The following is a 136,166-nucleotide window of genomic DNA, read 5'->3' as shown; positions in this document are numbered from 1 at the left end:
TAACCAAGGTATTCTTGACTCAGGAAACCCAGGTTCCCTAAAAACACAGAATAACAAGCTCTTTCTAACAAAGTTCTTATTCCTAACTCCAATCAGGTTTTGATTGGATGATCATGAAGTAGGGACTCTTGCCTGCACAAGCTTCAAGTTTCCTCTCCTCTTCTCCTCTCTCTCGTGGTCTGACCTTGTTATCCTTCATTCCTCTCCTTTCCTTCTGCTCTGATCTTATGTTGTGTGTTTCTGTACTGTTTATAGACACTTATCATTTACCCAGAACTTAATTAACTAATGTCAACTTTATGATTGTTTTGATAACAGACTCTGAAATGCCTACATCTCAGCAAACATCCCCACTTATTTATAAATAAGAAGTTTTATTTATAAAGTGTACAGGAGTCCTAGATATGAAGCTAGGAAATAGAAACTAAATAGAAAATTTACCAGTGCAATACAGAAATATGGAGCTTTCATTTAGCAAAATTCATACATTGTCTTTATATTAAAGATTTAAGTAATCAACCTTTGATTTTAAGTTCTTATAATCAAGTGTCTACGAATGTCTCCCTCAGTCTTGAAAGACTTTTTACCCTGGGCTGTTATAGCTTGTCTTGAACAGGGTTGTTCAAGACCTTGCTATTAGAAAGCGGAGAGTATGTCCAACCCTACTCCCTATCAGTTTCACCACACAGACTGACATCTCCATTACTGCCATACTAAATCCTTAACAGCATGTATACCAGCAGATAATGAATCACTGTTTCTGCAGAGTTTTTATCAGCAATTATAAATCAATGATGGAAGCAGGGGTAAATTCTCTTTAATGCAACTCTTCCACTACACACACAGAGTACAATATATTATTTTGAAAGTTTCTTCTTTTTATAGATACAATGCTAAATAATCTCTCAAACAATCAGTGATGTTAACTTTGTTTAAACGTGTCTTTTAAATGAGATTATCTTTATAAGAGATTAAGGTAGCAATCTGTAATGAGATTACTTTGGTTTATGTGTAATCCAATACTCCCCAGCCCCAAACACCCACAGACTAATCTTAAACCTTGAGCAGAGTAAAGAAGTGTGGCAATAGGCATGTATTGCAATATACAGTAGTAGTTATATCTTGGCTCAGTAAAAACGTAGGAGTTAGACTTTTTTGTTTACAGAAGGCTTGCCTACATTTTCTGCCATTTTAAATTGCCTAAGAAAACAGGTGGAGTTTTGATAAGCTTCTGATCATTCAGAGAGCTGGTAATTGTGTTCTCACAGTTAAGAGAAGCAGTCCTGATCAAAGTGCAGGTTGCTTAGTGTTTCATTGCTGCACCCTGAATCAAAGAACTTTGCAAGACTCCACCCAGTCTAACACTTTTTCTGTGTACATCTGAAGCTCTTAAACATGCAAACAGGAAATAGTTCTGTCTGTGAAAGAGAATATTTCCACTTTGATGTAGAGGATCTCTCCAAGCTTGTTTATAGGCTTAAAAGGTAAGACACTCTTAAAAAAAACAGGTTTATAAAGTTATAGAAACATTCCATTATATAGAAAGTTATAGAAACATTGATAAAGTATTGAAAAGAAGTCTCTGTTTCAAATTTACACAACACTTTTGTGGAAGGGACAATAAGAATAATGCATTTCCAAGTCTTCTTTGGTTCTTTTTCCTTAGAAATTCATTTTTGCAAGAGAAGGATAACGTCATCTTCAATGGGACCACTAGGGGGGGCATCATGTTCCATCCAAAGTATGCTACCAGACATAACAAAGAAGTGAAGAAACAACCTTATATGAAAAATCATTAATTATACTCAGACACAAATAGTTCATGTGAATACTGCCCAGAAAAAGAACCTGTGAGTATTTTAGGTTTCAAACATTGGATCCATCTATCCATTATTAGATAACATCATGATTCATACATTGTTGACAAAAATTTGCAAAACCACATTTTTCACTTGACAACTGGGAAAGGATCACACTCGAGCATGATATGTCACAGATCCAAAAGCTGAATATGTGCTGAAAATGTGCAGTATTTAAGAAAACATTGTCTAGCATCTATAAATTGATAACATGAAAAATTGTATTCCATACGCAGTAATGACCTGATTATCTAGTGATGAGCCCAATCAGGCATGGGCCTTCAAGCTGGAATATCTCAGCAAACCACTTTGATGTCACCAAACCACCATCAGTGCACTTCTGAGACTTTAACATGTTAATTACAAACTCAGTGATAGGATCAGTTCTGGGTATCCCTGTGTTATTATACTGGCACAAGACTGTTTTAAGAATTATTTATCTACTGTAAAAATCACAAAATTAAGGTTACATAATAATAGATAATAATGTAATAGAAATTAAATAAAATAAACAGAGACAACTCAATATAAATAGAGCTGCTATGTGTCCATGGTGTATGCAATATAATGTCCAAGTAGTGCAATATGCACAGTACAGTGAAAACAATATGTCCATGTAGCCATTACAGGAGATTTGCTAAAGGAGCTGCAGGTTGGCTATTTAGCAGTTTTATTGCCTGGAGGTAGCAGCTGTTCCGTAATCTGTTGGACTTTGGCCGAATGTTTACTGGATGGTAGGAGAGAAAACAGTTTGTGACTGGGATGACTGGGTCCTTGAGAATGGACCTGGACTTCTTAGACATCTAGCTGAGTCAATATCCTGGATGTTTGGTAGCTCACAGCCGGTAATGAGCTGCGCTAACTTCACAACCCTCTGCAGTACTTTGCAAACCCGGGCGGAGCAGTTCCCATACCAGGCAGTGATGTAACCAGTCAGGATACTCTCAATAGCGCACCTGTAGAAGTTGGCCTGGATATGTGATGGCATGCCAAACGTCTTTAGCCTGCGGAGAAAGAAAAGGTGCTGCCATGCTATTTTGACCACAATGTTGGTGTCACGCATGACCTGCTGTGCAAACAGGAGGATGGACCTTGTGCAGTACCTTAGGTGGTCAAGAGGCAAGAAGATAGCTTCCAAAGTAAACAAGGGCTAGACGAGAGATGTGGTCAAAGGCAAGTTCCGTGGTTTGTATAAAAAAAAAAGTCAGGACAAGGTTCAGAAAACAAAGGCAAGGTAGGAGCTCCGAAGAATTAGCAATACCAGGCAAAGAACAAAAGGTTCTGGAGGGTTTAAGTATTGTGCGAGGAAGAAGACGTGCTGATTGATCGAGTGTCGTGGTTGGCTGATTGGCAGGAGCGGTGTCGTTTGGTAGTAATGCTCGGGGCTGGAGTGTAATTAGTGCGAGTGTGCTTCCGTGTGAGAATGTGGTGACAGGTGAGGGCGTGACAGGTGGTGTGGTGATACCAGGTTAAGTCTTCTGTGCTGTTAACTCCCAGGAACTTAAAACTGCTGACCCTCTCCACTGAAGTCCCATTGATATAGACAGGTGTGTGATCTCCTCCCTGGTGTTTCCTATAATCCACAATCATCTCCTTAGTCTTACTGATGTTCAGAGAGAGGTTGTTCTCTTGGCACCATGCTGCCAGGGTTTCATACATCTTGTGTATTTTAGAACCATAAATCTCTCTATTTGAGTCACATTGCACCAACTGACAAAGCAGGCCAGAGCCCCATCTTATGCAATTGTTATGTAAGGCTAAAGAAACACGAAAAGACCCAGCCCATCACCAAGGGAGCAAACATGGATCAGATCCCAGTCTCACATGTTATCAAAGTCATCACAGAAGCACACTGCAAATCATGTGTGCAGTTAATGCTTTGTGATGCTGTAAGCAGTGAAGTGCTTCCTTCAAGGATAAGGTAGGTGTTCTTGGTCACAGGGTCTGACACCATTCTTGGCATAGTGGATATTGTGACAATGACATGGATATGGGCACAATATCCATAACAGGGTGGGTTTCCTGGATATCTTTCTGAGGGAATGGAACAAGGTACTCCATTCATGCTCAATGCTCAATGGATGTGTGTAGTGCATGTATGACTGGCCTGGTCAAGGGTGGAGTTATGAAGACCTAAATGAAGGCTGAGATTCTGTAGATTACAGCACCATAATGTTTTATTAACACTTTTCCCTCAGAATAACTTAGGTTACCTAATTATGTGTGTGCACACTTAACCTACAGACATCACAATTAATTGTTATGTTACAGTTGTAACTTGTGAAGTATGTGATGATATACAATAGCAGACAAAGAACTGGCGCTCTCTATCTTATATTAGTAAATTCTCTAGAACAATCTTAAATACAGAGTATAAAGGTGAATTCTTATTCATTGAATACAAAAGCAGTATTACAAACAAGAATAGTACAAATAATTGTGTAACATTTCAATTAACTAAAGCTGTAAAATCATTTGTGCTTAAAAAGCATCAGGTATTATAAAAAAGTAGCTGTAGGACAGATTGATTGCCAATGCAATGCAGTTGTTTTTTTTTATAAAAAAGCATGTGATTTGGCTCCATTTCAGACATGTTTGTTTGATTTAATTTAAATGTGAATATGGACAGCTGAAGCTTTAAGGTCACAGATATGGGACAGTACCCCTAATACTCTGAACACAGAGCTACTTGTTGACTCTCAATACAAACAAATTATCTTCATAACCATTGACCTGAGCAAGTGGATTCGATAGGCTTCTAATTATTTGTGTTGTATAATGCAGACTGCTTTTATGGGGCCTATCTGATCTCTTTGGGTTACAAAATGATCAGGATTAGAACTGCATTTCTAATTAACTTGGCTCCTATCCAGGCTATTTTAATTATCATTGCATAATTAGTTAAGAGACAAAATTTATTAAATAGATTACTTTCTGCTCTTAGACAGTATGAGAGAGATTTGCTTCACCATGGTAACAAAAACTCTGAAAGTCTGTAGAGATTATTGTTATTAAAAAATTTCCCTTACCTACAGCCACTATTTATTTAGAAAAAATAATGCATCCAAACTGACAATGTATAGACACGAATGTTATTAACACTTACAGCAACGGAGATCAAATAAATAGCAAAGAATTTACAATGGCTTCTATTCCAAGTAGCCCTTTAAAGCTTTACCTAATGTTCATAGATTTCTCCCAAGATGTTTTTTTATCTTTTTGATAACCTAATAAATAAAAAAGCCATCTAAAGATTCATGAAGGAGCTACTGTTTTATTTCAGCTGGCAGGTAAGTAACTGCTAAGTTAATAAGCACATGATTTTTAACTGTGCATCATATAAGATCACTTTATTGGCCATATACAATTTCTTGCATTAGGAATTTGTCTTTTCGCATACCCCAGCTTGCTCTCCATGAGACACACAGGCATGGGGAAAAGTTTGGGGTCAGAGCACAGGGTCAGCCATTTATACAGCGCCCCTGAAGCAGCTGGGGTTAAGGGCCTTGCTCAGGGGCCCAACAGAGTAGGATTCCTCTGCCAGCCATGGGATACAAACCGGCAACCTTTCAGTCACAGGTGCAGATCCTCACAGGTGCAGGATAAGGCTTGGCTTTTGAAGCTTCCTAAATCATATCAGACCAGATTAAAATTCGTGTTCAGTCTTAACAAAAAATATACCCTTAAGAAGCCTCAAAAGCCTTATCCTGGCTATTAAAGGTGGATAAGGGCAAATACTGTATCTGCTCACAAAATGTTTTGTAATTATCCAGGAAATATTGTGAAAAGACTGTTGTGTTGCATATGGGTATTGTATGTTTATGATAATTTAAAGATATGGAAGTATTTGATAAACAGTAGACCAAGTCAAGTTTTGTTTAACATACTGTACCTGTACTGCAGTTGGCTGGATCAATAATCATTTGTTGGCTGACAAAAGCAGTACACTCACATCTTGGAGGGCCAGAGGTTTTCTGTATATTAGGAAATGAAAGATTTAAGTAATTTCTCATAATATTCTAAAGTTTCTTAACTGAATCAAAATAGTCATTTTAAATTGGAAACTCAGACCTTGAAAAATTTTTATATAGTTTTTATTTTTGAAATAATGATACTGATTAAGTAAAGGAGAGTGTAACCACAAAATGAAGACAGTGCTATGAATTTTGGTTCCTGATGTTTAGCACAATAATAGTGAGCCCAGGTGACAGTGGTTAGCATTGTACTATACAATGATCTATACACTATACAATTTCTTGCTTTAGGAATTCATCTTTTCACATACCCCAGCTTGCTCTCCATGAGACACACAGACAGGGAGAGAAGCTTGGGGTCAGAGCACAGGGTCAGCCATTGTACAGTGCCTGTGGAGCAGCTGGGGTTAAGAGCCTTGCTCAGGAGCCCAACAGAGTAGGATTCCTCTGCTGGATGTGAGATTTGAACTGGCAACCTTCCAGCCACAGGTGAAGATCCTTAGCCACAGAGCCACCGCTCCACCCCTAGTTTAGGATCCCCTAGAGCCCTGGGTTCAATTCCAGACCCTGATCCTAAACTGGAAGAAGCTTGTGGATGGAAAAATGACCCCTGGGTCATTCAGTAGGAGTTCACAAAGGGAAGCTTTCTGTTCTGACTATTTTATTTCTCCTGAAGACCAGGGTTTGGCAGTCCTGGTCCTATAGTGCCAATGTGCCTAAAGGGTTTGCAGGTCTCTTCAAATCAGGTCTCTTAAATGTGTGCCTTTAAGTCAATAATGATAATGTAGGTTATTAAGGGCAGAGTTGCAATGAAAACATGCAGATATTGGCCCTCCAGAATCAGGATTGCCCACATCTTTTGTAGACAATGATGTTTACTCCTTGTTCTGGGAGGCTGCACTCCTCTAGGGTTTTATAGGTAATTTATCATTATCCATGTGTAAAGACCTGGTGATAGTAACAGTGACCAATTAAGGGTACAATGATTCAAGCTAAGCCATTTAGTGTCCGAAATGGAATGAAAAAACAGAAGTTGCAGTGTTCTCTGAGGAGCAAGAGCATGTATTAGTGCTGTAGATAAACTGCACAATGGAGCCTGAATTGATTACATATTGCTTCATTTCCAGTCTATCTTTGCTGTTTTAATTCTTAGGACAATATATTATTCAAACTGAAAGAAAAAATAGGATGAGCTAAGATGACTCCTGCTGCCTGTTGTTGAAAATAATGAAAATCAATTTAATATTAGCGCAATACAAGTGTTACTAAGGACAATTAAAAAATAAAGGAAATCCTTTTCATAGCATGAGACAGAACCCGACTGCTAATTGATTTCTTGCTACACAGCATGGGCTTGGCACATCACCTCCAACGTGATAAAAAATATTGTATCTCAATTGTATTGAGATACAATATTTTTACCACATGTTGGATAAAATATTGAGATACAATATTTTATCCAACATGTGATAAAAAATATTGTATGTCAATCATTAAGGATGGTCTTCTTTCCAACTGAAGAGTGACTACATTGGTGGTGGTGGAGGGGATCCCCATTACCTGTAAAGCGCTTTAAGTGGAGTGTCCAGAAAAGCGCTATATAAGTGTAAGCAATTATTAATTATTATTATTTTTACATTTTATATTAAATTGAATTCGGCCTTTTTCATTTGGAAAACCTGAAAAAACTGTAGTAATATCTAGTCTCTCTAAATACAGAAATCACAGAACAATTCTACAGAAAACAGTGCTGCTAATTCCAACTGTATCCTAAGATATCTTGCAGAGAAAGAGGAGGATCATAAACGTTGCAAAGTATCTCTATGGAAAATGAAGTGGAAACTATTTAAGAGTTTTGGAGAATTTTGGTCAACTCAACAGCTATGTTTTAGTGTCTTTGCAAAACATGAAATGTTTGGGACTCCATTAGGAATGACATTATTATATGCAGGCGTTTCATTTATACAGTATATCTAAAGCCCAGGTTGTAGCAGCTGGCAAGGGACAGAAGACTCAGCCTAACTCTGATGACAGCACAGCTGGCAATCAAGACCATAACTGTCCCTTGGGATCTGACACAAACAACAAGGTTTGCACCAAATCCCTTTTATTTTACAGTCTGCATCTTCCACAATCCTGCTTGCTGATTAATGAATTCCTGTTAATTGTATTGTACAACATATAATGCTTCCCTTTGTTATTCAAAGCCCTAAGATGTGAAATAAAACTAAAATAATCTTGTCATATGCTATCCAAACATGATAGTGGTATTTCAGAAAAGACAGACTGTACACTCATAATGGCACCAATGAAAGAAAAAACATTTTATAAGCTGAGCTCCATACTTGCTATACTCCATACTGTCATTTCATTCTATTGTATTGGTATAAAATTGAACATGAAATTATGGATTTTGCAGGTAACTTAATACAAAGATAGAAGCATCGTATCCTACACTAATGTTCCTTGACTATACCATGTTTAATACTGTATAACATATTACAGATCTGTAACTATAATGTAATAATGAAAGCATATACTGTATCCATTTATGATTTTAGTATTTGCCATCCTTAGAAGTCAGCTCTCTAACTGACATAAAATCAATCAGCCTAGGGTCAAAATTTAACAAAAGCTGACCACATATAACAAAGGTGATATATTGGAATAAAATAAATGAATATGAATAGTACAGTATAATGAAATACAAACCTGTTCATAGCTCAGGATGAATAACTAATCTGCAGCACCTCATTATTTTTCAGCTATTACTATTATTAGTACTGTCATCATTATTTTCAGGTAAGCTTCTGCCTAGACATCTGTTACCATCCTGAGTAAGGTATTTATAATGTTAGGCAATGATAGATCAATGCAGAATGAAAATCTCCTCATTTCTTTTATGAATAATTGATAGAGTATGCTTTACATCCAAGAACAGCCCGAGACTGAATAAATGTATTTTATTAAAAGTACTATTGAATTTCCATGCTGTCTGTTGAATTAAAAGTAAAAGAAATGCATTTCAGCTGAGGACAGAGGAGCCAAGCACATTGATTTGGTTTCATGTCTAAAATTACTTGTCACTTTTAAAGAACACTTGACACCTTTGGTCCTCGTAGGTTATGGTAGGAAGAGAGAGAGATGTAAAAAAAGACAGTGTATATCTCATGAAATAAAAGTTTGATGTGATCATTGTTCATGAGTTTTGAATTTTATGAAAATCAAATTAGTGTCAGGACACAGTCACTATTTACTTTTTCAATGCCTTAATGGGCAATTCAGTTGTACCTCTTTGCCTGCATCTGTTTTAACATTGTTTGGCATATTTTCAAAGCAATTTCTGTATAATGAGCTGGGAATAGACTTCGATTTTTCTTGACTAACAGTGACAGACGTTTTTCTCATTTGAAGGCAACAGTAACAAAAACAAGTGGGCTGACAAAAGAGATGAGAAATCCCACTCTGCTAATTTCCCATACTGTTAGCCATATGACAGAAGTTCTTAGATTCAGCTCCATATTATAACATACAAATGAGTTCCCCACTTTCATATGGAATAGCATGATTACGAAGCCAGATTCAGTGGCGCCCCTCATCATCACAGTGGTAATCCTGCACTGCTGCGGTTTCTCCTGATTGTCAAAATAATGCCAGACTCTGACTTGGCCTCTGATTTTTCCTTCTGAAGTGGTGGAATTATAAAGACATTCTCTGGGGTTCATTCCATAAACACAGGAACACTGTCCTGGCTGTCAGACAAGTAAAAACTGCCAAATTTCCATTCACCGTCCAAGCCTGATAAATTTAATTTCAGAACTCCTTTCTGTTTTATTCTGATGTGGAGGTAGAGAATAGAACTGTACTAATGGGCTTGGAACCCTGTCCTCTACCACTAAGTCAATTATAGTAAGAATATAAGAATTAGCAAAATTCTACTTTTTTTGCTCAGCTCTTCAGATCTGTCAGCTTGGATGTGGTGGCTGGAAGTCTGACCTTTCTGATGTCTTAAATAAGCATGATTTCCTTTGTTTTTGTTTCTTTTTTTCATGAAGGATTGGTTGCAGCTGTTTCCCTTGCCATTATGTTAATACATCCATCTTACAAAGTTTATATGGAGTTTAAATACACATCAGAGCAGATTTGAAATATTTACAATTTAATAACCTAATTTAAATTTAAATAATCTATCCATTACAGCAGTAACAAAGACCAAACAACTTCATTCTCAAGAGAAGAAACCCAACTTCAGATTAATATCAACAAACAACCCAGGCATTTTTCCTACAATGGAGGGAAATAGGGTGGGTTGAAAACTACAGTCAGAAATGAATCCATGAACTGATGCAATATATGGTATGCCTTCACAGTCACTTATCTTTCTCATATACTGTAGTTTACTTATTTTACCTCCTCAATATGTACTGTATGTCTGACCATGCAGATCTCTCAGAGAATATAGATAGATATTGAGGCCAATATAATTTACCTAGAGCTGTGTCTGAGGATAGTGTTTTCTTAATATGTACAGTACATGAGACATCTATTTCAAGATAGATATTGCCAGCAAAAAAAATGGAAGTTGGCTCTTGGCACATTTCATAAGTGTCCAACACGTAAGGTCACAGTGTGAAGAAATGCCAGACATGTTTTACTTGAGCTTTTGAACGTAAAACACGTCAGTGGATGTGAAATGAAAGAGTCCCACAGTTTTCAGGACCTACTGTGAAAGAGTCCTCACGCAGTTGCAAGAAAATCACCATAAAAATAGATGGACCATTCCTTAACTTTTCATTATGACAACCCTTTAAATGAACCATTTTAAAGGTGGGCAGGAGACATGATCAGTAACTTATGGTCCTCTGTCTAAGCTGTTGGACTGAGAATAGACAGATGTAAAAACAACTGAGAATATCCCAAACCCACAGGATTTGAACATACAGTATATAACCTCATTATAGGACAGCTGTGTGGTATTGTAAAGTATAAAACTACATATACATATTTCAATACATCTTTTAAACTGGTGCCATTTTTTTCCATTTGTGTTTTATGTGTTTAATTTAAAAATGAACCTAAGAGGTCAGTTAATACAGTAGCATGTGGTGACAGCAGTGGTTTTAACCTCCGATCAATAGCCCACCTGTATTAATCAACAGAGCACAGGCTTGTTTTTACTAACCCACTCACAGACTTCAAGGCAGACATACATATTAATACTGATTTCTACTATGAAGGAAATTCCCATTGAGAAATAATGCCTCATTTACTGGGGGCAATGCAGAGACATGTAAGGGAGATCAATAACTCGCATTTCACAAACACGTTTCTTGTGGGAGAGTTCTTTTCCTGGTCTCTGCTTTTTTCCTCTTGATTAAAATAACACACATGAATGCCATAACCTGCAAGTCAATGGAATTTAGACCTATTGGAGAGGTTGCCCACAGGGAACGTACAGAATAGGTTCAGGGCTTTGGCAGGTGATTTGGTGCCCTGGAGATCTCTCGCCCCAAGGCAATTCTCAAAGCTGCAAACTGGAATTCACTTTCGCTAACGGCATTCCTGAACAATGCCAAGCAAAAGGACGTGAGTGAGCAGATCTGTGAGCAGTGGATTAAGGGGAAAAGACATTGAGAGGCTAAGTGATATATATCTTAACAGCTTAAAAGATAGATCTAGAATAAGATTTGAATGAAGTCTGGGAGTTAATCAACAGAGGGGATGATTGTCTACTTGGTTTAGATGATTTTATTTTCATTACAGTCCATCAATGAATCTTATTTTCTCCTCCTAATGTACTTTGTTCTTTCCTTTTCGAACAAAGCTCTTTTATCAGGCTTGTTGTTCCACCCACGTGATTATTTCCTATTCCTTTTGCTTCTATCCATACATACTGTATCTATATATAGACAAACATGTTTCTCAACCAGTTTCCTGTGTTTATTTCTGGATGCCATTATTAAGTCACCACAAGGAACAAAGGAGAACTCTCTGTTATGAGACTGGGGTCATATTAAATTATACATTGGGAAGGCAGCTGAAACCATAACAAACTGTATATAAATGGATGAAACAGAGAGGGTATTATTTGCTCTTTTTCCAACAATTACCAAAGCCAAGATTCACCTTATCTCCTTCTTTGATAGAATCCTCTTTGCATCATATTTGTTTTAAAGCAGTTAACCAAAAGATGTTTTCCTAAAGCTCTAGCCTGCTATTAAATATAACAGTAAATTACCCCAGGTCTGGCCAATTTTATTTCTCGTAAGAGGTGGGTGTGGGGGATGGCATACAAAATTCCAAATTAGAAAACTATTTGTTTTTCCGAAAGACAAAACCATTTGTTGGATATTGGATCATTTGAGAGCTACTGGAAACAAATCCATACAGTTGTAAAAACGTTCAAAGCTTTGGATGCAGAATTCTTTCAAAGCAGAAATGACTCTCACCAGCCAGATGCTCAGTGAAGCTATCCATATACATGTAGTCCCTTCCACACACTCCAACAAGCATTACCTTGTTGTCCTCTGATGTACTGGGATAGCTAAAAGCAGTTCAGTTTAATTTATTCACATTATATTCTAGTAAGCATTGGTGAAGGCCCTGGATGTGCTTACTGTTAAAAACTCTTCACACTTTCAAATCCTAAATAAAATTCGGGAATTGATTCATTCAACACACGCAGTTCTCTAGAATTCACACACACAAAAACTATTTTACCATGCTGTGAGAACATATTCAACTGCCTTAGCCCTATCAGAAGGTGTTGGAACATATTCTAATCTTTTTTTCTCAAAGGATCTGTATCTGGGGACTCAAGCACAGCAGCCTTGTCTCCTTAATAACTTATCAAGCTTTCCAGTAATGTACAAGTGCTCTCCCAATTAGAATGACTGGGACAAGGTTTTTCCACTGACCTTGAGGTGAGGAGAAAGACTGGCGATTGATTTAATCCATCTGGAGGCATTAGCGAGCTCAAGAATCAGAGTTAGATGAGAAGATTAGGCTGAGGAGAAACCTTGAATGCTGTCCACTATGGGTCTCTGCCTCGGGATCCTCATGCTCAGATCACACCCAGTCTTTCGGTCTTTTCTTCCAACAACAGAGCTCCCAGTAAAACTCCTAGCTTCTGATAAAAAAACAAAGGTAAAATATTCATAAAAACTTAAGAGTATTTTAAAATTGGAAATTGCAGTCTAGGTTAACATTATGGATTGGATAAATATCAAATATATATCAACAATGCCAGTAAGGAAGTTAGCATGCTTAATTTGCGCTCTATTGCACTTTTCCAATCATTTTACTGTGCTTACATCAGTGCTCGTTTTGCTTGGCTTCACATCATTTGTACCCATATTCACCACTCTGTATATTGTGACAATTTCACCTTCATTACCTTTTATTTCAGTGTTTTCATACAGTACTTTTCTTGGTTTGCTAATTAAGGGGGTCTCCTGAGCTTCGTTTTGCTTGATTCCATCTGAAAAGAACTGAGAGAAAAGAAAGATGCACTTACTACTCTACATATCTTTTTGGGTAAAAACCCATGTCACACCACACAAAGGTGTATATACAGTATAGTATAGCTCTTATCATCAGTTGTATAAACAGTAGCAATTGTTATCTACCAGTCTGGTAAATAACAATGGATTCCCCAGGAAGTAATGGAGTAATGTGGAGCAGGTTAAGACTGTGCTGCAAGTGACCCCAGTCACTATTGCACCTTACTTTATCACTATGCCCCCCAACATTTTTAGTGTTAAATTGCCATAGTAAGGGCTAGGGTATTTCTCTCAATGCAATTAAGCCTCAGCTGTTAATCATTGTTCCCTATCCCAGGCCCCACAAGTATTTAACTTTGTTCCCCTAGCAAAGTTCTAGCTTAAGTGTTTTAACTTTACAAAAGCATTAACATAAGGACCTTAGTATTTGTAATCAGGATATTTGCATAGAGCAAAGTCAATGAAGAGAATATATTCTTTGCACAAAACCCATGAGGCATGAGGTAAAATTTCTGACAGAAGTAAATGAGGCACCTCATTTCTACATCTACAAATGAATACTTCATGTTACTGTACCTGGAGCAGAAAAAAAGTGTTAATTGGTGGCATCACAGTCTTATTATTATATACTTTCATTAATTATTCCTATTCGTAGCCAAAAAAAAAGAAGCAGTTGTTGCTAAAGGTAATTTGATCTAGAAGAAAAAAGAAAGATAGATCTTAGCTTAATCCATTTATTCAGGAACGTTAATAATTATAATACTATTATATAGCTAAGACATACCTATTTAGTATATTGTGGTTTGAAGATGCTTTTAATAGCTTATTTGCTTGCTTCATAAATAAAACAATAACATTAATTTGATCCTGCAGCTGTAGAATGTGAATGGTATTGCTTTACAATGCAAGCACCATAATATTACACTCATCTATATTTAAATACCGAGAAGGAACACGTTTAGTATCAAAGATACCCACTTCTCTTTTTATGTCGGGGGCAGAAAACAAGACAGCCCTGGTATCACTTCCCCTTTAATTAAAGCCAAAGTCGGTTCTTATTCTTCAGCAACGTAGACCCTGCATGTCGGAGCTGTGGAGCATCAGTGCTTTAAAAATACAGGACATCAATAGCATTAAGATAATCTTGTTTGATTTTACCGATGTGGACAAAATGTGTTCCATGTACCGCAACGTTGGGCTTTTGCATCGGAGAGTACATGCGCCACTTAAGATATTTTTTACTTTCACAGTGATTTTTAAATATGTAATTGAACGCAATTTGTTGTAGTTGTTTGAGCAGCGCAGTGACAGACAGTTGCGTTATGCGTTTCGAGCGAAACCTCGGATGTAACAAAAGCTGTTGAAACCCTTATATTCTAATAATTTAGCATTTCGTTTTTTTATTTTGAATATATAGTGAGCCAAATGCACGCCTTAGATGAGCTTTACATTCCTAAACGTACACATTTTGAACATCTGAGAAGAATCGAATGATGTCCTGCTGTGGACTCTGCATCGAGATGTTTCACAAGGGGAATACTAAAGGTACACTGATTTGACAATCACATCCAGCATTTCTATACCCAAGACAATTCCATGTGTTCCCAACCCCAAAGATGATGAGGAGTTTACGAAGACTGGTGCATTTGGTTCTGTTTTGCCCCATGTCAAAAGGATTGCAGGTAAGCACCCCTCTTTGCTGTGGTGTATCATCAGGGATGTCCCTGTCTAGTCATTCGAAATTGGCTAGTTTTAATAAGTGTGTCGTTGCTTCTTAAACTATTGGACTATGTTTATTTAACCTCTTAAACCAGGAGCTTTACTTTACATACAGAAATGATTCTGCATATCTACTGTAGCTGGTGATGCGATCTAAAGCCACTGTTGTCTTAGCCTACATAAGAAATCGTGTTTTCTATTTTACATAAGATGTATTCAGGACGCACAAGCAGAAGACCAACAAACGCATTCAATGTAAGGAATGAATGACTAAATGAATAAAGTGCTTTACTATGACAGAGAAAATCGGATATTGTATTATACCAATTGTGGCCAAATATCCTGGAATATACTGTTGACGCGGTATTGTAAAAAGTGTGAATCTGAACAAAGCAAACTCGCCTTTCCTCTGTTGACATCATTGTCTTTCTTCCTTGTGCGTGTCCTTCTTGAAAATACAACAGCTCTGTTGTTCATTCTCACTGAAAGGAGATATTTTCCAGTGTTCGCATCATCATGATTATCGAAGTGATGCGAGGCAGTCAAAAGGCTATTTTTAAGCACCCATTTTAAGGTTGATGCCAGCTTGACAGGAATAAGTTCTCCGTATATACTGTAGTTTTGGTTGGATTTTTTACTGCATTACATACCTTACTGGAGACTATTTTAAGAGTCTTCGTCAACCTGTCCTTACGGTGGAATATTTCGAAAAAAGCGCTAGAAAGCTTAATGTCTCAAATGTGTACAATATTGCACGTTTTATAAAAAAGCTTATTCTATTTTATCTTTAGAAAATATTCCTTCTTGTAATACATTGTTTCTTAAGAGCTGTTTTTGTACAGGGATGGTAACGTGCTCTCTTAAGTTGCTAATGTTTTGTTACAGGGGAGCATAACGTTATTCAAGATGCAAGATACAGTAGCTAGATCATTTCAGTTATCTTGGGTGATTGGTTTGTTTTTATTATACCATTGTATTGTATTTTTCACACCTCTGGAAATCCCCTGAACTGACATTTGCACGTTATTTTCAAAATCAGTCACTATGTAAAGAATTTTTCAAATGTCCCAGGTCAAGAAGTTACATATGAAGTTGTGTGCCTGTATGTGTGTTCAAACTTTTAAGTGGGACAAGTTTATCAATAACATATTGTATTTGTGTCTTAATGCATTTGTACAGACCATCTCACACATACACTACCCTTGTGAGGTAGTAACTTGTGATGTGAGTTCATTATCTAAATTAGATCAATCATATACAGTAGAATAGTCCATGGTTATACATTTGAAACTCCTTTCAAACGTGTAAAACATCACAAAACCACAATCTGATTGAGGCAGGAAAACTGGAAAAATACAAACTGATGTCATTTCTTGAAATTTTGCATTTGGAATTAGCATTTTATTCTGTAGATGTGCATGTTTTGAAAAAAGACCCAGTATGATTCTCCTTTCAAAGGTGTCTGATTTATTGCTGGTGCTGTAGAACAAGATGTAGGGTCTTGTCAAATAGTATTGTGGAATTAAAGAAGTAAGACTGATGTATAAATATATAGATTTACCTGAAATTCTTATAAACCTGAGATGGCTCCTATACATAGCATGTGATAGCAAATTGTTCACTGGAAACACATTGATCAAACACCCGACTGCACATGCAGAAATCTAGCCATTGATATGAGGTAATGCAAGCTGAAGTGATAACAATGCAACTGGACCTGCTGTCAACAACTTTCTTTTCCAATTGTGTGAATGTGCATCAACCGTTCACTAAAGGTCTGTCTCGTTCCTTATTAGGGGCCTGCCCCACCCTTCTCTCAGTTTGTGAGAAGGTGAGGTGAGAAGGGTTCATTTTCAGTGTGAGCTTGCTTGACATCATGTAGATCTTTGGAACTGGTGGCTAAAACAATCAAATGTCCTAATTGGATAAGATGGTGAATGGATCATACAGACATTACTTGCAGTTTTTGCTATTTTTTTACTTTCAATAATCTTTGATTGCAAGAATCTGATTGTATTAGAGCATTCAGTATATTTGTAACCACACACCATGCTGGCTAAGAACTATATCTCATTTTCATTATTCAAGATTGAATCACCTAATGTAGGACTGGAGGAAATAGGATTAGGGTTATGAACATGTTCTAGGTACGTGAAAACAATGCACGGACTATGGCATTTTATTACATTGAGCTGTTCAGTGCCAATACAATAAATCAGCAATATACTCTTTGGGGAGAGCTGTCACTAAAATTCTGGATTTAAGCCAAGCCCTTGTTTTGTACCAGCCCTAAATAGCTTTGCAATCTTAGTCTTATTGTTTCAAAGATGCTCAGTGTTTGCTTTTAGATTACCATATTGAAATTTTTCATTCTAGTCTTGGGCATCCTCAAATTTTGCCAGCCTGTGTGCATTATGTTTCTTCTAACACATCTTTCTGTTGGCCAGTTTAAAGTATTTATTTACTGGATCAGGCACATTTAGAGGGCTAGAGAGGTTGAAGCTGGTTTGGCCTTTTATTCCTTAACAAAATCAATTTCTGGTACACTAATTTAAAAGGATTGCAGCACTTTAGGAATATTTGATATTAAAATTTGATATAAAATTAAATTTAAATTTTCAGAGAAAATAATTCTGTAGCCTGTCTGAAGTGAACAGTAGGAAGAATGCTGCCTGTATGAGATAGATTCCTGTTGGCGATACTTGGCTATCTCTTGCATTAAGGTACCCCTGAGGGACTGCAAATTATAGATAAAGGCTGTATCAGTGCTTTGCTGGACACAAAGGCCTTGCTGTTTCATTTTAGGTTCAGAGTGTTACAAGAAGTTGTTGGCTTGACAAGGAGTGTGTTTCAAACAATGCAAGTGTGTCGTCATTTTTTTACAGGCCAGTGCTTGGGAATTTGGTGGTGGTTTTGCAGCCAGATTCTGAATCAGTTTTCAGGTTGAGAGGTAGAAAACTAGAAAAACAAGTCAGGAATTCTAAATTTTAACACTCATATAACTAGTATTCTACTTCTGTTTTAGATGCTTATTTTTATTAGAAATGCTTATGATATTTGAAAGAAGAAATGACCTTGTAGGCGTAATAGCAGAACACACCCTTAATAGCACAGATTTTTCTTAAATGTCGCTTGAAGCACCGCCTGTCCTTTTTTATTTTTGCAGGCGCTCCATTTAATGTTAAATTACTTTAACTTCATGTAGTGTGACCTTTTAGACTGGGCTCTTTAATAGAAATAAGGGACATTTTGACGAAAGGTTAATAAAGAAAAGTGAAAATTTCAGCCCCTTGGCACTGCATGGTATTTTGACACTGTTCTTCTTTTAAAGAGCCAAAGACTTCACTAAATATATGGTAGAGAAATTGCACATAACAGCTCTGAAATGTAGCTTAACTCTTGCATGCGTACCTCTGACTGTTAAACCTAAGCATTAAATTTAAAGTAAATTACTCAGAGCTCTAAAAGGAATAGTGACACAGGGATCTATAGACACAAAAATTGCATTCAAGACAGACAACAGGAGGCATTTCTTACCCAACATATTGTATGTGTCTGGAACAAAATGTCAGAATGTCCTATCTTTTGTCACATTTCTTATGTTCATTACAACAATGCTCACAGTTTTCATGCACTAATTTTTCTAAATTAGAAAAAAGTTTTCATGAGCAAATATGGCACTGTATACATTTACACTTTGAAACTCTGTGGTACCAGATTGTGACTGAAATTAGCATAAAGCAAAACACTAGAACAGGGGTTTAGTAGCCTTTGGACTTTAAGACATAAGGATTATAGTAACACAATTTTATGGTATTATATGGTCAATAAGTATCAAGCTGAAGACAAGTTAACTTTTAAATTTGACCAGGAGATCTTGCTTTCTTTAGTCCGAAAGGTCCAATGGTAGAAGTTTAGAGTAAAAGGTGGTAAAACCTGGTGAAAGTGTGGCGAAGTGTGTCAAAGCACAGGGAGAGGAAAGGTAAATCACAATGCAGACTATGACAAAGCCTCCTAAATGTATGGTATAATCATTGTAAGTAAACCTTTCCAGTTTAAGAGGGTGAGCTTTTCTAATGGATTTCACTGAATGCTTAGAATAAAGAAAAAAGATAAAGCTTCTTCTTGCACTTTTTTCCTAGTGATTGCTAACAGTCTTTGAGGCTACTCTGTGATTTTTGCTTTCCTCTCTTGTTAGTGCTTTCCTTTGTGAATTACCCATCCATTATGGAGCCAAGTGTTGTCACTGATGTGGAAAGGCTGGATTTTAAAATGTGCCCTGGCAATTGGAGAGCTTGTATACTCCATGCCTGTGTAACTCTGGTTTGTTTGCCATGATGTACAGTATGTTGTGCTGGTTAGAAACCGAGGATCTTCTGAGAGAGAATAGTACCATATTCCCTAGACTGAAGACATTCCAGTGTTGCAATCAGCCTATGCCCAGTAAATAAGTATTCTTCGTGTGGGAAAAAATAACAGCAGGCAAAGCCAAACTGATTAAACCTGGGTACATTTTTAAAGAAATATTTATTACCTAACCACCAGGATTCTCTGAGCGATTAGTTGTCCAGGGCTGTCTTAGTTCCCAAAGAACTTCCTGTATGGGTTCACTATGTCATCAGCAAGGGACATGTCTCTCCCCCAATCAGCAGTGGATCACCTGGTACGTCACTGCAGAACTTGTAGCTCAGTAGGAAATCGAATGGCTTGATGGGTGGATAGTCCAGAGGAGCCTGTCTGCACTGTCTTCTTCTCACATGTGGAGGTTTTTGCTGTGAGTTGTAAAGACGTAATGTCACAAACTGCATTCCTATGAGCACCTATCACCGCCAACACCCGCGCACTAATCAATCAATTGTCATTCCTCACGCTCTTCTCTATTTATTCCCTCTAACTCCACTCAGTTCCCGCTCACTATTGAGAATAACCCTTGGCTTTCTCTTGTGGACCTGATTTTTGGCCACCTGACCTTGTTTTCCTCCTGCTTCGACTTCGTCTCGCCTCTCGTTCTGGATTTGGATACTCTTGACCTTACTCTTGTGATACCTGACCTAGCTCTTCTACCTCAAATACGACTTTTGCCTTTTGCCTTTGGGTTTTGGAAGCCAATCACTAGCTACTTACAGTCTCAGAGCTGCATAGGGTCCAACCAGGTGCTCCAAACGCCATCCTTGACACGTAACTGGTATTCCCGACAAAAACATAATCTGAGGTTCTAAATTAGAAAAGACCTTTTATTGCTCAGCGATAAATTATAAATTACTCCCATCTTTCGGCACACAAAATACACATGGATAGTCCTATCTCATTATTTATTCAAATTAAGTTATACGTTTCTCAGTCTTTTATCCTCATTGCACTGTGCAAGTGTATTAACATTCCAGCCTTTTGAAATATCTTAGGTGTATTCATACCCACTGTATGGCTGATGTGTTTAATACTGTGCACTAAGCAAAGCCAGGTTTATGTAGCAGGGTTTGGTGATCAGTGTGAAATGGCTCTCCTTAGAATAATACCAAAAAGAATTAAAGTAAAAACATTCAGACTGGTTTTTGGTAAACAATTACCAGTGACTAAATACACTGCTTTTTATGATAAGGAACATCTGCTTGTCATTCTCAGGCTATGATCAGACAGTAAATTATATTAAAAAGGCCCTTGCCAGTAGTTTCAGGAAGAGGTAACTAAACTGAAACAGCTTGTGAAATTGTGTTCCATAGGCTAGACAGTGGAGTGGTCAGCATCTCAGACATACTGTAGCCCCTGATATAGAAAGCAGTTTGAAGATGTTTGTTTGCTTGGTACATTTACTATAGCTTTAGTTAAACCAAGCAGAAGTAGCTGTCCAGATTATCTAGTTCTGTTGTTTGATCTTCATTTCTGCTATAATCATGTTTGGAACTCTGGCATGGTGTTTTGCAATTTTTTTCTTTAGCAAGCAATCTCTATTGTTGATAAAGAAAATTGAAACAAATGTTTTTTTCTTCATCCTCCTCCCTGCAACAGCTCTCCCTCTTCCTCCTACATTATTTTTTTTAAAACTTTGACTTGAAATAGGGTTAAGGCACAATTTTCTAGCTTTTGACGTCTGAGTTCCTGCATGTGATATTGTATGTCTTTGGTTTTATTTAGAAATGAGATAGATTGAAATGGGGGATTTAGTTTACATGCCATAGAAATGATCTAAATTCGTGGATTCAACATAAAAATAATGCACATTTGCAATAATCCAGGATTATTGATTATCCTACAAAAAGATGAGAATTTTAACATGAATGGAGAAGTGGTGGGGATGAATGAATTTGTTGAGGGCGGAAGGGTTTCAATGACACAGGGTATTGTAAGGGTATGTGGCAGCATTTTCTAAGTATTTTCAAAGTGCAGGTCAGTTGTGATTAATTAGAGGAAGAGATGCACATGGCTCCTTCTGCATGGTTGAGCATGGCATGTGTACAGTGGCATCTGTGCCCTCTGCTTCTGGTCCATCTCCCTGGAGTGGACGTTCATTGAAGGAGAAGTTATTCATCAGGATGTCCCTGAGCACACTCCCAGAAGACACATACTGTAGCAGCCAGAAATGTATAACCTGTAAGCATGCTCTAACAACAGAGGCTTGGACTGTCTGCTTGAATAAAGCACAGCTTTGGAAAGTAAGACCCTCATTTTTAAGATCTTCTTGTAAATGGTTTGGAATTTTGTTTGTCATTTAACATTTAAAGAAACAGGCTTGGATAATGTTTTAAATGTAGGTGATTATAACCAACTTAATTGTCAGCATGGATGCAGCATAGTATTGACTCTGGTCTCACAACTAGTGTGTTGTGATGCAGACACTACAGTTGCACCTTGAGCGAAGTACTTTATCCCAGTTGCTCCAATAAACTCAGCTTAATGCCACAGAAACCAATTACAAGCTCTGGCCTGATGAGTTCCTATAGCTGAGATTTGGAAATCAACTCACTATTCAGTGTTTTGAGCTGCAATTATGACTGCAGCAGAACATTGTTTCATTTAATTACTACTGACACTTAAGACCACAATCCATTTTCATTTTTTTATTATGCTCCTGCAGTTTTTAAAAAAAGTTTTTTAAAAGTTTTATCTTTGATTGAGTCTAGCATCCTCTGTTCTATTTTTAAAGAAAAATAAACCCTTGAACAAAACCTGTACTGAAGTGCTGTGAACACTATTAAATTAATTAGCTATTTTGTGATTTTAGTCAGTTGTCAAACATCTTGAGTTTTATTGACTTTAAATAAAAAAGTATCCTTGTTTCTTTTCTTATCAGTGTTTTTTTTCTCTGTCAGATGATTAAACTTTACAATGATAAGGAAAAGGAAGTGGAAATTTTGCCCAGTAACCTTTATCTTTCAATGTTTTTCACTCTTTAAACACATCACTTTTAAACACACTTTTAACCACAGCTTTTACAGAAAAAAATGTTGTATCAATAATGTTTTAGACATTAGCTCAGCCACAATTATGATAGATGTTCTTTGATTGCATGGGGTGTGCAAACGTTTGTCTAGGAATGTTTATTACTGTGAAATATATGTAAGTTAGTATTATTCCAGTTTTCATTTTGTGTAACATAAATGGGCATTCTGTTTTATTTTATATGAGAAAACTGAAATTTGGTCCATTAACAGCACAGATTTGTTTCCTGCTGAATTACCTATTTATAATTCACAAGCAATTGCTCTTGCGATACACTCTGACATTTTATTACAAAAAATTATCTGTTGAATTTTAGAACATAGTTCACCACTTTTTCCTAGGCTAATCAATGGGAAGCTGTGCTACAGGAACAGCATGTCAATTCACTTGTGTGAGGGTACATTAGTTGTCATACAGTCTTCTACATGCTATTGATACAGATGTATGATGGTTTTCCAAATGCTTCTACCTTGGTTGCTGAAACAGCTGAATTGACTTTCTCCAAACTTAATTATCCTTCATACCAAGCAGTGCTGATTAGATTTTGTTCTGGATCTCATCAAAGGACGCAGGCTAGAGGGCATCTATCACAAGGTTATTGCTATACGCTGGAAAATGAATTGCTTGTATCGTGGGAACTATTTGTTATATCGACTTGAAGCTTGGTTGATTTAACAACCACCCACTGGGAGTGCACACCAGTTTGTTCTTTATGGTGAAATAACTGCATTAAGATGGGGCAAGTAAAAAATGTCATGCATTTAACTCCAGAACTCCAGTCCAGCAGAGGTGGCTTTGATATTATAGATGATTGCTTACATTAGAGTGGGTCATGAAACATTATTGATTGATTGAAAGGGATTTAGAGTTTAGGTGAAGAAAGAAAGGTGTTCAAAGCATAAGTCAGGGGAGCTTTATGAGCTTTTATGAAGATCCACAACAAAAGGAAAGGCACCCCTGGTTTAAGAGAAAGCTACCCCATTTTCAATGTATCCATAATAGGCATTGTTTTGCCTTGCCCAGAAAGTGAAAGACTGTGAAGAGGAAGCCAACTTCCTCTTGAGATGCAAAACAATTCTCAGGGGGATCCTTCCCAGTTGTAAAGAACCTGAGAAGAAAACCCCCTTCTGGCAGGAAAAAAAACTTGCAACTGTCTTCAAAACCTATTTTGTTATCCCCTCCTGCCCACCTGTACAAGACTGGTGATGCCCCAGCAACAAAGGCTACATGCCCCACCTTTTAATGCAATCTAATCCAGAAGATAAAAACTATGATATACAGTATGACAGAGTTGGAGATCATTCTACATTTTAAAAAAAAACATGACTAGAAATTGGTATTTGTGAAGCTGAAGTCTTGAACATACAATGATACAGCTTACAGTGGATTCTATTTTTTTCCTCCCTTCTGGTAGCCGATTTCTATAAAATAGTGACTTTGACATGCTGCTTGTAAAAGTGTGAATGATGGTGTTGCACGAGGACATTAAATAACAATGCCATTAATCTTCCTATCCTGGAACACAGTACAGCTCAGTTCCTTATTCCCTGTATATCTGTCTTTCTCTTCCAGAGCCGCCTGCCTGCTATCAAAGTGAAGTACCTCTTCCTGGCCTGGCTGGGGATTTTTGTCGGGAGCTGGGCTGTCTACATGCATTATTCATCATACTCGGAGCTCTGCCGTGGCCATGTCTGTCAAATGATAATCGTAAGTGGATTTGCCCTTTAAGGCATGGCTGCACCTCACCTGTAATTTCCCTTATTCAGTTCTTACAGATGTGTATATCCTATTGCATGAGCCCAGTGTGAACCTTCTGCTCATTCTCCCCCATTTTAACCACTCTACCTCAGTCATTTGCCTCAGACTAGCCTAATGGTGAAAGACTTGGAACACTGAAGGAGCCCACTCTCCATCTTTGCCCACTTTGAGCCCTGAGGGATTTTTGTAGTGGTGTTATGGTATTGCCCTTGATAGAAAGGTCAGTTAGCAGGGCCATGCATTCTGCTCACTTCATCACATGCACTTCAGGTTGAACACCACCTCCCTAGAGACTATAAACCCGTTTTACTTTCTCTTTTAGTTTAGTAACAAGGGCTATGCTGGTTTCTGCTTTTTTTGGGGAAAGGAAATGGCTCTTTTGGGTATAAATAAGAGGAGTCTGTTCAGCCCATCCGGCCGAGTTAAACTTTCTTGTTTGTATATCGCCACACTTAAAATGTCCTTACTCTGCCTTCACATGACACTCTCTCACTTATATGTGAGCAGTGTAGTGGTTGGAAGACACAAGCAGAACTGGCTGTGAATCATATGACAACAAAGAGGAGCTTCTCATTTTATTTTCCTAATTGTTTTTAAACTCATTTCTTGTTTCTTATATGTTCAAAGAGACACTTTTGAAATTAAAGCAACCTTCCTGTTACATTGCAGAACCCAACCTGTTCCTTAGAGTTCTGCTTACTATATTTTGAGAGCATGTAAGCTTAGTTCTTGGAAATAGGAGGCTCTTTTATCAGTGAGGTTCACTCATTGTCATCTCCAGATTTTGCTGAAGTTCAAGAAGTAAAGGAAAATTACAAAACGAATCAAATTGTGTAGTTCGGTAGTGTACTATTCAGGCCATGCACCACATTAGTTTATGTGGCGGCAAAACACTTGGAATAAATTTAATGGCAGGTAGTCCCTAATGTATTTGCAGTTTGAGCTTTAAAAAAGCTAGGCCACAGGCCAAAATAAAGGCTTCCCTTCATTTCTATGTCATCCTTAGAAAGCGAAGACAAGGCTATCAAAGCACAGTGGTGCAAAATGTGTCTTGACATGCTGCCTTTTAATGTTAGGTTCACCATTTATAGAGAAGGGACAAAAATGACCCATGGCACTTTGTTAGCAGTGCACTTATGAATTATTTGATTAAACTTCAGATTTAAAGAGTATAACATGACCTGTTTAATAAACTTTCTTTCATGTATACGTAATAGATGATAGATGTAGTTTAAGAAACTAGATTTATTTTATGTATACATAATAGATGATAGATATAGTATTGTATATACTACTGTATATCCATGTGTCTGTCTGACATAGTGAACAGTCAAGTAGATTTTGTACTTTTGGTTGATATTTAGACTATGCTTCATTTAAATGCCATCTTCTAGGTGCTCTTCTAGGTTGTGCAGAACATGAGAATTCTTAGGCAATGGAGCCCACCTAGTAAGGAATGCATAAAACATAGTGCCAGCAGCATAGAAACAAGTAACATGTTTCAGTTTTGAATGAGGCAGATTCAGATTTTTTGGGGGGGGAACCTGTTTCTTTTCATGCTGTTTCAGGTTTGTAAGTGAAGGAGATGCGTCCTTTGGCCAGAATTTCTCTGTGACCTCTTGTAAGGACATTTTGTCAGCGAATTGTGATTATTATTGGAATGTTCTTCCTGCTTCCTGGCACAAATGTAACACAATGCCACAAGTTTTGACATGACCACTAAATAAATACATAATTATTATTACCAAGCCTAATACAGTAATTTCTTGTAATTCCTGTCTTAATTGGCAGTGCTTGTGGGTGTATTTACATTGGGCTGAAGCAGCAGATATTGATGTGATTAAGCTGTTCTGTGATTTTTGAAGTAGACAGTTTAAATTTAAGTGAATAACATTATTCTTCCATTATAAAATAATGGAAACTAATGTTAAAATGTACAGCATTTAAAGCAGGTATAACATTATTATTCAGTAACTTGGCTGATAGCTTTACTCAACACAACCTAGGTGAGGGGTTTCTGACCCTGGGTCTGGAGAACCCAAGCCTAGTTATTCATACAGTGACCAAGAATCACTTGCTTTTTAAACTAGTAAATTTAAATGTCCAGATTTAAAACATTAAAATAAATAAAATAATCTCTAAATTGATTAATTAAATTGTGATTAAATGGCAACCTACTGTATAAAACCCATGGTATAAGCCAGGGCTTAAATTATGTTTAGGAAATAAGTGGTAATTGTAGAATCATAAATGCATCAGGTATAGCTATTTGACAAAGAAATCCTTATCAGTGCACCCCTAATATTTAAATATATATTATTGGAAGCAAAATGATGAACCAAAAGGACTTGGGTAAATGTTTTCTGAATAGGTCTGCTGTGGGTCACAGAATTTTGATGGTGCATGTTTAAAAAGCCATTAACTCAGCTTGGGATAATGTAATTGCTGGTATTTATCTTTGCAGTGGTCATTATAGTGTATCATGAAAAATTTAATAGCCAGGCTTGTCCGCCTCATTCGTTTCTTATTACAGTTTTATTCCCCTTTACCTCCTGTCCTCATGCTGGGGAGGCAGTCTGGTTTTCAGGATGTGGGCTTAGGTTACAGTGGGTCCGTGGCAGTATCATGCAGGAGAAATGAACAAAAAAGACTCTGAAAGGTATTTGGGGGGTAGGGGATTGTGTTCAGATTTGAGATGTGCACAAACCCAGCTGTGTATTAATATGGTATCTTCAGATTTGCCAGTTAGAAATACTCAGTTTTCCTTCCTTCTTTCACTACGTGGTTAGAAATATAGCTCTTTGTATGATATCCTGTGCATGCACGAACAATTCATAGGATAGCATAGTCTTTTCTAAAGCATGTGTGCATGTACAAATCTGGCATAAAGACCTTTTTCTCAATGCATCACAATAGATTTTGCTATATTTGGAAGTACCTAAGTTGCTGGATATGCCTCTACAGTTTATTTTACTGTTTATTTGGGATTAATTTTGGGATAGTTGGGATTAATTAAATTTTCCTTATAAATAACCAGGACCCCCATTTAATATTTTGAAATCTATTGGTACAGTATTAGTTTCCATGACAAAGCAAATTGTGCCCTACCAAACAGTTTAGGATTAAGTGGAATACATCTGCTTCAATGTATCGGGTTTAGAAACTGAACAAAATGAAGGCAGAAATAATATTACTTTGAATGTGTGAATTTTAGAACTCAGTCTGTATACATAGCACATTAAAATCACAAAAATGATTAAAAATTAGATCTCAGTAACTTATTTAATTCACTTTACTATAGTTGGTTTGGGTTTTTTCAAGAAAAAAATCCCTGATATTTGTTTGAAAGATGTCTCTATTGACAAATGTGTTAGGTATAACAACATAGTGAAGTAGCTCTTGTATAACTAAAGCTTCTTCTAGCTCAGTGCTTTTAGTGCTTCAAATGTCAGCTAATTTAAAACTCTACAATGCCCCCAATTACTCCTGTCACTCAGACTGTGCTGTGGAAAGTCATACTGAATTTTCTTTTTCTGCTCCTAAATGACATTCCCACATTATCTTCTGCCTGAGAGAGATCTGCAATTGAACAGTAAAAAGTCATACTCCTGATGTTAGCTGCCATGTTAGGGGAAATGACATTGAAACCTGACACTAAAAACAAAAAAGAGTCTTGTTCTGGTTTACCAACATAACTGCTCCAGGTAAGGTAGTATTTTTCATTAAACGGAAACGAATGTTTTATCGTTAGTTTCTCTTAACAAAAATACACTAGGCATCGAAATCACCAACCAATTGGAGACTGTATATACTGTATGTATATATAGCTCACCTACTTATTTACTGATTTCAAAGAAGACCTGAGGTATTAATCATATCTAAATACCTCATATTTTTATACTAAAACTTGAATTGAATATTAGATATCAGTATGATTTCATGTATCTTTACTTAGTAGTTTTTTTTCCCTTCATTTTAATACCTTGTCTCGTATTTTCTTTAATATTTAATGGATCACAACAAAGGAAAAAGTGTTTTCTTGTCATTTCCCAGTGTTACATGCTTGGGGCTCAGATCTGAACAGTATGTTACTTTTGCATATTGATGCATACAGTATGTTGCAAGGCATTCATCACCTGCCAGAGATTCAGCATGCAGTCCTGTGACCGCAGAGGTTAGATTCTTTCTACAATCTGTTTGGATTCCTCACGGAAATAATCAGATTAAACAGTGAATGTGTGCTTCATTTTTATGCTATATAATGCTATAAAGGAATAAAAAATTGAATGCAAATAAACATGCAAACATTTGCATCATGTTACAATATAAGAATCCCAAAACAATAAACATCACTTTTTTGCTGTGTGTTTATGGTTACCAAGCTGAAGCTGAATGGTGGTTCAAAATCTCCTTACTCATGGTGAACACCCTAGAGACAGCGTTCACCTAGTGAGGCAATGCATCCCTGTACAATGAAAAGAACTGGTTTCAAGCCCTTGAAGCCCAGTTTCACCACTGGGCTCTGAGACTTTATGTGATGCTAATGATGTATTTTCCCTCCATTGTTACCCTAATCTTGTTTTCAGGAGCCTTAAAAAGACTTTTTAAATCAAAAATGGAATCAACATACCGGACATGTAGTAAAACAATAAAAGAGCTGATGCAATTAAGAGATTCATAGAGACAATATTGTAAGAAATATAAGGAAATTGTCCATGAGGAAAAGCTCATTTTCTATCTGATGAAGTTTGCATTTTGCCCTAAATTCTTTTCAAAGCAATAACAAATATCAAGAATTGAACTTGGTCTGTGATTTAAACACAAGAGAGTGGAATGATCCTAATCTGCAAAGGAAGTATTTTTCAATTCTGCTCCCAGTACCTCTGTCCCTCTTGGTTTTCATCCAGTTTTAGCTCTTTCTTTAATTAATCTTATCAAACTCTTATGTTTATGTATGTATTTTACATATTATTTATGTAAAAAATTATGTTTTTTAATAGTTTCAGCTAGAAGGAGGGTTTTGAAAATTGCCAGGTGCTAGGTTTTACAACTCCCTACATTTAAGACAATTATTTAAATGACCAGATGGTGTTCTATATATCATCCAAAAATATCTCACCTGTTTCTGTACATTAATTGATAATCATTTCGAGAGCCATAAGAGACCTGAGTGAAGAAAATAGTAAAAATCAAGAGTTCGGCTGGATTCAAAATTAAAAGAGACAGGGTCCTTCAGGATGAGGGAACTCTGTGCTAGGGTAAGTGTGGCACTGCAGGGTGAGTGGGATCAGAGCTTTCTGTCACTGCTGCAAACAGCCTTGAGGGAGAGCTAGATAAAACAAACTACTGAGGCCTTGTTCATTGTGCTGGGCAGGACTAAAGTATACATTTCTATTGGATGACAGCCTCTGGATAGTTAGCTCTAAAGCCTCAAACGCCAGCAGAGCTAGAAAAAGCATGTTGCTGTGGTAACCAGTGAACACAATGCAGGAAGTCAAAGAGTACACTTTGTGTGGCAAACAAGGTCTGTCCTCTCACTCAGTAGCAGAAATGATAGGAAAAGATGTCAAAAGGTTCCTGTATGCACCTTTCAAATTGTTTCATAACCGTGACATGAATTTAAATAACCTCAAAGATTCCTTGGGGAGTAAATATTTGTACATTCAAATTTGTTTCAAACTTGGGGCCATGTGTCAATGTGGCATGTGCTGTTTTTTTTAAGTAGGCCTTGTTCAGGATGCTTTTTACATTCTCTTACTCTGAAGATGTTCCTTTCCTATTATTTACAAATAGTTAAATTTTATGTCAATGTTACTATGGAAGTGACTTTTACCAGGTTAGATTATTCCTCTGAAATGTCCTCCCTGTATTCTAACTACCGAATCCTGCATGTGGTAGCTATGTTATGTTATGTGACATTGACATTGCAGTTCCATACAAATGTAGTAAATAAATGATTTCAAGAAAAAAAGACAGTTGAGTCAAAATAATGATTGAAACCGTGAATTAATTTCTGAGCTTTAATATGTGTATAACGTGTGAATTGATTTTTACAATTAAAAACAGGTATTCATATAAACATTTATGATCTTGTCAAACTCAAAATATTTTATGGATTATGGAATTTATCTTTCAATGTCTGTGAGAACACATTGAGATTATCATGCCTTTTACATGTTTTACATTATACATGTGTCATGTATTCCACAAAATTATTTCTGAATACTCACCTAAAGGGACTTCTGAGGCCATGTCTGTCATCTTGCAATAGAATTTGAGAAAACGTAATGTATTTCTCTTTCAGTGTGACCACTACAGAAGGGGCATCATCTCTGGGTCCTCCTGCAAAGCTCTCTGTGAGGAAAACACGCTAATATTACAACACTGCCTATCCTCAACACCCACACACCAGGTACAGGCGCATCGCAGTTCGTGAACAAGAGGCTGCAATTCAGTGATGCTCCCTTGCTTACTCACACCCAGTTAATCGAGTCAATTCTTGAAGGGATCAATATAACCCATTCTGCAGCTTAAGTCCAATAAACAGAATAATCATCCTTGAAAGAGTTTAAATTGCATTGCCAAACTGTTATTACTGCATACTACACAAAATAAGACAGTATTATTAATTGAGTGTTTACATTGCTCTTTGAAATTTGGAAGTAACCTGTACAGAGACACCAGGGGAGACGAAAATATTACTAATTTTTTTTCACTGTAATGCCTAGGTTTGTGAATATCTTTGCATGTTAAGATTGATGGCAGTCAGTCTATAAAAAAGATCCTACAGTGACTGAAGATATGATTGTTCAAGTGAGAACCCACGACCCTCTCTAGCCCCTACTCTGTGCTGCTGGCTGACAGTCCTTTTCGGTTTACAGGTCTACAGCGGAGCCTGGAAGGAGAAGCCGGTTATTATCAAGTGTGGTATTGAAGAGACTCTAAGGGGTGATGGCAGCCCTGATTCTGTACCCAGGAAAGAGATGACACTCTTTGATAAACCAACCAGAGGGACCTCCATGGATGAATTTCGAGAAATGCTCCACAGTTTCCTGAGGGTCTGTTTTCACTTTTATACATGACCCGATAAAATGAGACTGCATACCTTAGTAAACAGCCTATCAGTTAATTGATTACTTGGAGTTTGCCATCTACTTTAGAGAATGTAATAGTTGGGAAATGAACTTGGCTTTGTTTCATAGGACAGATCTGCTCATTGTGTGGCAAAAATGGATATACTTAGAGATACTAGTAGTTCTGTTTATAGTGGGACACAGTGGCACAGTAGTAAGCATTGCTGCTTCACACAGCTTGGGCCTTGGTTCAGTTCTGGGGATGCTATCTGCATGTAGTTTGCATGTTCTCCCTGTGTCTGCATGGGTCTCCTCTTGGCGCTCTGGTTTCCTCAGACTGTCTAAAGACATTCTGGAAGATTAATTGGGAAAATTGGGCCTGGTGTGAGTGTCTATGTTTGTCCTGTGATAGACTGGCTCCCCCCAACCCTGAAATGGAAGAAGGAGATAGAAAATGGATGGATATGTTGTAAATCAGGGGTTCTTAACACTTTGCCACAAACCATTTGTAGTGGTCCTGCATCCTCTCCATCATTTGTCTGTGTAAATCTGTTCTGTTCAGAGTTTTCTGCTGTGCGTTTCTCCACATTTTCTTTAGCTCTCACTCTTCCAGTACCACCTATTAAAAAATGCTCCATTGCTAGGCTAATCAAGACTACCTTGCGCGGAAAAAAAAAGTGCTACAAATATAAATGCAATCGTGGCCCACCAAATAGAAATTAATAAAAGACATTACGTGGCATGCAGGTGGTGCCATTGTAATAGACAGAGCTTGTACACACTCATCAAAATTATTTTTTGTTTTTTTAGGACAATTTATTTTCACGTCTTTATAGCACCACTCTCGCCACCCCCAGGTTAAGAATCCCTGTTGTAAATAATGCCTCTTACTGTAACTCAAATATGTGTAAATTGAAAACTAATTTCCTGTAAGAATGCAAGTGAATAGATTCCAGATTCAGTGGAAGGATGTGTTCTGAATACATTCTTAACTGGAATATTAAGCGGATATTAAATTCCTGAATAAAAAATATAAATATTTATTAGTGTAAGATATTTACATAGTAAAATGTGAAGAAAGTCTGTTAGTGGTGGGTAGTGAATGCTAAGAAAAATACATGAGTCATGTAACCCATAGACACATCTGAGATACACAGTGCAGTTATTTTAGGTCCTCTTCCTCTTTCTGTTCACAAATGTATTTAAAAGTCTCTTAACTAGGACTAAAAATAATATTTAGTTGATTTTTAATTGACCGAATAGACTGTTTTGCTTAATCATTTTATTGTATATTAAAGTGATCTGTTTTTTTTTTGTTTACAGATGCTTTATATTGAATTTCATTAACATGTTTCAAAGTAGTTTAATCAGTTTGATGACTTTATTAATTTTATGTTAGAATTTACACAATATAAACATAATTTAACAGACTAAGATAATACAGACATTTTATAGATTGATTTAATCAATGTGGGATGATGGAAGTAAACAGTGGCTGGAAGAACACAAAGACTTCTCAGCTGTCTGTGTGTCACCCAAGTGACTCTATTTATCCCAGGGCAACTGAGTACTTGCAGAGTATGTTGTCTTGAGCAGTGGCGTATTTCAGATTATGGCTGAGCTTGTTAACTGGAGAACTAATTTGTCCTTAATTAGAAAGCAGTATATATTCTTGAGCCTTGTTAAACCAAAAAAAAACTCAAATTAATAGTGTATAAATCAGAAACTACCTGTGTGTTAAATCTGGGAATAGGACATTGCAGCTGAAGAAATAAGTGCCAAAAATAGCTATAGAGTCAACTAGAATAAATCAAGGCTGGCATCAGCAGACTGCAACCAGCCTTGAGTGTAATGCTTAATCAACTCAGAGGAAAGTTAACCCTTGAAAGTTAACTGGTAACCTGTCCTCTGAGATAATGGAAGCCAAATGACAAGACTAAGTACAATGGAGAGGCTTGCCATTGAGAAGGAACTGTTAAGAGATTTTCCAAAGCCTGTCAGTTGGAGTTCATGTGCACACACTTCTTTTTTCTTCCCCTCCAGTCCAATCTTGGTGAGCAGCCATCTCTGGGGAGCCTGGTGGGCCGCGTTATTTCTCTGGCGGATGTCAATCAGGATGGGAAGGTGTCCCTGGCTGAGGCCAAGTCAGTGTGGGCGCTACTGCAGGTCAACGAGTTCCTACTCATGGTGGCGCTCCAGGAAAAAGAGCACACCCCCAGGCTTCTGGGTTTTTGTGGTGACCTGTATGTGACTGAGCAAGTGGCTCACAGCTCCCTATACAGGCTGGAGGTTCCCCGCTATCTGCAGCCACTAGTCCCTTCAGCCCTGCACTCTAGTGTTAACCAGTGGCTGGCTCCAGCCTGGCCTCGGAGGGCCAAGATCACTATTGGGCTGCTGGAATTTGTGGAAGAGGTCTTCCACGGCTCCTATGGGAGCTTCTTCATGTGTGATGCTAGCCCCCGGCACATTGGCTACAACAGCAAATATGACTGCAAGATGGCGGACCTGCGAAGTGTGGCTTCTGAGATGTCCGTGCGGGGATTCCTGAAGGGCCGGCGCTGCGAGCACAACAGTGATTGCACTTATGGCAAGGACTGCACGGCCACTTGCGACAAGCTGGTCAAACAGTGCAACACGGAAGTGGTGCAGCCCAACCTGGCCAAGGTATGCCATCTCCTGCTGGACTTCCTGCTCTTTGGCGCTCCACCTGACCTCAGGGAAGACCTGCAAAAGCAGCTACGAACTTGTGTCACCCTAAGTGGCCTGGCCAGCCAGATGGAGGTGCATCATTCTTTGGTCCTCAACAATCTCAAAACCCTGCTATGGAAGAAGATCTCCAATACCAAGTATTCCTGAAGGAAGGCCTGTGAGGGACCTGTCATGGAATATTGAAGGATTCCTTCTATTGCAGAGGGGTGGGCAGATATTGTATTCATTAATACTAGTTATGTTCTCTTGAGGTTCTAGAGCTCCAGAAGCCAAGCTTTTTTTCAAAGGTCCAGTTTAATTTTCTAGCTCAGGACTAAATGCTGTTGGGGCCCTTATCTGAACAGTTTTTTAAAAGTAATGTAGTGCTGAAGTTCTGTTGATTTATATGTGGCCAGTCTTATTCAGTACTGTTTAATACTGAAGGAGGTATTGCATCTGGCTGGTAGGGAACTTCTAGGAAGTATGAGACAGACCACAAATGTGTCATCTATTGTCCTTAAATCGATTGCTTTTCAAGTTTTGTTTTGCCTTCAAGATGGTTCTCTTTTGCTAAATCCTTCACATTCTCAGGGTCTGTTGTATGCTGCTGAAGAGACAAAAGCATGGTATTTTGTAAGATGGTTAAGAGTTATGGAATGGAACTGCCTTTTGTGAAGCATATACAAATTCAAGACATCCATGCGTTTTTAGTCACCTCTTTATCCTTAGAATGTTATGGTGAGTCAGCCGTGCTGACAGAGTGGGACTACACCCTGATACTAGTATACTAGTCCATAGCAGGATGCCGTCTTAAAGCATTCATTACCATAAGGAGACAAGACAAAACATACAGACCTGTTCAACTAGGGGCTGATCGCTGTTAAATGTCAAAGCGTTTCACATATAAATCCTGCACTATAGACCAATTCACCTTCATTTGCCCCCAACAGAAAGCTGTTATTGAACTGTTTAAGTAGTAATGTTCTACTGGATTTTTAGTTCTCATTTGGCTGTGTCAGAAGATCCAGTAATCTTTCGTGTCTCTCATGGTATTGTGCAGAAGGGGGTTTCCTTTCTACATGCAATTATTACAACCTCTTTTTCCAAGCAGATTATATAGCAGAAACAGCTACCCTTGTATTATAGTGCATTGATGTTAATTAATTTTAACCTAACCTAATTTTAACCTAAATAAAGGTTAGGTTTATTTAGAACTAACCTTTTTAAAGATTACTTTATACAAACAAGCTGGCTGCACTGTTCTACACATCAGCATCAGCTCACAAGGGCATTCATTATAAAACTGGAGGCTGAAATACATCTGACAATCCACTCTAAAATCTGTTCTGGTGGCACTAACAAATTAACAGAAAACTACAATCTCATGAAAATGTGAATAATTTTTTGTGGATTTTAAAGTCAATGAATAAGAATTGTTAGTAAATATAACCGTGATTCTCATTTTATGAAACTAAGTCTACAAAAAAAGCTGCAGCAGGAATCGGCAAATCCATTTTTCCAGATTTGAATCCTGCAGGTGTTACCTTTCCAAATCAGCACTAACAAATAATTAGGTAAATTAAGTAATTAAGATCTTGAGAGGTATAGAAACCAGAGGATCTTCAAGGCTGAAGACTTGGTGTTGCCCATCCCTGCTATAAATGCTGATGTTGATGACCATCGCTTATGAAATCAAAACATTTAGAGTGTGATTTTGTAGTAAGTGGCCTGTTCAGACAATTATATTGTACAAAACTGCAGAGACAATACACAAAAAAGGAAAGCTTTTTGTATAAAACAGCAGTACGCACCAGAGGATGTATGTAGGCTCTGCTGGACACAAATGGTGGGCATATTGAACAGATGTGGTGCCCTCCAACACTATGTTTGAGTACCCCAGTTTCATTCCTCACAACACATTTGAATAGTCCTGTTAATGTTATTCTCCTGTTTTAGTGGGCCACCCAACTTTAAAATCTCCACTTTTTAAGTGAACTGAAATGATTAAATATGGTCTTTACCAGCAGGACTACCAAGCACAGCAAGAATAAAGCCAGCGTTTCCACAGCACGATAATTGCTCAACACTAGTCAGTTTTTAAAATGTGTAGTTCAAATGCAAGACTTGAAATTCTTCTAAATACATTATGCTTTTCTGAAGTGTCTTCATTTGTAAAGGTTGCACATTCCCAGTTACTCCCTTTGCTGTATTAAATAGACACAAGCAATTTTTATGCTTTTGTTTGGCTCTTACCCCACTTTCTGGTCTTTTCTTTCCTTGCTTTGCAAAGGAGATGTTCTCTGCAAACACTACCCTTGCCAAAGGTGTCAGATTATAAATTGGTGAAAAGGGTTTGGCATATGGATACACTTATGTGAAAGCCAGGTCCAGTTTTAGGGGTCCATAAGACTAAAGATTTTTACTTCTATCTGTTAATGGTCTCAAGAACAGAACTTTAAATATGCAGTAAATGTGACAAATGCATCAATACTGCAGTCTCCAGGAATATCTGAATTACGATTTACACAAAATATCTTGAAATGAGCAAGAAGTCATTTTGAAAAACACAGGGTTCCCACTCATTTTTACCAACAAAATTCAAAAACTTTCCCATGATTTCTAATCAAATGTCCATGACTATATTTATGCACTTTCATGAATAAATTGACCTTATACTCGCTACAACAAATTGTGGGATTTAGAGCAGTGGTATTCATTTCATTCCTCGGGGGACTCTTGCCTGCACATTTTTCCTCTAACCCAACTCTTACACACCTGATTCAACTAAGGGTTTGGTGATTTGATGATTAGTTCTTTCAGATGTGCAAAAGCTTGGGTAGAGGAAAAATACACGGGCCAGTTCAATACCACTGACCATAAATGTGGATTACAACTTACAGAACAACAAATATATCTAAGTGTAAGGCCACCCTTATAATTTATTTCACAGGAAATTTGTACAAAAAAACAATCAAAAAAATAAATAAAATCTATAGATTTTTCAGATACAAAACTTTCATTTGAAATATACTGATGGAAAAAAGAAACGCAACACCTCCTCCACACTCTGGCCATCCCGTCTGCGTGGAAGAGTTTGAAGAGAGACTCATCCGTGAAGAGGAACTGATGCCACATCGAGTCCATTGCAGCCTCTGTTTGGCCCAAGCCAGTCAGGTGCGACATCTAGGAGCTGTGAACAGAGGGCCTCCGACAGGTCGGCTTGCTCCAAGGGCAGCAGCATGGGTAGCAGATCTGAAACGATCTCTCAGATGGGCGACTGGATCTTGGACGGTCATCTGTCCTGCTGAAACCTTCTCTACAGTCGGGACACAGTGGAGCAGCTTACACCATGTCTGGCGATGCTGGCACATGCATTCCTGCCTGTAGCATGCCAATGGCCCTCTCCCTTGCTTCTGGTGACATTCGAGGCATTATGGAATGCACAGAAAACTGACTGTGGCCTTTTTCATGCAGTGACCTTTGAATTAAGGCCTTTTTAAAGGTGACCTGATCCGGCATTGTTCCACCTGGACCTCATTGGGTAAAAGTGCACCTAATGTGCTTTTGTGTGATTGGCAAGTTGCAATGCCTCACTGTAAAAGCTGTATTGCTGGTCAGAAGGCTTAAAACAAATTGCCAACTTTTTGTGAAAATAAATAAGCTATCTCATTCCAGAAAATGTTGCATTTCTTTTCTTTTACCTGAACAGCATGTTCACTCCCAGCCCACATAGGCTAGGAAAACATATGGCCTTTTTCATCTGTAAACTCAAACTCTTTTCTGTCTGAACTTCGAGTACCTCAACATCTTAAAAAAAACAAACACAGTAAGTGCAATATCAATTCTGAAAGTGGTCAAATATGCAGATCTTGTATTGCCACAAGAAAATGTAGCTGCGATTTCGTGGTCACAGAACATTGTTTTAAATGACTGCCTACTTTCAGCGCCTATAAAACTTCAGCAGAAAGTGTTAGATATTGTTAGACACTCATGTCCGTTTGCTTGCCCATCTCGCTGCATGAGGTGATAGCGCTAACCTTTGCTGTCATTAAATTAAGGTAGATTCATCACCAACATTTGCATACCTTGCATGTATAAGCTTAAGTCTTACAAAATAACTTAAATGTATTTTATACCTGCCGTTTCATGGTCATGAAAGTAGTCTTAAATTGAAATACTTTACAGAAATTTTATTTTTCCACGGCTGGGCGAAGGGTGAAAACCAGCATCATAGTACCTAGTGTCTATCAATGAATACATACAGATCAATACAAAAACTCCTTTAACAGAGGCTTACATAAATTGATGAGGTCTTTATTTTGACTTTTCAGATGTCTGATGTAATTTATAGTACATCTTTAAAAATAGTAAATGACAGAAATTTGCAGAGAAACATGCTTGACAATCCTGGCTTTAATACAGTGGGTATTATCAGAACAACCTCTTCACCCACTGCTTTTGGCTTAGCTGTTCTCAACTTTTCTCTAGGGAATGGGTACAGCAATTTAGCCAGATCCCTCAATGATCAAACAAGTCTTGCTACACTGGGCAAATAGGTCAGCACGTTAACTTCTTTACTAGGGAGCCAGTTCAAGCCTTCACCATATGGTTCAAAACATCAGGATTATATCTGCATCTGCTACTTATACAAGCAAGGCTGTGTGTAACATGATGTTCTGCAATTATTGTAGTCAAAGGCTGTCCAGTCAAGATGTGAGGTTTCTCAGGAAACAAGGTTGCAGCCAGTCCAAACCTACAAAAACAGAACAATCTGAATGAAGATGGTGAAAACAAAGCAGTCACATCACCTATTCCATCATTTGACATACACACACTACCACCACCATTACGTAAGTCAATTTTCAAAAATTACAAAGTGACAAATCGACAGTATTTTAATCCAGTGCAACAAACCGATTTCTTTCTTAATTAGAATATATATATCTATTTGCAAAAATACACTGGAATAACAACCCTTTGAAAATTTAGTAAAAAAAAAAAGCACCTGCATTTTCTTTTTAGCATCCGATTTTCATTAATTGAACCAAGCTTGTCTTGGAAGTACAGGCTTGACAGTTAACTGCACAGCTATTGGTTCACAATGTTTTTTTCTCTCTGAAGGGCAGTGTTTGTGAAGAGGACCGCCCTGAGCTCGGAGACCAGCTGACAGCTGTTGTAATACAAAGCCCTCATTGGCACAGTTCCTAAAATCACTGGTCATTAAGCCAGGACTGAACAACAACTGGCAGCACTCCTTCAAGAAAAGCATCAATGCTATACATCTGTCTTATCACCAGTGCCTATTCTTTAAAGACAATGTACAAGGTAAAAAAAAACAATGATTCACTCAGATGAAGTTGAGCTTTATGCCCAAAATAGCCCATGGTGAAACTGAATAATTAGAATTCATTTTCCAGCTGCCATTCTACCTCATGAAAGGATCTGTGCCAATAGCAGTTGAGCTGATTTCCTGCTAGTACTGTAAATTGGACATCTGACCCTTTCTAATACAGCCTTAACATGAAACGTTTGCAGTCTGTGAAGGGAAGAGTGAAAGGCTATGATCTTTAAATGGGCATTTTCCTCATTTGTTTTCTATACTCACAAGGAGCATGTTGATATAAAAAAATCACATTAGATTCACTGTGTGGCACCGTGTATAGATTTCAGACAGCAGGATATATGAATGTCTTGTTCTAGGAGTGGAATTCCATAAGATACCCACTGAAGTGGGTCAGAACTTGCTTCAGCATGGTACATTTACCGTCTTTGTATTGGAGCATAAATGCAAACAAGCATTTCATTGCACCTGTGCATATGACAAACTTAACTGAAACTACATGACGGTAATTAAAAAAAAATCAATGCAATTAATCCTAATACAGACCTATGCATAATTAGTACAATTTGTTTAGTTGGACTACAAATCAGTAACTTCAAGCCTGTAAATTTAACATGCTAAAGTAGAATAATCTGCACGTTGTTTCACCTGCATGCTAGATAACCTCTAAAAAAAATGAATCACCTGTCATAAGGAACTTTAGCAGTCATTTACTTTACAGAAAAAGGGAGCACACTCTTGGAAGTGTGTAAAGAAATGTTGTCAATTGTGCAGTACTGCTATTTGTCAGGCCATCAATCATTCTGAGCACCCACTTGTCTGGGACACCGAGAGCAGATACAGCCCATTTCTCTCCGCCACCTAATGACACACACACGACACATGCAGTCGTGATGCAACGCCTCTAGGGGCTGGAACCCAGAGCAATCAAGAACAGACGCTTGGGATGTTATGGTGAAACCCAGGCCCAGTAAAATCCACAAAGGGTGTACTCACTCTTTCCAAACACCGAGTAGCATCTAGATCTTCTGCCTGATTTGTATCTTTATGACCACTTATTTACCTGTAAATGTTCAGCAAAGAAATGACAAAAACAGTGAGTCTAGCAACGTCAGGATTTGGGTCACTCCAAGGGAAGGCAAATCAATTAATGGAGACTACAAGGGGAATTTAAGCACCTACATGTTTTTAGAACAGAAGAGAGAATTTTAAAACTACCTAATGGAAATCAAACATTTCCAACACTTTAACTTGGATGTTTTATCCATAACAAAACAGCTCAACAAGAATATAAACCCAGTCACCAAGCTTTAATGGGTTACTTTAACAATGAATAATTCCATGACAACATTCCATCAAAATCTCTTAAATTTGAAACCTGGAACTGCAAAGAAAACGGTCAGTAGTCTAGCACTGGTATGAGGTCCTAGATAAAAAGCTGGAATTTGTATTCCAGCAGCACCAACTGCAAACCCTGTATCAAGTATAATGAATTTTCAGATTCACTAACAGCATGCATAACTGGTCAGGTTCTTACAGTTTGTACCAAGCAGACTGAAGGAGTACTACTGCCTCTTGGGTTTATGGGCTCTATTCTATGTGGCATTTTAATGTTTTTTGGTGTTCACACAGACTGCCACTGAGCAATGCAGTTCCTGCCCAATTCCAAACATGCTGGTATGAAAACTGGCTACATAAAGTCAGTGGGGTACCCCATCTCATTAATCAGTCCCATTAGGAGCAACTCCTACCTCTCTGCCCAATATTCAGATTGTAGTGTGGGATTCTGGGATACAACACTGCTACCATTTTATAGCCCGATTAGATTTCCACAGCTGAGCAAGCCTGGGTCTGGTCTGTACCAAGATGGGAGACCTCTGTTGACCATCTACCAGCAAGTGGCACACTTTCCCCTCTCAGAATTTCAAAATCAATGCCTTTGTTTGGCAACTGGAGCTGTAAAACTTTTCTGGGTGAGACATTAAATCAAATCAACACCCCAGAATGTAGTCATTAAACATTACTGCACTATTAATAAGAAAGGAACGTTGGTATCCAGACCAACTTATTCTTTGGGTTTCTTCAGTCTGGCTGCCTTGTAAACCCCTTCCAATTCAAACACGGAAAGTAATTTCTCTATCTACAGTGCATAGGTGTGGATAGAGCACATTATCTCCCTTTTACGATGCTAAGAAAGAAAAAACCTCAGACAGACAATGCTCTGGGATTTATCTGGCTACGTACCGTCCTTGGAGCTCACTCTGCAGAAGCCCAAGGCCATTTATGGCCAGTTCCTGTTTGCCCTCTTATGGCATAAACATGGCACTCAAACCATGATTACGTCTCATGGGGGCAAATTTAATTCTATTTTGATCTCAGGCACTGGCTGCATAATTAGCCGCTTACATTTGTACAGCACCTTTCATCTCAAACCACTTCAACCTAAATATAAAAAATGATTTTTCTTAACTGGGCTTTTATAAGTCTTCAAATACTTCAAGCAAGAGCCTTGAAAAAAACACTTAAAGGGAAATTTAACTTGGGATATTTATGGGGATAGCATGGCAGTGGTTTACAAGTTGGTAAAAGACCACATTGCTTTCTAAAAGGGAGTACTTACCTTATTCTGCAAAAGTCACATCAACAATGCTTTTTCACTGGATCATGTCTTCTTTCTGTGATGCATTATGTACAGACAAGGGTTATTCCAAGTCTGATTATGCAAGAAGGCTGTTGAGTCACTTTAGAATCACCAACATCAAACTAAGTCACACAACCCTTAAATCTTTCCATATTAAGCTTGTGTAAAGATATTACTAAGAAAATCATTTAGGGGTTGCACTAATTTTATGTTTAGGAAATCCCCCCACACAAATCTTAATTCTTCTACTGGTACAGTTGAAAGAAACTAAAACTTGCTTACATTTTACAGGATTAGTGTCAGGCCAATAATCATTCTGAGTAACCATTTATTTGGAACACCGAGTGCAGACATAGCCTGTTTCTCTCTGCCACCTACTGACACAAACACGACACTCGCAGTCGCGATGCAACGCCTCTAGGGGCAGGCCACCATGGAAAATAACATTTAAAAACACAGGGCAACTACAGGATGCACAAATTGCATTTACTTGAGTTTCCACTACCACACTATTTCAAACATTTCGTACCTGCTCATTTGTTGTACACGTCCCTGTATGGTTCTTCTGCACGTTCCCTACAGAAGAAGGAATCAGAAAAGTTACACAATGGGCCTCATAACATTAAGCACGGCTGAGCACATTTTTTCTATTCTTAATGCAACACCCTTGGAAGTTTAAAGTGTGCCGTTTTCAAAATTTTTTCTTGAAAACTGAATAGCACCCTCCAGTCATACTCATGTTTGCTGCCAGAATTTCAGATGCTTTGCAATAATCTAGCTCAAGGTCACTGGATTTCCCCAGAGTGCACCAGCACTCAAATCTGATTTTTTTTTTTAGAATGTGCAATGTCTGATTACAGCTTTAACTTTGTCCCAACTGAATGTTTTTAGTACAAAACACAGCTAAATCAGTCCCTCTGTTTCTACATCTAAACTACCATGCCATTCAGTTCTCGGCAAAACAGAAGTGAGAATTTTAAATCCTCTCCATCTCCATCCCATCTCAGCAGAGAACAATTAACTGAAAAAAAGCTTACACTCTTGCAAAACTTAGAAATGATGCATTTGTCTACTCTGCGCCATAAGTAAACTAAAACTGGTCAATGCAAACACACCTTTATAAAACAAATCCCATTCAAATGCATGTCCTTGAAGACAATATAAAAATCTTATACAGACATATGAATTTGTCAAATGGTGTTCCATGCTACTTCCAAGACTTGAGATCTGGGCTTTGAGGGGGACAGGCTACAGTTTCCTAAATCTTTCACAAAGAAGTGTAGATATCCCAAGAACAACTAACGACCAATAAATCATGCATAATTGGGAATGCCATGGTGATTTAATAGTCACGCCTTGCTGCAGTTGATACCCCACTATTTTCCCAAACCTACTGGGGGATATGCTCTACTGAACATCAATAGTCAGTGTTCAGAGATTTGTGGTCTCATTGTTCAACCACATCCAAAATAACAGAAACCTAACCCCACTTAACTCAAGAAACTTAATTTGTCAAAGCACCCATTCCGCCATAATTCAGCTATACATTTTAGGTTTGCTCTTCCTGCATCACATCCCTTAAGACCTCACTTCGAATGGGACATTCCTGTTGATGGAGGGACAACATTTCACCAGTTATGGTGTCAATTAACACTGGCATTCTTTCTGTACCTTAAGGATAGTATCATTCTCCTTGGTAGACCTAATTGTGCCTTCCAGACCAGATTTGGTCTATTACAGATATTTCTCTGTACAGTACTTGTTAATTTTGCTTTGGTTGCCACACCTTAAACATACTTGTCACTTTAGCCCATATTTTTCTCCTTTCTTTATACAGAACATTCTATTAAACATATAAGCCATTGTAATTTAAATGTAACCCAGAATTGTATTTTCTAGTATAAATAGCCTTTTTAGCCTTACAGATGGATAGAGAGGACCAAATTACATTGATGAGAACAATGCCTGTATGACCAAGTACACACGTGTACTTTGACAAACGCACACAATCACTGCCAGCGTCACCTTAGGTTTTTTGCATTTTAAGTGTTTTGTCTTTCATCCTTTGGATGCCAGACAGGATACTAGATCTAACAAACTGGTCCCCTCAGGGAAGACTTTCCAGTCATCTTCCTTTTGAGTTGCTTCTTTTACATGGTTCTAAAATCAGTTTTTTTCATTCACTCCATTAAAACTTGGATTCTTGGAAAGTAGAACTCCTAAATCTGCCTCTTAACCAGCTGGCACTGGAGAATTAAAAGCCATTACTTTCAGGTCAACAATTCACAATATTCACCAAAATAATCACTAAGCTTAACCCCTAGAGTTCTCAGTCTTTATTTCAATAAACTCTAAAATTACCCATCTTGCTCTTCACCAAGCATCAGATCTTCACTAGGTTCAAAAACCAAAACACCACCCCTCTTCTCCATCACTAACTCTCAGCTGATCTCGTTTCACCCAGTACACCGCTCTAAAGCTTGCACCCCTGACACAGCTGCAACCAGTTTGTTGATCTCTCTAATCACACACAACCCATCTACATAGGATCTATTCAGAACTCAACCCATGTCAGACTCCCATCTCCCACTTCTAAAAGGAAAACACACTGCTACACTAAGAAAGCCCAGCTCCTTCAGGTTCCACCACCTCCCTCACACATGGTTCAGCTGGCCCACCCTTTTCCTCTCTGTAGTGCAGCTCATTCTCACTGAACTTGGCAGACAATTAACCAAATGGCCACCCATGATACCCCTCAGTGCAGACCTAAACTATTTTCTGGAGTGTTCCTACCTCACTTGAGTAACCCTGTAACCCAGCCCAATCCATTACGAATGAGAACTCCCTGCAGGACAGCTGTCCTTCACCCTCTCCTAACCAGCTAAAGTCTAGATACAGACTGAAACCCATTTTTTCTTAACTGTTCTTGCAAGCCTCTCAATTAATACAAAGGAGTGGCTAATTCCAAATGAGCCTATCAGAACAGTTGCTTTCTCACACCTGGCACCTCCCTCCCTTTAAATGCTGATTATGCAATCATTCATTCCACAGATATTGTTCCCATTAATAGGTAGTGGGCTCACAATACCAACTCTCACTACCTCCCATCTTGACAAAGAGTTAGACTTGATAGTTTCCCATTATGTTTTTTCAAGATTATAATCTATGCGAATTAAAGATTCTCACCCAAACCAAAAAAAATTAAGTCAATCTGGTAATGCTAAAAAAACCAAAGAGAAGGCACCGAGTAAACTGTACATGCTCATGACAGATATACTGCAATTTCTGAACCCAAGACAATGGCACAGATGTGTGTCAATATTATAAAGGGTCTGCAATTACACCATATTTACAAAACACTCATTTTGTAGCACAGCCACTGTACATCTGGAGGTGTTATTCTGAGTCACAAGAGACTTTCCAAGTTTATACAGTGTAAAATTAGACTTATGCACAGTGTAAAAATAGTGTTTGACTTAGGATTTTCATAAGTGGATTCCAGACAACACTTGATTATGCCAAACATCTCAGACTCAATTTCCTGTACCACTGACAACACTAGTTTTATGTTTGGGACTTCCCCACCCAAATCCTAAATCTTCTGCTGTTTAGTACATCTGTAATCTGTTCTGAAAAGTTGCATACAAGCTGTAATGTATGCAATTAACCCAACACCCTAGGTCAAAATCAAAGGTACAAGCTTACCCATAAAGCAAGCTGGGTTAATCCTCTTGCCTCAACGGGAACTTTTTTACACAATTTCCTGCACGACCTAAAAGAAACGGATGACAGAATCACTACCAAAGCATATTTGTTTTAGAACGACACATACCAGGGTATTAATCACTCTTACCACCCAGCTGTCTCCAATACTGACCACAGAAAACAGTCTTTCTCGCAGCGACGCAGAGCCTCTAAGGACACTGCAGCACTTCCACCTCGGCGTTTGTTAATCGGAGCACATGGCGACAATCAATTCACAGTATTAATAACTAGTCCTGTATTTTCCCCACTCGGTCACAACTGAAGTTTATAACTTGGCTTATGTGAAATATCAGAAAATTAATTTAATCCACAAATTAGGCGTTGTTCTTTGTTGCAATTACTAACTAGTAGTTTTTTCATTTCCACAGCTAATGTTTATAATGGAGAGTAAAACTTATTCCAAGACACATCCCAGAGCTTTAACTACTATGGTCAGCTGCTGTGCTAAAGGTGTTATTTTTAGCTTAGCGCAACAAAATAAACCTTATATGAAATTTGTTTCACGTGGTTGCAGCGCCTTCTGTCCAGCTTTCTTTGCTACTACAAAAGCTCCAAAATGGAGTTTATAAAAGCTTACCCGAGTCGATTAGAGAAGAACCGCTTGGAACTGCGTTAATGGCGTACTCGCAACTACATAATTTAAATATTCCGTTAAAAAAAATCCTTTATATTTTGTGTTTCCAGGTTGCGTGTTAACTAAAGGAAATGAGTGGGTAAATGAAACTGGTTCAAACTGTTAGGAAATACAAAAGTCGAATGATTATAATGAATATCTTAATTGCAGAAATTATTCTGAGATTCAGGTGGGAATCGTGCCACGTGGGATTTTCAATTATCATCAGCATTAGTAAATCGACGGACACAGCAGTACTAAACTTCCGTAAAAAAAAAACCTATGGCTACAACTTGTTGGGTCAAAACATCTAAAAAAATCTTCAATGAAAAATAAACATTTATAACTACCCTAAAAAATGATGTTAAAAAACTTCTACAGAAGGGGAAAAACAAAAATCACCACTTACCCCAACATCTTTCCACTTCTCAGACGATGGAAAGAGAAAGACAACGCGCTCTTGGGCACTTTTTATATACAGTAGCAGAGTACGGAAGCCGTTGCAGGACTAAATACATTTTGACAGAGAGGACAAATATTCCTCGAAGCACCGCCCAATTTTCAACTAAGGTCAAGGGGGCTATATAAAGCATTCTGCACCGCCTTTATTGTATTAAATGTCTTTCACTTTCTTATAAATAATAACATGGAATAGTGAACAGGGATCCTGAATCCTGAATGGTGAGGTATGGTGCTGCTGTTGTAACCCTGAGCGAGGTACTACCTAAAATTGTTTCAGTAAATATCCTTCTACATATATGAAGGAACAACATATTGCCCCAGTTCGCACAGTCGTCTTTAGTAAAGCTATCAAACTGAAAGAGAATTATACCACGAGTGGAAACTTTTATCACTGCTTAAAACAATGGATGTTGTGTTCAACAGAAGGATAAAACAAAATGCAAAATCACTTATCACAACTCAAAACCATTCTACATAAAATCTGGTGACATTTATTTGCTACGTTTGTCTTTACCATTTGTTTAATAACCATTTTTCATTTTAATATTTCATGGTGCTCTGTGGCTAAGGATCTGCGCCTGGTTCATATCCTTCGACCGGCAGAGGAATCCTACTCCGTTGGGCCCCTGAGCAAGGCCCTTAACTACAGCTGCTCCAGGGGTGCCATATAAATGGCTGACCCTGCGCTCTGACCCCAAGCTTCTCTCCCTGTCTGTGTGTCTCATGGAGAGCAAGCTGGGGTAGGCGAAAAGACAAATTCCTAATACAAGAAATTGTATATGGCCAATAAAGTGATCTTATCTTATACAATTAAAATTGTTCTTCTGAGTACTCCCTGCACATTCTCGACAAAGAACTAGGCAAAAGTAAGTCATGACATTTTATGATGTCTCTGTAAAATGCCTCCCTGGGGCCAGAGTTTCTGACATTGAGGCAAAACTAGACATTTTCCAGCAATTAAGTCTCCACCTTGGTTGTTCATGCTGGAACTAATGATATTGTAACGCTTACGGCCGACAGGTACTGTGTAAGAGCCGGCGTACCAGAGCAGGTGACGTCACCGCCCTTCCCTGTGATAGCAGGACTACAGCTACTGGGCTGTAGAGAGATCTCTCTTTAGCTCACGGGGCTAGGTCGCTGCAGAGAGACGCAGAAGTCCCGGGTTCGAGCCCCGGACGGTGTGGGGCCGACCTGATGCGGCAAGGGCGCCCGCCTGAGCCCCCGTTGCGTTACATTGGTGTCAGAAGCGGGGTGGGATAGCCCTTCGCCGGGGATGGCGATTTAAGCGGGGGAGAGTGTAACGCTTACGGCCGACAGGTACTGTGTAAGAGCCGGCGTACCAGAGCAGGTGACGTCACCGCCCTTCCCTGTGATAGCAGGACTACAGCTACTGGGCTGTAGAGAGATCTCTCTTTAGCTCACGGGGCTAGGTCGCTGCAGAGAGACGCGGATGTCCCGGGTTCGAGCCCCGGACGGTGTGGGGCCGACCTGATGCGGCAAGGGCGCCCGCATGAGCCCCCGTTGCGTTACAATATAAAGTACCAACAATCCGAGGTATTAAAGAGCAACTTCATTTCTATGTGCACAAGAGCACAAAAAATGTCGGAATTTAATTGTGTCTGGTCCCTTACCAATCCTATACAGAGGGGACGTACCCTGTAGTAGGCTATACTCCCTAAATCGTTGGTTAGAGGCTTGGTGTGCATCCAAAAGAATAACATTTATTAATAATAGGGACATTTTTTGGGAACGGCCTGACTTTTATAAACGGGATGATCTCCACCTTAACCAGGAGGAATCATTAATTCTATCCCAAAATACAGCAGACAAATTGTCTGCCTGACTACTAAGAGCACCACCCAGGCCTCAGCCATGTGATCTTAAATCACATTCTGTCTCTACTCCCACCTCTAGTTCTCCTCCTGTACCTACCCAGGTTCTCTACCACACGGCACATTACATACATTCTCCCCAGGACCATATGCATTGTTTTTTGCTGAATCTGGTGAACTGCTCTCTGACTTAGTTATTAATTTAGACAAAGTTGTTATATTAGGTGACTTTAACATACATACATACAGCCAGACACCTTCACTAAATATTCTGGTCTCTCCTTGACTCTGTAGGCATATAACAGGACCAACACACGTATACAATCATACACTAGACTTAATTATCACTCATAGAGCTGATGTTCATTATGTACTAGTCCATCTCATCAATAACTCTTTAATTACTTTTGAGATTTGACTGCCCTTGATAGCTGCCAAGTAGGAGACTATTACAACACAACATATCAACGGGGGTACTTCATTAAATTTTATGAACACAATGAACAATGTTAACTTCATCTCCAGTAATAATGTTGACAAAATCACACAACTATTTTAATGCAGTGGTCAGACAGGCCCTTGATGAAATTGCCCCGTTAAAGACTAAGGTAGTCAAAGCCACTCGTCACTCTCCATGGTATAATGATCATACACAATCCCTTAAACAGGAGTGCCGCAAACCAGAGCGGAAATGGAGGTCTACTGGTCTACAAGTATTCAAGTCAGCATGGATAACAATAAAAGAAAGCCCTATATAGAGCTTGTTTGGCCTACTAGTCTTAACTTATTGAAACCAATAAAATTAACCCTCGCTACCTATTTAAGATAATAGCTAATCTTACAAATAAGACAGATTCTATAGTTTTTGGTTCCTCTCCTCCATTGTCTTCTGGTCTTTTCTGTTCTGTATTCACAACATGTATGGTCACTTGCTTTGTTAAGTGCCTTGTTGCAACCTTGTTCTGAAAGGCACTATATAAATATAAATTGAATTATCAAAAAATATTTCACAATATTAATGTACAGCCTTTCCTTTGAAATTTAACCAGAGCTATTTTTAAAATTCAAAAAGCTTTAAGCCATCAGATCCAGTCATACATCCACCTGAAAAGTTACATGTGGGGTACTAACCATGAGAAACAGATACTGTACTGTACATAAAGGTTCGAATACTTTTGATGGTACTTTGTTGCCTTTCACAGTCTTTATAAAATTAGATGCAGCTCATAAGTCTGCTGTTTTGCAAGTTTGAATAAATGGCAGAGAATTTAGCTTTGTGGACCATTTATTGATTGCAGAACACCACTTATGAAACCATAAACAGAAATACAAAAGTGAAGTATTCTGGATTCCTAAAGAAACATTCTTAAAGGAACAGTGCAAACAAAAAAAATAAAGAATATCACATTATTAAAAAACATACTTATATGCAGAAAGGGGGGGCAATTTACATAGATGCAAAGGATAATGCCAATGTCAATTGATGCAATTAAAAAACAATTTATAGATCATGGACTTTGAGTACTCAGACCATGGAGGAGTTCCATTTGCCTCCTCTTGTCCTTGGCTCTGTTGATCGTCATTCTGAAGAGCTTGCAGTAAAGCTCTATACTTGCTGGCGTATCATCATTCCCAGGGACGGGGTATGTGAGCAGACTGGGATTACAGTTGGAGTCCACAATGCCCAATGTAGGGATGTTCATCTTGGCTGCGTCACGGATGGCCACATGTTGCTGAAAGACGTTGTTGAGTGTGCTGAGGAAAATAATGACATCAGGCAGCCTCACACCCTTCCCATACTGGACTGGGGCATTAGTAAGGAGCCCCCCCTGCCAGTAACGAGTGTGAGCATACTCGCCACAGTCCCTTGCCGTTTTCTCAATCAGGTGGCTGAACTGTCGGTTCCGGCTGATAAACAGAATCACCCCCCCACGATATGCCACATGCGCAGTGAAATTAAGTGCCTGCTGTAGGTGCTCCACTGTTTGGTCGAGATCAATGATGTCCTGCTCCAGACGACAGCCAAATAAATAAGGTTCCATCAGCCTGTGGAAAAAAAACACAGGAAAGTGGTGAAGAACATTCTACACTGCAAAAAGATTTCAGTTTCTGATTTTCTCAAGAATATTATTTAAAAAATAATGCAACTAAAAATGCTGTAAAATGATAAATGTATTTTTTTATCATTATTTCACAGAACTGATAACCTACACAAGTATTCTGAAAGTAATGGTACAGATGCACAATTTTAAACATTAGTTTGATAATTTTTTGTCATTTTTTAAAGCAGCAAAGTTTGTTGACTGTAAGACTGTAACCCTTTTGCAGCAAAAACAGGATTGGTTTCAGTTTGTAGTTTAGATGGGTCAACTCTTGGATCCAGAAAAACTTGACATTTTAAGTGAAAAATAGAAACTTACAAGGAAAAGAGTAAGTAACATGTTGCCTTTTCCAAGTAAAGTAAGGATTGCCATTAAACAAACACATGAAAGGCTAGAAGATAATCTTGTTTGACTTTCATAAAAGGTACAGTACAACCTCTCAGAAATATAAAACTGAATCACTGAGATATATCTGGAACCCCTGTAAATGTCAAAGTAAAGGTGACTTCAAATATATAAATCCTGCTATGGCTCCTCCTGAAGGATGCATTTTCATTACCTGTGTCTACAGCCTCTTTTATGACCCAAGTGAACTCTGGCCTCAAAAAGATCCTTCAGAGAGAACAGCTCTGATACACGGAAGAAGTCGGGGTGTTTCAGGGGCTCTGTTAATAATTTCTCATTTCCAGCTACAGAAAACACAAAAAAGGAGAAAAACAGACACCTTCTGTAAGGCCAGTTTCAATAACTCTTTATCATTAATGATACAATCTGGGTGTACAACATTTTATTATTTTAGCGATTATCTAATGACACCAGTTTTCATTTTTTCAGCATGCAAACATTTTAGTTTTAAATATATATATTGTTTTTTCTCCATAAAAATGATCATATATTGTAGTCTGTGTCGAGGGAATCGTAATGTCAAGCGCTGAGAAATCGGCTTACCTGAACTGTCAGGCTGAGTCTGGTGAATCTGCGGAGCTGCACTACCATATAGACGACCTAAGATACCCGATGACCCAGGCGCCACCCCACCCGCTAGGCCGGGACTCCCGAGCCTGGGAAAAGCTGAAAGACAAAAAAAGTTTCAATCCTCAGTTCTTATTCTAATTCATACTTATATAAAGTAAGCTTAAATGTTTGTATGAAACACATATTGTGTGTGCCCAGTTACTGTGCTTTGCGTTAAATATATTACAATTTACAATAACGCTTTGTTATTTCATATTCGTACAAAACTTAATTGATCAACAGAATATGGTTTAGTGTTCAAGGTTACAAGAAGTAATACATTGCTCAAGGGAAAGGTTCGGATTTACACTTACATGCCCTACAATGAAGTCACATTACAACTACGTCGTACTGCGACGCTAAAAAGTCTATTATCATATCCTTTAAACACATTAAGTACGCACCTGAAAAAACGTCTTATTTTTGGTGTTTGAAAGACGATTACAATTTGAACACTGTCGTTACTGCAAATGAACACCAATAAAACTCACCTTTTCTCAGTAAACCCGCAGCCATGCCTGCTTATTCCTCCTCGTAGAGGTCAGAGGGTATTTTCAAAAAACTTTATTAAAATCAAGTGATTTTTAAGTCCAGCGTTTCCAGAGTTATACTGTCCTCTGCTGGTGTGGCTATGAATACGTCATCTCTATAAACTCAGCAGTTGCAAAAATGTGATTACCGTTTGAGCATCATATGCCATATATATAGGAACAAGTAATAGGTTTATTCCATGCTGAAAAAAAGAAGAAAGAAAACACAACGTTTCGGCCGTGGGGCCTTTTTCAGGTTGCTCATACCTGAAGAAGGCTCCACGGCCGAAATGTTGTGTTTTCTTTCTTCTTTTTTTCAGCATGGAATAAACCTATTACTTGTTCCTTTGCAGCCTACGCATGCTGACGCAGCTACCCACTTGAACTACCATATATACAGTATACCCATTAACACGCGCCTTAGTGCCCGTCTTCTTAGTAATATGATAAATATGTTTCCTTGTTAATTGTGTATCGTAGATACAAGAATGTTAAAAAAGACACTTCGTACTTATTAAAAATAGGTTGTTAATACGCACATCATCACATCATTGTATTTTTTTAGATCTGTGTTGTATGACGAAAGAGATCAGATAATTCTTAACGTCATCCGTTGAACGGTTTTATATACTTACTGACAGTTAACACTAAAGGTGATATATGTCATAATAGTTGCCAGTTTCTCGAGGTTTCAAATAATGCTTTGGATTAAATACCTTTATTAAGGTAATCCTTCTAAGGATTTGGCGTACTTAAAATTTTCAGCAAGTGTCTATATTCATATTTTTGTTTTGCACTATGCTACCTTGCTCAGGAAATGTGATGAATCCTGCTTTGCAATTAACATGTTATTGACGACTCCTCTATCACGTTTTATCTCTCGGGTTCAAACAGTGTGGACAATCTTGTGGCAATGCTTTGAATGCATCACTAACCAATTATCACCGGTAAATAAAAATATTAATAAACTGTCCTACGTTACCAGGTTACCGTGTCTTAGCAACCGATTGTTTGTCAAGGAGAACTTGATCGGGGAACTGCACAGTTCCTGGTGGACGAAGGCTCCCACAACTTTCCACCGTTTGTTATCACTGAGCAAAACATGGAAAATGCAACACACACAGTGGAAGAACCTAACAGAGTCTCCATCAAAACGAGCGATGTGTACAAAGTGCAAAAAAATCTGCCGAAAAGATTTGATAACCCCGACTGGTTCCAAGGGTACAGGTGAGCGCGTGTTCTTGATACTTCAATTTTTAAATAGTGTAATTTAAATGCTTGTACTTAGCTAATAAAAAGAAAAGTAAGAGTTTTAAAGTACTAATTTATAGTTTCCATACTGTAACAATCCTTTTCAGAGAGAAGTCATGTAACCCGCTATACAGGACAACGAATCAAATTTACGGGGGCAAGAGACCCACTGTACATGAAATGCCAGTAAGTTGACAATTACCGTCCTTTATCAATCTGATTGTCAGACATATATTTATTAAAGTACTCAGTATTGCTTTTACTATTCAAATAATGTTTTGTCTGAAGAAGCATCGTTTAATTCAGAGTAACCTCATTTCAGAAGCATGACTAGTATAAAGACATACACAGTACTTCTCTGTTCTGGTAAGCTGTAGATTGGTATCTGGCAAAGGTCTTGACTGATTAATTATCATATTTCACCTAGTGTAAGAGATTCAAAAATAGTTTATTATTACGGTCTACTATGAGATTTAATCAACAGCAAACTTGGCACGGCTTGGTGAGGTTATCTAATAAATGGATATTAAACAGATAATTAACATAATGAATCCAAAAATTAGATTTCAGTTGATCTTCATATAGGCAGGCCTGCTCCTTAAAATGTAGATTTTAACATTTGAATATGTTTGCTATAAACTATTTGTGTCAGAAATAACATTTAGCATAATGTACCAATTTTATATAAAATAGAACCCTGCATTTTATTTTATCTCTTAATGAACCAGATAAGTAAATTAAGAATACATTCTGATTGGCAATGACCATCTGAAGTCCCATTTAAACAGCTGGGCACTTAGCATTTTTAATGAAAAACTTTGCTCGAGCATACAAATATTTAAAAAAGTGAGAACAGCAGGCACAAACCCTTTTACAAAAAGGAATCTGAAACAAGCTAGTCAGCCATAGTTCTGGAGTCAGTAGTTTAGCTTCCTTTCAGAAATGGTTGAATGAGATACATGGACCAATAAGATACTAGCAACCAAACAAGCTTGACGAGCTAAATAATATCCTCTTGTTTATAGCCATTTTCATGTTCTTACAGCAGCATCCCACCCATGGTTGGAATTTGTGATAATTCCCACTCCAGATTCTTAAACACTACCCTGTATTTCCAGATAACAATAATCCTTTTCAATACTCTTTCCAAATTTAACCCTGAGTTAAATATGGTAATGTATGTTAAGTTTATATTTGAAATCCACATCTAAGAAACCTCTCTTTCTTTTTCCTAATAGACCACTTTTAATGGGAGTACTCGGCAGTTTACGGAATACCTAAGTAAATGTGGAATGTACAGAGACAATGGCTTCAACACATCAACTGAGAAAAGTTATGTGACTGGACCCAACAACCTCATTACATTTCATGACAGACTGAATTTTCAAACTTCCTATAATATGAATGGACCTTCTCACACTGGGTAATTCATTCAAAACTGCTAGTAACACAATTAAACATTCAGTGATATTACTGACCTTCTCAGATTTCAATCCTATATAATAATGGGTATTCAATGACATTTTTTAAAATAATTTTTGTTTCCCTTTTAATTTAGTTCCAATGGAAATGCCATGTGCTAATAAAAAGTCTCACATGCTGAAATAAAATATCCTTTATTTTTTATTACAAAAAATTGATGATAAACATTGGAACAGTTCTGTAAAAACACTTGGAAGGCAATTACCATGAACTGTAGATCTAAGAAACAACATCTGTATCTGTTTACAGAGACATCACAACATTCTACAAATAATTTCCTCTAAACTTATTTTTGTTAATAGCAAGTTAGAACAGATGGTTTTGAAAAACATCTTGAAAATGTTTGTCACAACAAATTTTAAATTGCAGTCTTATCAAAAACACAATAATAAATAAAAATGTTAAATATGAAAAAATTAAACCAGAACTCACAATTTTAGTTAAAGGTATCACAGCAATTAAGGCAGAAGTAATTAACATAACTCCAAAACCCTTTGAAAATATATATGATATCCCTTAATTATGCTATTTTGTCATATGCTGCAGTTTGCAGTTTTTGGTAGGATTTCAGAAAACAGTTATTTCAAGTAGAATAGAAACCCAAGCAACTGTTGGGGACTACTAAATTCTGTAATGGAATCTGAGATTACAAATACAAAAAACCTTTGAAGATGAGGAGCAAGTTCAACTTCATATTCAAAATATAAACAATGTTTATAGATTTTTTTATAAGTAAACAGGTGTTTTACAACTTTTTAAATGAAAATGTAAACTGGAATTCATTGCCTTTTGTTTTTTATGTGCTGACTGATTCAAGATTTTAGTCATATCTGGACAATTACCCTACCAGGGACAGAATATCTTACACAATTGAAGAATTTGTTGTTAATTTTTTGTTCTTTAGATGTGATGCTAGCTGGTTTAGAAGATTCTATAGGTAATCGAACAGACCAGTTAGGAGTTTTGATTGTGATATTACATGAACTGGTATGTCTTTTTCTAACAAACTAATAGTGCTAATATCTTTCCTTTTTATTAAGATCCATCTTTTATTTATTCCAGGTATATTAATTGCATCCTCCATGTTCAGCACAACAATTGCTGTTATTTATTAAAACCAGATTCATTAAACAATCAAAATGATGTGTGGTTAATTTATGCTTAACAAAACTTATAACATTCTTTCTTCCCCAGTGTGCTTCTCCTAAAAAACAATTTAGAAACAATCAACATCGCAGTTAACACAGTCTGATGAATGTTCATATAAATGTAAAAATGTAGCATGTAAAAGATAATTATAAGCCTATGGTGATAGACCTATGTGGTCTAACAGTCTGATTGCAAAACATTAATTGGCATCTACTAATTTCTTTATTGACAGCTGCATATTTTTGTAATGTATTATTCAGAATTCTGTTATTATAAAAGTTGTGTCTTCCTAAGGTACAGTAACAATAGTATTTGAATGTTTCTATAACTTTAGAAATATTCTTGTGACTACAGCCTACATAAGTAAAGATTTATTAGGCATGAAAGCCTGAGGTGAATGTAGGGAAGTTTTAGGATTAAAAATAGTTGCACTATTGAAACTCATCAGATTTCACCAAAAACCAGCTTGTACCTAACAAATTCCCATAATAAATGTAATGCCCACATTGGATCAAAATGCAAACTATTACTGTTCAAATACCGTTAAGACATTTAACTCCAAATTTGGCTCATATGATTTTAATCCAGACATGAAATCATCAAAATGGGATTCCTGTGTAAACCCAGATTGATACAGTACATGTCCAGTATTTAATTTCTTTTGGTTTCAATACATCTGCAATGGTTAAGACTATACCATTAACTCCTGTCCAAAAATGTCTGACCCATCACCTCCAAACCTAACTCTCAATACTTGGTCTATAGTATATTTATATATAGTGTATGGCTTCTGCTTAAACACAGTGCATTCTAAACATTTAAACAAAATGGTTGAAGTATTATTGAATAACTTAAAAACTAGCAAGTTACCAAATCCCAGGCACTTACTAATTAACATAATATTGCTGTTTCACATCTACACCTCATTTACAAACATCTTCCATTCGATAGAAACCCATGTGCAGCTTTGCCTTACTACATTGTTTGATAACTGATGTTTGTTGGTGCTTCATGTGTTTTTGGACACTGTACTAACCCCCCTTTCCATAACTACCTTATTAGGGTCTTGCAATGTTATACTAATTCCCCTTAGTTATACTTGTTCTATCGAGGCAGTTCTTTACCTTGTGATTCAGGTGAAACTGAAATCTCCTTTTTGTGTTTTTCTTCTTTTTCTGCAAGATATCCCATAAAACAGGTGACTACTGTTGTATATAAAACTGTGACCTTATAGGAATCATTCAGCCTCCTCAGATTAATTACTTTTAATGTAATTTATAATATTTTAGTTACTGTGAAAGACTGATTTTCAATGAAATTACACAATGAACTATTGTGATGTGATACTTAAAGTACACAAATATTTTTTAGTCTTTACTGACCTCTATAGGTTATTAAATTGAAACACTGCAGCATTTAAAACAACTCTTTAAAAAACAACTCTTCTATATACTGTAACAGTCAACATTTTTTAAACAGAAATGTGTCAGTTTATATACTTATAACGTATTTGTCATAAAGTATGTATTAGTTTTGATATCTGTATAAAGTAAAATTACTGCATTAAAAACCAGTGTAGTCTACTTTTGTAAGGGTTCAATAAATGCCCTTGGTATTAGCTACAGTAGATGCATATTTCTCACTAAAAATCTTACTTAATTTCAGTTCTCAGGCGATATTAATTTGATTAGTTTTACACATGAACTGGATGTCAGTGATTGTATTACTGAAGACACAAATAGGTCTTATACTTTATTCTTTACACTTAACACCCATTCTATTGAAACCTACTGTAACTGTTACATTGCCTTACTTCTGTATTTTATAAATAAGTGAAAACCTTACCGCAACATTGCTTTACTATAGTATTTCATGGACAACGAAACCTGCTTAAAGCTCTCAAACCTGCTTGCAATTACAGTTGAACATCTGATATTTTAAGGTACACAGAACTACTATGACGCAGTAGCTCTGATTCAGTATGACAGATTTTTGTTTTTCTCTGAGTTATTGTACTAGCAATTTCCTACGTAAAAACAGTAGTTATTTTGCTCACCCTTTTTGTAAATTTACAGAATGTTTACTTTAAACAAGGTCCTGTGATGCTATACTATTTCTCCTTAGTTATTCTGGCTCTCCCAGGCCATTCTTTACCTTGAGAATTGGGTGAAAGTGTAATTTCCTTTTGATATTCTTTTTCTTCCTCTACAAGAAAACCCATAAAACAGGTGATTATTATCTCACTTAAAAACTGTGAACACTCCCGATATAAATCACTCAGCCTTTTCAGGTTCATTTGTAATGTAATTTATAATTAGTGTGATGGATAGACTTTTGATTAAATGAGACAATTAACTATGTCATGTGACAAATAAGGCACATTTCATATTGTTATCTTTCTTTTTAAATCTCTGAGATTATATATTATTTTTATATACTGTGTCTCAGTACATCAGTAGACAGTTGTCTACAAACTGTCCTCTACCCAAATATTTAAGTTTAACAGTATTTAGGGTCTGAGAAGATAATAAACTGACGTGAATAGAAATATTTTAGGAAACCTATTTATATTTCCTAGGAATGACAGTAAGAAAAGGACAGCACTAATATTTCATAATATAGTATCAAAACCATCTCCCATTAATTGTACTACATATAATTATACATAATCTAACCTTTTTGTGCTTTACATTCCAGTGTCTGTTCTTCTTTTTATAGAACATCCCAACATCAATTGAGAACTTGTTCTGGATGATATTTTGCACATTTCTGGTTTTCTCAACTATGGTATGAGGAATCTATGAAAAGAAAATTCAATACATATGACACAAACAAAATTGAGCTTTATGGCAGCTAGCAAAATAGAATACAAAACTTTCCTCATCAGATCTGGAAATGAAATTCAGTTCTATTCATTTAAAAAAACAGTATTCCATTTCCTACCATTTTTTATATCTGATTCCTGGTGCCAGTCTATGACCAGGTACAAGCAATGGTGTATAGTATTTATTTTATACTATCCTATAATCCTAATATAATAATTTTCCATTGTTTTTCGCTTCACATTGAACAAATTAAAACCTCACTATTCAATGAGAATTACTACAATAACAGAAAGTGAGGGAGAAATACATGGTTTAACTACAGTATATGAAGACCAACTTTACTGAATGGTATATGAAACACTTTTGCAACTGCTTACAATTATTGTTTTGCTGCCTTTAATATAGCCACAAAGTTCAACTCAACAGAAAACAGAAAATACATTCATATTCAGCATACCAGTACAACTGAGGATATCTGTATTAATTTTCAAAAATATTAATTCACTGGTTGGTATTATTATGCAGACAATTAACTTTATCTTGAAATACTTATATAAATTTAACCTTGAAATACATGACATGCACATGCCTCCAGCTTGTTGCTTTAGGGCCTTATTGTTAAAGCAATGACAGTACCTGACAGGTTTGGCTCAATATCTGCCTCCTAGGAACAGAATATTTCTGAAGTCTTTCAGCTGAATTCAAAACAATATACGGAGTTATCATCAATCCTGGATCAATGGAAGATGACAGCAACCTGGACAAACAGAGACAGACCAGCCATAAAAGATGTCAGGCTTTTGGGAGCTGAAATATGCAAATGAAAGGACCTTCAAAATGATTTAGATTATTTTCAGTAAACATTTCTAGTTTTAATTTCTTTAAATATCTTCTATTTATCTTGGATTGCTGCAGGAGATTTTTCTGTGCAAAAGGTATAGAAGTGACAGACAACATTTTTTGAAAACAGTAAACATTTCAGTTCTGTCTGTCACTTATGGGGCTAAAAGGCTGCTGAAATATCAATGAGCGGAGCAGTCCTACAGAAGGTTCTGCTTTCACATAGTAGTTTGGAATATTGAGGAGACCATGGCCCAACATAACTAAGCAACCTGTGTAGAGAAAAACTACATTTTAAGGATGGAGGAAGGAACAGCATTTTAAGGATGCTGAACATAACTTCAAAAAGAAGATTGCAACAAACAGATCTACTGTATATTATTACAATTTCAATAATATACAGTATATCCACCACACACTTGGGGAGTATGATTTTCCCATTTAAAATGTTTTTATTTTATAAAGGCTTAAAAAATTAAACACGTGCAAAAATAATATGATTAAGTAAGTGAATACTTTTTCTGCCTTTGTATACAGAGAGCATAGATTATTTAAATGTAATTTTTGTTAAGGAATCTAAACTGAATTTTGTATATTGCAGTCTACAACTGTACTGTTTCCCACAGGGAGTCAAAGACTCAATATATATAAAAAAAGATTACATTCTCAAAATATCTTTGCTTCCTCAAATTGGATTTTATGTTCTAGTAGGACTAATTTGATATTTCCCAAGAGTAAAAATGTTTCTTTACATGTTTTTCTGTCAAATTCACTAACATTAGTCTAATATCCTAACCTGATGTTATTGTTGGAAGAAACTAATAACAGGATGTAAAAATAAGCAGCAGGTGTACTTCAGTAAAATCAAGTTTAAAAGAAAAAAAATCACCTTAATCTAATATTTCCACTAAGCCTGATGGATTGACTCTCAACTTCCTTATGAGCACAAATCCCAGCGACATTAAGATTTCAGTTTCTGAACCATGTACCATGAAGAAGATTTTTAATTTACCCTTAATCAACCTGATATTTTAAATGCCCACAGTTTAACCATCTAAATCCTCCACAGAGCAAATAAACAAAGACTAATCAAGTTTTCTGAGGCAGATCTTGACTTGAACTTCATTTTGATATACGCATTTCTTGTTCATGTAAAAACTTAAAGTGTTTATACTGGAATAATGTCAATGGCTTTTTAAAGTTTATCAGGATTTTGGTTCAATGAAATAAAACGTTTTGAAATCAGCAGATAATTTCCTATTATTATGTGTGAGAACAGGATGCTACCATACATTTCTGGGGGTTGGGTCTCAGAAATGTTAAATACAAACACACTTTTTTGCCCTTTGAGATAAAAAGTCACAGATGTGTTTTATTTGAAATACACTCTTTATTACACAGTTGCACTTTAAATTTACAGTTAAACATTCTCTCCTTCTCATACAGGAAAAAGGGAGAAGCATCATTTTTTGCAAAATATTTATGAAAACTGGCAATGCACAGCAAAGTCAGTAAAGTCTTTTTATAAACAAAAATAAATAACATTCTTTTCACATTAGAAATTCAAGGAAACTTTGCCAAAGACATCGCACAAGCCCCCGCCCCAAAAAAGTTAAAAGGGAAACTGAGGAAAGTGGTGTCCAAAAACCAACAGTGTGCCAAAAGGGATCTACCTAACTGCTTACAGAAGCTGTGTCCCTAAAACGGAAATTTCATTATTTGATCACAGGGCAGGAAAAGACAATATAGAGAAAACAAAAGAGCAACTTTCTGCTACTTATAAATATACTTTTAAAATGTTCATTTCTGACAGGGAGACAAGAGTAAGATTAATGACAAAACACAGTCAAAATAATTACTAGCCAACTAAAGCAGTCTGCTTTTTTTCTGAAATAGTAGAGCAATGTGCTGTCAAAGGGCTTCCTACCTGAAAGTGGACTGCACCAGCCATTATAGTGAGAAAAAACTGCATGGTTTGTTTCTCATGACACAACACATGTGCTGTGCACTAGGGATGCTATAAGTGTGACTTGGTACAAAGTCAGACGAAGAAGGACCATACAACTTAAACTTTGCAGACAAAAGAAAATACTTTCTGCTTCAATAGTACAGGGCAACAAATAACCCCCTTATCTGCATAGGTCTATAATATGAGCAGTGGGTTCTTATTAAATTGTATGGAAAAACATATAATTGGTATCTTCCATATTATTCTGACGCCACACTGCCAAATTCCTGCAACGACAGTTTACTCTGAAATATGAAATATCCAGCATCTGGTGTTGACTAAAATAAGATTCTGCAGTTCACAATTCTGAAATAAATAAAAATGCCGTACAATGATAGCTTTACTACTTTTCTTAGGCATATAACAGGAAGAGAGAGTTTAAAAAGTAATTTAAGTCCTGATATACAAGGGCAATGAAGACAAGAGTGTTACATGTTTGTATGTTTTAGAAAGACATTCATAAACATAAATATCAATTTTTCAATCCTAACACTTTTTACAATGTACAATCAATGTGCAGCTGTTAAGTTCTCAAATGGAAGCCAAAGTTAATTTTCACAGTTTTAACATTTTGCTCAATACATAGTAAATATTTTAGACGACTTCTTCTCATCATTCTAAACAATTTAAATAGCACAGAGTGTAAATTTGTCTTGACCTGGTTTTGAAATCAAGTGGCATCCTGTCTAGGGTCTGGCCCTGCTATGTGCCCAGTGCTTCCAGAACAGACACTGGCTTGACCAAGAAGTTAAGGTTTTCTAATGAATGGTTCTGAGATCTTGGAGCAACAAAAAAGGAAATTGATGTTTTTATTTTAATCAATGCAGTATAGGTTATCTACTAAGCAAGAATATTACAAGTGATTTGGGGGCCAAAAGCAAAACAGCATGAGCTCCCATCTTTAATAACATCAAAAAGCCAGGTTCACTAAATGTAGACAGGAATCTTCCACCTTAAATGTGATCTATTTAAACAAAGAGGGTTACTCTGTGCATATCCAAAAACCAAAGGATTCTATCCATAATTTCCAACCCTGTAAACTAGTACTAAACTTTGATGAAAGGGTTCAATAAAATCAAAATTTTTTACAGGTTACAAACCAAAAGCAGGTTGTTTCATGATGACAGGAAAACAGTTTGAGCATCATATTTATGTATTAATAATTAACAATTCAAGCCAAATCTTTAACAGATATTAACAACTTTATGCCTTTATGCCTAGATGTGACACGATCAAACATGAGCTCCCACTTATCTTAAGGTGCCTATATTATTAACAAACAGCTCTGTCTACAATGGTGAGTCTTTTTAATTTCTTTCAGTTTTAACAACCAAACATGTTATAGGTTTTTGAGCAACATATCATGATTTTTGGAAGTCAGTTTCCGTGTTAAGTCTCTTAAATAAGAATGAGACCGATTCCCTAAAGAAATCTCTTTAATCCCTGATATGCTCATAGCATCATTTATGTTGACTTTTCAGTGATCACTTTTTTAAAATAAGACATTTAATTATTCTCCTTAAAGAACTTACAACTAAGCAGTGTTTTGTCTTGGTTTTCTTCACATGAATAATTTTCTGTTTATCATGTACATTGGAATTGACAGCTGGTTCCATAGGAAAACATTTTTAATTAAATGAACTCTGTTGATACCCCATGTAAATGGAGGCTTAAATGTAAGAACTAAACAATGCTTATGAAAAATGCACATTGGTTCATGGTCCCTCCATAACTTCAAAAAACATATGATTGGTGTTATCAAATAAGGAACATGATTTCCACAAAAAAGACATCTATAAATCACTCAACACAGTTTCATAGAAATATTTAAAAAGATTAATGGACAACAGCCACATCTCCAGACTGAGATGTATTAGTTTCTGTATACATTTACAAATTAAGTATTTCAATAAAAAATCTAAACAACTAGTTTACAGTATCTTAAAATCACCAAATAATGGGTGCCCAGTTTAGGTTCGAATAGGGTGATCACCTTTTAATTTATATACCACACCTTGATAAAATTATTGAATTATGTGTTCTTCATAAGAATGGAGAAGTAGATTAATGACAATGATCTTTTGTAAAAGGGATTAAACAATGTGAAAAGGTTTTAAGCACTGCTGTAGAGTTTATCCCCAAAAGTATGACAAAAATAAAACTGCGACACTACTACACACAAATGCGAACTGTTTGCATTTCACTGTTGATCAAAAGTTTAATTACTTAGTGCAAAAGCAATCTTTCTCTTTCGATGAATAAATGCTAAATCAAATTATCCATGTATTCATTCCATGTATTAATTTACCCCCATTCTTCTTCATTTAACCACTCCAGGACTATGCTAGAGTACTTAGATTTACAGCACCACATTCATATTCAGTCAGATGTAGCCCAGGTCAGAGTAGCACAAGCCAGTCTAGTACTTTGAAAATGATTAATTTAATGAAAATACTGCATGGTCTTTAGTTCAGTGAATAAAAAACAGGGGTGTCTGAAATCAGATATTACAAATCCCAATATTTTAAATAAAGATAAACATTAACAAGGTGCTAATTATTTAATCTGGTGGAGATGCGTAACTAACAACAAAAATGGAAGTTCAGGAAGCCTACTGATCAATTACTTCCTCTGCTGAAAAAAAGAAATAAAAACGATACATAACATAGTGAGAAAGACTTTTCTTCAATATACGTTTTACACAAATACGAAAACATGAAAACAACTTTTTTCCTTCAGTCTCAGTTTCTTAATGACATTGCTCTGTGTTTTAAATAGTTTAAAAAATGTACAACAAGAAAGCAAACTAAAATTTAATCTTCTATAAAACAGACTCACAAACTAAGCTGAGTTTCCTAGCTATCTAGGTATGAAACTAATGGAATTTACATTTCAGAGGAAGGCTTACTCAATGGCTAACCACTGCATAAAGACCTAAAATAATAAAGCATGTTAAGTTAAAACAAATTTTCTATACTCACAAACGAGGCTGATCCTCACTTATATCTGACCTTTTACTGGCACTTCTTTCCTCATCTGAACTAAGGAAAGTCTCTTCTAAGTCGTCATCTTTCTTATCACCTGTGGTCTGTTCTTTGATCTCAAACTTTTTATTTTCGTCTCCCCTTTTTTTCCTGAGTTCAGCTCCTTCCTGATCAAATCCTTTATCTCCAGCCTGAACACTGCAGCCCTGACTTATGGACCTCCCAGTGTCTATGCTTCGGTCTTTATTGTTATGACCATTGTCTTGTGAAAAAGAAAATGGCAAACTGGCACAGCTGGGCTCCCTCACATGTTCATATGTACAGCCTTCACCTAGCTGCCTAACCATACCTGGGAATCTCAAATTTCCCCCACTGGAGTGCTCTGCAGAGCTGTTAGAAGAGTTTACAAATTTTATTTCCAGGGCAGTGTGTGCATTTTCTTTGCTTTCATGTCCTGACAAGAAACGCACAGTGTTACAAGCATCTTCTGTAGCGACATAAGTCTTCGTTTCACTCAGCTGCCTTGTCTGTCTTTGTTGACCAAAACAAGAGGAATTAGAATTGTCAGATGCATTCAGTGGTTGAATCCTCTTGACGATATTAGTAGTGAATGCTTTGATCTGGAATGGTTTTTTACTCTCTGATTTAAGTGCCTCTTGGCCTGCTTGTGAAGTGGAGTTCTTATGTGCATGTTTAGATATTGTTTTTGCACTTAAGATCACTGGTGTGGTGTGGAAGTCAGCTCTATTTGCTTCACACTCAGTTGTGCAGGGATGAAACCTGTTTTGCTCACTGCATGATTTCTTTCCTTCATGCATTTGCTTGGTTTCTGCAACATTATCTGCCTGGTGATTCAAAAAAAAACTATTAGACACAGTTTTTGGAGATTGTGGTCCCTTATCCACAGTCTGTATAACACATCCCTGGAAACCTAAAGTGCTGTTCTGGCCAGCTTCATTTGTTCTGCACGCCTGTTGGCTTTGTCCACTGCAATGTAAGAGACTCACATGTTTGGGTTCTCTGTTAGCTGAAAACTCAGCCTGCTGAGGCTCCAGCTTTGGTTCCCTAACTGACACAGAAAAGCAGGTACTGGTACTGAGCTCCTTGGTTTCATTTTTAACCTCCTCCTCTCTTGATCTCACTACAGAAACTTTGGCCTTTTCAGCCAAAAATTTCCTGATCTCTTGCTCAATGCTGTCATCACTGTCCACTGAACTGCTGTCTTCAACAATCTCAGCTGCTACCTGTCCTTTCCTGTCAGATGTTTTTTCAAAAGCCCTGTGTCCTTTTGCTGCACCGCTCTGCTCTGCTTGACTGGAAGCTTTCTGTTTCTTTGCACTGTTAAGATGCTTCGAAGTATTTCTTTTCAGTTTTGTTTTTACATTTTTATCAGCTGTATGGTGTGCAGACATTACCCTGCTTCTTTTTGCTATGCCACTTTTAGTCCTGTGGTTGGCACCAGCTGACTCCTGTAACAAGGTGTTTTTCTTCTTCTCTGTTTCTGGAAGGTCCAAAGAGCACAGTTGAACTGCTCCAAAGTGAACCGTTTTCTTAGACTTCAACTTCAAGTCTCTCGTCTTCTTTTTCACCTTTCTCTTTGTTTTAAGCAAATCTTTTGTAGCTGCATCTAGGTCCTCATCACTATCTAAGGAGCTGCTCTTGTCACCAACTTGTAATTTTCCTTCTATCCAGTATGAAGCCTTGGATACTTCATTTGTTGTCTGGCACGAACGCAAGAAGTTTCCTTCATGGTTTTCAGAATCTTTGGCATCCTTCTGGTTAACAGCACAAGATTTTTGATCTTCATTATTCACACCAACTTCTTCACTTAAAGGCACAGCAGATTTTTCAAAAACCTCTCCAGCCCTGCTAATTGCCAGTGGCATAGCACTGTCATTTCTAACACACAACGTCACAGGAACTTGAGGCAGATCTTCTTTCAACTTATAGTCACTATGCACATCTTTACACAAATTTAGCTCTTCTTCCTTTCGTCTTCTTTTATGTGTCAGGGAGAGCCTATGCTTCATGGTCTGGGAAGAGTCAAGTTTTTTCTTCTGTGGTGCCATGCTACTTTCCTTTTGTGTAAGGATGCCAGTATCAGGTTCTTGTTTGTTCATTTGTGCCTTCATTTCCAGGAATTTACGGATCTCCTGTTCAATGCCATCATCACTGTCCACTGAGCTGTTATTACTATTCTCTGAGGAATAAGGCATATTCTCCTGGGGTAGAGAAGTGGGGTTGACACAGGGATCTGTGAATTTAATGACATGGTCAAAGTTTGGTGGCATGACAGCTTTAGAAATATCTAAAATGGCTTCTGCACACATTAGTTCTGCAGTTGTATTCACTGTCAGAGAACCTCTGACATTTGGATCTGGATCATTTCCTGATGTTGAAGCAACATCATTTCCTTTGATTTCATGACTGCCCAGTTGTTTGTTTAAACTGCTAGATGCATCAGGTACAAGCAAAGTCGTTTGTTTCTCTTGTTTCTTCTTCTTCTTACTTAATCCTTTCTGGATTTTAACTATCTGAATATCTGCAATAGAAGAGGGCTCCAAACTGACGTGGTGCTGTTTGGTTTCTGAAGGTCTTGAGAATTTCAAGTTCTCGCATTTCTCTTTTTGCTTCTCAAGCTGATAGCGCAGAATGGCCTCCTCAATCCCATCATCACTGCTGGAGTCAGTTTCATTTTCCTCCTTCACAGAAGAACGATGATGCTGGGGTCTGGGTTGATTTGGGCAGAAGCCAACATGTTCATTCTTAATTTGGAAGAGAGCAGGATTTTTGGACACAAATGGTTTGCTGACAGCTGCTTTTTTAAGATTACTGCCTGGAGATTTCTCCCTTCTTCTGCATTTGTCTGTGGACATTGACTGACTGGATTTTACAATTTGTTGCAAATGATTGCTCGCAGTTAAAACTTTATTGCCATTAGTCTTTTTTTCTGAGTCAAATCTAGGAACATCTTTTCGAATCTGCTTTGAAACCTGTAACTTGCCTGAGGCTGCTTCCATCTTCCTTTTAGATTTTCGATGGGACATATCTTTTCTACTTAACTTTGGTTTTTTGGCAATGGGAACAACTGCAGTCTTTTCCTTCTTCTCAGTTAAAAAGCGTCTGATTTCTTCCTGAATGCTTTGGTCAAAGGAATCATCACTACTTCCACTGGAAGAAGAGGAACACCTTGATCGCTTACCGGCATTCACTTTCACATCCTGTGAATAGTGTAATGACTCCAGTTCTTTTGGTGCTGTGCTAAGAGACTGGAGGGAGCTTTCATTTTTTTTAAGAGCCTGTTCCAGGGTGACCACATCACCTCTGGTGGGTGTTTTGTGACACTGTGCACTATTATTTGTCAATGATCCTCCATGATCACTTCTCTCTTTTAAATATTCTTGAATGGCTTCCTCTATTCCTCTGTCCACCGAGTCATCGCTGTCTGAATCCCGAAACAAGGACTCCATTTGAGCAGCATCTGACCTTTCACTCACTGCCTTGGCATCCACCATTGTGATTTTCTGTTTCACCTTGTGAGTTTCATTCTTTGTCTTCCCATCACAACACTTTGCTCTGGCTTGATTCATCTGCATACTGTCCCTGTAGTCATTGTTTGTATCGAGAGAGGACTGGGTGCTTCTCAGGCTTTCTATGATCATCTGGACCTTCTCTGGGATTGGGGTGCCAGTGGAAGATATGTCACTGTCAGAGTCATTAAAGCACACGGGCAGGCTAAAGGTCTGTGCTGACCGATAAGACCTCCATTCTGTATGCAGAGCAATGACAGGTGGGACATTCTTCAGGAACATTCTAGCGAGCAGGGTTGAAGTGCAGACATGTGAATGCTAGGTCCATATACATTCACATTCTAAAAAAAAGACAATAAAAACTTGTTATTATTATAATTGTAGTTCTGCAGTAATGTGAAATTATGCATATACTCATTATATTTAAAAAAAAGACAAATCTTTACAGGACAGAAAATATTTTTTGGGAAAACAGGAAAACGAGTAAGTTAGGCCAAATGACCTCCTCTTGTCTGTCACCTTTCTTATGTTCTTAACAGACGAATTATTAGTGCATCTAAATAAAACAAATCACACAAAAGATTACCTATTACATGTGCATTTGCATTTATACACACATGCATACTAAAACATAATATATGAACTTTTACATTTAGAGTTCGAATATGAGAAAAGCTATAAGCATATGGGGAAGTTACAACCCCATGTGTAGTTAAACATTTCATATTTAAAACCTAAGCCGATACGATACACATTCAGGTGGTGCGCTCTGTAGAGGTACGAAAAAGTTTCAAACTTCACAGTTTTAATAAGTTACGTTATACCGATATATACTTCTAGTGAGACAGAAAAATTTAATGCGGTATAGTAGGTTTAATCAATTAATATGGCATAAATTTTACATCATACGATCAAGAATAGTTTCCCAATGAACTCATCCAAACTTGCCCCTGTGACAGTAATACTTTTATTTTTTCTCTTTTAGAAACAGTTCAACAGTACGAATGATAAACTGTTGCCCAGTCGTGACCGTCTAATATTGTACAGCAGGTGTGGAGAGCTGTCACATGCGGCGCTGTACTAGCAGACGCGTTTTTGTTTATGCTACCGTGAGATTTTTTCGCTTCAAAACATGCAGCCCAGAATACCGACTCGATGTGGACAGTGCAGATCTACAAACTTATCTCCTTAAGACTCTGCATCGCCAGTCTTCTCTCCTCCTAAATCAACATCAGCCGGTCTGGAGTCCCCGGTTTTCGTTAACGACAACAATGCAAAACCCCGACACAGAACGCATTTTATTTAATTAGCATAAACATAAAAAACACCTGCTTAAAAATAATCTAAAAAGATTTGATAAAGTGGTCGCATGCAATTGAGAAAACAGTTTATTTTATCCTTCCGACTGTTTAGCGAGTCTTTTTGACGTCACCTTCCTACATCCTTTCTTCAGAAAACATTGCCCCCACAGTCGCAACGCCGCACCGGGATGTCCCCGTATCCTTCTAGCGGCTTGGACTGCTCCGATGCCCGGTGAGTATCACTAAGAGACACCGCCGTGAAATCAGCTTACGTCCTACCCGGCCACTCAGAATTCTGTCACTTCTTTAAAGCCCTAAATCATTGGACTTCCTGAATTTTAAGTTATACTTAAACATCGTTCTTCAATTTTTGAAAAATATCGCGAAATTAAAACTTCTCTTGCTACCTAAACCCATGTCTAAACACACACTCGCGGGCCTCTTCACTACACTCAACACCGGCAAATTTACAGCAATGAAATCGCTGTTTTCACCCCAGCAACGACATAGGCTTTAGAGTTTGAGTTTATTTTGCAATATACCGTAGACCCCTCCAAAATATACCTCGTTTACAGTTCTCTTCGTTCCGTTGTTTCAGCAGTTTTGTGTATTTTCTCCGTTTATTAATTGCTTAGAGACTTCAAGTGTCCACACACCGCTCGGGTACGCGCACTGAGTGCACAGCACCCACCACCCCCAGCCAGCCCACTAACCTTAGGAGGCACAGTTAAAGGCACAGTTTACTCGTATTACTAATATTGGACCAAGATTCACGATTTCGAATATGCAACCCCGCAGCATCTTAAATATCGGAGAAAGTGAATATTCAAGTTACAGTTAAACAATTAAGACGTGCATATTTTAATGACTTTTATATATTATATTTTAATTTTGCTATTATCATTACAGAATACAAGTAATGAGGTAAAAAAACGTAATATTTAAAAAGTATTTCACTGTCAGCGAAAATTGTAGGCCTGTAAGTTTGCGGAATGCAGTTATTTTTCCTGTTTTAGTGTTTTCTAAAGTGATACGTGTCACGAAATTGAACTGCATACGTTTATCAAGTTTATCAAGATTTCTAAGTAGCAACACGATGCTTTGGAGTGCCAAAAACTTTGTAAAGCCCAATAAAAAAGCACAAGTGATATTCTGTTTACTCCAAAGTCTAAAGGTGAAAATTATCCAAAACGTGTATAAAGCTTGTATAAATACTTATGTACAGTATAACCAACAAGCATCAGCATTCACAGGCCTCTGTACCTTCCACACATTCACAGAAGGCTTATGGACTGTGCCATTCAGGAAACAGAAGTATTCAAAATATAACCTCATGCTTTATTGTATTAAACAAAACAATAGAGTATAAACAGTATTAAATAGACTAATTGTATAAAATATAATATAAAGAAAATCATATATAATTAAGAGCAAGGAATACGTTTAGATGATTTTCCTTAACTGAATAAAAAGAGAAGATTACTCTAGACATTTGTCCAATAGTTTAATGGGGTTTAAAAAATAGTTTTTTATAGTTAATAAAAATACATTGAGAAATCAAGATTTATTATAATAGCCAATGTTATGTCAAAATATAGTTTGAAAATAAAGGTTGAAATTTTAGAAAAAAAGCAAAAACAATTATAACACAACCATATAATATATTCTGTAGCAATTAAATCTGTGAGATACTGTAACATATCTCACAGGCTAATTTGTAGTCTAATTTGTAATTTCTTTTTTCTATGAAATTGGTATACCCAGTGAAAGAGTGCAAGTCCGAATAAATTAGTACTGTACAGAGTAACCTTTTATAATAATGACACCTGTCTTTAAAAGTAAAGATGTGAAAAGTGTTTACTTTGTGAAAATATGTGAAAAAATAACTAAATCACAATAAATGAGCAGTTTGAAACCTATATATATATAACAAATTTGATTCCTTCATTAATCTTTCTGTTTGTGCTTGATGTACTGTATGAGATGATTTAGAGAAACATTTCTGGAAAAATACTTTTTAAACATCTGATATTGATATGTGCATGCTTATCAACCCAGGGCAGATATGTAAAGTCTTGACTAAAGCACACCAACATCTGTGATTCCCCGTGATTCCATCACAGCTTTTTTGGTTTTATAATAAGTTAATTTCTAAAACCTAAGAATAAATGTTAGCCACAGTAATCTTCAGTTTGCAAAGACATTTTTTAAAGGAGATAGAGGAAGTGGAAACATTGCAGCTCAAAGGGAGATTAGAAACCTCCAAGACACTAGATATTCTGTTTTCAAGTACTGACAGGTTTGTTGTTGTTTTTCAGAGCATTTCCATATCTGTCAAAGCCAATAGAACAGGCACTTGGCATAGAGTATCAAGACATTGTAAAGTACTGCCATCTGTGGAGACAAATGTAAAACACATGGGTGGTAGCACTACTTGGGGTTCATAAAAACATGGATTTTCTGTGTATCTATATAGTGAGTGCTCTATATCTTAAGGAGGGTGTAGAAATGTGAATTTTGGTACTTTGGAAGTTCTGTATACAGTATATCTAAAGAAAGAAGCTGCCTATTTTTTATACTAACATATGTCCACTTGCTCTATGTAATACATTAATTTAATCATCTTCAGTTTAATGAAACAACAGGGCTGGGTCTTTGTGTAAATTATTTAGGATTTTATTACGTACAGTAAAGCATTCCGTGAGGAGTGATGTAGTGTCTCATTCAGAGAAGCTGTGTTTTCACCTGTACTGAAAATAAAACTTATTGTGATGACCCTAATCCTCACTATTTCCTTTTCTGAATCCAAGTCGATCATACAAATTGTTCCATTTGATAGTCGTGTAATATATTTTGGCATGAAGGTCAGTCACTGAGATATGAACAAAGACCAACTACAGTAGTTACAGATGCATGGAAAATGACAAGTATTAACACATTGCAGCTGTGGTGGAAAATTAAAATGCCATTTGGCATAGAAAATATTGTAATAATAACAACAATAATGATAATGTAATAAAATTTCTAAAACATAGGACAATCTGTAATCTTTTGTATGTGTTGTAACTTTATCCATAAAATTAAATTAATTCATGTAAGTTCTAGCCCATATAAAGATGAATGGTTTAATTTCACTCCCCACCAATCAACAGATGAACAGGTATGGCAATCAAACAGATGAACAGCTCAAAGCTATTATGTTTAAAAGTCAATGTAGCTAACAGAACCTGTTGCTGTACTTATTAGAAGTGTTATGTAATAACAGCCTTCAACTGTGAGCAATAATTTTAAGGATATGATCTGACTGGCACTGAAAGACATCATTATTAGTTTTTATTCACTTGTTTCAAGTTTTACATTTACCAATTTAAACTTTTAACCCTTTCTGTTTAAAATTGGGTACTGTTGATTTGGTGGAATTTTGATATTTATTACTATATGATGCCCTAACAAAATAAGAATGGTAGTTTCCATTAGGAGTGACCCATCCTGCCCTAAGTAGTTGGGCTGCTCTAGCACCTAGTATTTTCTGATTTTGTGCCTTTGAGAAGACCACAGGTAAGTCCTAATCTTCACAGACATCTCTGACCATCTAGTGGAAACAATGGGACAACCTTTTGTAGCTGTGATTTGAGGTGGAGTGACTCTCAATTTATTGATAGGATAGTACATATTATTTATCAATTTGTCTGACCGACCGCTTCAGTCAAGTAGATTTACAAGTGTTCCAAATAACAAAATACAAAAAGCTGTATGTATACTGTATGCACAAAAAAAGAAAATGCTGTCAGCCTCACAAGCTGCAAAGTATTAGAAGAGGTTCAATAGTTGAGGGTAGCCCTGTTTCAGTGTTTTTGATGCAGTTAATGTCTCAGTAAGTGCCTATTTGTTTTAAAAGCTTCATATATTTTAGTGTATATATATGCTCAAGTGCCCTAGAATGCAGTAAAGAATATGCAGTGTGAGGGTACTGCAAGCAAAACGAATATGCAGTGAAGCTGGAGTGCAGAAATGCAGTCTTTATAGCTTCAGTGGACTGATCATTTTGTGTTTGTTTGGGTTTGTCTTCCTGTGACTTTACAATTGAAGCTGAAATTAAATACTTAATCAAATGCTTTCTAGAAATGCACCAGAAGGCCCTTCTAAGTACACTTACGTCATGCAGGAATTGTTTATAGTTAAATATTTAAATATTTAATAGTTAAATAGTTAAATGCTTACAGTATATCTCATGGGGGATCCAGAGATGGTGAATAAACGGGTACTTGTGGCATGTGCTTTGTATAATCTGCTGTGGGTCACTGGACAGTTTACAAGTTTTGTAAATACAGGGAATTACTTTTACAGATGTAACATGGCACATTTTTCTTCATTAAGGTTCTTCATTTTTCATGCTAATGAATTGCAAAAAGAACACAATGCCACTAAAGGGTGGAAAAACACTGCTTAGTTGTACTGTAGGTCCCCATATAGATTGTATTTTGCTCTGCGCTTTAGACACATACAGTAACTGTACTAGTACTGGTATTAGCTTTGAGGGAACTATATGTTGGTATTAACCACTAAGTTAATATGACATTAATGAAACAGTAATACAATTGCCAACCTGCAAACTTCAGCAGTGGAAGCTTGTTGTTGTTCTAGTAGAACTAATAATAGAACTTGGTGTTTCTTTGGTGAACTTCCTTTTCTTTGAAATATTTCAGATACAATTAATTACAATTTGATGGTGATGATATACATGTTTGGTGTAGATTATTTTACATTTATTAATGACATGCATAAAATAAATAACAAAGAACCCTAACACCATGTTACTGATTGTTGAAAATATTTCATGGTAAATCCCTTTAAATGTGAAGTCTCCAATGTGCAATATAGGAAGGCTAAAACATACAAAAAATGATTTTTTTGTATTAAAGTAGATGTAAGATTCATTTTTTAGATATTATGCATCTTAAAATGTGTATTTTTTGCTTGTCACATGCTGCACGAGATCTGTGTCAATTCAGTAAATTATAAACTTAATTCTTTTCATCACAACATTTATTAGAATTAATCACCTATCAAATCTTTTGTCCTTTTTGGTCTTTGAGTTTTTTGTATGTCCTGCTGTCTGGCTCTATGCCTTATGATACAAATGGCTGATTTGAAAGATCACTCTAAGTTCTCCTTTCCTACCACAAGGTGGTTCTATGTGCACAGCTATATATGTAAGTGGAAGAAAATGTGCTTTCCATTGTCTGTTGTTCATGATCCATAAGAACATTTATAAAAGAAAAACCAAAATAAAATTGTATGTTTGTCCTTTTAGGTTCTTGTATTTTTCCATAGTAATAATGTATGTGACAAATATTTCATGTAGGAATGTACTTATCAACACTATTTGCATGAGACAACATTATTAATCTTGCTACTTATGAGAAAGGAAATATTAAGACTAAAGTTATTAAATTCTATCAAATAAGTATTAGGACTGACACAATCAAACATGCCTAGAAATATTCGTGTTTGACAGCAATTGTCTCATAACACCTTTCCTTGATGACAGCAGTCTGTAAAAATACTGTTGTCTTCTGTGGAAGAGCTGTGTGGATTAATGCAAAAGGAGGTTAAAATGCAGTGTGAATAAATATTCTTCAGCTCAGGTTTGCTGTTCTCCAAGCTAAGAGTGTTTTTAGGCCTCACAATATTGCTCTTTAATCACTGAGATGACTGACTTGCTATCATGTCTGGACTTTCTTTTCCTTTCTGTTTAAGTTATACTTCTTTAACCATTACCTTTAACTATTACATAAGTATCAGCAGAACAGTAGAGTCAATAAAATCAAGCAATAAAAAATAAATAAGAAATAAAATCAATAAATCAAATTACCTTTTATTATTGATAAATAATAAAACCAGATGGATGGTAAATATTATATTTGTACAGTGTGCAACATGATTGTGGAATTTCACAAAGTTGTATGTGAATTTAACAAGTGCTGTCTGAGAGGAAGAAAAACTTGCTTTGAGTATGCAACATTAACTTCTAGAAGTTACATCTGTCCCTGGCCATGGAACTGGCTTATTTTATTGGTATTTACTGCCAGTTTATGTTGTTTTTCTAAGGGAGAGATATCTGATTTTGGATGTCTTCCAGGCATTGTTAATCTTGAAGATTCCAAACTGCAACCTTGAGACCTGTACTGAAAAAGCATAAATGCCACTTGGAGACAGCAGATGGCTCCAGATATTCAGTCCTGTGACTGATCAGCATGTGGAGGGATGGTGATGTAGCATTCTTTATCCAGAAATATTGTGCTGTGCCAAAAGTCTTTTTACTACACATAAAGGGGCCATGATTGATCTACATTCTTGTATGATGTGCAGTTGTACGTGCAGCCTTTCATCAACGGTGAATTGAGGGCATTCCTGGATAACCATGATTGTTTGTGACAGTGATTGAGGTACTATATATGAAGCAATTCATGAACCAAGAAAGACAAGGTTTTGAATAATAGGAAAATGCAAAACGTAACATTATTCCTTTAAGTTTAAATGTCTCTACTAGTTATATTTTTGCTGGTCTAGTTTACCAGTGCCTACTAGTGCTTGTTCCAAGCTGGTATTTGATTGGAGGACGTCTGCTGAGCTGGGATGCTGATGCCTTACAGCAGGGGAGTAATGGAGAGTACCAATCCAGTTATTCCTATAGGTTACTCTAAATCACCTGATATTAGTCACCTGTTTAGACATCTGTTTAGATCAGGAACAGTGGTTTAAAGAATTGTTCAGATTGTTTCAGTGAAGAGAATACCAGTCCTTGAGCCCTGAAGGATATTCTGATCTTCATTTCAAATGATCTAATTATTTAATGGATTAAAGTGAATGATTTAATGGCTACCTCAAAGAGCTGCTGCTATTTGGCATAGCAGCCATAGTTTCAAGTGGTTACATTTCTTGAGGAAAACAGCCATATCAATAACATTGATGAATTATACAACTGTTTAAATACAATGTAATTTGCTACTATATATTTTTACAGGAGGAACTGGAAATTAGACAACACAAAATAGAAACCCGTACAAACTGAACAACAGGAGAAACAGTTAAGATCTATTCTTTCACATTGTCTGTGAACAAACATTTGTTCAACTTCAGTGGCATTGTTCCCAGAAATCTATGCCAGTTCAGTCTAAATCTACAAATCTAGATTATTTTTAGCTGCATTCTGTCTCATCTTTATTTTTTGCTACAAATGTAAATATTTATTTGTGCGTCAGAGTGCTTATCTTAAAATAGTTTATTCTCAGAAAAGAGCAAGTGAGACAGTTCAGCTGTGTTATATTTCTGTGTGCACTTATGGAGCACCCAGAAGAAACAAAATATGAGTAAACATATTACCAGTGTGTTCTTCTTTCTCTGTAATTAATGTCTTGCTTTTTAAAAGCTAAAAATAAAACATGTGGGATTCATAGTACTCCTGATAAAATCACATTAAATGTAAAACTGGTGAGTGTTTTTTATGAAACTGTTGTATTTCAGACATTACAAAATGGATTAGTCTTGGCCCATTTGAAGAGATTTAATGAAAAAAAGTATTCTCCCTTAAATATTAATTTAAGAATTATTCAAAAACTTTATATATCATTATTTTATAGTAAGATTTTGCAAAGATGTGAAGAAAATGAAGTTTTTGTATATGTGTATGAATATTATTCTAAGTTGCAATAGTTGTTGCAACAATAAATCGTTGATTTCAGAAAACTGCAAAACGGACATGCCCCTATCCACATCAACAGGACTGAAGTGGAAAGGGTCAGTAACTTTAAATTCCTTGGCGTCCATATCACCGAGGACCTCACATGGTCTCTCAATACCACCTGTCTGATCAAGAAAGTGCAACAGCTCCTGTACTTCCTAACACGGTTGAAGAAGGCTAAGATATGTCCCCAGATCCACTTTTACAGATGCACTACAGAAAGCACACTGACAGGTTGCATCACAGTGTGGTATGGCAACTGTAGTACTACTGACCGCAAAGCCCTACAGCGGGTGGTGAAAACTGCCCAGTCCATCACTGGGGTTGCTCTCCCATCCATCCAGGACATTTATGACAGACGGTGCTTGAGGAAAGCTCAAAGCATCATCAAAGACCCCACACACCCCAGCTACAGACTGTTTGACCCTCTACCATCTGGAAAATGGTACCGGAGCATTTAGACCCGGACTACCAGACCCCCGCACTATCAAACTATTAAACTCCCAGCCTCTCACCTATGATCTGAACCCTCACAGTGCCTTTTCTCTTTATCAAAACTCAAACACACATTGAAATCTACCTCTACCCCACGTCAAGAAGCTCACTCCCCATAATTTTCTATCCTTTATTTCATTCTGTTTATGTACTGTATGATTTTGCACATCTGATGTTGTTTTGCACATTACCTGTTACCTGTTGTTGTTTTCCACATTGCCTGTTGTTGTTTTGTACATTGCCTGTTGTCTCTTTCTTTTCTTATACAATTGTATTGTTTTTTTTTGTACTTCTTGCTGTCTGAGAGCTAGCTAAATAGCATTTCGTTATACCATATACCTGTATATGAGTATAATGACACTACACTTGAACTTGAATACAGTGATACCATTTTATTAGAAATAACAACTAGAATTCAGATGACAAGTAACAGTGCTTTGTGAATGGTTTGAACTTAATTTTCAGTTACTTAAATAAGTTAATTTAATCATGCCAAAATGTAATGAAAAGTAATGTTTTTCAGGGAAGAAGCATTATGCTGTCTATAATTAGGATTGTGGGCTGTGCAATGTGACCTGTCAGTCATGGAAGATGAGACCTGGTTAATTAAATCGGAAGCGTGAGCTGTCAGAGCATTTAATGAAAGTGTTCGGTTAGATGTTTTGGCGATTTCTTTGCTACATAAATGCTCAATGAAATCACACATCATTATCTCCCTAGAGAGTTTTAACCTTTCCAAATTTTAAAAGACCACAAAGACCTTCCTGCTGTAGCATTGCATGTCAGTGAGAGAGCGGATTTCTCCACTTTCCTTGTCTCGCTATTCTGAATATGCTGCCTAGAGATTAGAAATACTAAGGGAAACCCGGATAATGGTCTGTGGAAGTACTTGTTTTAGACTTTGTTTGTTCAGTTTGTAATAGTGCAGATCACCTTTGGCATATAGTGGGCAGCCCTGTTGTTGGATTTGTCCAGCTCCCCAGTCCATTAAAATCAAAGTGTTTTTAGTTTAACTTTGAAAACATACTGTTCCAAGTGAATTGGGTTATTCCATTATCTCTGTATAATACAATGTTTTTAATTTGTTTTTTACAAAATCTGTTTTTTTAAATGGTTAATGTATTATATAATACTATATAAAAGTGCACCTCATATAATAAACTTTCCTACAACATCGAACAGTGCATTGTCTTTTTTCCCTGTTAAAGGGGAACTGCAATGTTATTTTTATATTTCGATTTTAGAAAGAATCAGCACTGACGAGTGCATTTCAAACCGTAATAAAAGTAAAATGTACACAGTAACTTGTAAAACCTCCACAAAACAGATTAAATTTCCAGGTATGCACAGTACCATATTCAGAACGAGGGAACAAAACTTTGTGAAAAGGCCCGATAACATTGTAAACAAGTAAGCTTGTGAATATATCTCTTTTAATCCTATAGAAGTATTGCTCTCGACTTCGTGTTTTACAGATAAATGGAACTTACTTGTTAACTTTTGCGGTGAAATCTCAGCTGCACAACCTGTACATAATTCAATCATACATCGCATTACATTAGTTATTACAGTGACTAGTGAGCAGGAAGGGCATATCACATCACAATTTGTAGGAACTCTCGCTCTAGACCAGAGTGAGACCAGGGGTTTGTAACAACATGGGAACTTACAGTTCATGATTTTGTGCTTAATTTGAAATTTGTAAAAATGTTTTATATTGTCAATTAAATGATTTTGTTTTAATAACGGTCTGAGAAATTGGGATTGCAGTTATCCTTTAAGATTAAATCACTTGAAAATTCTCATGATCTTGTGCTTTGTTTACCTATTTAAATAGGAATTAAGCAGTTCTTTGGTTTTCACTTCTCTATGTGATCTCACTTTCTCTGCTTGTAGTGTTCTCTGCATGCTTTACTACATGTTTAATACAATGGCTTCTCTGTCGTAGATTAATATCTTTCAGCAAGAGCCAGCCTCTCTCCACAGGTCCATTCCATCATAATGACAGACCAGGGACTCGTTTTAGTATTAATTATGCAAATAGGCTCCTGTTCCCAGTCTCCAGAGCCCTTTCTTGATTGGTCCATCTCGCTTTGCTTTAAATAATAATAAATGTCAAAAAACAGAATAGAAGATAAATAAATAAAGCACCAAGGTGCCCCATCTTCACAGGGATTGGCAATTTGGTACCCATGGATTAATTGCATTTGAGAGCTGCCATGTAGCAGAACTCATTGACAGGCCCTTTTAATTGTTCCAAGTGCCTGTGTGGAAATCACCATTTCACATTGCCTTAATAAATACTGAGAAAGCAAGGTTGCACTGACTAAAAATAAGCACCATGTCAGCTTATCCAGCATAGACATTGCTCATGTATTGGGTTTGTGTGTTTCTGTGCATTTTTTTTTCCTGCCGTTGTTATTCTCTGTGATATACTGTCAGCTCCTGATTTCAGCTACTGTAATAGATTTATGAAGGCCAGAGATGCTCCTTACCTGCATTGAGTGAACAATGAATGAAGCTTATAATGAGGCCACTGGGGCAATATTGAGTCGGGAGTAAATAGAGTAATAGCACACACGTGGCATGTACATCTCTGAGACTAATAACACAATCTTATAGTTCAAGTGCCACGAATGGCCATTGTTTAAAAATGGAAATAATTCAATGGAATATTTTACAGCATAGCAAGAAATAAAAAAAATGGATCTGCTGGTTTGAACTTCCACACAGGAAAGTCTGTTGACATGGTTACAAACCTTTATACTGAAATAATATTATTTGTGGGGATGACGAGGAAGATAAAAACGTAATTTGATTAATGAACAGTGCACATCAACAGTAATAATTATAATAATAATTACAGTAATTAATAATTGATATTGTTTTCTGATTTCCAATAATATATTCTGCAGGCTTGTTTTCCTATCTCTCTTGGGGAAGGTGGATGGAATCAATGTTTATTAGATCAAAAGTAATTTTCCAGCTTCCTTCATTACCAATTGTAGATTATTGTGAGACAAATTTAATTAAAACAGTTTCAAGGCAGAACCCGCTTGTTCTACAAATTTTCAATGGCTCTGATAGAAAGGAAAATGTTTTCTTGTGTTGCTGAAAACAGATCTGTCATATTCTAGGATATAACGCATCGATTGGAATATTAAAATTATTTTTTTATGCTTCAGTTGACTCAATATAGAGAACTGTCCTTCAAGTTCTTTGTGGTTTTATTTTATTTAAAAAAAATTACAACTGGCACTCATACTATCCTTTTCCACTTTATTATTATAGTACCATTAAAGGTTTAGTTGGCCTTATATACCAAACTGTAGGGATTCTAAGGATTTTAGGGAAGTTTTTGGCTCTGATTAGATTCCTTTCTCTTGTTAAAAAAATAAGTATGAGCATTTTTGGATGAGACTGATAAAAATGGAAAATTAATGTATTCAATTGTAAATTGCACTGCAGTCCTGTCATAAGACTGTAATTTTAGAAAGGGGGGTTTTAAAAACAAAGCAAAAACTCTAGAAGTTGTAAAGGAAATTTGATAGAAAGCACCAAAATTTTGACCACATTTCAAAACTCAACAAACACCTGGCAAATGACATTTCTGTTAAGTGCAGGGTGCTGCATGTATGTAGCAGAGATGTAAATTACAAATTGAAAATGGGAAACATTGACTTTGAATAGGCTTCTTATGAACAAATTCTAGGTGTTTCTGTTAAAATATAATTTTTATCGATTTTATGTTAAGACATTGTTACGGCTATTGTTAAGGGACTGTTGAGGTGTCTCAAGCATATAGGGACAAAAGACAATAGTCATCTAGCTAGTGTCAACATGTGTATTTCTGAGCAGCTTCAAAACAAGATGTGTTTTCTAGTGTCTGAGACACTGATCAAAGGAATCAGCTGGTTTGCCTTGGTTGATTTAGTATTGGTTAAGCAAGAGTCATCAACAGCTGAGGAACAAAGGATAAAAACAAGCACAAAGACGTACAGAGGAAATAAAGGAGCAGAAAAAATAAGGACGTAAGAGGAAAGACAGTAAGACACAAGGCAAGAGGAGAAGGGACCTTATTCCAATTATCCTTTTAGACCAGATTCGAGTTAAGTATTTGAAACATTAAGAGAGCTTGCCATTCTGTTGTTTGTTGTTTTTAGGAAACTTGGATTTCCTGTATAGAGAAACCCTAGGTTAAAAAAATCCCTGGTTAGTGGGTGCATTTTTAGAACAGGGAGATGCTGTAGGTTTCCCATTCTTTTTGTGGAATCCAGATTTATAGAGAGATATAACTCTAGGTAGTATTCCATTTGGTGCAGAACGCAGGTTTATAGGTTTATTTCTGGGCCAGTTAGGCATTATATAGGATTCGAATACTTGATAGCAGTCTGCGGTTTTTATGGTTGGTCAGGATGTTGGTCTTAGAGACATCTTGTTTGTAATTAGAGTAACTTGTATGTTTATGTTGTGTGTTGTTTAGTTTGTGTTGTGTCATTATTAAGAAATATTTGTTTTAACCCCGTGTGCCTCACTTTGACCAAAGAACTCGGGTGCCACTAATTATCTTTAAAAATCTTTTATATCTGTGAGTTACAGTTTGGAAGTTATAATTTATGATCCCCCTCACTCTATTTTACGTAAATCTTTAGTTTCATAACCTCCTAATTGTAACAATATATAAATACATATTTAAAAGCATAAACTACTAAAGAAGGGTTATTCTAAATTTGTATAATGCAATAGTAAGACTTCATTTAGGATATTGTGCACAATTGTGGTCACCAAGATAAAATAAATATATTGCTGCTGTAGAATCACTTCAAACAAGAGCCAAATACATTCCTGAGCTCCTAGACTAAAGTCTAAAGGAACTAAATAATTTTAAGGGTAAACATAGGGGGGCTACAAGGTGATTTGATTAATAAGTATAATATTTAATAAATATTCCAAACAAAAGCATTGGTAAAGTCAAACCAACAGAGTTCACCAGAATGATGACCTGAGGTAACTGTTTCCACAAGCTGAAATCAATTTAAAACTAAGAACATTTCTTTATACAACGCCATGTCTTCGCACAAAGGGTTTTGGGAGCATAAGAGAAATATAGGAATTTGTCCACCCCCTGGTAACAGATCCCATAGACTTTAATTCTTCCTGGAAGACATGTGAAACTTGCAACCAATCATGTTCATGCTTGAATAACACCTTGGAATCAAAGCTTATTATCTGAAGTCTCCTGCTCATTGACAATGTAATTCTCTCCTACCAAATACCATAGATTTGGAAACGTTTATAGACGTTTGTTAATACTGAATAGAGCTGGAATGTATGTGATTGGGCTCTCCTGGAATTTATTTGGTTCTGTGAAGAATTTCAGTTGATCAGTTGATTTCAATTTAAAAAAGGTTATAAAATCAAACAGACAAAAAATTATTCCTATTGTTAAGGTTCTGCATTGATCACAAAAATGGTGACTTTTAGACACATCGGGCTAAGTAAAGTTCTTTCTAAATGTATTTGCATATCTACAGTAGATTTGCATAAGATCTTTGTCAACCCTAGCTCATTGTTGCATTTCCTTCATGAAAAAAACTCTAAAATGACAGGAGATAGACACCCCGCAGAGAAGTAAGGCTTTCAAATAGATAAAAATAAAACACTACTGTCTTCTTCTGTACTGTGCTTCTCCTAAAGCCTCTCATTTAATGTTCCCCACTCACCCCCCTGACTTTAATTCACATTTAAATTCATTGCAGCCTGCTGCATGGCTGGGTTTGTTTCATCGGCCATGAAAGATCAAAAACCAATCATTCCTTTTGACAGAGCATGGAGACATTTGAAACAAGGGGAGCTTCGCTGCAGCTCCCCTGCGGCAAGTGGGCAGGTGGTAAAAATGTAAGTAGGCAGCACCTGGGGAAGCTGTTAACAGAAAGGTGCTGACACCCAGGGCTGAAAATATAGTGATTATCTCTCAAAATATGCTCCGTCTCACTTTGCTCAGATTAACCTGTCTGTAATCAGTCGGCCAACCAATCAAATCAATCAATGAATGTAGCTAACTGTACTTGGCTACCAATTTATCCTCCAGATTTATTTGTATGTAATGTTACTTATCTTTCCACTGCAAAGCATTATTTAAGTTCCTTGATCATACAATTCATATAATTACTGTTTATTTATCTATTTGAAACAATTTTTCAAACAACTGCAAATTGACTACACTTCATTGTGCAAGCCTGGCTTTGTTGATTGCTTTGTGGTGTGCAATTCTGTTAATCAGATTGTGTAATAAATGCCTGCAGAAGACTGCTCCAATACTGGGTTGAATTTAGCTATAATAACTGAGAAAAATGAGTTGTGGTGCTAACTGCAGAGCAGAAATCTAATAAAGTATAATACAGAGCCATTTCTTGTGTGCATATACTGATGCTATTTAAAGCAAGACAAGTACTTGAATAGGTTTTTCAACATGAAATTAAATATTACATTGGGACTCTCTCTCTCTCTCTTCTAGCGTTAATCCCGCATCAGCAGGGTCTGCTTGTTGGCACACCAGTCTCCATTTGGTGGTTTGAACCAATTGCCATTAACTGCAACCGAGAAATACTCCAACAGGCGCGTCGCTCCGCCTGCCGTCGGAGTGGGAGGAGAACAAAGGAATGTAGCCAATTCATAGAGGGGGGGGGTTATTAGGAGGCATGGGAAATTTGGCTAGGACGCCGGGGTTACACGCCTTATCTTTTCGAGAAACACCCTGGGATTTTTAAGGACCACAGAGAGTCAGGACCTCGGTTTTATGTCTCATCCGAAGGACAGCGCTTATTTACAGTATAGTGTCCCCGTCATTATACTGGGGCATTAGGACCCACCTTGACCACAGGGTGAGCACCCCCTGCTGGCCTCACTAACACCTTTTCCAGCAGCAACCTTAGTTTTTCCCAGGAGGTCTCCCGTCCAGGTACTGACCAGGCTCACATCTGCTTAGCTTCAGTGGGTTGCCAGTTGTGAGTTGCAGGGTGATATGGCTGCAGGCAATAAATATTACATTGGGACTCTGGATGCATATTCTGATTTTATTACTTGTCACATGCATCCTCTCCCCATACCATCACCAATTTAAGAGATGTATAAAAATATACATACAGTAGCAGTGGTTTTCTTCCATACACAGAAAGGAGGTAAGTGAGATACTCTAATAAGCTACCTATCTGGAGAACAGCTACATCATTTGTGGAATAAATTATTTTTTAAAAGAGGTCATAATACAGATCAATCAATAAAATAAAAATTGGCAAACTCTCGAAATCAGTGTTAAATAAACATACAAGACTTTGCTAATTAACATACATAATATTATCAATTATGACAATCTGAGTTGATTGCCACAATATTACTAACTACAGTGTTCAATAAATTAGACCACAGGTTAGTGCCTTCAGTTCACCTTTGTATATTACATAGATGTAACAGTCAAGCTTCAGAAGCTACAAAGTATGTTTGGCTTTTTATTACAACATTACACATGTTTTGATTGGACTTCTATGGATGTCAGTATTTTTTCAGTTCTGTTTCAGGTGGCCTTATCTAGAGTTTGTATCTCTACTTGAAATTAAGATTTTTTTTACCTTGAGTGAAATTAAATACCTGTTGTATAATAAAGAAAACTGTTTACCTTCACAAAGTAATTGTTTTAGATTTCTTTGCCAGTAGTTAGATGGTTTTCACTTTTCAAATTTCCACTTATCTGGACTTGAGAAGTTCTACAATTTTGATTAACTAGTAGCACTAACTTTTTGCATAAGGAACATCTGACATTGTTGTTTTCTTAAAGCTTTTGGGATGACTGTTTCTGGACAAGGCCAATGAGGGTGTGGGGTGCATTAGTGCCCACTGTCCTCCCAGCTAACGCTGGTCCTGTGTTTGAACATCAGTTAGCACTGCATTTCGTCAAATGTTCCCTAATTCCTAAGTACTTTTGATGCATAAAAGAAGGCAGACATATTAGACAAATTGTTAAAAAATATAAATCAAGAAACCATACCAGTAGATGGTTCTTTTCTATTTGGACCAAATTTCCCAAAATGGGGCCCCAGTATAGAGACAGAGGACGTTTTGCTTAGGTAGTACAATCCATCTGATCAAATGTTAAACCAGGATTTTGGCTACTTGCTCACTAAAGATCCTATGCACTTTTCAAAAGAGCAGGGGTGTTAACCCTAATGCCCCGGCTAAAGTCCTTGTAGAGTTTGTGCAATGGACTTCCAGAAGTTCCACCTTAATGCTATAATTAGTCACTTCTTTGGGTGGGTGCTACGCTTCTTTGGGGGACTAAGTGAGACCCCTCTTGCGTGTAAAATGCTTTGGGATCCTTTGGAGCAAAAACTCTTCAAAAACAATACAATACAAATACAAGGAATTATTAAAATGTATGTTTTTTTAAATAGTATACCTTAGAAGAAATTGCAGTGTCCTGTGGACATTCTGATTCATTGCTTTTTAATTGTCACAAGACTTGCAGTCACAAGCTATTTGATTCGCAATGTTTACCCTAAGCATGTTTCAATTTAATTATTCATTTTTCATTTTGTTGTTTCTAATGGCAAACTTGAATCAATATGAAATATAGTGCTGTCTTCTGTTGATAGATTAAATAAATGCCCGATCTCTTTAGCAAGAAACTATTTTTTTTTTTACTTTGTGTGTATTGCTTTGTTTCTGTTGTCACACTCTGCAAAACATTAGTTAATTCGACCTGTGTTTTAAAGGTTACCGAAATTCTGATTGCAGAATTTTTTTTTGTCAAGATTTTCCTCTCTAGATCCATTTTTCCCAGACAGAAATAATATACATATGCTATCCAGCATATTAAGAAAACTTGAGCTGGGAGCTGTGTCAGTATGTAGGCTACAAAGCAACATGTAGAAGTTAATTCCACACTGCAAAATAGAAAGGAGAACAAAACAATTTTTCTTCCACATTTGTGGAAGGCTTAAGAGCCAAAATGATATGTTTTCTCTTTCTACTCTTCATCATTGAACTAACCTTTTCTTATACCAGTACATGACAAGAATAGAAAAAAATAATCTGTTTTCTGATTTATAATACATAAAGCCCTGGAAATTAATTGAAGTTGTCATTTAGATTTGTTTTTTTTCCCTTTCATTTGGATCATGCAGTGCTAGAGGGAAGTAATGCATTTGAGGACAGAGCTGAATGCCATTCAATAAACCCCTGTTTTTTTTTTAAATAGATGTCTTTTTAATACAGAATATTTGACACTTTAAAGGTTCAATCTTTAAACTAAGACCCCCCAGACACATCTAAATCTAAAACAAATGTAAGACCTTCACTGGGCAATGGATAATAAATGTCAGACTTTTCTCTGTTTTGAAGTCCAATATGGTTTCATGCAAGGATTTTTTAAAGGGTCCTGGAACCAGTACTAAAACACAGAGGAGTGGACCCATGCAGAAGCAGAATTAAATGAAGGGAAAGACATAGGATACGAGCATATGTTCAGACTTCCCTAAGGGTTTTCTAAACAAGGTTATAAGGGAAATCTTGGGAATTTAAAAGAAGTATGGTGCTGCAGGGAAAATAGTTATTTAATAGTTGTAATAGCATCAAGAACCATTATTTAGATAAGAGCATAAGAATCCAGAGCATAAAATAATAAAAACATAACATAAGAACAAAAGAAAAGTTACAAACAAAATGAGGCCATTTGGCTCATTTATCCCATATAGTAGAGTGTAGTTAATTGATCCATGGATTTCAACCAGCAGGTTCTTCAAAGAAGCCAGAGTATCAGTGTCAACAACATGACTGGGTAATGTGCTCCATACTCCTCAGCCTTAATGTAAAGCACTGCCTCCTGTTACAGTTTTAAATGGTCTTGAATAGCCATGTGAGTGTTTACTCATACATCCTGGGAAATCTGAAATTTGAGTTACTGCATTAAGAAGTCCATGAGCTCTGGCATTTATGGGCCTGATAAGTATTTTCACTCTGCTTCTTCTTGAAACACTAGTGAAGAAAAAGAAAATGAAGAGTTGGCCTTATAAACTGGAATTTGGAACACAAGTGTAGAGCCTTTATAATATCACATAAATAGAAAATGTCATATTGGTGTTATAGATGCACAACTAATGTGGCTGATTTGCATTTCCTACAGTTCCCTGATCCACCCCCACACCTGTTGTTTTTTTCCCTTGACTTATAGTATGTGTACAATATCATTCATTCCAAGCCTAGGAAGATGAAAGGGAATTACCCATTAATAATTCCCTTTAATTTAGTTTTAATTAATAAAAATATACAGTTGATCCTGCTTTAAAAGTACATTCACATTGTTTGACACGGGAAAGCCTAAAGAACTGGGTTTCATAATGGCTGTCAATTAACTTGGACAGAATACTTGCAAGTAAAAAAGGAACAAACAAACCATGTTCTGATTCGAAATTGTTAAGCATTGGCTATTGTCAGACACTGACATTGCAAGCTCCCTTCAAACTTTTTTAACACAACATGATGTGTAGTGTGCTTGAATGATTGAACTCAGGTGGGGTAAATATTATTTACTATCTCAACAGAAAAGCTGCATTCCTCAGATTAACATTTGGATAACTGGGCTTATGCTGCACTGGTTTTACAGCAGCCGATATAACATTACCAATACCTCTCTCAAATCGCAGCTCTGGGAAGAGAGGGAAAAATTTGATTTGGACAAGCAAGGTATGGGTTATTCAAGAGAACTGCTGATGAAATGACAGCTGCTGTTGTGCTGTGTGTGCCTGCAAGTCTCCTGGGAAACCATTTTGATTACATCCGTAAAGCAACTTCACATTTGTAGCGGAACATGATGGAACATGTGTCTTGTCTAGACCTAGAGAAACAATCAATAATGAGCAGCAGAACACAATGGAGCAGATGACGATAACACCATGTGTTGTGATTTCCTGTGGAGCAGTCCAGGTGGCTGTCATAAGAAAGTCTGGGATGAACTTCGGGCTGTGATACGTGATGTTTAAAATAGGATTGAAATGATTCATAAGGTGGAAAAGTGTGAATCTCTGGGTTATTTGAGATGGTTTACATAACATTAATGGTTATTTAACATAAAATGGGTGGTATGGTGTTGCAGTGGTTAAAATTGCTGCCGTGCGGTGCTGGGGCCCTGGGATCAGTTCTGGACCTGGGGTGCTGTCTGTGTGGAGTTTGTATGTTCTCCCTGTGTTCGCATGGATTTCCTCTGGTTGCTCTGGTTTCCTCCCAAAGTCCAAAGCAAAAACTCATAGTGTGTGTGTGAAAAAACTGTGTGTGTTTTTGTTTGTGTACCCTGCACAACAGTGTACAACTGGTATCCCGTTGTTTTCTGGGATATACTCTAGTTCCCCCATGACCCTGTATTGGATAAAGCGGTTGGAAAATGGATGGATAAGATCTTAATGCTTAGTCCTGAAAGGAGTTGCATCATTGTAAATCATTGTCAACATAAATGTTGTGAGTGGATTAGTTCTGAAGACATTTGTTTTACCTTCGTAAATTTAGTAGTGCACCAAGAAAACAACAACAACAACAACAACAACAACAACAACCACTCTTCTAATCTGTGCACTTCTACCAAAGTTTATATGTATGCCATTTGTTATCCATTGCACGTCCTTCTGAAATCTATATTAGTGGTGGTGGAGGGGAGTCCCCATTACCTGTAAAACGCTTTGAGTAGAGTGTCCAGAAAAAGCGCTATATACAGTAAGTGTAAGCAATTATTATTATTATTATTATATCATCAGTGATCAACAGATTAATAAGAAAAGTAACGCCAAGCAACAAATAGCCCCAATGTTAACCCATTGGACATCTTCAGAATTTACAGACCACAAACAAGAGGACACAAGTGGAAAATAAGTTAATAAAAACTGACAATAGAAGGCATGTCTTTGTGTAAAGGGTTATAGGAGTATGGAACGAGCTATTCAGTCATTTTGTTGAAGCCAGTACCCCACCTTCCTTCAAGACATCCTAAGATCATTTAACTATTAGCAGCTAATTGGGCTATATTAACTAAATGGCACTTTTTGGAACCATTCTTTTTTCTTAACTACTATTTTCTGTTTATTAATATAAAGAATACAATGTTTTATGATAATCTATTTTGTATACAGCACAAGGACTGCTGTTTTAGTACAGCAGTTTGATTTGAGCGAATTCATTTTGAATTCTTCTCTGAAACCTTTAAGACTTTGAAATTGAAGAGCTTTTGCACTTTTTTGTTTTCTGAGAAAAAAGCAGTAATAAAAGTTTGAGAAAACCGTCAAAATAGACATTTATTTCATGATCTCATTAAAACTATGTTTGAATGTAGAATTTCCTGCTTGAAAAGAGCACTGTCACCTCTTGAAATAAAAGGACAATCAAAATTATGACATGAAAAGATGCTTTTTCTTCCTCCCAGTTTTTTTCTGATGAACTACATGCTTTCTGATTTAGGATGCACTTTATTTTTATTTCTAAAATTCAGTCAGGCTACCCTCCCTTTGCCTATAGTTGTATTTCAGTTCTTATTAGATGTTATTTAAGCCAAATGTTGGACATTTCAAACATTCTCTGAATCTGAATAAACATGTTTTTGGGATTTACAAAATTCCAGTAATATTCAATATTGTAACGACCGTGAAGTTCAGTACAGAATGGAGCAGGAGTAGGACTCAAGAAAAGGGGTTCAACAACACATTTACGAACCAGAACCGGGGAAAGGTACACACAAAGGGACTGGGGTGACAGCGCTGCACCTACACTAATACAGTCACAGGAGGAAAGAGGCCATCTCACAGCCCCCGACCCCTTATATACAGTCCGGCTCCCCCAAGTCCCGTCACTCAGGCGCTGTTCCCAGCCTGCCTTGCGTGCACATGGCAAAAGGGGACGGAGCAGCTGTTAAGCGCCCCACGTGGGCACTCCAATTTATTTCATTTAAGCTGCAACATTACAGTTTTGCACTCTAGTTCACTCTTTATCAAAACCTGGAATTAATCAATCTCCTGTGCTGTGGGAGCCATAACTTCTTTCTCAACTCTATGAGGTGAATACTTAGATAGGTGTTGCCACCCCTTTTGCAAACTTCCTTTTGCTTCAAAACATGATGTTGAATTTGAGCCAGTGTTTGTTACCGAGCGGGTCGCTGGAAGGTGAAGTCAGAGACAAAATATAATTTGATGTAAACAGAAACTCATCATCTCTTAAACCCAGGGCAATAAATCAAGAACTCTGCCATGTGCCTTTTTCATGCGATGGGTAATCCATAAAATTACATCCAGAAAGCTTAATTTTAAAGGAGAGGCAGGCAGAATTTATAAAAAGAGGCAAAGCAGGACCTAACTGAGCACACAATGGTGCAGTTGAGAACATGAGTGTTTGTGAGAGGTTAACAGCTGCAGGATGAAGTGTTGCTAGAAATGAACAGGGGAAGCTATTATGTTAAAATCTGAACCAAATTTCAAAATTACATTCTTCTTTACTCTTATTATATTTTTAGATTTCCTAGAGTGAAACATGTTATGAAGTCCTAGTTTTAATAAACTATTAGGTATTAGGTCATTGCACTGATACTACTAAAATAGTAGTACTTAATACTACTTAATAATACTACTTAACTGTTCCTATACATCACACATATTAGTGATAGATGTTTTTGTTGAAAATGTAATCCAAGTATTATTTTCATGTTACAGACTTTAGGATGTGGCATATCAGATAATGCTTTTAAAGTTCTAGTGCACAAGTTCACGGTATGAGCTGTTTTGTATTCAATTTAGCAGAAATTCATGACAAATAATGACATCCAAGAGTTAGATGTTTTGTGATTGATTTTTTGTTGAGTATTTAAGTATAATAAGTTTTGGCTTAACCCACTCGGTTAAGCATGGCCTATGAGGAACCTTGACCCTCAATCAGAGAGAAGAGTTAACCTGGGGGGTAGCTGAAAAGGTGGAGATGGGGAGGAGGTGGAAAAATGCAAAAAAAATGCAAGAAGAGGTGTGTGCAATAGTTAAATATACAGTACAGTGACTGTCAACATGATTGTGATTAAAAACAGCTGGGTGAGACTGGCTGGCTGTTAGCATGCCTCCCAAATGTCAGCGAAGAATGTCTAGTTATCTTATTTCTTCTGCTTATTGATTGTTACAGATTTGTATTTGTCTTTTCCACACTGTAGCTCCTTGCTGCTGGTTTTCCTTGTTTGATTTTTAATTTTCAATTAATTGCTGGGAAAGAGTCTGCTCTATAGCCGAATGCAAAGTATGGCGACATTTAAGATTTAAGATCTTTCAAAATCACAACTAAAAAGCTAAGAAGACACAAGAACAGAAACAATGTATAGAGTAAGCAGCAGGAAGATAATACATTTAATGAAAAATGAGGAAGATCTAACTTAGTCCTTTACATTCTAAGTAGAGATTTCTGTTTTAAGGTCATTATAACATGTTTCAACGCACTGCAGTATCATAAAGCTATTTGTTCGAACAGTTTGGAGTCTCTCCAAGCTTGGAAATGAGGGCTGCCATACCAATTAATCTAATAATTTTTAAAAGTTCCTGGTTGGGAGATTATTGTTTAACACCCTCACAAAAGACCACATGTTTTAAATAAACCACAAAAATAGATACATTCGGTGAGACAGCTGAGAGGAAGAACGACAAAATTTCATGTGTCTCTTCATAGGAGCATATTTTTTACTTTCAGTTTTGGTGTTCATACATTCATACATTTCTCCTTTCTCCTCACTCAGTCACCTTTAATAAAACTGATTTTGTTTAGTTTTTTAATTCCGTTTATTTCCACTGGGTCTTTTTTTTCAAATGGGCAAATATAATTATTTATGAAAAGCTGCAAATTTTATTCACATTTTGTTCCAAGTTTCAATTGCAAAGGCAGGAATTTAAAAGGTCAGGCCTTTTCTCTTTAGCATCTATATCCTTGAGCCACAGGGGTAAAAGGCTGCTTCTTCATAATAAAGATATGATTAATTATGGGGCTTGGTGTTCATTATGTCAGCTCTAAAATTACAGCTGTTTTAAACTTAATGCATTCCAACAAGCATTTTAGTGTTTGACTACACTTTGACATTCATTGTTTCCATTGTTAAATGTTATTAGGTCTCCATGAGAAAATTGTATAAATATCAGTCATATCACTGAATATTTTTCTGTGGGGTACTTACTGGCCTCTCCTTCGCTAGAATGCGCACTCCATTTTGAAAATCCCTGTTCAATAAATGTTCTTCTACTGATCTTGCTATAGCCTGGTACAGGCAGGTAACTGATGAAAAATAAACTGGAGCAAATATGAAGTTTGTTACATCATACATATCTTGTAGCTTTTAAAGTTGTTAGTAAGCTTTGTAGCTTTACTATATATGTGAATGCAACTTGTTGAGCAGAGAGAGAATCCTTTCCATAAACTAATTCATCCTTGTTTTTCATACAGTGATACATCTTTCAAAGTGGATGCTTTTTGCATTATTAATAAAAATGGCGGTGATATATCTTTGTGATTGAACCTCTCTTGATATGTTTTTTAGGGAGTTGTTTATCTTATGAAAAGAATCTAGACTTAAATATTAAGGAAATTTGGTTGTATTTTCCTAAGAGGTAAAGTTACAAGGAAAAAGCAATAGGATGCTTGTACAGCTGTGTGGGTACTGAAGAGCATATCAAACCACACAAGGTTAAAATATCAGGCTCACCCAGTCAAACGAAGAAATTGGGTGAACAACTCTGGTCATAGCGAGCCACAGTCCAGCAGACCTTATAGGTGACCCTTACAATTTCAGTTTAAATCTGTCAGTGGGTCTGTCTGTGTATCTACCTAATGTTTTCTATATTTGTTTTTCCTATTCTTAATGGGCATATTATTTTTGGAATGGTGATATAGATCCATAACTCTCCTGGAAAAGTGCCCAGAAATCCCTAGGATATGAAACCTGAATCCCAATGTTTTGTCTTAAGTAAAACTTTAAATAATATTCATGAATAAAACATGGAGGTACACAAAGATGCTCCACTGAGAGATTAAGCAATGTCTTGGTAGAATTTAAATTGTGTATTTCTGAAAGCATCTTTAAATCATTCTGTATAACCTGTTTGTTGACATTTTAATACATTGGCTTTTTTCTCAACTGGTAAGACCTTTTAGTGTTGTTAAGTAATATTTGGAAGAACACACAACAACATTATTATTGTTTTAGTTACTGTCATCTCTAGCTTTTTTCTGTGAATATAAAAATGGTTGAACATCAGGATCTAAAATAATGCTATTACTATAATGGCAAGTTCAGCTGCATTAATATTTAAAAGAAAAATCTCCCTTTTAGTCAACATTAGGGATTCTGAAATGTTCATATATATTATTTATATAATAGAAAGAAGTAGAGAAGGCTCCATAGCCTAAATTGTTTTTTCTCCTTTTACTTTTCAACATGAATTTAACCTCTACTTGTCTGTTTGCAGCTTGCACAGTGATCCAGCCTGCAGCTTAGGCTTTTTATTTATATATAGGCCTTTGTATTTATTCTTTTGTTTATAATATATAGTGTATATAGTATGGAAATCTAATAAATCTTTATGCTTTAATATATTTGGTATTGTCCTCATATTAATTTACCTTTTTTTTCCTTTAAGAGAAAGAATAAGAAAATAAAACAGGTGGTTTTTTTTTCAAAAATCTTGGATGCTCCTTAGTCACAACTATAAGATAAGAGATCAAACGCTTCCTGACAAAATGGGTAAAATTGCCTGGAGTGACAGACACATACATCACTTAGATAAGGAATCAAAGCAGTTTAAAACTCCATGTGCCCAACATCATTACAGTTCTTAAGCAATCACTGACCTGCTGATAAACTAAGGCTCATCTGTCCCAGCATTCCATTACCGCTGGGCTGTCAGGGAATACTAAAGCTAATAAAAGAGAATGCTCTGATCCAGGCACATCTTATTGTATGACAAGTGGCTCTTTCTCTTTATTGACTTGCAGCAGACTTCTTAATATTTATATTTGCTTTGAAATATAGGAATATACCAGCTTTTAATACACGGAGACAAAGCAAAGCAATAGGAAAGTAATTGCACAACATGTCAGAAATTCCCTCAGAGTTCAGAGTTTCCTTGCATCTTTCCTCCTTTTTACAGTAAATGTCTCTTTTAGTTTTTGTAAATGGCACAAGACACCACTGTAAAAACACCACACTCAACTGCTTCAGATGGGTAATTTATACTAAATGTATTTTGAACTGACAGTAAAAGTTACTGGTTTTATAAGAAAGAAATAAGGAGCTAAGGAAAGTTGTTAAGTTAAATTTATTCATTGTGTTACAGCCACAGAGATCAAGAAACAATCAGTTACCCAAATATTGATAGCAATTGTTGGTGCCATTTACCTGTAAATACTACATTCTCAAACCCTGGTGCTCAGTTGCTCCTTTATGGAAGCACATTCCTGCCACCAAGGAAAAAAAAAATCGCCCCCTTACCTCATAATGACGAGATAACAAATCTCAGAATTACGAGATAGCAATGGTTACTTCAGTGTATGTACAACCTGTTACATTGTGCACTAAACGCATCTAGAAGCTACCGTGAACTTGGCTGGCACTTCCGCTTTATTGATCGTGTCAATGTCCAGTGCTGCAGAATTTGTATGGATTTACTTTCGTTTGGGGTTCAGTCATAATGAAATCTTGCAATTTTTAGCAAATATGAACAGAATCATTATAAGCACAAGGACCACTTTTGTAGGATTTAGAGATCAAAGCAATGACTGTTCCATTATGAAAAGTTACACATTCAATCAGTTCCACTGCTTACAACTGTAAGTCCGAGTCCGCATGTAGCGATATACAGTAGGTATTATATGTCAATTGTGCTATCACGTGATCACATAAAGTACGCGAGAATCACAGTACTATCTCGTAATTACGAGATACAGATGCAGCCATTCAAAGTGCGCGTCACAGACACGTACCGCAGGTGACGTCGCTCAGTATGACGCAAGATGACGCGTGGCACCGCAGTACGTGATTGGTTGACCGACAGGGGCACTCGTGGTCCGTTGGTCTGTCGTAGAAAGACTTACAGTAAAAACGTCTTTGCTGTGCCCGTTGTAGATATTGAATTTTACCACTGAAGGGAAATCTTAGTAGCTGAGCATAAAAAGAATAGGAGCATACTGTAACGCGTGTGAAGGCCATAAACGATATTAATTTTGGAACATAAACATACAGTATATACTGTAGCTGGTCTTGGTACTTTAAAGAAAAAAATACACACCAGTATTCCATTTCTCCCTAAACATTTTAAGCTTTGAAGTCTTTAACTAACATGATACCGGAGTCAACAAGCATACTTTTAGAATTTGATTAAAAGGGAATATAATATGGAATCGCGTATCTAAAGAATTTAATAACGGTATTCGTGTGCTGCGACAGGGCTGTGTAGGGCTTTTTCGCCTGCCTGTTCATGCGAGCTGTCTTCTAGCCGACTGGTCTAGGTGCGTGACTAGCAACTGGGAGGTTGTGTGATCGAATCCAGCTGGTGCCGGACTTTTCTTTTAACAAACATTTCTTCGAAAAAATAGAATAGCGATATTATGGACAATAAATTGACTTTTATATTTCAAAATATCGCAACATGAACGATATTTGCGATATTTTGAACATATCTTCCCTTCTGACAGCGGTTCCTCCTTCTATTGTGTGTGTGTGTGCAACAGAGTAAATTTTTATAGAGAAATGGAGGCTGGACAGTATGCGTTACAATATAAACATTTATATTGATTTAAATCGTGTTCTGATTTAAATCGCAAACGCGTGTTTAATTATGTGTTTTTTAATCATAATCAGGCTAATGCATTTCTACATTTTCTGTATGAACCAGCTTAGAGGTTCATACAGAAAGACAGCTTGTGTTTAAATTGAGTGTAAGGTAATTTATGCTTCTAAAGTCATGGTCAGCATTTATTATTGTACTGTGCTGTAAACTTTTTCTGTGCCTAGTCACATTATTTTATAGCGTTTTTATTGCGTTATTAAATCCGGTGGCGCTGTGTGTTACAGTAGTTTCCTGACTCCCATGTCACATGGTCTGTGATTGAATCCCATAGAACTATGACTTTATTTTTTAACAAACATTTCTTTGAAAAAATGAAACGTTTCCCTTGGTCAGAGATTAAATAAAACCTCACTCGCACCAAACAAATTTATATTTCTAAATATCACAAAATACGTTCATTGTCTTCCAATCGAGTCGAGTTGACATTGGAAGCCTGCCACACCCGGACTGTTAAACCAACGCATTAGCACGTCAAAGCCCATCGAGGGTATTGAGCCAGTATTGGCTTTAGTATTCCCCCCTCTCCCCTCAATTCAATTCAATTCAAGGTGTTTTATTTGCATGACAGATGGGTACAAGCAGTGTTGGGTATGTATATTGTAACGCTTACGGCAGACAGGCACTGTGTAAGAGCCGGCGCACCAGAGCAGCGCACCGAGGGAGCGTCTGCATTTCTAACTTAGTTTTTAAAATTAGTCAAGCAATATGAAGCATCTCCTTTTACTTAGTGCCTGAGCATAAAAAGAATAGGAGCATACTGCAACGCGTGTGAAGTCCATAAACGATATTAATTTTGGAACTTAAACATACAGTATATGGCTGGTCTCGGTACTTTAAAGAAAACATACACACCAGTATTCCATTTCTCCTAAACATTTTAAGCATCGAAGTCTTTAACTAACGCGATACCGGAGTCAACAAGCATACTTTTAGAATTTGATTAAAAGGGAATATAATATGGAATCGCGTATCTCAAGAAATTAATAACGATATAATTATATTCATGTTGCAAAAGAACTGCAACGGACATAAAAACTCCCTTGCTTTTAACAGAGCGTTCCATAATTTCTAACCACGAAAATGCCAGGTGAAAGGATTTGTAAACATATTTTGTTAAAGCAAGTCAGAACCCATTCAGAGCCTACATTACATTTTAGCGTTTCATTCTGAGCAGAAGACCCTCACACCTGAAGAAGGGGGAGGTGTTTTTCGCTGGAAATCTCGCCTGCTTCTACTTTACAACCGGAGTGCTGGCTGTGACGAATTAAACCGGTATTACAGGTTACAATCACAGACCATGTGACATGGGAGTCAGGAAACTAACACAGCGCCACCAGATTTGATAACGCTATGAAAACGCTATAAAATAATGTGACTAGGCACAGAACAAGTTTACAGCACAGTACAAAAATGCTGACCATGACTTTAGAAGCATAAATTGCCTTACACTCAATTTAAACACAAGCTGTCTTTAGCCCTCTAAGGTGGTTCATACAGAAATGTAGAGATCCAGGCTCAGAACACACAGCTTCATTAGCGAATACATATGCAGGACAACTAGAGAAGACGTTTTACAGAGGATGGATTTTTAGAAACATCCCATCAGTGACATCACTGAAGTCAACTCCTAGGTACTGTAACTGTCGTGTGGATAGTTTCACAAGAATCAGACAAAGGTTTAAGCATCGCTTGTTCTAGATAAAACTGCAAAAAAAAACAACAACCCATAATGTACTTCTTTGCGGTTCTGTTTGCCCAAATCATATATTCACAACGTGAAATCTAGAAAATAATATTACGTAACCAAAATCCGCAATATGGAAACAGAACCTGTGTAATTGTTGATAGATGATGTACTCGTAACATTTTTTCAAGACGAACTACAACATTTAAAAAATGACTTGTATGTACTTGATATCTCTAATCAATCCACGGGTCCCAGCACGAAACGAAAGTAAAACGCATACCGTTTCGCGCTTCTTATTAGTTGCTCAAAAGTAATTTGACCGTATGAAATGCATAATATAAACCTAGAAACATATACGTGAGTAGTACTTAAGCACTGTAGTATCGGTGTTAAGACATACCTCTCAAATACTGTAAATCAAGTTAAAAATATCTCAAGATTCTGGTCATAATGAAACCATGTTTCGTGTATGTTTTCTTTAAAGTACCGAGACCAGCCATATACTGTATGTTTATGTTCCAAAATTAATATCGTTTATGGCCTTCACACGCGTTGCAGTATGCTCCTATTGTTTTTATGCTCAGCTACTAAGATTTCCCTTCAGTGGTAAAATTAGATATGAATATTCAATACTTAAACGGGCACAGTTAAGACATTAAATATACATATACATACTGTATACAGTACAGTTTGCATACGGTAATATGTTTATGTCCCTAAATCAATCTCTTATGAGCATGTGAAAGGCATGGTGAATCACTGTACTTTGCATGATTGGAAAAAAATGCGTGATTGCGAAATGCTGTGGCGTTACTTTTACAAAGACGGTCAATGAAAAAAAGAATGTGGACCAGGGCAATACTTTGAGTTTACAGCTTGTCCAAGGTCATTTATTATTAATACTATTATTAATATCTTCGTTAAAGACTTTGATGGCTACAGCTCAAACATGAGAGGTTGAGCTTTATTAGCTCCACCTTGCGGAAATTCCGGATACTATTATTTTGCTAGCGGTATTTACCGGTAACTCGCGGTATTTACCGGTAGCTTGCGGTAGACTGCGTACAGCGTACCGGAAAATAATGCGGTATCGCCCGCGCATTTTGAATGGCTGCATCTGTAATGGCGAGGATTGTTTTTCCTTGGTGGCAGCAATGCGCTTCTGTACTCCTTGAGCATTTTAATGTTTTTCACTGTTCTGAGAATTTGCCTGATTTTAATCCTAGTAATGTTAGATCAGAAAATAAGATCCCACGCATGTAATACAATATTCTGGCATAAATCTTGGTGGCTGCAGCATGAATCTTGCTACTATTTCACTTTCATTTCCCACAAAATATTTAATTGATAGCGTAAAACTACACTACTGTATATCTTCTCCTGATTATTTACAAGATTATTGAGGTTGAGATTCTAAGGTGCTTTTATTGGATTTAAACCGACACACTTGTCTGCTCATCACAAACTTTCATTTCTATTAAACTTAATCTGCCTGGCTGGCAGATACCACGGTATTCCCATTGCCATTAATTTGCTGGTAGAATTAGGGTCTTCAATGCAGATTTATATTAAAAAGCCAGTACACTATTTTCAAATACACTTATCAAAAAGAAGTTAAATTGGAATGCTACATATACTTGTCACTGATTGCATAATATACATTCTTTAAAGTTAGCTTTAATAACCCACTTTAGAGCATATGGACTATTATTAACCATTCTTTTCATCAAGCAGCTACCAAACATTTTAAATTCTCTGTCTCTGTGCCTTAGCCCTCTTATCTTTCTTTGCTTATACCAGGAAAACTCATTCCTATTACATGTTTTAAAGTCTTTGATTTTCCAGACAGATCCTGGCCCAGCAGGGTGTGTTTGCCAGTGTGGCGCTCAATGATGAATAAGAACTGGCCTTCCCCAGCCCTTTAGATAATCTCCCAGTAAACAGTCAGTAAAAGATAATTAAATTGGAATTGGGGGATTGTTTGCTTGCCTTTTCTATCACAGGTTCTAGTGCAGGACTGGCAATGTCTTCAGCAGTGTGACTACCCAGCTTGTCTTTGAAAATCAAGCTCCTTACCCCCAGATAATTTGATCATTATTTGCTTTCCAGTTGTAAAGACAGCCTCTTCAGAAGCAGAATTTTTATTTATATACTGAGAAGCATCAAAAGAAACTTACCACTCCATTTAGGTGTGTATGGGATAAGAAGAATAAAGTACTGTATATTGAATTTGGATATTAAGTAACATTTTTGGTGTCATTCTGATCATTCGATCATTCATGCATTTTCTGCAGTGTAAATGTAATAAGTTCAGAAGATTATAATGTGCATCAATGTTATGTTAAAATATACATGTGGTAATTGTGGACTTTTTTTGGAATGAAAGCTGTTTTCAAAATGCTTAATACATTTTGTGATAAAGTTTAAGAAAAAATCACCAAAAACATGGATTATAGAAAGAGCTGTGAAAGCAATGTTAAGTTTGTTTCAACTTTATATAATTAGTCTAAAAAAGCAACAGCTACAGTAAGTTCATATATTATTTATTTAAAATAGTCTTTATATAATATCCCCACAAATCTCCAACCAGTGCACATGGATAAATCTTTGAGACAGTGGTCTGGTGCAGTGTAGGTTCTGATCTCAAAGATACTGTTGTTTTAATGAAGGTGACGAGACCCACATGTAACAGTGAACAAGTATGCCCAAGACAAGGCATACATTCATACAACCAAGACAGTGCAAAGCATGACTGGTAGTTCTTGCACCATACTGGTTTCTTCTCCAGCCTCACAGGGACAGGAAATTACACAAAACAGACTTAACATAACAAGGACTTACTACACATGTAAAGCAAAAACAGTGTAACCAAATTAAACAGAACATACAAATAACATTACTAACAAACTACAGTACCTGCTATACTATGAAAACGCTTGGAAACATACTGTAACTCAGTTAATCAGTTACCTATAGACACAATCTTCCTCCATTCCATTCTGTGGTTTAAGATTATCTCTTATTATTGATGCCACTGTTTATCTCTGAAAGTCTCCTTCCCTTTACAGCAAACCAGACAAATGCTTTTTTTCAAAATGGCAAAATTAACATAAACAAACTACCCCCTTTTCCTGTTGGAGATTTATATTTGGGATGAAAGTGTTTGTTTGTTTGATTTGACTTTCAGATGTTCCCTTTGTGAGCTGCAGGACGATGATCGGGAAGAAAGGTTACCTGTAATATATGCACACAGCTTTGAGCTGCAAGGGCGAGTGTCGCGATCTGATTCATCATGTCATTCCTGTAAAGAGCTTACTGTGTGCTTGGTGAAAGTATGACTTCCAAGGTCTGTCACCGTATGTGTCTTGCTGACTGCTTTCCAGAAATCATTTAGCAAATAGTTAGCACCTGGCCAGTGTTTTGACAACTATTTCACAAAACCTCTCACTCAAAAAACCAAAAGCTTGGGATGCTAACAACAACTGTCAGCATGTGAGATTTTCCCAAACAATCCTTTTAACATCATAGTTCTTTTCTGTTTGCATTATAAACATTAAACTATAATAAATGAGGCTGGAGACCTCATAATGAAAAATGTGTAATGAAAGTATGATGTTTATACATAAGCTTCTCCCTTATATTAAATGCAGACAAGACAACATATTCCAGTACTCTATATGTTTGTATTGTACTGTATATGTTATAATTTATGGCAAATGGGCATGATGCAGAACCAGCTGAATTACATAAACTATGTGCATCGTGATAACTTACCTTTGCATAAAGTAACAAGTAAAGGTATTTTCCATGCTGAAAAGAGAAGAAAAGGGACACAACGTTTCGGCTGTGGATCCTTCTTTGGGTGTCTTTGCAGCATGGAATAAACCTTTACTTGTTCTTTTGCAGCTTACGCATGCTAACGCAGCTACCTACTTGAACTACTTTGCATAAAGTAATTTTGTAAACAACAAGGTTAAAGTTAACAGCTTATTCTGAAGTTTCACACATTGCCATTTACTTATGGCTTATTCCAGGCTGCAGTTATACTGTACATTCACACACTGCAATTTCCCTACATATTTTAAAGAGAGGATAAATGTCAGTTAACATTGCTTCTTTATACTGTAGCTTTGGTTCATGGGTTTATTTCCAGGTTGAGGAATATGTGTGCATTTGTGTGGGTTTTCTTTGGTTGCTCATGTTTTCTCTAGTGACCAAAATAATACCAGCTAGGTTTGATTTGTTATTCTGAATTTTTGCATTTTGTTTTTCTGAAATTAACTGGTCAGGGCATGCCATCCAAGGTGTCAGCAGTTACACATGGTCAGCCCCGCCTTGCAACCTGTGTTTTTTGGACACATTCCAAGTTGTCTCGGTCTTCACCAGGAAAAGCAGCTTTCTTTTAATGTATGGATGGGTGAATAAACTGAAAGACCAAAGAAAACATGCTTCTTGTGCACTGAGAGAGACCATGCAAAGTGTTTTTTAAATGTTGGTGATCATGTCTCTGCAAATTTGTACCTTATTCTTGAAGAATAGCCACCCAGAAATATAAAATTCTAGTATCTGTTGTTATGGCCGTAATTGAATTCTATGTTGTAATTATTCTGTTCAAGCTTATTGCAATGTCATTATTCCCATGGGTTTTTGCTACACTGTCAAATCAATAATTTGATAGATAATACTTTCGAATATCATGCCGTATGTTTATCTAAGACAGCTTTAAAGTGAAAAACACGACTTCATCTCCCACTTGAAAATACCCCAAAGCAGGGAACAACAGGTATGACGCAAATTTTAAAAATGAGAAGAATTATTAGGATTGCATGCCGTGCTGATGAAGGATTAGCAAACACAAATGACCTACAGTACATTAGTTTTTTCCAAACCCTAACCCTTTTTTTCTGACCAACAGCATATATTTTATTTCATGAGGCACAAACATGAGACAGGGAAATTATTTTATAGCTGGGACTGCTTAAGTTACCTCTATGACACACTTTTTTGTTCTCCCTTTCTGGTAATTATGGAATCCTAGACAAACATGCTTTCTGGGCATTTGAGTGCAGACCTCTCATACTGTAAAAGTTACAGATTCCTTATACAGTATGTTCTATTTACTATTTTAAGATACAGTCAATAATAATAAAAGTGTTGTTTTGGTGCTAACAAGAGAAGGTAGACCTGAATATTTTTATAAACCTTGTATGGTCATCAATTTATGAACTTGCACAATAATTCTAAAAACACATAGACCATATATTTGCATGCACATAAAGATATGAGGCATGTAAGTAACTTTATTTTTTCATTTAAAGCTTTAGCTGCTTCACATTTTAAATTGTGGGCTATAAAGATGTGTTTGGAAAACCATGGTGTCTGAATTAGGGAACAAATCTGTACAGACTCGGTGCCATGTGCCAACATGTACAAGGTACAGAGGAGAACATGTGAAAGAGAAAGAAATATTGAACGGGGGTTCTTAGACAATGAATTAAAAAAAAGGAAAGACAGTTAATAAACGGTTTTGTGAAAGACATAACTTCAAGTAGTAAAAGGTCAATCAAAATATACTTGGCTCTTTCAAAGCCACGTACAAGCTTGAGAGTAGGTATGGACCTCTAATAAAAAAAATACAGATGAAATCTCAGCCTGTGAAGCAGGAAGTGCACAGCAGAATCTATTTATAATGGTGGCAAATCACACAATGCTCTTTCTCACTAAATAAAGATCTTGCTTTAAAAACTCTTCTTTGTTTGTGGAAATGAATTAATTTATAATGCCCTGTGTTGAAAAGTGCAAATTGATGAAGCTTTAAGGACAATTTGCATTTTGAAAAGTTAAACATTATTATTAGCACAATATGTTTGAGAATGTTTTTGTTCCTAAAAAATCTTGAACAAAAATACCTGTATAATGTAATAATGAAGAATTACACAATGAACATTTAATTGTCTGAAGACTTTAGACTTATTGTTTGGGGTATGTCATTAAATGTATTTCACATATAACATCTGGTTTAAAAATCCTTGACTGCTGTATTGATTCAAATACGTAAATACTTTTCTACTTCCCAACTTAATTCATTTTACTGTAGAATTAGCACTCACATTTTTATAATAAGTTGTCTTATTAAATTACATTTTGATAGGCAAAGTTTTACTTGTTAACATTTGGAAGTTCTATATTACGTTAATAATTCACAGGGGTGTTATGAAACTTGAATGAAAATTGGATATATAATAGGTACATTTATACTAGCAGTTCATTTAGCAGGACTGTACTGTGGCATGAGTTAGAGCTGTTGTCTAACAGCTTTTGGATCTGGAGTTTAATTTCAGACAAGATTGTGCTGTTTGGAGTTTGCGTGTTTTTCCATGTTCCTAAGTGTATTCTCTGGGTTCAGCAATTTTCCCCTTCATGTGTACTAACATGCTGGTAAAGTTAACAGGCATGTTTTAAATTGTTCCTGTGTTCTTGTGTACTGTGCAATAAAAAAAAAGGCTTGTTCAGGGCTAGTCTGTCCTTGTACTCTGTGCTTGTGAGCCATACCGTAACACTTACTGAAATAAGCATCTTTTTGATAGCAGATAGGAAGGGGAATCCACTTAGCATTAGTTATCTTTTAAAGTGTTGGATTGAATCTGTATATTCCCTGTGATTAGAGGTGATTGTTGCACTGCAGAACACTACACAAAGACATTTATCAGTTGTGCTACTTATAGCACAATACTGAATAATTATGCATGGAAGGGCTTTGGATATTTTATTTGTAAAAAATAAATCCATGGCAGGTTTACTGAGGTGACTGCTCACTTTTATAAGAGGACCTCATGGGTTTCAAAGGTCAGAGCAAGTAAGGACAGAAGTGTCTCCTAGTGACAGAATAACATGACATATGAAAGCAGGTCAGGGTGTCTAGATCCTCTCTCTGTAACTGTGGCTTTCTTTATTGTTACATTTTATAAGAAATGCCAGGGGTATTTCTTTTTTAAGTCATTACAATAGGGATTGTCAGTGTTTGCTACCTCTTAACTGTTCTCCACCTTCAGAATTACCGCTTGTGCAGACAAGACTGTGCTTTAAAGACTCTGTAGGCCTCCAAGCAAGGAGTGAAAACATTTGAAAGAACCCTTAAATCTATTGAGTTGTATGGCAGTCTGCACAGATAACAGTGTCGTGATATCAAAGTCGGGAAAACCAAAGGAGAAATAGACATTAGGTTGAACATCAAATGCATTCGAGAGAAACTGCATCTTCTGTAGTTCTTTGTCTGTGACAGAAAAAAAAACAATCCTTGTATTGACTGCCCATGACCCTCTATACTGACAGAAAGTTCCAGTTTTCACAGTAGCAACACTTACTTTTAATTGAAAAGATGTTCTTGGGTAAAATAAATACAAGTGCTTTGATGGTACTTTGAAGTTTTTTTTTTGTTAACGTACAGTTTGATTCAAATTGAAAGACCCCTGATATGTACAAGTCTCCATGTTTTGAAATAAAAGTTGGAATTTTTCTCTTTTTTGACTTAAAGAGGCTAGAATCTGATAGTGGGCACATCGGGGAATTCTAAAGTAACCTACTTGCTCATAGCCTTTCACTGCTGTTAATACTATAAACAAAGGTAGCAGGATATAAATTAATTTGCAATGGAAAAGTAAAGGTTTATTCCATGCTGAAAAGAAAAGAAACAATATTTTGGCTTTGGAGCCTTCAGAACTGTGGGCTATGGACACCTGAAGAAGGCTGCACAGCCCAAATGTGTCTCTGTTCTTTTCAGTATAGAACAAACCTTTACTTGTTCCTTTGCAGCCTACGCATGCTGACACAGCTACCTACTCTAAATTAATTTGACACCTTAAGTTACAGTACATTGCCTTGGATAAAGCTAAATAAAAACATACACCGATCAGGATGATGAAAATAAAAATACAGTAGCAACAACACCGAGAATGACAGAGGTTTGAGGTCAAATTGGAGATTTTAATAGAAGGCAGAAATTGAATTTGCTTTTCATTAATATTTTATACCCACATGTTCAAATCAGAATAAAGGGCCATGCTGTGTGTGAGGGAGGACACCAAATCTGCTGTGGAGAGCAGAGTGTTGAGGCAGGGGGAACAGCAGGCGTTGTAAGTGAGATGAGGTGCTGCAGTGTCTGCAAGAGATGAAAATAGGTCTATGCCTCACACACTCTAATAAGCATTACCATTCCAGTGTGAATTGCCATCTTCTTACTTTTAAAGCATCCAACTTCCTTTGTCTTTCTTTTTCAAGAGAGTGGTCACCAAAGAGAGTGTTTCATTAAAGAGTTCAGCTGATTTCTGTACCTTGCATCTTGTTTATTTTGAGGTGATGCCTCAAAATTTTTTTGCACATCCAACTTAAGTTACAATTTTCTTATTTTGAAGGATGATTGTGAACAAAGAAGTTGAAGTAGGTAGCTACATAAGCATGTATAGGGTACAAAGGAACAGGTAAAGGTTTATTCCATGCTGAAAGGAAAAGAAAAGAGACACAACATTTCAGCTGTGGAGCCTTCTTCAGGTGTGCAGGAGAGAGGGAAACCGGTAGTTAATGAAGCATGGGATGACAAATGACAGGGTTCTCCACCTTCAGCAGTTAAGAGGAGGAGGGGGCAGGAGAGAAAGAGTATTGCCACTCAGGGAGAATTGGAGGAGAGGTGTGATGTCAAAACCTGCAAATGGATAGAGAGGATTTAAAGGAAATTACATTCACCAATGTAAATAGCTGGGCATATTCAGCAAAAGATGTACTAAATGAGGTTGCTGGAAATACATGATGTCATCCGAGTGATCATGAATTGTCCAGAAGTGCCTTGAATGTGCGTACTCTTTGTGAACAAATATTATTATTTGCTGTTTGGATGGAACTTTTTTCCAGCCATTGAGTAATCTCTTACAGTCCTTTTAAATAACTTAATCTCTGTGACTGTACAGAAAAACAACTACCACTGTTTTAGCTACATCTGAACAGCAGAAAAACTCAGTGTCAAAAGTTCTGTGTGTATATGACTGCTGAAGGGAAGCTTGTCACTTGAACAGAACCAGAGAGCTCTTTTAAATGAGTGTGTCTGATTTTTATTTATTCAAATAAATGGTGCATTTTCATGTAATAAAATTAAATCAAATAGGATTTTTTGATTGGATTGTTCTTTCAATTTTGATAATTTAATAAATATGTTAAAGATGCAGACCTCAAAGTCCGTCTTATGGTCAAAAAACAAAATCTACTGTGTCACTTTTGAAGGGGGTTAAAAACTGTTTACCTTTTAGTTACTTATCTGAATTAGAAAATGCAGTATAGTTCATAGAATCTTGAAAACACCAAACAACATAAAAGGAAAAGTGGAAGACTTATTTATGGCCAAACAGAGATGCCTGTGCTTCTCGAGAAACCACGATATGGCCTTTTTCTCTTCCCATTTAGATCACAGAAAATATTGGCAATGTGTTTGTTCCTTGTCACCCCAAAAGGGGAAAGATTTGGTATTGGACTTGATGTGGTATTGGAGTTCAACCAACAAATTAGCAAGTGTTCCTGAGTTTAAAAAGAGAAACCATTTGTGATAAAAGGACATGTAAATGAGGAAAGCCCAAAATGCTTATGCTCTGGTGGCGAGGTTAAGATTTACACCCTTCTAAATCTCATATTAGGGATTTTAAACCACTATTACAACACTAGTGCATTAGGATTAGCTGTAATCCAGAGCATTAGACAGTTTAGATAGTGGGGCACAGACTGTTTCAACTGGATTAGTAAATTAAAATGGCATTAGTTTGATAAGAGTTCAATCTGCAAGTGCAACACACATTAAAAATGATTTAAGGATTTGTATTTTCTAGTTCAATAGACCAGAAAGCCTCTTGTATTAATTTAGGGCTTCTTTCCACATTGCTATACAGAAATGTTTCCGTTTCCTTAATTTGCAAGAGACAAGAAAAGAGGAGTCTAGTCTTCAAACTAAGGAGTTTTCTTTTAAGGGTAGGTTTGGTGATGTTAAGGAGAACTGGTGAAAATAGGAATCTCTTAATGAGCAGGAGGCAAAGGAGGATTGACAAAAGAGCAGTATAGTCTGATGAATGATACTGCTAACTCACTGTGGCATGTAGGTATAACCTCAGTGAGGTACTGGAGGCAAAGCAGTATTGCAAGTAAAATAACACAGCTGCTTAACTAGAGCTTGTAAATGGAGACGTCTGTACTGTTTAAACTGTGGCCCTTCCTCCGAAGATCTCAATTAATCTGTCCAATTTTATTTAATTTTTTTAAATGGCTTGAAATCTGTGAGAATGGATTCTCAACTGAAATGGTTGCCAAACCAGGGAAGACAAACACACTGCAAATCATATTGAATGCATTAGGAAACACATTTTTATACTAGACAGTTATCCAATGTGAAATTACTTGCTCATCTGAAATCGCTCATAGCAGTCACTGGGCACATGCATCAGTTTAAATTCAAAGTGCTGGGTAACTCTGAAACCCTTCAGCTGTGCTGTTGGTAGCAACAAATGAAAAAGGTGTGTCTTCCAAACAAAGAGCAAACTACTGGGATAAAGTGTGTCACATACATTTTGCTTCCACGTTTATCATGGAAAAATAAGCAGTTGAAGTTGCTACAATACATCTTTAAAATGTTCAGAGTACATTGTTGAATCTTCATCCATCCATTTTCTAACCACTTCTTACAATTCAAAGTCATAAGGGAGCCAGGCAGGGGAGTGCTGCAAGGCAGCATACACCTTGGAGAGGACAGCAATTGTAGGGCAGACAGACATAAACACATTCACACCAGGGTCTGCTTTCCTAGAAGCCAATTAACCTACCAGTTACTTAAGTAAACATATGTGGGAGGAAGCCTATACAAACAAGGGGAGAACATACAAACTCCACACAGATAGCACCACAGGTCTGGAATTGAACCTTGGGCCCCAGTGCTGTAAGGCAGCAATGCTAACCACTGTGCCACTCTGCAGCTGAGCTTTGTAATGTAAATAATGAATACATTACCGTATGTTATATTTCATTTCTATATCATGTGCAAAACACACATGGCATAATAACCATGTATATTTTACTTGTGTCAAATCTGGAAATGACATCAAAGCTTTGATACTATACAAAGTCATATGATAGCAGTATTATTAAAGTAACTGTCATGTCACACTTTGGCTACTTACAGTTACAATGATATAGAAATTTGGAAAAATGTAAGTGGTAGGGGACCTATAATATTTCAATCAGGAGATTCACTACTCTGCTTCACTAGTCTTAATAAATTTCAGTGATACACTTCCTTGTCTTTGTCTTTCAGAGCCATGGCTGCCGGTGGTTGCTAGGAGACCATGGAATCTTGTGAAAGTATGTCAGATTATTGAGCCAAATCCTATTGAGATGCATTGAGATTTTTCCTCATAAAAAACAAACTATTAGACAGGAATCATGTGATAACAAAGGACTGCATAGCAGGATACAATCTAAGCCCTGTATTTTTAAAACCGCAAGCCTAATACCAACATGCAGATTTTGTCAAATTTCATAACAAGCAATGTTTATTACATTAGAAAGGCTTCACTGTTTTGTGTTGCTACTTAGAATGGATGCATGAAAGTCAGGAATACACAAGATATTGAATTTTGAATTATTTCAGTGTAAAATTGGCCTGTTTTCACCAATGTTATACTACATTTACTGTATAATCGAATGGGAAGGGACTCATTTCTTGAAGTTACAAAAATGGTAATAATGGTACTTCATATAACTGTAATTACTTATTGTTTGTTATATTGCTACAGATACTCACACAGCAACAGACTTGGTTACTAGGTCTTAGTAGTGTGAACAAAATATATGTGATATTTCAGCTAAAAACATAGAATAGTGACCCTCACATCTTGTCCTGAAGAGCCACAGATGGTTTTCATTCCATCTGAGCTCTTAATGGCTTAATTGACTTAGTTATTGATTCCACTGGTCTAAATTACCACTGTATCTCAGTCCTTATCTACTGAGGATTTTAATTGAGCACGAAAATCTCTGACTCTCCTGGAACATGACTCTCACTGACATAGATTAACAGATAAATGACATTTTCTTTGTTGATTAGAGTTATTTCATACTTTGTTTGCCTTTGGATTTAAAATGTAATGTTGAAACCTTTTTTTCTGTAAAATGCATATTATCTTATAATGAATTGTATATGTCAGACAGATTGATCAGTTTGACTTTTTGCAGCATTATGGCAGCTATTTTAAATATGAGAGGACAAGCTGTGGATTTTGTTTCTTTCATCAAAGAAAAAGAAAAACAAAGACCAGCAAGTACAGAAACAATGTACTGTACTGTTTTACTAAGCTAAATCATTACATAATGTGCTATGCATTCATCAGAGTGTTTGGATTGCTAATTATCCTTAAAATGAATAGAAGCAGGATGTGAAGTAGGTGTCCATGTCCAAGACTCATATTTCCAAGCAAAACACCAGAGCAAGTGCTTTCTGCGATGATACACCTGCAGAGAAGGTGCTAAAAATAGGACGCATTCTTTATTTTTTTTCTACCTGTGAAACAACCTGCTGAAACAACAATAAAACCTCATTAATGATAACACTGTCTTACAGGTGCACAGCCTCCAAGAATAGGCACTCCTTAAGGAGAGAATGCTTGCAGTAACAGTGCATGCCACTGCAATTTATTTTTTCATTTCAGTCTAGCCAGTGGAGGACAGTAGTGTTCTGCTAGAAAGCAATTCCTCATATCTATCCTCTTTCCCTGCCTAAAGCTTTCTGAAAAGTTTTCCTGCTGTACATCAAGGCCTGGCAGCCCCTTTGTAGAGCACTGTATGATCCCTTTGGGCATGCTTTTTTTTTGCTATGAAGGATTTTGATCTTTAATTTGCCATTGCACAACCAGGCAGCCACTTTCTTCCATCCGCTCTCTAACACAAGACTTCAGTTGCTTCCTTCTAATAGCCTTCATAAAATATTCAATGCTTTTACATTTCATTACCCATGTTGTGTCATCGCAGTCTCCACTTATGGGCTTACTTCAGTACTTGAGTTAGAAATATTTTTTATCTCAGTGCATCTGTATCTATATATACACATGAGAGGTTATATACTAAAAACACTTTTGAACAAAAACAATGCAATTCCTGTGCAACTCAATGCAGACAGCAAAGATTGGTTGACTGCAGTTTTCTCCTGATGATGGCATTTGTTAGATGCTCCCAGCAGTATGTTGTGCTCAGGCATATAGAACATTTTTTGCATATCAAGGTTTTGTCACAGTTTTTTAACACTTTTTTTTTGGTCCTAACACTGCGTGGTCTTGCATTATCCTGTTGGAAAGACTTATGGACTTTCAAATTGGAAAAACTGTCAGCTTGGAGACTTTATCAGTCCAGCCCTGAACAGTAAGGTCATCTCAATCTGAAACAGGGACATTCTTGTGTTGTACCATATCCCTCCAAACATCATCATATATCCACCCCAATCTGATTGGGTACAACAGTGTAACAGAGTAACGCTCACCGCAACGTCTCCACATACCTGTACATTGTCATCCGTCAGGACTGTCAAGGGGAAAACAATAATCAGTGATGAATAAAACAGTCCATTACTCTCTCCGATTCCACATGTAATGTTCCCTGGTCCAAAGAAGACGATGATTTTATCTTTTGGCTGTTAACATGGTACCTCAATCATTCTGCTGATGTGAGGATTATGTTTTCCTTAAATTTCTCATGCATTAGCCATTGCTGTCTGAAAACCCTTAGACATATTAGACAGATAGTATGGACCTATATTGGTGTAATGATCCTATGCCTTTCAGTACTTGCCTTGTCCCTTTAGTGGTCTTGTCTGCTGATTATTGAAGCAGAACATTTTATTTTCTAAGCAACATCTCTCACATATATTCCGGCTTCAATCATGCCAATAGTATGTGACTGTGTTAATTAAAATCAGTCTTTAAATAGCTATTTATACAGGTTGTTAATCAACTCAAATACTATAATATAAGCATCTGGTACTTTTGTGAAATAAAATGTCTTTTGTTATCCTAAGAAATTATATGACTCAAAACAATTAACAAATCAACCTGCTCACTATGTAAAATACAAATAACATTACTTATGTGTCCAAGGATCTACTGATGCAAAGCGTAGACTGTTGGGTTTTTATTGTGCACCCGTTTATTAAATGTGAAAGTTGAGGCTAACCATTAATAAACACTTATACTACCCTTCCAAAATATTAGGCAATAACTACAGTAGCATGTTGGTCCTCCTCTAGAAGTGAGTACAACTGCAATTTGTTCAGTAGCTGTTCTATGGCCTGAATTGCATTTTCTTTTGGTTCATTTAAATCAGCCAAGCACTGCCTATAACCCTTGTGTTGCCTAAATGTACTGTACACATCATGCAGATAAACCTTTTGCCCTTATTGATGCAGTAGAACTGCATGCTACAATCATGCCTTTTCTGTTTTTATTTTCCGTCGGCTTTATTTTGAACAGAATAGTGTCGCAGGATGTGGGCCATTGAGGCAGTCACGGGCGGGGATTGATTGGGTTATGTTGATAAGTGTTGCCCAGTGGCCCAGTGGAGTAGGAGCCGAGGGTTTTTTGGCAAACCTTCCACCCACAGGCGCAAATCCTTAGCCACAGAGCCACTGCACCACCCCCAGTGTAAATACTAATATACAGTATGCATACAATTAGAGATTGCATTGCTGCTGTTTGCAATGACAAACATATATATCCTTAGCTGGAGGGTAATGGAATATTTTAACATTTCAGCACTTGTTACATGGAATTTGTTTTTGAAATGTCAAATTCTAAAGTGTTTTTCATTTCTGTCAATATTTGAGATGACTCCCACATGGATAGATTATTGTAACTAGTTCAGTACGTTATTAATAATCTGTTTCAGCCCACGGCTTCTTTGGCTTCAGTGTTTTGGCAGGAGTGCTGGCTTCCTTTTTGCTCAGCTTTCCTCCATTTGCTGTGCTCCTCTTCAAATGTGTTTTTGTGTTTTTTCAAAAACAAAAGACATTGTTGTGGAGATCATGACCATTAGTGTCCAGTCTTTCCCTAACCTACAAGGGTTGCAGCCTATTAGAAAATTAAGCCAAAGTTAATGTGTAATTATGCTGCTTGTAAGAGTACAAGCAGCATAATTACACATTAACTTTGGCTTATTTTTCTAATGCTAACTGCTAACTGCCGGGACAATGAGAAAAGACTGTTAATTCTGAGCAAGCTTCTCTACATGAAACATGTTACAGCTGAAATTAGTCTGTGGGGCCGTTTTAATGACTCAGCCAGAGGGGTATCTAATTCTAAATTAATCTTGCCTTTCTACCCCCCTAGACGTGAAAAATAAACTCTTCTCTGTTCCGTTGAATGCAATAAAAAAAGAAAAGAAATCAGTGAAAAGAGATTAATATTTCAGAGACTTTTAATGTTTATACACAGCAGCAATATTAATTGGTTCTTAAACAATCATCCAAAGGAACACCTAATTATTTTTTTGTCTTTTTTGTTTTGGGGTATGATGGATCATGTCTCACAGCCTGCATTTATTCTTAAGGCTCTATCTGAAGGCCCTGTCTGTGTGTCTGTGTCTCATGGAGAAAAGCTGGGGTATGCGAAAAGACATAATTTTAACATATTCTGTGTTTGATATTAGAGCACAAGAATAAACATACCCACATGGGATACACTTGAAAGCCTTGCACTTCAGACAGGCTTTGTAAGTAACAATTACCTTGTTAATTATATCCTGTGATATTTTTACATTATTCTCACTACTAGATTATCGATAAAAAACTGGAATGCTGACAACTTATCAGCAAAGGGTAGGACATTCAACATAAGTCCCATTCCATCTTAACAGTATATGAATTCCAGTTCACACGGACACTTATGCAATTAGTTTTTGTCATGACGGCATCCTTCAGCTAGTGGTTGCCCTGGGAAACCATCACATTCTCATGAGGGCTCACGGTTTTCCAGGGCTTGCTGCTCTCACCGGATCCCCTTTTCGTGATCCGTGTTAATTAGCAATTTCCTACTTATTATTCAGTTCTCGGTTTTCTATTTAAAGCTGAGGCACCGCTTTAATGGTGCTTCGTCATTTTTCACTTCACCCTGGGTTTTCTTCACAGCCGCTACTGCTTTTACTCTCCACATATCTCCACTGAGCAAGACAGCACTTTACTCTGTGCAGAAATTGCAGCCCTGCAAATCCATTTTGTCTCCTTTTTCAGAAGCCTAGCTATTCGGTTTCTCCCATACCTGAGGCTCCCTTTCTTCTCCTTTTTCAAGAGGCTCTGTATTTGGTTTCTCTGTACCCAAGGCTCCCTTTTTTTCTGTGCGACAGTTTTTTACCTCAAGCCTGCACTCTCCTCTGTGTAGCAGTTTTCAGCCTGAAGCCTGACCTGCAAACCCATTTGGTTCCCTTTCTCAAGATAGTCTTCCAGTTTCTGACCGGCGGACTATGTTTGGCAGCAATTTCGGCTTCAAGACAGCACTTTGCTCTGCGCAGCAGTCTCGGTTGCCTACAGCCAGCCTTTACTCTGCGCAACAGTCTCGGCAGCCTACAGCCTGCCCTTCAAATCCATTCAGTTCCTTTCAAAGGAAGCTCGCCATTAGTTTTTTCCCGTACCTGAGGCTTCCTGTTTCCGACCGGCAGACTGTTTTTGGCAGCAATTTCGGCTTCAATTCAGCATTGCCTGGTGTAGCAGCTTCAGCTCCAAGCCGGCTCTTAGTGTCGCTTGGCGCACCACCCTTAGCTCCTAGCCTGCACTCCACATTGCCTGACGCAGCATTCTCAGATTCTGGCTTGCACTCCTTTCTGCTCTTATTCTTTTCACTAGTCACCGCATCGACCCTCGACCTTGCCGACCTGCACACCTGGCTGCTACTGAGGGCTGCTCTTCTAAGCCTATTCAGTTCCCTTTTCAGGGATCTTGCTATTCAATTTCATTTCGTATCCAAGACTCCCTTTTTCTGACCAATGGGCTGTTTTTAGCAGACTCTTTTAATCAGGGAAGCAGTTAACCTGGCTTCTCCTGGGATCGTTGTTCCTCCTCGTTACTGACAAGCCTTGTCTGATTAATCCCAGCCAGCCAGTAATCAATTATTTCATTATCATCTTTCACTTGTCACACTCTGGTTTCTTGCGCTTGGGTTCTAACAAATCACCTGTGCAGCTGTACCCAGCCATGACATTACAGTTTTCTGTTTTACAAAATTACATATTTTAAAGTTTGTTGGGATGTCTGATTTTGTTTCAGAGCTTCTTTTTAGTTTTACACAAAATATCTAAATGCTCTTTTGGAAAAATAATAGAATTGGTGCTTAAAAACATTTTGGGAAGAAAAGAAGTTTTTGAAAAACCCATGTCTATGGACAAATGTTATCTGGAATGGTCTAGAATTAATTACAGCCTGATGAGTATCTGATATAGACCTGTAATGAATTATGGTGTGTGATTCAACAAATGCTTTGTATGATTCGTACAGCATTGATTTCAGGCATTGTGTACATGAGACTACTTATATATTAACCTAAAAAATTGATGTGGTAATTGAAACTGCACCAGCTTGCCACAGACATGAGAGAGATGTGAGGCAGAGAGAAATTACATTTTCAACCTGTCAGATGTTGTTTACATATTCTGTTCCACAAGTGTCACTTATTTTATCTTTTAAAGCCTTTCACATAGTGTTTCAAAAGTTTGGGGAAAAGTGTGAAGGACAGGAAAAATTGATTTTTAGTATTAAAATGCTAAATGTTAAACTATCCACTTGCGGTCTTGACACAAATATCAAGTTTTATTTCTACCTTTCTAGCCCATAAAATGCAAAAAAACACCAGAATTTATCCTTGTGGGATTGGTATTATTTGGAAGACAGGATGATCAATGATATCCATGCTGAAGAAATAGATGGGGAAAAAAAATCTAATGTTTTTAGAGATTGGGTATACTGGTAAGGTTAATTGGCATTTCGCAATTGTCCTGGTATCTTAATGTATATTGTGTGTGTACTTTGTGATGGAATTGTTTTAAATCCAGGGAATAGTCCTACCTTGTACCCTGTGCTCCAGGAAGCTTTGTCTCTTGCTAGTAAGGCTGAATTGCATTTCAGAATATGTAATATTACAGAATACACAAATGAATGTGTGAATATTGAGGTATATCAGTTATGATTAATTCCTTTTTCTGCTTACATTTCAGCACCTTATTATGTTTTTGTTTTGACTTGTGGCTGCATGTGTCTAAACCATCCAAAAATTACACAAACATATAGAATGTGAAGATTAAGTACATATTAAGGGTAGACATGACACACCTTAACTTTATCAAAAGACATTAAATCACAAGGCTTTTACTCATTCATCTATTTTATGCTCAAGAACCAGAATGGGGAGTTTTGTGAATGAATTTAGGAATTGATACATAACCTGTTTTACAGAAAGATGACATGTGTTAGGAAATAGTAGTGAGGATCCTATGCAGAAAACCCGAGCGATCTCCAGAGGCATAGTCGATATAACAATCTGAGATCCGAAAGCCGAAGGTAAACAACCCGGTGCAAAAGTACAAAACCAGAAGCGGAGCCGTAAGCTGTGAGGAAGCTGAGAGTCAAAACCAGAACGATAACTTAAGTACCAAAACCAAAACCAGGAGACGTAGTTGGAGAACAAACCAGGGTCAGGAAGCCAAAAACCAAGTAGCAAGTTGTAGTGAAAATGGAAGTAGCTCTAGCCAGGAAAACCATAATACTGAGCACAGGGGAGAGTGTGAAGCAGCGTTAAATAGGCTGGGGTAAATTGGCTAATTGGGAACCGTGCTGGAGTGCGAGGTGGAATGACGAGTCCTCCGGTGGCATGGCATAACAACATGGAATCCCAAGGCAGGGACTCTGATGATACAGACAACCATTATTTACAATATTTCACAAGCCTTACATTACACTATACAGTACATGTCACACATACTTGCAAAGGTATAAGGTAAACTTTTGGGACTAATAATAAAAAACATGGGTATTTTTTTCTACATGCTAAATAAAAATGAATGTTAGATGCTAATATTAAATTGATTTTATTTGAATAAAAAGAGGCTATATTTTCAAAATAGAAGAACTGAAAATCTGAGGCTGTAATTGTTATGTTATTGTTAGGGATGGACCCTATGCAGATCCCGGGAACTCAAAGACAGCCAACGGGATCAAACAGGGAAATCCAAGGTCAAAGTCCAAAAGCAGTAGATCAAAAATCATAAGGTCCTAGAACAAAGGTAACCAAGGGAGAATCCAAAAACACAAATGGCCACAAAATAGGGCTAAAGTCCGTAGGCCAAAAAGGGAAATGCAGAGCCTGTCTCATAGGAAAATAAGAAGTGGCGCTCTCAGGTGAAAACCTAATACTGAGCAGTGATGAGCCAGAGAGATGGGTTTAAGTAGGGTGGGGAGTGGAAGTGTGGTAATAAAGAAGTGCTGGGACTGGTTAACGAGGTCTAGGTAGTCTAAGTCCTCCCTGAGTAGCTGAGGTAGGTGCCCTTGAGTTAGGAGCCCCCTGGTGGCGGGATGGTGGTACTGTAACAGTAAAACATTCCAGCAGCTCAGAACTTAAGCTGTGCAGTGTGTGCAGAAAGTCTGTTGTGGTGCATCTGGCTGGAAGAAGTTTCCAACAGTGAATTGAGTAATTACAGTCAGAGCATGTTTTACAGTTGTGATTTAGCTAATTAGCTGTTGCTGTGTATTAGGAGAGTGCCCTTCCCTCTAAAAACCTACTGTGCTAGTGGCTGTTTTGTCCAAATAAAACAGGACCACACCCACATGTTAATAGGTTCTACAAAGCTAGAGTTATGACATGCTTTTAATTTAATTCAGTGCATTTGGAAATTGGAAAATATATATTTCATATATATTTAAGTGTTTGTAATAATTAAGGAGAGGACCTAAATTATTGCTGTTATTATGAAACTCTAAACACTGAGTGAAAATCACACTCATCTCTTCATACAGTAATCCATCTGGGAACAGAACAGTAACACATGGAGTGCTGGAGAAGATAATATTTGGTCACAATTAGGAAAGAAAAACAGATTTCAGGAATGTGCATCCATAACATCAGCCTTTTCTCTTATCTTTTTTATAGTGATGTGTAATGCTCCTTATGCTCTCTGGAGATCCATATCCTAATTTTGTAAAAACAGGTTGTCAAAAATTGTCTATACAGAAGCTTAGAGAAATCTTAGGATACTAGCATTGAGCAAATAGAATTAGAATTTGACAAGGCTGTCATCATTTTATTTTGTATTGTCTTTCATGTCAAGGACCAAAGTGGTATTGCTTACAGAACATTAATTATTTTATCTGCTGTGAGTTGGGTCAGGGTTAAACACTTTAATTGTAGGTGATTCCTAGATTTGAATAACTACAACGCTTCATGTGGGGATGCTTCCAAAGTTAAGATTAACAATGGCAAGATCAATACTTGTGCAAGTTTCTCTCACCTACTTTGTTTTTTGTTCGGGAAACATTGATAAGCTTTTGATTTGACATGTTTTTCATAACAAATTGACCCATTCATGTGAGTACAGACATTAAGTCATTAATGAAAAGGACTGGAGCTGGTAAAATCAATGAAAAAACCTTTCAAACTGTGCTTATCTTGGCAACCAAAGACAGATAACATTATTATTAAAGACATTGTTATTAAAGACATTAAAATCTATTGGAATGTGAAACAAATGAGAAAATATTCGGTTTAAGTTTGAAACATACAGTTCAGAAATCCTTAGAAAATAGTTGGTTAGAATTTTTTCATTAAAAAGGCAGCCAAGGAGAAGCAAAAAAAAATCATAGGAAGAATTTAATTAGTGAGAAAATAGAATGTGTCTGGTATTTTGTTACTTATAGTGTTTATAGCTGTTTCTGTTTTAAATTCAGTCTTTTTCTTTCTATTTAATCTTTAAAACCCTTGTGAAAGTATAACCATGCATAGAAGGATGTATAAAACGAGAGCAGGCAAACATACAGTATCTTTCTGTATTTTGAAACATACATGTAATGCTTTTAATTTGTCACAGTAGAGGTTTAAGAGAAGATTGGCTGTGGACGTGCAATAGCTTGGTGGTACACAAATCCCCAATGCTCCCCGACAAATCCCAGATTACTTCAATTCAAATCAAAATGTGCAAAATGTGCTCATCTGAAAATGGCAGACAAGACAATAAAGACAAGGTCTTTCAGGAAAACTGTTGACAAATCAAAAGGTTTAGTTTGCATAAATATGTTTTCTTCAATACAGTAGCCATACCATATCTCATTTTTCCTGTTATTTTGATAGTGAGGTGTGTGTTGAATACCTACGTGCTTTGTGTGCAATAAATTACTTCTCATAAAATGCTGGGAACTCTTTTTTTCTATCAGTTTAATTATAAAGTAATTAATAAAGATATCACAAGTGAAACATCAATTCAGTACAAACACTGTACTGTTGTATTCTTCCATACAGGTTTGATATTTCCTGGGTTGGAATAATCAGAAGTCCAATGAAGAATATAAGCACCTGGAGGAGTCTTCATTTGCCCTAATTTGTGAGCAAGGGTACTCTACCCAGTCCTGTTTCAATGGAGCTGGTAGAAATAAAACCCCTGCACTGTTGAAAATGGATGCCACCATCTGCCATTGTTATGCAAGCTTTCTCAAAAACATGTGAAATAGGATCTGCAGATTTTATTTGAATTATTTAATGATTTAGATGAATTTTCAAACACATTCTACTTCCATGGACAAAAATGCATCTTGAGTGTGAAGAGTAGTGGGGTCTGTGTATTTAATATTGGTTTACTCCTTGTCTCTTGAACACTTTAAGGCCATTCATAAACTTGGAGTAGTTTATAAAGGCCTTAGATTAACAAGGGTTTACAGAAGGTCAATATTTGTATGTACTGTACAGAGCAGAATTTCAAAAATGTTAATAAAAATTTGAAATTTGCTTAATCATGTAAAGATATTACTTCAACAGCAAAGGCAACAGCAAAGGCAAAATAGAAAGACACATCCTTCAAAGGCAGTGAAATTAGAGTTCTAGCTTCAAGGGCCTTAAAACAAGGGAACCTATGATTTTATAAAACAATGAAGAAAAAATATTCTATACATTGACATAGCTAAATGGAGTAATTGCAGAGATATTTTTACTGCTTTAACTTACATTTTGTTTTTTTACCTTAAGAAAAAACTTTTGAGTAATGACTTAATTTAATACTGTTGAAGCTGGAGAATAATCTTCTTTGAGAACATCCTACAGGTTGATCATATTTTCATGGATGGACATTGTATTCTGCTTTCAAAATGGACAAAATGTGAAAGAATAATTCTGATTGGCTAGTGGTTAATCCAGGCATGATTTCCAGCTAAGACTGTCTTTAGCTTCAAGTAAGCATTAACCCCTGTGACCTTCTAGCCTGAATTGAGAAAGCAGTACCTGTTTCCCTTATAAATGTTATTGTAGGCATTTGGAGACAAAAAATCATTATGAATCAGGCCAGTAGGTTTATTATGAAGGTAAATGGAGACAATTTAATGCTATAATATGCCTGAAAGGCATAATAGACTCCGCCAGTCACTTTTGATAGTGACACAGCTTTTTTCATTGAGCCATTAAAGCATATGAAATGCCATAATGAGAAAAATTAAATGTGCGATCCTTAATTAAATAAGTATCTAAAGGTATGGTAATATTTCCCAATTATGCATAAGAAGGTAATGGAAGTGTTTCTTTTTTGGGGGAGTTTTTTGTTCCTCCTCAAATTGGTGTGAAGCTGGTAATGATTGTATTTGAAGTATCTAAGTGCTCCATGGGGGTTTACAGTACATTGTTAACTGAGTTTGCAGCAGTCTCCGGATTGTTAAACTGGGAAACTAGGAGCTAGCTTCCAAATGGCTTTCTAATCAAAACAAATACTGGAAGTGCACAGATACAGTACAGTATGCAGGATTTCAGTATTTCACATGCAGCAACATAGGCGTAGAGGTAGGGACTCCAAAGGTTGAAAATAAAGGTCGGCTTGATTGAAATGTTCAAAAATGCCTGTGCCAGACAGAAAGTAAAGATAGAAACGCTGTGAGATGCAAAGATTCCAGGAAAAATAGAACTTTAAAGACTGATTAGATAAATGCACAGTAATGCAGATTATCCTTCCATTATCAGAAAGCTGCTTATTCCTGGTGAGGGCAATGGAATCCTGCAGTCTATCGCAGAAGCACTTCTTTCAGGGATGAAGTGCTGGACCCAGAACAGGGCACTTGTCCATCACAGGGCACACACATACAGTACAAGCACAAAAGGGCAATTTACAGACACCAATCAGCCTAGCCAGTACAGTATGTCTTTGTAAGTAGGGTGGAAACAGGAGCTTCCGGTGAAAACCAATGTGAATATCAGGAACACCACACATAAGCTGGTCAAGTCTGGAAAAAGAATCATTTTAAGAAACAATGCCAACAGCTGAGAGGTAGCAGTAATAACCTCTATGCTACCAAGTCAGCCAATGATACAGCTTTTTGCTGTATTAAATAAGACAGGAGAAGTGGTCTTTATCAGCATCCATCCACAAATTCATATTATAAAAATGAAATTAACACATTTTTTTTTGACAGAAGACAATCTCTATTCACCCCATATTTATTTATAAAGTACACACAAGGTTAGCAACATCTAGTGTCAATTTAATTTACATAATGTATGTTCTTCTCTTCATTAGGCTGGATTTTGAAAGATAAGGCATGCCTGTTGTCAACGAAGGCCTAAATACTATATCATCAGACAAACCTCCACCTTGTTTGTGTCATCTTATAAAGGTAGAGGACCTTTCCAGTCAGCATCTATTCATTAGTGCAGTAATTAGCTTTTGGTAGGCTTCAGTGGCCTGTCAGGCTAAATCTGCTCTTTCATTTGTCTCTGTGGACTGTCTGTCTTGCCCCATACTTTAAGGAAGCCTCTCAGAAAACCAAATGCTCCACTTTTCAATTTCATTGACTGCACTCAATGTGTAGTAAGATGTCAAGTTTGGTTTTCCCAGACTTGCTTAATAGATTATCAGTGTCCTTAGTCAGCTTCCGCTGAATGTTGAATAGCTGCAATCACACTCAGATCACAGAATCTCTCTCTTTTCTTGACCATTGACGAAGATCATATATTGACCGTCATTTCTTTTTGTACATAAAGCTGGACCTATATAAAACATATAAATCACTGTATGTGTAAATTTCCTATGTGCTCATTGTTTTTTAACAAGATTTGATTTCCTGAGGGATTCCTATTTGAAGAACAATTTGTGTCACGCCTTCTACAGATAGAGGGCGCTCCTACTCTGTCCTGTCCCTATTTTCCCTGTGCTTTGCTTGTCCTTCTGGTGTGTCTTTGTCTAAGGTTATATAGTTCCGGGTCACACTTTCCTCCTCGCTCAGCATTGATGGTTTGGAAGTCTTGAGACCTGCCTAGCACCAGGTTGTCTCATCCGCGGCCTGAAGGCAAAGGTTTCTACCCGACATTGTCTGACCAGCTGAGCCCGGGCTAACCCCTGTTCGGTTGCTACACATAGGGTCTTTTTTTGCTCTCCTGCCATTCCACGGCATGCCTTTCTGACATCCTTGACAATTTGCAGCTGTTACAAACTCACAGCATGGAAATTTACCATTATGCAAATAAAATATAGAACTAAGGACTCAAAAATGATATGCAGTTGGAGAACCAAAGTAAAAGATATTATAAATTATACATATATATGTTACTTTCTCATGTCAGGAGTATTTACCCTGAAAAAAAAAGATTAAACATCGCATGCACAGCTCAGTTCCTTCATTGTCCAATGAATGCGGTACAGACTACAGACTAGTTTCTTATTGTCTAGTTTCACCACATTTCAGGAAAGGAACCTTCAAGCATTCATCGATAATAAATACTGCAATGAGTAATACGGTATATTACAAAAATCACATTCACATCAAAGAAAATAAGAAGACATGCTGTAAAGAAGAATTGTGATTTTTTTTCATTTCTAAATAAAAAATGCATGCTATGAAAAGAACATCAAACAATTTTAGGAAATTTTGAGACGCTAATAGAATCAATGTGGACATTTTAATAACACATCTTGTTTACTAATTTAAATGGTAAACAGCTTGAAAACAAATTCAGGGATATGATGTTAAATTATTAATTCCACTATCACTTTCAGTATTAATATTCATAATTAATTGTAATATTCAAATTAAAATTCTATATACTGAAAAGGGGGGCATCTCTTTAAACAGATCACTTACATTCTGCAATGCTTTCAGCTTGCTGTCCTAGTACAGAGTACAAGACTGTGTATCACCGTTACATAACATAGTTGAAATATACTGTAAGTCTATTACATACATATACTTAAAACCCACACATCTGTGATTGAGCCTCGTTCACATCTCTAGAGAGGATGATAAACTGGTGCATTGTTTGTGCTTCTGAATTCCCAGTGCATCCAAGCCTGGAGTGACTGTACCGCAAAACAACTTCAGTCTCATTCCCACAATCATCCTAACACTGGAAAAAATGACACTAACATATATACATAACTACTGCAATAAGGTTCTATGTAATTATGCCTGATTACTATAATTAAGAATTTGGCTAGAGCAGTAGCATTGTGATGTAAGGCAATCACCAGTATATAGCAGATAATATTCAGAAAATTATAACTTACTACCTTTATGTCTATTTGACTGGCAAGTGGCTTTAATGTGCATATTGCTAGGATGAATGTTGCTGTTTTTCTTGTATTGTGTCTTCTCATGACCTCATTAAAAAGGCTACTAATCAACAATAAAGGAGGACTCCAGAAGTTCCATCAAATTAGGGTTTTGCAGGTCTTTCCTAAATCAGTTATTACTGTTTGGAATGTTTCACTGACCTTCAAAAATACTTGTGCATCACTATAGGAGAGAAAATGACCTCCTCTAATGGCTTAGTAAGCTGTGAAAGTTAGATCTGCAGCTGCTTAGATGATAAGAATGTAGAAGAAAGAAACTTTGAAGTTGTTTTGAATTGTTTTTGTTTTTCTCCAAAGAAGAACAATCTGACAGCAGCACAAGTCAGGACGTTTTCTCCAGGGAAGCTTTAGGAATAGTAAATATTCCAAACCAAAGGCTTTGACATCTGTAAGTGTGAAGGGCTGAGGCCTGTGTTGAAAAAAGTAAGAGATAGAGCTGTTTGTTGAAAATGTATCCAGCCTAACATTTAATAAAGCATTGGTTTTAAAAGGAAGGGAGTGGAGTTTTCTTTAGTGTAAAGAGCAATTATATAATGCAAATAGATCTAAGGACTAATCATTATTCCTGTTCTTAATCCTTTCAGTATTTTATTTTTGCTTAGAAAATTAATAAAATATGACTTTTGTGGAACCCTTACCTGGACATTTGTACAATTCCTATCATTTATTGCTGTTAATTTCCACACAAAGAGGAAATTACTTTGTTAATTCACAAGTGCGAGCTTTCCCAAGGACCCAGATTTACCGAACACTGCACTGCATTTACAAAGGCAAAAGCAGTATTAGGCAAGGCAGACTTGTTTCCCCCTGCAGTTGATTTCTTTGGCAAGTTGACAGTTAAAAAAATTAAATGAGATCATAACTTTAAGATCTTTAAGAACAAGAAATTTTCCAAACTAGATGAGGCCATTTGCTTATCTGTCTCATTTGATTGCTAGTAGCTAATTAAGGATCTTATCCATTTGAGTGTTCTGGCACACTATGGCTGCCGTCGCATCACCCAGGTGGATGCTGCACATTGGTGGTGGTGGAGGGGAGTCCCCATTAACTGTAAAGCGCTTTGAGTGGAGTGTCCAGAAAAGCGCTATATAAGTGTAAGCAATTATTATTATCTGTTTATTGAAAGGAGCCAGGGTATAAAACTCTCACAACCCTTTGCAGAAAAAAGTGCGTCCCGTTTTTCAGTTTTCAGTGTGTCCTTTGGGTCATGTTTCACTGTAATCTAAAGATGTCCTTTGGGCTGGCTTTCTCAATGCCTTTGAGGATTTTGATTATTTGAATAAGGTTCCTACTTACTGTAGTCTTCTCTGTTCAAGACCAAAATTATTTTTGGTACATGGGCTACTGAAAGTAGGGGATATGGCCTCCACACGTTTCTTTGTTATACTGTACAAGGCCTTCACATCTTCAAGCACAATGAAAAGTGAAAAACAAAAACAAAAAAATAGAGAGAAATTCAAAAGTATTTTACTGTGTTGTCTGTGTCATTAGATACTTGTTTTGAAGTTCAAGTTCAAGTTTTGTTTGTCAGGCCAGCCATATACAAGTATATAGTTCTCCAGGTCTACAGTGTGAATACAGACAGACACTGACATGACAATGCTATAGACAATGTAGACATAGACATTTCTGACAGGGTACAGGGTACATAAAGTGCAATGTGCATAGTGCAATTTACTTTACAGGATTGTGCAAAGAATTGTGCAAAGAATACATCAGTATAACAGTATGACATTAGGCAAAAAAGAACTAGGTTTCCAGATCTGGAGTAGGTTCAGTAGGTACCAGGGTGTTGAGGCCTGTGGAAAAAAGCTGTTACGGAGTCTGGTGGAGCTGGCCCGTTTACTGCGATAGCTTTTACCAGATGGTAGGAGGGCAAAGAGGTTGCAGGAGGGTTGGGAGGGATCAACGAATTGAGGTCCCCTTAAATTTAAACTTAGAAGGATCTTATTTTGCATTTTTCACTGCCTTTGAATGTGTAATGTGGTTGTGATTTAATGGCATTGGCTTATATTATTATTATTAGGACTGTAAATTATATATTGAATTGATTAAAGTGATTGTTGTTATTGATCCCTTTTAGAGCATGGAACTTTTAAGATTTAGTTTACTGCACATATTTCTTTAAATAAATGACTATCGATTCATTGGTAGCTGGAAACACGCTTTTTCACAGAAGTCTTTAGAAAAGGGATTAGTAGGCTTGCTATCATTATCGACACTGGAGGAAAAATCAGGAGGCACTTATGTCTCTCAGCTGAGTACTAACTGCCAGGAATTTCACTGTGGATGGCCTATTCCCACACTATGCTGCTCTCGAAACATTCACTATGGTGCATTATAAATATAAACGTTCCATGCATTTTACACCTTGTGTTTCTCTAAGAAGTATTTTGTTTGTTTTTGCTAAAGCCTAGGAATCAGCCAGTACCTTTATTTTTCACCGGTCATCAGTTTTTGTAGATGTTAAGGTCTTCAGTGGCCAATGGTGAAGCAGGGACCTTTTACAAATGTTAAAGATGAATACTCATCTGTGCATAGCAGAAAGATAGTCATCATATTGTTGCAATATGCAACAATATGCAAGAAGGCTCCATGTCCGAAACGTGTTTTCTTTCTTCTCTTTTCAGCATGGAATAAATCTATTACTTGTTCCTTTGCAGCCTACGCATGGTGACACAGCTACCCACCTGAATATATTGTTGCAATTCTAAGGAACAGTGTTTAAGAACTGTAGCATTTGCTCTAAAGCAGCCTTAGCGATGCTGTCCATTTCTTGGGCAATTTATTTATATTTTCTGCCAGCCAAAGTGGATGTGAAGTTGGAATAGAACCACACTGCTTGCAAACACATGGCTGAGAGCCCCTTATTCATTGAAGCTAAAATATTTGACAATGATGGAAATAGCACAAAATTAGTGCTGACTTATTATAGCCTCTATGGCTAGTCTGGCATACACAACAGCATGAGACACTTTGAAAAAGTTAAATGAAACCTCAAAGGAGAATTGTGCTGCTGGCACACTGCTCCACAGCTCTGAGGATCCCACTTCTCTTATTAGGAAATGTGCTGCAATTTACATACAGTCCTTGTAATGAATTTGTCTTAATTCTTGTGTGATTCCTGGTGGATTGTGATGCAGCTGTTGTGGAAATCTGCTGCAGAAGCAGAATATCCTTTGTTTTCCATGGGCTGGGCTGTGAGGAAAGCATTTAAGAAATTATTTTTGAATCAGGAACTTGCATCTGGAACTTGCATTTTTACACTATAAGGCTCATCTAAATGATAACCACTTATTCCTGGTAAGATTCAGGACAACCCAGAACCTATCCTGGAAATAAAGGTAGGACTATGCTGTGGTGAAGATGCCATTTCTTTGCTAGGCACCCATGTGTCACGCCCTCTGCAGCCAGAGGGCGCTCCTTCTCTGTCCTGTCTCTTGTTTCCGGTTCTTTGCTGTCCTTCCAGTGTCTCTCTCTCTCTGGGGCTATATATTTCTGGGTCTTCCATTTGCCTTCGCTCAGCATTGACGTTCGGATGTCCTCAGACCTGCCTAGCACCAGGTCGCCCCACGTCCGCTACCTGAGGGCATAGGTTTCTATACGGAATTTCCTGAACAGCTGAGCCCGAGCTAACTCCCATCTCGCCGCTACGCATAGGGTCTTTTCTCTCTCCTGCCATTCCACGGTTTGCCTTTCCGACATCCGTGACACCATGCATACCATACACACACACAAGCAGAGTTTTACAAATGCCCTTGATCCTAGCCTCTGGTGAAATTACATATGAACATGAGGAGAACATGTAAACTGCACACAGAAGGCACCCAAGCCTAGAATTAAACCCAGGACTCAAGAAGCAGAAATACAGTAAACAAGGTGGATTGGCCTGGATGGGTAGACTCAAGGCTGTAATGCATTTAGAATAGCAAGCAAAGAAAACAAGAAAGCTTTTATTTGTAATATTTTTCTGCAGAATTAGCCAGCTGACCAGATTTGTTTATACCTCACTCATGGTTACTGAGTAAACTTTTAGTTTTTTACCAGTGTGTGTTCTTTTGTGTACTGTAAATATTAAACAAAACTTAACTCCATTACCATTCACCAGTTATATGAAACACAATAACATCTTATTTTCAATTCTAAAACAATTAATTTGAAATGCCTTTATATTAAGTATAACAATTTACAGTTTTAGGACCGAGTATGAATAGGACAGAGTGTGACTTATTTCTACATTTTCATTGATTTGTACAGAGATACAGAAATGTTTACCTTCAGTCGTGTCTTACATTAGCTAATTACTGAGTATTAATTAACTACTGTTTACTAGCATATATGAGTATTCAACCTAGAAGCATTATTGTCAAGCAAGAATAGCTTACAAATACTTTTACTGTATGTACAGTATGCATACTGTATGTACAGTATGCAGAATGTAGCATTTTAACCTGTTTTTCTTTAGGGGCAAAATGCAGGGTGCTAAATGGCTTTTTTTTCAGGCATTTTCTCGTAGTGGAACAAGTAATAGGTTTATTCCATGCTGAAAAGAGAAGAAAGAAAACACAACGTTTTGGCCATGGAGGCTTTTTCGGGTGTGAAACTTTGTGTTTTTTTTCTTCTCTTTTCAGCATGGGATAAACCTATTACTTGTTCCTTTGCAGCCTACGCATGCTGACGCAGCTACCCACCTGATTTTCTTGTAGTGTTGACAATGCACTTAGAGTTAGAGACATATGCTATATTTAAGCATTTAATGCTTAGGAAACTGTTCATAAGTGCTTTTAGCTGCAGATCATCTGACATTATTTGAATAAAAGGGTTCATAAATTCTGCTGAGAAGATTGCAAAGGAGAGCTGATATCATACAGTGTGAGTATTTGTGTTATGGGAATTTTGCCTTTCAGCAATAAATTAAAAGATCAGTTTTAAAAAATGTAACACAAATAAAATATGTGAGACCAAATTGGAAATGCCAGACTTGACCAAAGGATCCTAAGTGAATACTGAACCTAGTTCTGAAACAAAGGAAATTCACATTCAAATCAAATGATGCACAGCCCCAGAGTGGGTGCAAATTAACAATTCAAATTACATCACAGAAAAACCGAATTTTTATTATTTTAAATTAATCAAGCCGTGTTTTTTAACTTATGCAATTTTTTCCCAAATAAATCATTTTTGAAAAAATACAATAAATCAACAGAGGCTTTGGGTTTGTTTACTTTTGTTCTATCATCAGTCTGTGAGAAATGCTTTTCCAAAAATGTTTCTTCATAGTCATTTGGTTGCTGTGTATCACTATGAGAATTATATTTCCCCAGGAACCTCTGTATTGTACATACCTCATATAAATGCTCTGTCTATCGTTTATATATACGGTACACAGCATATGCTATACTGCACATACTGTATAACCAATACCAAATACATATCAGACACCAAAAAAGCTAAGAAAATAATAAATTGGTTGAAACACATAATATCAGTACATTTTGAAAAAATCTATTTAAAAGGTTTGTAAATGCAAGGTACTATTAAGACTGATAACATTAGTTCCTAGTGGTAAATATATGCATAATTTATATTTACATAATATAAATATATGCATCATAAGCTTTTAATGCTGAAAACAAACTACAAAGCATTTATATATGTCAACCTACAATACCTTTTCCATTTAATGTGTTTAATCTATAGAATAGTTTTGGTTGCTGCCAGATTAATGATACTTAATTGTTTGCTACTAGATTGCAGATTGTAAATAATTAATAACTGCAATTTGCAACCACCAATTTTAAGTGTTTCCAGATTAAATACATCACTTTAAAAAAAACAAAGTTTTTATTAATATGTTGAAATCAGCATTACAGTGCATTTGCTGTGCCCTAGTAAATTCTAAATTACTACCCTGTAACTAATGTGTCACTACAATAAGAAATCAGTACACATATTTCACAGGAGGAATGTGAAAGTACTGTAAAATGGAAACAGCAATTCCCTTTTCCAAGTATAAATTATTTTACATAGTAGAAAGAATGTGAAATGATCTGCTACATGTTTAAGTTCCCTGAATTTCCAACTGCAATGACAGCCCCTTTGCAGCCTCTAACTGTTTTGTGAGCAGGTTAAGGTTGAAAAACACTTCCCCTCCACAACCATCCTCACCCTGCTGCTTAGGGGGGCCTGAACAGCAGTTCATATGTAACACTTATTGATTTACGTGAAGGGACCCTCATGAAACACAAGGGAGGGTAGAAAGATTGTTTGCTGTTCCCTGTAAAATGCCAGGGCTGTGATGACAGTATCTGGGCAATGCTTTCAGGCACCATTCATTCAGCGCTGCCTTAATGTAGTGCCCCGTGTTTCGTCTTGATGACCTCAGAGGACTTATAGTATGTACTGAAGCAAGAACAAGGTTGTGTTCTGGTATCTCAGTGAACTGCTCTGAGCAAGGATACAAAAATAAGCATTAGCATAGTCTGGGGAGGGGGGTGAATGCAGAGTAAATATATTCCATTTACCATTTCAAAACATATCTTTTTTTAAAGAGCAGCCTTCTAATAGAAATTGATTTGATTAATATTTCATCAGTGGCACAAACTGCATTTATTTTTTATTGCCCCACTGAATCATTGGCCTTTTTTATAATTTTTTTTCAGACTTGTGCATGTGTTTTTTTTAGATCTCAGAGACTGCAGAGTGGTCATTTACTTTCTTCTCATTTTCTTTTTTTCCCCCTCCAGCTCTGAAAAAATATTTCACCCTTTCGATCTTTTCTGTGAGGAACTGCAGCTATCCAATTCTGGGAAAAATCAACATCTCTGCCTTTAGATCAGAATCTAGCATTGCCTTGAGGTTCTTGTTGATTTTATTGTTGAGTGCCTTTTGCTTTTTATATTTTACTCCTTTCAGGTATTAATATTAACATTTATTGAACTACTCATGATTACAATGATAACATCTCACTAACGTAAATAGTAGATTGACAACTTATTTAGTATGTTCTGTATAAATATATTATGTATTATTATGTATATACTGTAACTTATTTATAATATCTGCTGAGACTGAATTAGAAATGCTGTAGGTAATTTGCACTATGTTAATGTTCTTTTAGTATAATACAGATACAAGATCCCAAGATTTGTTTCCACTGAAGTACTGCAATTAAAAACACCATTGTTATTGCACATTAATTCTGTTAATGAAATCTAAAACACCATCATGTGGGTGTCTAGGTTTTTTACTTGTCCCAGTATTTCACCACCTAAATAACCCTAATACTCTTACAAGTACAACCACTATTCTACAGATACACACTTTAGAAGATAATCACATTTGAATACAGAAAAGAAAAGTATGATTTCATCTTGCACAGGGAAAAACATCAAACTCTTTGCATCTCTAGAGCTGGAGTCAATGACATAAAGGCATAAACCCTATGTTCCACAATATTATATTATGATTTATTATAATTCGACAGACATTGAAAGGCTAAGAAGCTGCTTACATCTAAAATGGTGCTTCTTAAACCTCTTTAGATAGGAATATGAGACTGTTTTTATAAGGTATTTTGCCAGGAAGGGTGAGAAAGTGAGACGAAAATTCCTTCTTATGTAATTAATGTACATCTAGGGAGCAGATTAGTTATTTCAGGACTCTAGTGAATCCTGCAAATTCACAAGCTGTCTCGAATATTTACTTTTAGAAAGGTTAGTCATTGAATTATCCTGTTTTTATTAATTGGATTTGTGAATTTAAGATTTACTTCTAAAATGGCTTTTGATGTTTTTTACTTCCCCATTTGAATATAAATCAGCAGGAATCTCAAACAGAATGAGACACTTAATTTTATTATACTGTTCTGTCTTCAGTTGTACAGTTGTACATTTATTCTTCTTACATTTTTGAGGTAGCTGGTCTCAGTCTAACATTCATCACAGACACAATTCATACTTAAATCACATGCTTCGCTTGCACAGCAGTAGAAACCTGAGTTGTAGGTTGTTTACAGCAATAAAGACTTATGAATTAACGTTTGTATACTATTTCTTTATTCAGCAAGGAAGCATTCTGTTTAGTTGATACTGATGGACTTTTTAAGTGTGTTCTAAGAAATTATTTTTATTTTTTTGTTTTGTACCAGTTTCGGCCACTTCAAAGTTGTGATCCATGTGATCAGTGATCCATGTTGTGTAATCACTTGAGATAGCAGGAAACCCATGTAAATATTGTGAATGTGGGGAGTGAGAAAGTGCTTAGAATGCAGTGCTGCAGATCATTCCATTTCACAAACACTTTTCTAAAATCTGCATCTCTTTAACCTCAGACAGACCCTCCTGTCAAAGCTGTCTCCAAAGCAAAGTGCCCAGTGCCCAGCACACGGCATGGAGGGATCAAGAGTTCACTTTTTCTCAAGCACTTAGCTGTTGTTTAACCTTTAGACTGTGAAGGACCCATTGCACTTTTTGTTATTTGCCTTTCAAAAAAATCCCATGGCTGAACACGGGAGTTTGAGACACAAAATCTATTGACTGCAGTATGTGTTTGCATGAGATTTTCAGATTTTAAATACACCGATAATATTACATTTGGAGGTAAGGGCAATTGCGTATATTTCCAATTTCCAATTTCCAACGTACAATCACCATGAAGAAATAATACACTAATACACTGTCAGATAGGAATAAAAACACCCAAGAATTAGGTGTACTGAAAGGATTATGGAGTGTTTAGTGAAAATTTGGCTTAACCCACTTGGCTGAGGGCTGAACTGCCCAGAGGACGAGGAGGCAGGGGCCCTCATGCAGAGTGATGAGTGTCCAAGGTGCAGTTGTAGAGGTGGAGATAGGGTTGGGGTGGGATGCAAAAAGGTGTGCGAGGGAGAGGAGGGGATCACATACAGTATTTGTAGTGTTTAGGAGAGGAATGATGTCACGAGTGATCGGTAATTAGTGACAGCCGAGTCTGATTGAACTTAGCTATTGTCATCACTCCCGAACTTTTGTTACAAACTCTATTTATTTCAATGAATGGATCTGCTAATCTCATCAATCAGCAAACTTTCAAGCATTGTTCTAATTGGCTTAATTGTTTACGGATTTATTTAAAGGAAGCAAACCTTTCAGCAGAAAGGTTTCAAGCAGACAAAGATGCTAATATTATACAGATCACATTTCATTTGTCTTGTTTTGCAGGACACAAAATGTTTTTTTGTGTGGGTGGACTGCAAAATCAGAAATTAAAGACCTGATAAACAAAGGTGCCAGCCATAATTTCATGAGTAGTATCACATTTTCAGATATTTTATTTCAGTATACTCACTATCTGTAAAAGTGTTGTGATTAATTGTGATTTAACTTAAGGTTTGGCATTGCAAATGCTGGTATGTGGAGGAAAGCACAATGAAATTCTGCAAAGCAATACAGTAAATTGCTCAAAAGAATACATGGTGCAGCTATAAGGATTATAGAATGAACATGGAAAAATATTTGATAGATTAAAACAGGAACTCCAATAAGAATACTCCAAGCTGTAGCTCTTGACTATACAAGTTAATTTTAAATGAATTCTCCGTAGGGTAAGAAGTAAAATCTACTTTTTTCACTTCCACTTAAATTTTTAAGGTGAAAATAGTGCTGCTTTATGAATACATGCTGGTCTGTTATTGTATCACAAAATGCCCGCAGGTGACCTCACAAGCAGCTAAATCAAGGCAACATCTGGATGATAAAGAACAGAGTCGTGTTTAATTAAGATTTTTTTTCACTACTGAAAACATAGTTTATTATCAAAACACCATGTGTGATATTATATCATATTCAAAAATGTTCACGTGATGGGTTTTCCATAGGTGGAAAAACAGACAACACAAACATCAGCTGGGCCCTGATCATATGTAGTTTAAGTCATTCTTGATTTCAACATTTTCTAACCTTGTAAACTATAAATGAATAAACCTGACCAGTGGCTCTTCTTAAGTCTCTTAAATTCAGGTCAAATTGTGAATAGGTTTGATTTGTAGTTGTGTTGTAGTATAGAATGTACTAAGGGGAGTGTTGTAGTGGGGTGCGGATATCTTTCTAAACTTCTCAAGCTGAAAATGGTCCTTTGTTGAGCACAAGCCTTCTACACTTGACAGCACTTCAAAGATCCCCATGTGTTTAACAGTTAACATCAGGCATTTCAAGCCTAACCCATTTAGTGGTTATGCAATGCTTGTAGTGAGCATGCTTTTAGAAAGATGTGAGTGCACATATTTTCCAAAGTAATGCTTGATTGGTGCAGCTTATAGACAGGATAAAATGTAGTTTTTTTTTAGCTAAAAGCTACAAAAACCAGTAGCTGTATTAATGAGTCGTAATACACGAAAGACGTTCAGGGACAAAAATATTGCACCTCCCAATAAGAAAAATGCATTATCTTATATTATGCATTTGAAAACACATGGAAGTGGACAGAAGCTGAAACTGGAAGTGAATTTAAAACCAAGGAAAGGAGTCACTTCTTTCCCAATGAGCTGTGGGAGTATGGAATAAGGTACACAGTCATGTCATTGAAGCAAATGCCCTGGTTTCTTTTAGGAAACCAATTATTGACTATCAAATCATCACAGTTCGTCAAGGTTCTGATGAAGTGCTGCTACACACATATGTTTTATAGTTATGACTGGGTTTTCTAAAGAGAGATCATTATGTGCAAACATACAGTTTGGCTCTTGCTCAGATTACAGGATAAGCCCAGAGAGTTCCAGGTCACTCCTGGGCTGTGTCATTAGTCAAATGAACAGCATTCTTAAAGTGGTACTACAGAAGAGATGGACTCCCTGCTGGTGTTGAAATCATCTTCCTAACCATGTAGAAAAACATGAAAAAAGATTGCTTTCATCTTTACTAGACTGAAAGGTGAGTGAGATGCAACACACTGCATAGAGCCATGGGTAGAAGGTGTAGATGTAGGGGAGAGTATTAATAATTGTAGGGGAGAGTTAGCTAATTGTAAGTGTCTGAGTCTGGCACTCCATTACTGATAACCTCCTAAAAATAGACTCACAGAATTCGTGTGGATGTTTGATGAATTTCTCTTGCCAGTGTAACGTCAGTCAGGATGCTGAACCTGCAGACTTGCAGGAAATGCACAGTTATGCAGCAATTGGTCCCCATTCTAAACTAGTTACAAGCTGTTTGCATACAGTATGTGCCAAGTGTTAAAAGAATATCTCAGTGAACTGCTAAGCAATGCAAGTTCTTAAAAAACCACATCTCATACGAGTTTTGGCTTCTTGAAAAAGCCAAATGTCCTTAACCATGCTGATGGGAGCTCTTTTGAAGGTTCTGGAATAATTTTTTTCTTTTTTGTACTAATGTTTCTGCATTACTCATGCCCACAGTCTGTGGAAGAAAGCAGCAGATGGAGCTGTCAACACGGTTTACACCAAGCCTGGCCCCTCGGGTGCCAGGATTGAGGGAGAGAACATCACAGCGGGCACACTGCTAGACAGCTGAGAGAAGAAAACTCTGTGGATTACGATGCCTTGTGAATCATACTTGACAATAAAGAAAAATAATGCTTGCCCCATGCTTATTGTGACAGTGATAGTAGTAATATGTCCAAATTCCCCATGAGTGATTCTTCATACTGTAGGTACCAAGGAATTAGAACTGGGGTTATCTGGGACCTTTTTAAATCTACACAACTTTTTTATGAACTTAAAAAGACATACCAAAAAAAACAGAAACAGTCTATCCTCATCCATGACATTTTGATTAATTAACAATATCTTCAGTATTTTTTAACACATTGAAATT

General features: G+C 36.8%; 4 protein-coding genes, 1 long non-coding RNA gene and 3 other non-coding genes across 8 annotated transcripts; 2 read left to right on the top strand and 6 right to left on the bottom strand.

Annotated features, from left to right (window-relative positions):
• The first annotated feature begins 14,494 nt into the window (after positions 1-14,494).
• dipk1b (divergent protein kinase domain 1B) lies at positions 14,495-37,689 on the top strand. The gene is made up of 5 exons (XM_088940302.1): positions 14,495-15,017; positions 24,064-24,198; positions 30,554-30,661; positions 31,131-31,307; positions 33,366-37,689. The coding sequence occupies exons 1-5, from the start codon at positions 14,952-14,954 to the stop codon at positions 34,176-34,178; spliced, it is 1,299 nt and encodes a 432-aa protein (XP_088796428.1). The 5' UTR covers positions 14,495-14,951; the 3' UTR covers positions 34,179-37,689.
• Positions 37,690-38,179: 490 nt separating this feature from the next.
• LOC148816155 (uncharacterized) lies at positions 38,180-46,845 on the bottom strand. Its single transcript, XR_016094745.1, has 6 exons — positions 46,780-46,845; positions 45,698-45,764; positions 42,522-42,568; positions 41,972-42,026; positions 40,348-40,414; positions 38,180-38,763 (listed from the first exon to the last, which is right to left on the bottom strand). It is a non-coding gene; the product is annotated as an uncharacterized LOC148816155 (long non-coding RNA).
• LOC148816158 (small nucleolar RNA SNORA17) lies at positions 40,134-40,266 on the bottom strand. The gene has a single exon (XR_016086016.1). It is a non-coding gene; the product is annotated as a small nucleolar RNA SNORA17 (small nucleolar RNA).
• LOC148816157 (small nucleolar RNA SNORA17) lies at positions 41,579-41,708 on the bottom strand. The gene has a single exon (XR_016086017.1). It is a non-coding gene; the product is annotated as a small nucleolar RNA SNORA17 (small nucleolar RNA).
• Positions 42,288-42,420, bottom strand: LOC148816156 (small nucleolar RNA SNORA17). The gene has a single exon (XR_016086015.1). It is a non-coding gene; the product is annotated as a small nucleolar RNA SNORA17 (small nucleolar RNA).
• Positions 46,846-49,931: 3,086 nt separating the features above from the next.
• mrps2 (mitochondrial ribosomal protein S2) lies at positions 49,932-52,343 on the bottom strand. Its single transcript, XM_088940548.1, has 4 exons — positions 52,272-52,343; positions 51,715-51,837; positions 51,326-51,455; positions 49,932-50,710 (listed from the first exon to the last, which is right to left on the bottom strand). Exons 1-4 carry the CDS (start codon positions 52,294-52,296, stop codon positions 50,173-50,175), a joined length of 816 nt encoding a protein of 271 aa, XP_088796674.1. The 5' UTR covers positions 52,297-52,343; the 3' UTR covers positions 49,932-50,172.
• Positions 52,344-53,412: 1,069 nt separating this feature from the next.
• On the top strand, positions 53,413-54,988 carry pierce1 (piercer of microtubule wall 1). Its single transcript, XM_088904631.1, has 3 exons — positions 53,413-53,537; positions 53,669-53,747; positions 54,800-54,988. Exons 1-3 carry the CDS (start codon positions 53,413-53,415, stop codon positions 54,986-54,988), a joined length of 393 nt encoding a protein of 130 aa, XP_088760757.1.
• A 2,283-nt stretch (positions 54,989-57,271) lies between these two features.
• Positions 57,272-70,379, bottom strand: ppp1r26 (protein phosphatase 1, regulatory subunit 26). The gene is made up of 7 exons (XM_088940301.1): positions 70,245-70,379; positions 64,847-68,720; positions 59,654-59,774; positions 59,377-59,386; positions 58,868-58,974; positions 58,347-58,397; positions 57,272-57,367 (listed from the first exon to the last, which is right to left on the bottom strand). Exons 2-7 carry the CDS (start codon positions 68,659-68,661, stop codon positions 57,272-57,274), a joined length of 4,200 nt encoding a protein of 1,399 aa, XP_088796427.1. The 5' UTR covers positions 68,662-68,720; positions 70,245-70,379.
• Positions 70,380-136,166: the final 65,787 nt, after the last annotated feature.

The sequence above is a fragment of the Atractosteus spatula genome, chromosome 23 (assembly GCF_055471065.1).
Source record: "Atractosteus spatula isolate fAtrSpa1 chromosome 23, fAtrSpa1.hap1, whole genome shotgun sequence".
Classification (NCBI taxonomy): Eukaryota; Metazoa; Chordata; class Actinopteri; order Semionotiformes; family Lepisosteidae; genus Atractosteus; species Atractosteus spatula.
The sequence above is the reverse complement of the archived record's forward strand: the minus strand, read 5'-3'. Positions and strand labels throughout refer to the sequence as shown.

Bases quoted from the DNA above. Each gene is read 5' to 3' on its own strand.
- dipk1b (XM_088940302.1), top strand. From the start codon at position 14,952: ATGATGAGGAGTTTACGAAGACTGGTGCATTTGGTTCTGTTTTGCCCC. The intron at 15,018-24,063 runs GTAAGCACCCCT...TTTCTCTTCCAG, and splicing joins CCATGTCAAAAGGATTGCAG to AGCCGCCTGCCTGCTATCAA. The intron at 24,199-30,553 runs GTAAGTGGATTT...TTTCTCTTTCAG, and splicing joins ATGTCTGTCAAATGATAATC to TGTGACCACTACAGAAGGGG.
- mrps2 (XM_088940548.1), bottom strand. From the start codon at position 52,296: ATGGCTGCGGGTTTACTGAGAAAAG. The intron at 51,838-52,271 runs GTGAGTTTTATT...TTTGTCTTTCAG, and splicing joins TGCGGGTTTACTGAGAAAAG to CTTTTCCCAGGCTCGGGAGT. The intron at 51,456-51,714 runs GTAAGCCGATTT...TGTTTTCTGTAG, and splicing joins GACTCAGCCTGACAGTTCAG to CTGGAAATGAGAAATTATTA.
- pierce1 (XM_088904631.1), top strand. From the start codon at position 53,413: ATGGAAAATGCAACACACACAGTGGAAGAACCTAACAGAGTCTCCATC. The intron at 53,538-53,668 runs GTGAGCGCGTGT...AATCCTTTTCAG, and splicing joins GACTGGTTCCAAGGGTACAG to AGAGAAGTCATGTAACCCGC. The intron at 53,748-54,799 runs GTAAGTTGACAA...TTTTCCTAATAG, and splicing joins CCACTGTACATGAAATGCCA to ACCACTTTTAATGGGAGTAC.
- ppp1r26 (XM_088940301.1), bottom strand. From the start codon at position 68,661: ATGTTCCTGAAGAATGTCCCACCTGTCATTGCTCTGCATACAGAATGG. The intron at 59,775-64,846 runs GTGAGTATAGAA...CTGTTTGTCCAG, and splicing joins AGTGAGGATCAGCCTCGTTT to GTTGCTGTCATCTTCCATTG. The intron at 57,368-58,346 runs GTAAAGAATGGC...GATATCTTGCAG, and splicing joins ACTTTCACCCAATTCTCAAG to AAAAAGAAGAAAAACACAAA.